Source organism: Ranitomeya variabilis, chromosome 6, assembly GCF_051348905.1.
Source record: "Ranitomeya variabilis isolate aRanVar5 chromosome 6, aRanVar5.hap1, whole genome shotgun sequence".
Classification (NCBI taxonomy): Eukaryota; Metazoa; Chordata; class Amphibia; order Anura; family Dendrobatidae; genus Ranitomeya; species Ranitomeya variabilis.
The window spans coordinates 353,660,744-353,804,922 of record NC_135237.1 but is presented as its reverse complement, the minus strand read 5'-3'; the positions used below and the strand labels follow the sequence as shown (position 1 = coordinate 353,804,922).

Here is a 144,179-nt window from a genome sequence, read left to right as displayed (position 1 = left end):
CTCACAACATAGCCTATGACGCTCTCGGGGTCCAGACGTGTGACTGTGCAAAATTTTGTGGCTGTAGCTGCGACGGTACAGATGCCAATCCCGGACATACACACATACATACATACACACATTCAGCTTTATATATTAGATATACCTGTATGTAATCTCCTGTATATAGTATATACCTGTGTGTCATCTCACCTATATATAGTATATATCTGTGTGTCATCTCCTGTATATAGTATATACCTGTATGTCATCTCCTCCTATACATAGCATATACCTGTGTCATCTCCTCCTGTATATACTATATACCTGTAGGTAATCTGCTCCTGTATATAGTATATACCTGTGTGTCATCTCCTCCTGTATATAGTATATACCTGTATGTCATCTCCTCCTGTATGTAGTATGTACCTGTATGTCATCTCCTCCTCTATATAGTATATACCTGTGTGTCATCTCTCCTGTATATAGTATATATCTGTGTGTCATCTCCTCCTGTATATAGTATATACCTGTGTGTCATCTCCCCTGTAAATAGTATATACCTGTGTGTCATCTCCTGTATATAGTATATAGCTGTATGCCATCTCCTCCTGTATTAGCCCTCGTTCACACGTTATTTGGTCAGTATTTTTACCTCAGTATTTGTAAGCTAAAATGGCAGCCTGATAAATCCCCAGCCAACAGTAAGCCCACCCCCTGGCAGTATATATTAGCTCACACATACACATAATAGACTGGTCATGTGACTGACAGCTGCCGGATTCCTATATGGTACATTTGTTGCTCTTGTAGTTTGTCTGCTTATTAATCAGATTTTTATTTTTGAAGGATACCAGACTTGTGTGTGTTTTAGGGCGAGTTTCGTGTGTCAAGTTGTGTGTGTTGAGTTGCGTGTGGCGACATGCATGTAGGGACTTTTGTGAGATGAGTTTTGTGTGGCGACATGCGTGTAGCAACTTTTTGTGTGTCGAGTTGCATGTGACAGGTTAGTGTAGCAAGTTGTGTGCAGCAAGTTTTGCGCATGGCGAGTTTTGCGCGTGGCGAGTTTTATGTGTGGTGCCTTTTGAGTATGTGCAAGTTTTGTGTGAGGCAACTTTTGCATGTGTTGCAACTTTTGTGCATGTGGCAATTTTTCTGCGTGTGGCAATTTTTTTGCGTGTGCAAGTTTTGCGTGTGGCGAGTTTTGCACGTGTGGCGAGTTTTGCATGTGGAGAGTTTTGCGCGTGGCGAGTTTTGAGCGGCGACTTTTGTGTTTCTACTTTTATGTGGCGAGGTTGGTGTATGTGTGGTGAAATGTGCACTGAGGGTGGTATATGTGTTCGAGCACGTGGTAGTGTGTGGCGCATTTTGTGTGTGTGTTCATATCCCCGTGGTGGTGTGATTATCCCATGTTGGGGTCCCACCTTAGCAACTGTACAGTATATACTCTTTGGTGCCATCGCTGTCATTCTTTAAGTCCCCCTTGTTCACATCTGGCAGCTGTTAATTTGCCTCCAACACTTTTCCTTTCATTTTTTCCCCATTATGTAGATAGGGGCAAAATTGTTTGGTGACTTGGAAAGCGCGGGGTTAAAATTTCACCTCACAATATAGCTTTGACGCTCTCAGGGTCCAGACGTGTGACTGTGCAAAATTTTGTGCCTGTAGCTGCGACGCCTCCAACACTTTTCCTTTCACTTTTTCCCCATTATGTAGATAGGGGCAAAATTGTTTGGTGAATTGGAAAGCGCGGGGTTAAAATTTCACCTCACAACATAGCCTATGACGCTCTCGGGGTCCAGACGTGTGACTGTGCAAAATTTTGTGGCTGTAGCTGCTACGGTTCAGATGCCAATCCCGGACATACATACATACATACATACATACACACACACACACATTCAGCTTTATATATTAGATATAAGGGGAAAAACTGTTTTCTAACATCTCAAATTCAGAAATACAGCAACAGGATCGATGAGAACATATATATTTGTGTGTGGGTTCTGCAATGATTCAGCACAAACATGCTCCCTCCCTCTTCATAGACTGTGAAGAAATATGATGTGAAGCATTTAGTGAGCTGTACCCTGAGACAAGCCTGACATTGAAAGTTCAGCCTAAAGCTATCTAACATATTATAAAAAACTTTATACTTATCATCTGTCCTATTGATTTATGCAAAGATGTTTTATTTATATCCTAAATTATACAGTGCATGATTCCCTATTCTTGCAAGAATTACAATATACTTTATTTTTTTACAGGACAAAAATATTTTGAAAGCGAATTTACATAATTACAAAATGTCTAAGAAGCATCTAATGAAGTCAGCTGTATTTGAGCATTTTACAGTGATTCAAGATAAAAAAAAAACATTTTGTGTGTCAGTGTATAAGTGACCCAGATGAAAACAAATGCCAAAATCAATGTGATGCCAAAATCAAAAGTGATGCCAAAATCAGTGTATACTCAGGCAGTGATAAAAAAGCTCCTTCAAGAGCTTCCAATCTAAGAAGACATTTACAACACTGCCACCCATAAATTTACAAAGCTGTGATTGAAAAAGATCACAGCAACACCAAGAAACCAGAGACCAACACTTCCTGCCAGGCAAAGGAGGAGGAAAGAGCGTCTCAAACATCAGTTACAAGATATTTTGTAAGTGACAAAGTTACTGTAACAATGACAGAAGATGTGTTTGAAAGACAGCTCATCGAGCTTGTTGTGAAGGACTGTGTACCATTATCATTATTTGCATGACAAGCTTTTACAGCTCTTAATGGAGAAATGGCCCACAAACTTGGTGTTTCTCTTGAAAGAGAAAGTATTAGAAAATTAGTGATTGAAGAAGCTCTTAACCACAAGGAAGATCTTAAAAACTCTCAAGAGACGCTTTGTATTTCTTAAAATGGATACCTGCACACGTCACAGTGAACTATTTTGATATAAATGTTTGATATGTTTGTGAAAACAAAAAAATTGTTACTAAGACGCTGGCAGTAAAAGATTATAAAGCTCTTCACAGCAGCCAGTTTCTCCACACCTTAGTGGAAAAAGTTCTGCAAGATTATGAACTAAAAAAAACAGGTTCTTGGTAGTGTAACTGATAATGCTGCAAACATGATAAGTACAATTAAACTGATGAATGAGAATAATGAAGGTGAACAGCAGCTAGAAGAACATTTCACATTCAGTATGTTGGAGATGGAAGGCCACAGTCCTGTTCCCATAACGGAGTAACAAACAGATATTACTACAGAAGAAGAGCAAAATGATTCTTTACAATTAGATGATCTTGTTGAAGCTTCACACCTTTCCTATTCATCATATGCGCTGTGTTGTGCACACGCTACAGCTGGCAATAAGAGATAGTCTGCAAGAGGGACATGCTGGAACTCTGATTAGCAAAGTGAGGAAACTGGCTATTGCTGCCAGAACCCCTAAAATTGATTCCATCTTGAAGAGACGTGCTGGAAAAGGAGCAATTGTGGATCAAGCCACTCGATGGGGCAGCACCTATTTAATGATTGAGTGATTGCTTGAGCTGAAACCCTTCCTTGTAGATATGGCCAACCCTCAGGTAACACTAGATGAAGGTCAATGGACACAGGTGGCTGAATTGAAGGAATGTCTTCATCACCCATTTACAGTGACTAAAAAGTTACAAGATGAGGATTTAACTCCTGGCATTTTTATAAAGGAGTGGAAGAACTTGTTGTTTTGCCTGTCCCAAAGAGGAGGTTTACTTGCCTTGCATTGCTGCTTCAATAAAACAGAGAGAGACACTGCTATTAGAAAATAAAACTCTTCTAGCAGCTGTTTATGTGGACCCGAGTCATCGTATATTGCTGGATGATCAACAGCTTACTAAAGGAAAAGAAGCTTTGATTCAGGTAGCAGTTAGGATGAGCTACAGGACTGCCAAGAGCAAGAGGACTCGGGCCCTGCCAGTGCAGCTGCTGCCGTTCCTTCATCCTCATCAGATGAGGAGTTTGATTTCGACAAGTATTTGGACGACATGGAGCAGGCAAAGCGTTGCTGCAGGGAAAAAGATTCCACTCCCATAGAAAACACATTGACCATATTTAGCAATGTTTTTCACTTGATCTCAAAGAAGTAGAAGAGTTCAATCGTTCATCAAAACTGACTGTGCACGAGGCAATTCATTTATACCCTGAAATTGTTAAAGATGTTGCCCATCTGGTTACTGCTTTGCCACCAACCCAAGTTAGTGTAGAGAGGTTGTTCACTAGCCTTAAAATAATTAGGTCAGATGTGAGGCCATCTATGAAGGAGGATCTGATGGAGGCGATACTATTTCTCAGAACAAATTCATAGACTGCACAAATGTTATTCAGTAAGTTTTTGTTGAAAACTTTTTTTTTACACTTACTGCAGAGTGTATTATAAATTGTAAATATGAAATAGTTTTTTGTTCTAAAGTTGTGTTACAATAAGTATATTTTGGGTTCTATCTAAATGGCTTGATTATTGTATCATAATAATGATTAAAAGCCTGATGTTACCATTTTACCACAGTAAATTTGTCACTTAAACTTAAATATGAGCCATGTATGAGGAAGTCGGAGTCAGTGTCTTGGAAACTGAGGAGACGGAGTTTTAGTCTACCGACTCCACAGCCCTGCTCGTGTCAAGGAAATTCTCCTGGAAAAGCATTGTCCTATCGAACGCATGCACATAAATAATGCAAACGCATGCCAAAACACATTCAAATGCAGCATTTATTTGGCGTCAAGCATAAGGTTATGTGGATAAAAAATGCTGCGTTAGCATGCTTTTGCATGCGTTTTGACATGCATTTGCGCATGCGGATGATACGCTGCGGACTCAAACGCTAATGTGAACCTAGCCTTATGTAATTTTTTTATGTTTTTGTGCTTTACACAATAAAAACTTTTATAGAAAAAATAATTATTTTTGCATCGCTGTATTCTGAGAGCCATACATTTATTTTTCTGCAGTTGGAGCTATATGGCGGCTTATTTTTTGTAGGACGTTTTCAGTGATGTGATGATGTTTTCAGTTATATCATTTTTATGTACATTCATCTTTTTTATCGCATTTTATTCCACTTTTTAAGTAGTATGATGAAAAAGGAGAGTTTGCCACATTTTTTTTTTTACTGAGTTCACTGGAGGAGTGAACTAGGATGACACTTACATAGATCAGGTTCTTCAGGACATGACCATACCAAATAAGTGTACTTTTTTTGTTTATTTTTTAACATAGAAATGTGTATTTATTACTGTAATTTTTTATATTTTTAAAATTTCTTTTAACTTTTTTGCATAGTCCGTCTACGGAACTTTTATTTTTTTACTTTGATTGCAGATATAATGCATTGCGCAATGCACCTGGATTGAAATGCATTATACCTAGTACAGAAGCTTCTTAGACCATGCTTTGTGCATGTCTAAGAAACTTTGTCGCTTGTTGATCCGTGTTTACACGCAGTGACAGTTCAAAGTCATAATGAACATAGCACATCATGGTGGCGGGAACTGATACCCGCTCATGAAGTGCTATGCCCGTCATTGGTTAAAGAGTTAACGGGTTAAAGAGCCTTAACTGATACAGCTCTTGCTGTTTTGGCTTGTATCTTATCGTAGCATATCCTTCCTCAATACTGTGATTGCACACAATATAGCTCTGCATTAATTTGGAGTATTCACACAAGGGAGTTTTCTTATCATTGCTTACCTACCTTTAGTAGTCTACCTGTATATCTTTGTGCTTTTAATTGTGTTACCCAATAATAAATGTATTTTTTAATGACTTTGAGCCTTGCACATTTTTACATAGGTGCTCTTGAATTTATTGGCGCTTTTTGTCCCGTTATATTTAGCTCATTATACTCATGTAGGTTTTCTTTATAAAAAACTAAATTGTTAAGGTACCTTCACACTAAACGACTTTGCAGCGATATCGCTAGCGATCCGTGACGTTGCAGCGTCCTGGATAGCGATATTGTTGTGTTTGACACGCAGCAGCGATCTGGATCCTGCTGTGATATCGCTGGTCGTTGCTGAAAGTTCAGAACTTTATTTGGTCGTCAGATCGGCGTGTATCGTCGTGTTTGACAGCCAAAGCAACGATGCCAGCGATGTTTTACAGTGGTAACCAGGGTAAATATCGGGTTACTAAGCGCAGGGCCGCACTTAGTAACCCGATGTTTACCCTGGTTACCATTGTAAATGTAAAAGAAACAAACAGTACATACTCACCTTCTGCTGTCTGTCACACGTCCCCCGGCGTCTGCTTCCCGCACTGAATGTGAGTGCCAGCCGTAAAGTGAAAGCAGAGCACAGCAGTGACGTCACCGCTGTGCCTTACGGCTGGCACTCACAGTCAGTGCGGGAAGCAGACGGCGAGGGACGTGTGACAGACAGCAGAAGGTGAGTATGTACTGTTTGTTTTTTTTACATTTACAATGGTAACCAGGGTAAACATCAGGTTACTAAGCGCGGCCCTGCGCTTAGTAACCCGATGTTTACCCTGGTTACCCGGGGACCTCGGCATCGTTGGTCGCTGGAGAGCTGTGTGACAGCTCTACAGCGACCAAACAGCGACGCTGCAGCGATCGGCATCGTTGTCGATATCGCTGCAGCGTCGTTTAGTGTGAAGGTACTTTTAGTCTTGCAATTTTAACAATGGCAATTGGAGCTATTTTACACTCATACTTTCTGTCCTTTCATGAGGTTTTTTCAGAAGGCTTATTATCATCAGAGGGAGGATTACAGGATAAATAACAACTCCATGCACAGCTGATAGCACATGGTCCACCAATCCCATATGTAACTTTCCCCGACAACGTCAACTGGCATACTGAATCAAAACAATTCTGTGAACATTCACCTAGCGGCGGAAGCCCATACTACCAGTGGCCGCGCTACAAAGGATGGTTTCTTTTAAGTACCCCTGAGACAACTGAAAACAAGAGACTGAAAAAGCTTAATAAAGATTGAGATAAAGAAAATATAAATATTTCCAAAATAAAAAAATACATTTAATACAAAAACTTCATTTAAACATTCCCTCTAAGCAGATATGGAAGAACTAAGAATTTAAAGCTACCTAGTATTCATTAAGCAATAGGTAGACTTTTGGATGAAAGGATGAGAAATATCTGTTACCAAAGGACCTTGCTTTTTGCACAATTAAAGTTGGCATGAATTGTTGACACAAGGCAGGAATGATCAATGGATCTGAAAGGTTTATGACAAAAACTGACCCTATATGTCGCTTGTGAGGAGCTGGCCACGGGCTAAAGATTTTTGGACCAATGGACTTAGAGTGGAGTCCATGACTCTAAATGATGCAGACTTATTCCAGCACAGGTTACGTCAATCTTGTTCTTTTTTATTACAGATTTATGTGCTCATCAGTTTCAGGTGCACAAATCTCTCCCTGGAAAGTGTTCAGCCTCAGGAATCAATGTTTCCATGCAGTGACCGTAAGCAGAGGAAGATGTGCGGGCTGCAACTTATCTAATATATAAAGCTGAATGTGTGTGTGTGTGTATGTATGTATGTATGTATGTATGTCCGGGATTGGCATCTGAACCGTAGCAGCTACAGCCACAAAATTTTGCACAGTCACACGTCTGGACCCCGAGAGCGTCATAGGCTATGTTGTGAGGTGAAATTTTAACCCCGCGCTTTCCAATTCACCAAACAATTTTGCCCCTATCTACATAATGGGGAAAAAGTGAAAGGAAAAGTGTTGGAGGCGTCGCAGCTACAGGCACAAAATTTTGCACAGTCACACGTCTGGACCCTGAGAGCGTCAAAGCTATATTGTGAGGTGAAATTTTAACCCCGCGCTTTCCAAGTCACCAAACAATTTTGCCCCTATCTACATAATGGGGAAAAAATGAAAGGAAAAGTGTTGGAGGCAAATTAACAGCTGCCAGATGTGAACAAGGGGGACTTAAAGAATGACAGCGATGGCACCAAAGAGTATATACTGTACAGTTGCTAAGGTGGGGCCCCAACATGGGATAATCACACCACCACGGGGATATGAACACACACACAAAATGCGCCACACACTACCACGTGCTCGAACACATATACCACCCTCAGTGCACATTTCACCACACATACACCAACCTCGCCACATAAAAGTAGAAACACAAAAGTCGCCGCTCAAAACTCGCCACGCGCAAAACTCTCCACATGCAAAACTCGCCACACGTGCAAAACTCGCCACACGCAAAACTTGCACACGCAGAAAAATTGCCACACGCAGAAAAATTGCCACATGCACAAAAGTTGCAACACATGCAAAAGTTGCCTCACACAAAACTTGCACATACTCAAAAGGCACCACACATAAAACTCGCCACGCGCAAAACTCGCCATGCGCAAAACTTGCTGCACACAACTTGCTACACTAACCTGTCACATGCAACTCGACACACAAAAAGTTGCTACACGCATGTCGCCACACAAAACTCATCTCACAAAAGTCCCTACATGCATGTCGCCACACGCAACTCAACACACACAACTTGACACACGAAACTCGCCCTAAAACACACACAAGTCTGGTATCCTTCAAAAATAAAAATCTGATTAATAAGCAGACAAACTACAAGAGCAACAAATGTACCATATAGGAATCCGGCAGCTGTCAGTCACATGACCAGTCTATTATGTGTATGTGTGAGCTAATATATACTGCCAGGGGGTGGGCTTACTGTTGGCTGGGGATTTATCAGGCTGCCATTTTAGCTTACAAATACTGAGGTAAAAATACTGACCAAATAACGTGTGAACGAGGGCTAATACAGGAGGAGATGGCATACAGCTATATACTATATACAGGAGATGACACACAGGTATATACTATTTACAGGGGAGATGACACACAGGTATATACTATATACAGGAGGAGATGACACACAGATATATACTATATACAGGAGAGATGACACACAGGTATATACTATATAGAGGAGGAGATGACATACAGGTACATACTACATACAGGAGGAGATGACATACAGGTATATACTATATACAGGAGGAGATGACACACAGGTATATACTATATACAGGAGCAGATTACCTACAGGTATATAGTATATACAGGAGGAGATGACACAGGTATATGCTATGTATAGGAGGAGATGACATACAGGTATATACTATATACAGGAGATGACACACAGATATATACTATATATAGGTGAGATGACACACAGGTATATACTATATACAGGAGATTACATACAGGTATATCTAATATATAAAGCTGAATGTGTGTATGTATGTATGTGTGTATGTCCGGGATTGGCATCTGTACCGTCGCAGCTACAGCCACAAAATTTTGCACAGTCACACGTCTGGACCCCGAGAGCGTCATAGGCTATGTTGTGAGGTGAAATTTTAACCCCGCGCGTTCCAATTCACCAAACAATTTTGCTCCTATCTACATAATGGGGAAAAAGTGAAGGGAAAAGTGTTGGAGGAAAATTGACAGCTGCCAGATGTGAACAATGAGGACTTAAAGAATGAGAGCGATGGCGACAAAGAGTATATACCGTACAGTTGCTAAGGTGGGGCCCCGACATGGGATACTCACCACACACGGGGATATGAACACAAACACAAAATGCGCCACACACTACCACGTGCTTGAACACATATACCACCCTCAGCACACATTTCACCACACACACACACCAACCTCGCCACATAAAAGTCGAAACACAAAAGTCACCACTCAAAACTCGCTACATGCAAAACTCGCCATATGCAAAACTAGGCTCACGCAAAACTCGCCACACGTGCAAAACTCACCTCATGGAAAACTCACCTCATGCAAAACTTGCACACACAGAAAAATTGCCACATGTACAAAAGTTGCACCACATGCAAAAGTTGCCTCACACAAAACTTGCACATACTCAAAATGCACCACACATAAAACTCGCCACGCGCAAAACTCGCCATGCACAAATCTTGCTGCACACAACTTGCTACACTAACCTGTCACATGCAACTCAACACACAAAATGTTGCTACACGCATGTCGCCACACAAAACTCATCTCACAAAAGTCGCTACATGCATGTCGCCACACGCAACTCAACACACACAACTTGACACATAAAACTCGCCCTAAAACACACACAAGTCTGGTATTGTCCTTCAAAAATAAAAATCTGATTAATAAGCAAACTACAAGAGCAACAAATGTACCATATAGGAAATACGGCAGCTGTCAGTCACATGACCTGTCTATTATGTGTATGTGTGAGCTAATATATACTGCCAGGGGGGAGGGCTTCCTGTTGGCTGGGGATTTATCAGGCTGCCAATAGCAACCAATCACAGCTCAGCTTCTATTTTGCTACAGTTAATTAACCTGAGCTCTGATTGGTTAATATAGGCAACAAAGACATTCTCAGTATAACAAAGCTAATATATGTTGTGAAATGCTTCTATTTGCTTAGTTTTTGCCTTTTAATAATTACATTTCTATCTATTTGTTTTGTGGTTTTTGTGTGCAGAATAAATTTTTGTTAACACATTCTATTTTGCTAACAGCAGTCATTAACCCGGGCGAAGCCGGGTAGTACAGCTAGTGTATAAATAAGTACCGATTGGTAATCAGGTAAAGCAATCATTCCATTACTCTTGTCAGTGTATCAGAGGCCTCAATTGAGCCATTGTTTCATAGAAGCCTGTAAGTAGACTCTTGTATGTTAATTTGTGAAAGCATGCTGATTGCATATTGAATCAGTCCACTGTAGTTTACTAACCTACACAACTTAGGACAAATATACAGGTTCATTTAACAATCGAACAACGAATGATCACCTCCCCACTATCCAGTGGAAGAATGTCCCGAATGAGAGCAGTGGGTATGAAGTCTCTGGCTCCCTCTGCAGAGAGACTCTTCAGGAACACCCCCTGGAACCATGGCTCTATCTGGTGGCATATAGATCTTCTCCAATGCCCATAATTGAATCCAGGTTGGGACAAGCAAATCACCTGGCGATACACCTGACTGTGTCCAGTCAGCCTAAGCTTGCCGCTACCTCCTCTCTGTGGGTGCCTCCCAAAGTGCATTGCTACTGTTCAAGTCTCTGGCTCCATCTGCTGAGAGTCTCTTCAGGAACAGCCCAAAGGAATCATGGCTCCATCTGGTGGCATACAGATATGCTCCAATGCCCATAATTGAATCCAGATTGGGAGAATCAGGTCACCTGGCGATATACCTGACTGTGCCCGGTCAGCCTTCTAAGCTAGCTACTATCTCCTCTCTAAGGGAGCCTGCCAAAGTGCGGTGCAACTGGTTGGGGTAGTGGGCCCTGGATTCCCCAAAGTCGCAGAGGTTCTAATACTATGCGAGCCAGAGAAAGCATGAGACTGACATTTGCACCATTTTGTGTAGTTGCTGGAACTGCACTATATGTTGTCGCCGGCTGGAGCTGGATACACATGCTATAATCGTGGTATCTGTCGTCTGGATTTGAGGACCAACCTAGGTGATTATTACAACCCACAACCTCAGATCTTCACACCACTCTATTCAGCTTCCAGGGAATACTGCACATTTTGCACTTGCAGCTGGGATAATTTTTACATACATCTTCAAACAAGACCTGAATTATAAAATTACACTTATAAAATGACATTACACCCATTTTCTAAGAGAAGACACCAAACATAATCCAATGCTGTCTTCATGAAATATTAGCACAAAATCTAAACTAAAAGTCATGCAGAATTTGCCATATATTTGCAACTTGTACCCGTGTTTAATCCCTTTGCAACATGCACCGTACTAGTACTGCACATGTCGCTTCTCTCCCTTTGATGTAGGCTCCGGCGGTGAGCCCACATCTTTCCCGACAAATGTCAGCTGTTTTGAACTGCTGACATGTGCCCGGAACAGCCGCTTGTAGAGTCGCGATCCACCAGTGGCTATTAACCCATTAAATGCCGCTGACAAACTCTGACAGGCATTTAATGCACAATCCGGCCATTGGGCCAGAAATCCGCCCACCGGTGACCCCATCACGTGATCGCGGGTCACCGGCGGGTTGGCATGATAACCAGAAGTCTCCTGGAGACCTGTATGGTTGTCACTGCTGGATTGCTATGCGCACCGCCTGATGGTTGGCGCTCATAGCAAGTGAGGTATTCTGCAACATACAGGTGATCTGATCATCGCCTGTGCCTGTATGTAGCAGAGCCGATAGGGTTATGGCAGCTTCTAGTCTCCAATGGAGACTATTGAAGCATGCCAAAAGTAAAAAAAAAAATGTTTTTAAAAATATTGCAAAAATAAAAAAATATAACATTTTAAATCACCCCCCCCCCTTTTGCCCCATTCAAAATAAAAAAAATAGAAAAAAATCAAACATACACATATTTGGTATTGCCGCTTTCAAAATCGTCCGATTGATCAATAAAAAAAGGATTATCCTGATCGCTAAATTGCAAAGCGAGGGAAAAAAAAGTAAAAACGCCAGAATTACGATTTTTTGGTTGCCACGACATTGCATTAAAATGCAATAACGGGAGATCAAAAGAACGTATCTGCACCAAAATGGTATAAAAAAAAAAAAATGTCAGCTCGGCACACAAAAAATAAGCCCGAGATCACAAAAAAATGGAGACACTACGGGTCTCGGAAAATGGCGCAATTTTTTTTTAACAAACTTTGGATTTTTTTTACCACTTAAATAAAAAAGAACGTAGACATTTTTGATGTTTATGAACTCGTAATGACCTGGAGAATCATAATAGCAGGTCACTATTAGCATTTGGTGAACATGGTAAAAAAAAAATTAAAAACCTTGTGGAATTGCACTTTTTTTGCAATTTCACCGCACTTGGATTTTTTTCCCCGTTTTTGAGTACACAATATGGCAAAACCAATGGTGTCGTTCAAAAGTACAACTTGTCCCGCAAAAAGCAAGGCCTCACATGGCCAAAATTGATGGAAAAATAAAAAAAGTTATGGCTCTGGGAAGAAGGGCAGCGAAAAACAGAAACGCAAAAATAAAAAAGGGCTCCGTCTCAAAGGGGTTAACTGGTGTAAATTTCTGGCACAAAGATACCCAACTATTCATTATGCATACCGTATTTTCCGGCGTATAGGACGACTGGGCGTATAAGACGACCCCCCAACTTTTCCAGTTAAAATATAAAATCTTAAAAGTCGGGGGTCTTCTTATACGCCGTATGTCGTCTTATAGGGCCGGTGACTAATGTGCCTTTTGGGTGGGAGTGGTCCCGATGACGACGAGGGGGCGTCTCACAGGAAAGTGTGAGTGGACTATCCCCCATTACCTCATCATAGCGCTGAAGCGTGGGGTCTCTGCTGGGAGCGGCGGCTCCTCTTTGTGCCGCGTGGGTGCTGTGGGGCGGCGGCGGCGTATTTTCATGCGGTCAGTCGGGGCTCCTCCGGCATCTTCTTAAAGCCCGGAGTCCCCGCCGGCAGCTCCATTGCTACGATGCGGTGGCCTCCGGGAAAATGGCCGCTAGGGGCGGCGCATGCTCAGATTCAGATCTTGTCCCGAGATCTCGGGAGACGAGATCTGAATCTGAGCAGCGGCCATTTTCCCGGAGGCAGCTCCATTGCTGCGATGCGGTGGCCTCCGGGAAAATGGCCGCTGGGGGTGGCGCATGCTCAGATTCAGATCTTGTCCCGAGATCTCGGGAGACGAGATCTGAATCTGAGCAGCGGCCATTTTCCCGGAGGCCACCGCATCATAGCAATGGAGCTGCCAGCGGGGCCTCCGGGCTTTAAGGAGATGCCGGAGGAGCCCCGACTGACTGCATGAAAATACGCCGCCACCGCCCCACAGCAGAGGCCCTACACTGCAGAAGAGGAGCCGCCGCCCCACAGCACAGCACCCACGTGGCACAAAGAGGAGCAGCCGCCGCCGCTCCCAGCACAGAGACCCCACGCTGCAGCGCTACGATGAGGTAATGGGGGATACTCCACGCACTTTCCTGTGAGACGCCCCCTCGTCGTCATCAGGACCACTCCCCCCCACCCACCATATACACCCGGCGTACAAGACGATACCCGGCGTATAAGATGACCCCTGACTTTTAAGTAGATTTTCAGGGGTTAAAAAGTCGTCTTATACGCCGGAAAATACGGTACTTATATAGCGCCATCATATTCCACAGAGCTTTACAGATATTATGTCTGTCCCCATTGGGGCTCAGAATTTACATTCCCTATCAGTATGTCTTTGGAGTGTGGGAGGAACATACAAACTCCTTTCAGAGATGAACAAACCTACAAAAAACTGGACCCCTAAAAAACAACTTTTAATTGTTCAAACTCTCAAGACAACCTAAAACTTATATAAGGTGTGTACCTAAATATATTAAAAATCTGTGAGGGTCACAAAAAGATTGACAAAATATGGCATAAGTGGGCTATCACATTAAGGTGTCCCTACCTGTCAGTGGAGGTTGATAACTAATATATACGATATGGCGCCCAGCTTCACGTCAAACATCCCTCAAGACCCTATTATACACCTAATACTGAAGTGCAACACAGGCAATAAAAAATACAAATCATGGATATATATCAATGTCAAACGGATATAATTAGGCGATAACTGCCCATATTTAAACAACAAAAATGAAATAAATATATACACATCAAAAGGAAAACTCAATCCCTGACACCATTATTACATTTGCAAATGATCAAAGATGATCAGTGAATATATACAACAGGGCACTATTAGATGTTAAATCCACAATATATTATTCATACTTCTCTTACACAGATAAAATCAGCCTTGTAGCCAAGGAATCCATCTCATAGTCCATATTCCCTTTTACCATATCCAGTCAATCATTTTGTGACCCTCACAGATTTTGAGTATATTTGGGTACACACCTAATGTAAGCTTTAGGTTGTCTTGAGAATTTTAAGTTAACAATTTAAAAGTTACATTTTAGGGGTCCAGTTTTTTGTGTTTTTTTATTGATTGGGACCCTACCTATATCTTTTTTTTTTCCCCTGGTTGTCTTCTTAGATATGAACCGAGGACTCCAGCACTTCAAAGCAACAGTGCTAAGTATTGAGACACCGTGATGCCCTATGGTGATACAGTTGGAACACTTTGACTCTCTAGTCTGACGTTTACACTTTACTCTTTAAATCTACCCCATAATGTAATGTATACCAGTCTGTGAACAAAGTTCCAAAAAATTAAGGCTTAGTCTTTCAAAATAACAATAAATAACAATATACCCCTTAACGAGGACCTTTAATCAATATTTTCAGGTTGAACTGGTCACTGGATGTATTGTTTCTATTGTGGAGTTAATCTTTCCTTTCAGTGTTACTCCCTGCTTATGATTGGTCAACATCATAGAGGGAGAACAAGTACACACCGCCTCTGAAAACTTTGATAACACCCACTTGGACTTAACTTTTTCTTTATATTATTATGTGCCAAAAACTTAAAATGATAATATTTCCACAATAGAGAGGTGAAATAAAAAAAACTGTTTTATTCTGCTCTGCGGCCACTGTACATTGTTTTTGTGTCTCCACATTTCAGCAGCCAAAACTTTACTCACTGCACTGTCTTTTTGAGGCAAATTTTTTGCAACATAAATATTGAAAAATAGAATTACAGTTACTGGTAATTTGGTTTCTAGGAACCCTCCACCGCAGAAGATTGTCCTAATTAAGGACAAAATACATTCTCAGGTGGTAGATGCCACAGAGAAAAATGAAGTGAAGGAGAAAATACTAATAAAAGCAAAATGTTTATTGTGAAACTTGTTCTAAAAACGTGTAATACATGAGACAATTATAAAAATAGACAAAAGGGGGAACGGAAACCTCCAAATACCAGGGGAGGCTAATACAGCACTATGCCAGAAAAACAGAGAGCTAAGTGGTACAAATATCATAGAGCTCATAGAGTTATGCACAATAGTGTTCAGCGCACAGACCTAGTTTAGGTATATTTTTATAAAGGCAGTATTCACTAAATGTGACAACATAAAATCAGATGTACCCAGAATAGTAGCGTGCCGAGGTCAAGGACACAGATCCGGAACATTTAACATCCGTATTTGCAGGTAAATCACTGTCCTTGGCTACTTTGTCCGGTTTTACTGCACATAAATCAGGTTACATAGTGGTTTCATCACTCCCCAGGGATTTACAGCAGATCCACGCTACTACTCTGGGTACATCTGATTTTATGTTGTCACATTTAGTGAATACTGCCTTTATAAAAATATGCCTAAAGCTCTGTTTTTCTGGAAGTAATAAATCCTGGATCCCATATGGTTCACAAAACGCTTTTTTAATCTAGTTTGTACTCTTTGAGGTGTTTCTCCCTTTTCGGTTCTCTGTTCTGTTGTGATAAACAAAGACATTTTGATCTCTTTTCAATGAATCTGATTGTTGAAAATAGTGAATAATAGTTTTCCACACAGTGAAATTCTTTTTCTCTGTCATTCGCTGGATTTTGACAAAAGGAAGGGAGAATAAAGATCTTTTGAAACCTGTGTAATTTTAATGCCACTTTTCATCAGAAATGATGAAACAAGGGGAACACAATCCTGTCTTCTAGTATTTTTAGATAAGGTCCTGTGATAGAGAGCGCTTGTAGTTCACTGACTCTAGCAGTTGTGATGGCTACTAGAAAGACTGCTTTCCAAGATAGTCTGTTCAAGTCCACTGAGGCTATAGGCTCGAATGGAGGGTAGAATTAGTCCTGTGAGGACAATATTCAGATCCCAAGATTGGATTAAATTAACCCCTCTTGGGTACAACTGAAAAGGCCTTCTCCTCAAGATCTTTGGTTCAGGTAATTAGTTTTTTTTGTGTCGAATGCCTTTTCAAGTAATTTGTCCAGGCCTGGACCGAATACACATTCTCCTCCGAACAGACAAGAACAAAGAGTGGACTTACATATTATATTTCTATTACACATCTTCAACCAAAGTGCGGGTTTTGTTGAATTTAACAATACTGATGACCTGCTCGCTGGATGCACTGGCCCTTTCAGCCCAATAGACCACTACAGCTTTTGTGAAGTGAGCTCTGTTTTTCTGGAAGCTAAAAATCCTGGATCCCATATGCTTCACAAAGCGCTTTTTTAATCCAGTTTGAGATAGTATTCTATGAAGCCTTTCTCCCTCTCTTCTGTCCACTGTCCCGTTGTGCTGAATAGAAGAGATTTCTTATCTCTTCTCCAGGATTTAAATTGTTAAAGATAGTGAATAATAGTTATCCGCGCATCTAGGGAGTGGAATTCTTTTTCTCAGTCATTTGCTAGATTTTGATTTCAGCGTCCTTTTGTTTACATTTTCACATCTGTGTCTATTTGTATATCAGTAGAAAGCAGACCATACTACAGGGTGGGCCATTTATATGGATACACCTAAATAAAATGGGAATGGTTGGTGATATAAACTTCCTGTTTGTGGTACATTAGTATATGGGAGTGGGAAAACTTTTCAAGATGGGTGGTGACCATGGCAGCCATTTTGGATCCAACTTTATTTTTTCCAATGGGAAGAGGGTCATGTGACACATCAAAATTATTGAGAATTTCACAAGAAAAACAATGGTGTGCTTGGTTTTAACGTATATTTATTCTTTCATGAGTTATTTACAAGTTTATTACCACTTATAAAATGTGTTCGAAGTGCTGCCCATTGTGTTGGATTGTCAATGCAACCCTCTTCTCTCACTCTTGAAACACTGACAGCAACACCTCAGAAGAAATGCTAGCACAGGCTTCCAGTATCCGTTGTTTCAGATGCTGGGGTCATCTGAAGGCAATTGTCTATGCTGTGAAGATACGAGATGTGCAGTCGTCCAGAGATCATAGTCATCCTAGTAGTTAGGATCCAATAAGTACGGAAGAACCTTAATGGGAACATTGTCTAAAAAGTAGCAGTTGGGGGGCAATTTGGTATAAGAGACTGTCTAACTTGTAAAGTAGTTGCTATGATCTCATCTATTTTGTCAGCTCTTGGGATGGTGGGGGTCCAAAGTAATTTAGGGGCTTCGTTTCCCAGCAGGGTCAGTTCTAAGTTTGTGATGAGGTTCTTTGTGGCCCCTTTGGTCAGCTTTAACCATCTAGCTAAATGAATGGCTTGATAGTATGTAAATAGGGCAGGTAGGCCGAGACCACCTGCACCCTTTGGGAGGGTGAGAGTTTTGTAAGGTAATCTGGGCTTCTTGTATTTCCAGACAAATCTAGAGATGAGTCTTTTTACAGAGAGAAAGAAGGAGCTAGGAAGTCGCATGGGCACCATTGTTTTTTCTTTAAGTCATCTTTGCTATTGGGTTTTGTTAAATCACAACCGCCGCTTTACACAGCTCTTGCTCCCGGACTCCACACCACGGAGGTACACATCGGTAACCCCTTCTCTTATGAGGCTTCTGCAGTGCTAACTATTCTCTTATGAAGAATTACTACAACTACAGACGTTTCTTGATAAAGGCTGGTTAGCCGAAACGTTGAATCTCATCTCTATAAGGAGAATTTCATATGTGTGAAAAATTTTGTTTGGAAAACATTACTTTGGACAATTGGAGACCTATTATTGGAAATTTCTTGTTGAAGAATAATAAATATTACCTGCATCATTTTAGTGTGCCGGAGTTTTTTCTATTATCTTGGACTATTTTTTTCTCCTGAGCACCTTCATTAAAGCAGTGAGCACCCCTTAATCTATAGTAAAAGAACCTGTAATACCTATATACACTGTGTTCCAAATTATTATGCAAATGACATTTTTATCAGATTTTCCTAAATGGTTGGTGCAAATGACAGTCAGTCTAATAAGAGTAATCACCCGTTAGAGTATACATCGAATTTTATTGAATAAACCTCCCAAAGATAACAGTATAATCTCCAAAATGAATAAAAACTTAAAATGCACTGTTCCAAATTATTAGGCACAGCAGAATTTCTAAACATTTTATATGTTTTAAAGAACTGAAAATGCTCATTTGTTGAATTTGCAGGAGGTCACACTCACTGAACAAAAAAGCTATTTAACTCCAAAACATCCTAACAGGCCAAGTTACATGTTAACATAGGAACCCTTCTTTGATATCACCTTCACAATTCTTGCATCCATTGAACTTGTGAGTTTTTGGAGAGTTTCTGCTTGTATTTATTTGCATGAAGTCAGAATAGCCTCCCAGAGCTGCTGTTTTGATGTGAACTGCCTCCCACCCTCATAGATCTTTTGCTTGATGGTACTCCAAAGGTTCTCTATAGGGTTGAGGTCAGGGAAAGATGGTGGCCACACCATAAGTTTATCTCCTTTTATGCCCATAGCAGCCAATGACTCAGAGGTTTTCTTTGCAGCATGAGATGGTGCACTGTCATGCATAAAGATGATTTTGCTCCTGAAGGCACGTTTCTGCTTTTTATACCATGGAAGAAAGTTGTCAGTCAGAAACTCTATATACTTTGCAGAGGTCATTTTCACACCTTCAGGAACCTTAAAGGGCCCTACCAGCTGTTTCTCCATGATTCCGGCCGAAAATATGACTCCTCCACCTCCTTGCTGATGTTGCAGCCTTGTTGGGACATGGTGGCCATCCACCAACCATCCACTACTCCATCCATTTGGACCATTCAGGGTTGCTCGACATTCATCAGTAAACAAGACTGTTTGAAAATTAGTCCTCATGTATGTCTGGGTCCACTGCAACCGTTTCTGCTTGTGAACACTGTTTAGGGGTGGCCGAATAGTAGGTTTATGAACCAAAGCAAGCCTTTGAAGGAGCCTACACCTTGAGGTTCGAGGGACTCCAGCGGCACCAGCAGCTTCAAATATCTGTTTGCTGGTTTGTAATGGCTTTTTAGCAGCTGCTGTCTAAATCCGATGAACTTGCCTGGCAGAAACCTTCCTCATTATGTCTTTATCAGCACAAACACATCTGTGCTCAGATACAGCCACAAATCTCTTAACAGTACGATGATCACGCTTAAGTTTTCGGGAAATTTCTTATGTTTTCATCCCTTCTCCAAGGCATTGCACTAATTGATGCTTTTCGGCAGCAGAGAGATCCTTTTTGTTTCCCATGTTACTTGAAAACTGTGGCCTGCTTAATAATTTGGAACATCATTTTTAAGTAGTTTACCTTTAATTAGAATCACCTGGAAAATTAATTATCATGTGTTTAAAATTGATTTCAGTGATCCATTGAGCCCTGAGACACAATACCATCCACGAGTTTACTTGAAAAACAAAACAATTAAATCAATTTGCATAATAATTTGGAACATAGTGTAATAGGAAGTGCCACAAAATCATGTCCATGTCGGTTAAAGATGTGACTAATTTAAATATGTCTGTAGCAATTGTTTCACGCACACAAAAAAAGAAAAAAAGTTGCTTTTTTAACTTCTTCACAACATACATGTGTAATATGGCATGTCTCTGCCTTTCAAGCATCTTTTCTGGCACATAACAGCTCATTTAATCAGCCATTATGTGCCTTTAAATCCCGCTGCAATCTTTGACATCAAGATTTAACACACGCAAGCAGCGAAAACGTCATTCCACGCTCCTATCAGCGCACCTGTGAAGAAAATTTACTTCAGCTCCAATTTGTTTTATTTTACCAAGGGTAACAGGAGAAATTGGACCCCAAAAGTTGTTGTACAATGTGTCCTGAGTACGCTGATACCCCATATGTGGGGTATACCATTGTTTGGGCGCATGGCAGAGCTCGGAAAGGAAGGAGCGCCATTTGACTTTTCAATGAAAAATTGACTGGAATTGAGAGAACGCCATGTCGTGTTTGGAGAGCCCCTGATGTGCCTAAATAGTGGAAACCCCCCACAAGTGACACCATTTTGGAAAGTAGACCCCCTAAGGAACTTATCTAGATGTGTGGTGAGCACTTTGACCCACCAAGTGCTTCACAGACGTTTATAATGTAGAGCCGTAAAAATAAAAAATCATATTTTTTCACAAAAACGATCTTTTCGCCCCCAATTTTTTTTTCCCAAGGGTAACAGAAGAAATTGGACCCCAAAAGTTGTGCAATTTGTCCTGAGTACGCCGATACCCCATATGTGGGGGTAAACCACTGTTTGGGTGCATGGCAGAGCTCGGAAGGGAAGGAGCGCCATTTGAGTTTTCAATGCAAAATTGACTGGAATTGAGATGGGACGCCATGTCGCGTTTGGAGAGCCCCTGATGTGCCTAAACAGTGGAAACCCCCACAAGTGACACCATTTTGGAAAGTAGACCCCCTAAGGAACTTATCTAGATGTGTTGTGAGAACTGTGAACCCCCAAGTGTTTCACTACAGTTTATAACGCAGAGCTGTGAAAATAAAAAATCTTTTTTTTCCCACAAAAAATATTTTTTAGCTCCCAGTTTTGTATTTTCCCAAGGGTAACAGGAGAAATTGGACCCCAAATGTTGGTATCCAATTTGTCCTGAGTACGCTGATACCCCATATGTTGGGGTAAACCCGTTTGGGCACACGGGAGAGCTCGGAAGGGAAGAACTGTTTTTCATCGCAGAATTGGCTGGAATTGAGATCGGACGCCATGTCGCGTTAGGAGAGCCCTTGATGTGCCTAAACAGAGGAAACCCCCCAATTCTAACTGAAACCCAAACCCAAGCACACCCCTAACCCGAACATGCCCCTAGCCCTAATCCTAACCACACCACTAACTCCAACACACCCCTAACCCTAATCCCAACCATAACGCTAACCACACCCCTAACCCTAATCCCAACCGTAAATGTAATCCAAGCCCTAACTGTAGACCCGAGGGTCTCAGGGAAGCACGCAGGGAGCCCCCTCCCTGCGCGATGCTTCCCTATGCCACCGGAACGTGATCGCAGTGTTCCGGGGGTTAATGTGCCGGGAGCGGTCCATGACAGCTCCTGGCACATAGTGCCAGATGTCAGCTGTAATAATCAGCTGACACCCAGCGGCGATCGGCCACGCTTCCCCCGTGAGCGCGGCCGATCGCCTATGATGTACTATCCCGTCACTGGGAATTAAGTACCAAGTCACCTCGACGGGATAGTACGTCATATGGGATAAAGGGGTTAAAATGAAATAATGGGCGATCAAAAGAAAGTATCTGCACCAAAATGGTATCATTAAAAACGTCAGCTCGGCACACAAAAAATAATCCCTCACCCAACCCGAGATCACGAAAAATGGAGACGCCGCGGGTATCGGAAAATGGCGCAATGTTTTGAAATTTTTTTTTCCACCACTTAGGCCAGTCTCACACGTCCAGATAATTCCGGTACCGGAAAAATCGGTACCGGAGTTATCCGTGTTCTCACGTGGCACATCAGTGTGGCACATGTGCAGCACCCGTGTGCCGACTGGGTACCACACGGACCCCTATGGGAGGTGGAGCCGCATATTCATCACTGTAATGAGCAGTACCACGTGACCGCTCATACAGGACAAGCTGCGACGCTGAGAGGAAGCATTGAGGGAGCTGGGTGAGTTTATTTCCAGCGGGCGGGCACACAGGGGGTGGGAGGGGGTTGGTTACCGGGAACTTTATTTCAACCGCAAAAAAAATAAAAAAACAATGATTTTTCATTCCTTCTCTCCAGCGAACGCTGCTGGAGAGAAGAAATGAATGGCGGCTTCAGCACAAGCTGGGGGGACAGCGCTTACTGTAGCGCTGTCTCCTGCACGGCACACTGACAGCATCTGTGTGCAGTTCGTGTTTTACACTGACCCATTGACTTTAATGGGTCCGTGTGATCCGTGCGCTCCCACGAACACTGACATGTCTCCGTGTTTTTCAAACGGACACACGGTCCATGAAAACACGCTGACATGTGCAGAGACACATTGATTTTAATGTGTCTACGTGAGTCAGTGTCTCCGGTACGTGAGAAAACTGTCACCACACGTACCGGAGCCACTGACGTGTGAAACAGGCCTTAGGCTGCTTTTACACTAGCGTCAGTACGGGGCCGTCATGCTGCGTCGGCCCGACGCATACTGTGACAAAAATGCCCTACGTGGGCAGCGGAAGCAGTCTTAAGACGCTTCCGCTGCCCCATTGCAAGGTCCGGGGAGGAGGGGGCGGACTGTCGGCCGGGCATGCGCGGTCAAAAACGGTGGACACGACGTGCAAAAAATGTTACATGTAACTTTTTTTGTGCCGGCGGTGCGCCAAAACACGGCGCAACCGTCGCACGACGCTGGCGACGTGTCGCAATGCGTCACTAATGAAAGTCTATGGAGAAAAAACGCATCCTGCGGGCAACTTTGCAGGATGCGTTTTTTCTCCACGACGCATTGCGACGTGCAGTGCATGACGCTAGTGTGAAAGTAGCCTAAGATAAAAAAATAACCTAGTCATGTTTGGTGTCTATGAACTCGTAATGACCTGGAGAAATCAAAACAGCAGGTCAGTTTTAGCATTTAGCGAACCTTGCAAAAAAAGCCAAACAAAAATCAAGTGTGGGATTGTACTTTTTTTTTTTTTGCAATTTCACCGCACTTGGAATTTTTTTTCCGTTTTCTAGTACATGACATGCTAAAACCTATGATGTCGTTCAAAAGTGCAACTTGTCCCACAAAAAATAAGCCCTCACATGGCCATATTGACGGAAAAAATAAAAAAGTGTTATGGCTCTGGAAAGGAGGGGAGCAAAAAACAAAAACACCCCTGGTCATGAAGGGGTTAAAACATCAAATGTCAGATCAAATCTAAAATAAATTAATGCACTCTGTAAATGGAATAATGAAAAAGATTCAAAAACACAAAATAGTTTTTTACCCGCCGCAACCATTGCAATAAGAGGCGCTCAAAACATTTTATCTACCCCAAAAATGGTATAAATAAAAACATCATATGGGGGTGCAAAACATAAGCCATCACCAGATCCCAAAAAATGAAAATGCTGCGGGTCTAGAGGGTGACAACCTAAATTATCCGGAGAACGGCTGACAGCACTAGATACAGCAGTTTACACAATTTGGAACGATGCTGAAGTTGGTTTCTTATTCGTTCAGTTTCTTATTCGGGCTGAAGTTGGTTTCTTATTCAGCAGTTTCTTATTCGGCTATTTTTTATTTTCTGTTTTTTTCAGGTTTTTGTATAAAAATAAACCATTCTGAGTATATAATAATATGCGGTCATATGTCCTTTTGCGAATACACTTAAAAACAGATACAAAATTTAGAAGGCTGGCACAAAAATGGGCATCAAAGTGGGCACTGAGGTATGGTATTAAAGGTGTTAAATGGCTTTGTGCCACTGATCTGACACCTGACTTGCATACCTTGTGATGCCACACATCAAGTTCCTGTCAATCCAGCCTGGCACAAATGGGTTCTGGGCATCAGAACTGGCATCAAAGTGGGCAGAGAACCAATTTTCACACATGCGAATAAGTAACAGCTATTTTTAAGGGGTTAAATGCCTTTGTGCCACTTATTAAACACCTGATTTACATATTTACTGATGCCCCACATGAAATCCATGTCACTCCAGCCTGGCACAAATGGGTTCTGGGCATCAAAACTGGCATCAAAGTGGGCAAATCGCCCATTTTCACAGATTTGAATAAGTAACTGATGTTTTTAAGGGGTTAAATGCCTTTGTGCCACTAATCTAACACCTGATTTACATACCTACTGATGCCCCACATGAAATCCATGTCACTCCAGCCTGGCACAAATGGGTTCTGGGCATCAAAACTGGCATCAAAGTGGGCAAATCGCCCATTTTCACAGATTTGAATAAGTAACTGATGTTTTTAAGGGGTTAAATGCCTTTGTGCCACTAATCTAACACCTGATTTACATACCTACTGATGCCCCACATGAAATCCATGTCACTCCAGCCTGGCACAAATGGGTTCTGGGCATCAAAACTGGCATCAAATGGGGCAAATCGCCCATTTTCACAGATTTGAATAAGTAACAGCTATTTTTAAGGGGTTAAATGCCTTTGTGCCACTGATCTAACACCTGATTTACATACCTAGTGATGCCCCACATGAAATCCATGTCACTTCAGCCTGGCACAAATGGGTTCTGGGCATCAGAACTGGCATCATAGGGGGCAAATTGCCCATTTTCACAGATTTGAATAAGTAACAGCTATTTTTAAGGGGTTAAATGCCTTTGTGCCACTGATTTAACACCTGATTTACATATTTACTGATGCCCCACATGAAATCCATGTCACTCCAGCCTGGCACAAATGGGTTCTGGGCATCAAAACTGGCATCAAAGTGGGCAAATCGCCCATTTTCTCAGATTTGAATAAGTAACAGCTATTTTTAAGGGGTTAAATGCCTTTGTGCCACTAATCTAACACCTGATTTACATACCTAGTAATGCCCCACATGAAATCCATGTCACTCCAGCCTGGCACAAATGGGTTCTGGGCATCAGAACTGGCATCAAAGTGGGCAAATTGCACATTTTCACAGATTTGAATAAGTAACAGCTATTTTTAAGGGGTTAAATGCCTTTGTGCCACTAATCTAACACCTGATTTACATACCTACTGGTACCCCACATGAAATCCATGTCACTCCAGCCTGGAACAAATGGGTTCTGGGCATCAAAACTGGCATCAAAGTGGACAAATCACCCATTTTCACAGATTTGAATAAGTAACAGCTATTTTTAAGAGGTTAAATGCCTTTGTGCCACTGATTTAACACCAGATTTACATATTTACTGATGCCCCACATGAAATGCATGTCAATACAGCCTGGCACAAATGGGTTCTGGGCATCAGAACTGGCATCAAAGTGGGCAAATAGCACATTTTCACAGATTTGAATAAGTAACAGCTATTTTTAAGGGGTTAAATAGCTTTGTGCCACTGATCTAACACCTGATTTACATACCTACTGATGCCCCACATGAAATCCATGTCACACCAGCCTGGCACAAATGGGTTCTGGGCATCAGAACTGGCATCAAAGGGGGCAAATTGCACATTTTCACAGATTTGAATAAGTAACAGCTATTTTTAAGAGGTTAAATGCCTTTGTGCCACTAATCTAACACCTGATTTACATACCTACTGATGCCCCACATGAAATGCATGTCAATACAGCCTGGCACAAATGGGTTCTGGGCATCAGAACTGGCATCAAAGTGGGCAAATAGCACATTTTCACAGATTTGAATAAGTAACAGCTATTTTTAAGGGGTTAAATGCCTTTGTGCCACTAATCTAACACCTGATTTACATACCTACTGATGCCCCACATGAAATCCATGTCACACCAGCCTGGCACAAATGGGTTCTGGGCATCAGAACTGGCATCAAAGGGGGCAAATTGCACATTTTCACAGATTTGAATAAGTAACAGCTATTTTTAAGAGGTTAAATGCCTTTGTGCCACTGATTTAACACCTGATTAACATACCTAATGATGCCCCACATGAAATTCATGTCAATACAGCCTGGCACAAATGGGTTCTGGGCATCAAAACTGGCATCAAAGTACTCAAATCACCAATTTTCATAGATTTGAAGAAGTAACAGCTATTTTTGAGGGGTTAAATGCCTTTGTGCCACTGATATAACACCTTATTTACATACCTAGTGATGCCCCACATGAAATCCATGTCACTTCAGCCTGGCACAAATGGGTTCTGGGCATCAGAACTGGCATCAAAGTGGGCAAATCGCACATTTTCACAGATTTGAATAAGTAACAGCAATTTTTAAGGGGTTAAATGCCTTTGTGCCACTAATCTAACACCTGATTAACATACCTAATGATGCCCTACATGAAATGCATGTCACTCCAGCCTGGCACAAATGGATTCTGGGCATCAGAACTGGCATCAAAGTGGGCAAATTGCACATTTTCACAGATTTGAATAAGTAACAGCTATTTTTAAGGGGTTAAATGCCTTTGTGCCACTAATCTAACACCTGATTTACATACCTACTGATGCCCCACATGAAATCCATGTCACTCAAGCCTGGCACAAATGGGTTCTGGGCATCAAAACTGGCATCAAAGTGGGCAAATCACCCATTTTCACAGATTTGAATAAGTAACAGCTATTTTTAAGAGGTTAAATGCCTTTGTGCCACTGATTTAACACCTGATTTACATACCTAATGATGCCCCACATGAAATGCATGTCAATACAGCCTGGCACAAATGGGTTCTGGGCATCAAAACTGGCATCAAAGTGGGCAAATCACCCATTTTCACAGATTTGAATAAGTAACAGCTATTTTTAAGAGGTTAAATGCCTTTGTGCCACTGATTTAACACCTGATTTACATACCTAATGATGCCCCACATGAAATGCATGTCAATACAGCCTGGCACAAATGGGTTCTGGGCATCAAAACTGGCATCAAAGTGGGCAAATTGCACATTTTCACAGATTTGAATAAGTAACAGCTATTTTTGAGGGGTTAAATGCCTTTGTGCCACTAATCTAACACCTGATTTACATATTTACTGATGCCCCACATGAAATCCATGTCACTGCAGCCTGGCACAAAGGGGTTCTGGGCATCAGAACTGGCATCAAAGTGGGCAAATTGCACATTTTCACAGATTTGAATAAGTAATAGCTGTTACTTATTCAAATCTGTGAAAATGGGTGATTTGCCCCCTTTGATGCCAGTTTTGATGCCCAGAACCCATTTGTGCCAGGCTGGAGCGACATGGATTTCATGTGGGGCATCAGTAGGTATGTAAATCAGGTGTTAGATCAGTGGCACAAAGGCATTTAACCTCTTAAAAATAGCTGTTACTTATTCAAATCTGAGAAAATGGGCGATTTGCCCACTTTGATGCCAGTTTTGATGCCCAGAACCCATTTGTGCCAGGCTGGAGTGACATGGATTTCATGTGGGGCATCAGTAAATATGTAAATCAGGTGTTAAATCAGTGGCACAAAGGCATTTAACCCCTTAAAAATAGCTGTTACTTATTCAAATCTGTGAAAATGGGCAATTTGCCCCCTATGATGCCAGTTCTGATGCCCAGAACCCATTTGTGCCAGGCTGAAGTGACATGGATTTCATGTGGGGCATCAGTAGGTATGTAAATCAGGTGTTAGATCAGTGGCACAAAGGCATTTAACCCCTTAAAAATAGCTGTTACTTATTCAAATCTGTGAAAATGGGCGATTTGCCCACTTTGATGCCAGTTTTCATGCCCAGAACCCATTTGTGCCAGGCTGGAGTGACATGGATTTCATGTGGAGCATCAGTAAATATGTAAATCAGGTGTTAAATCAGTGGCACAAAGGCATTTAACCCCTTAAAAATAGCTGTTACTTATTCAAATCTGTGAAAATGTGCAATTTGCCCCCTTTGATGCCAGTTCTGATGCCCAGAACCCATTTGTGCCAGGCTGGAGTGACATGTATTTCATGTGGGGCATCAGTAGGTATGTTAATCAGGTGTTAGATTAGTGGCACAAAGGCATTTAACCCCTCAAAAATAGCTGTTACTTATTCAAATCAGTGAAAATGGGCGATTTGCCCCATTTGATGCCAGTTTTGATGCCCAGAACCCCTTTGTGCCAGGCTGGAGTGACATGGATTTCATGTGGGGCATCAGTAGGTATGTAAATCAGGTGTTAGATCAGTGGCACAAAGGCATTTAACCCTTTAAAAATAGCTGTTACTTATTCAAATATGTGAAAATTGGTGATTTGCCCCCTTTGATGCCAGTTCTGTTGCCCAGAACCCATTTGTGCCAGGCTGTATTGACATGCATTTCATGTAGGGCATCATTAGGTATGTAAATCAGGTGTTAGATCAGTGGCACAAAGGCATTTAACCCCTTAAAAATAGCTGTTACTTATTCAAATCTGTGAAAATGGGTGATTTGCCCCCTTTGATGCCAGTTTTGATGCCCAGAACCCATTTGTGCCAGGCTGGAGTGACATGGATTTCATGTGGGGCATCACTAGGTATGTAAATCAGGTGTTAGATCAGTGGCACAAAGGCATTTAACCCCTTAAAAATAGCTGTTACTTATTCAAATCTGTGAAAATGGGCGATTTGCCCACTTTGATGCCAGTTTTGATGCCCAGAACCCATTTGTGCCAGGCTGGAGTGACATGGATTTCATGTGGGGCATCAGTAAATATGTAAATCAGGTGTTAAATCAGTGGCACAAAGGCATTTAACCCCTTAAAAATAGCTGTTACTTATTCAAATCTGTGAAAATGTGCAATTTGCCCCCTTTGATGCCAGTTCTGATGCCCAGAACCCCTTTGTGCCAGGCTGGAGTGACATGGATTTCATGTGGGGCATCAGTAAATATGTAAATCAGGTGTTAAATCAGTGGCACAAAGGCATTTAACCCCTTAAAAATAGCTGTTACTTATTCGCATGTGTGAAAATTGGTTCTCTGCCCACTTTGATGCCAGTTCTGATGCCCAGAACCCATTTGTGCCAGGCTGGATTGACAGGAACTTGATGTGTGGCATCACAAGGTATGCAAGTCAGGTGTCAGATCAGTGGCACAAAGCCATTTAACACCTTTAATACCATACCTCAGTGCCTACTTTGATGCCCATTTTTGTGCCAGCCTTCTAAATTTTGTATCTGTTTTTAAGTGTATTCACAAAAGGACACATGACCGCATATTATTATATACTCAGAATGGTTTATTTTTATACAAAAACCTGAAAAAAACAGAAAATAAAAAATAGCCGAATAAGAAACTGCTGAATAAGAAACCAACTTCAGCCCGAATAAGAAACTGAACGAATAAGAAACCAACTTCAGCATCGTCAATTTGGAGAAGAAAAAAAAAACGCATTTGAAAAGTCTGACATAAAAATAAAAAAACCTCCCTAAATCCTCAAAAAGGCACTACCACCAATTCCCAATAAGCTATAGCTCAAAAAAGGCTCAGTTTGTGGGGCAGCCATGAGGTAACGTCACGCGTGGTACTCGGAGCCGCCGCACAGCCCCACAGACACCACAGTAGTGTGAAGAGTTGCGCAACACAAACACTCTGTCGCCACATCCGTTCCCGCCTCTAATATCAACCAATTAGAAAGCACGACGGAATTGACGTTGCTTCTTCCTTTACGTCATTACGTCGCCCTCTTTCCTGCGTCCACTATTCGCCTCTTCTCACAATCCAGGACTACATTTCCCGACAGCCCCTCGCGTTCTCATTCTATGTCGTCATTACGTCTTCGAATCGTGGAATACGCGGGCAAGCGCAGTGAGACACAGGCGGGCAGTGTGAGGAGCGGAGGCCTGGAGACTCGGCGCACACCTACCGGGAACGCAGCTAAGTGTTCTCTTGACGAGTCCAGTTATTTCCGGCCCGTTCAACCGGGCCTAGACTGACGACGTTAGTCAGAGCTTCCACCACTGTTCGTCACACAAGAGTAGTAACCGCGCAGGGTCCTCGGGCCGGAGTGACCCGAGGAGGAGTCAGCCGGATGGCGGCAGCGGGAGGAGGTGGAGGGGGAACGGGCCGTGGAGGAAAGATCCGAACCCGGAGATACCACCTGAGTTCCGGGAGGACCCCGTACAGCAAGAGCCGGACAGCAGGCCAGCAGGTGAGTGTGGTCGGGACGGCGTGCATGTGTGGTGGCTGCTGCCCTGCCTGGTGCCCCCTCACTGCTGTGTAACCCTCCGCTGGATAGTCCGCCATGTGTTAGTGCTGCAGTAACCATGGCACCCGGCAGACACCGGTGATCCTGGGGTCAGGGCTGCTGCCTTGTGTCTGACACTGAGGCTTCTTCCCACTACACGTGTGAAACGATCAAATACCTTCTGCTGAAGGCTTAAAGGGATTATAAGGTTTCATACCCTCCCAACCCCTGGCTGCAGGTTGTTTTAAAATCAAACTCTCCTTACTCATCCTCCCCAGGTCCAGCGCTAGATTTCCACTGCTGCCCACCTTGTCTGTTACTGTCACTGCAGACATTAGCAGGGCTGTCCAAGACTTTAATATTGATGGTCTGTCCTAAGGGTAGGTCATCAGAGTCTTATCTGTGGGGGGGTGACAACTGGTACCCGCCGATCTGCTATTCCCAGTATCGGCGGCAGTTGTGAAGTGGAAAAGCACAGCTCTTTAAACTGCATAGTGGCCAAGGTTGGGTACTGCACATCCGCCTCTGTTTAAATAAGCAGTTCCCAGCGGCGGTCACTATGTGGTTCACGGAGCTATTCTGTGCAGATCCACAATTGATTACATCCTGCATCAGGGGTGGTGCACCATCACTCATCTGCTACTCCATCAGTATTAAAGTATGTGATAAACCCTTTAAGAGGGTCAATTGGTTGCTGCAGTGGTAATGTCAAAATTGCCAGGGGAGTGAGGAGACTGGTGAGTATGTGCTAGCTATTATTTTCGTACCACACTCAGCTGATAAGTTATGGAAGAGAAAGGGGCATGTTGAGGTTATAGGGAACCTATCAGCTGGTTTTGCTGCTATAAGATGCGGCCACCGCCTTTCAGGGCTTATCTACAGCATTCTATAAATATTTAGATTAGCCCCCCGATGTAACCTGAAAGATAAGAGAAACAAGTTATATTATACTCAGCCAGGGGTGGTCCGGTCCAATGGTAGTGCGGGTCCAGCGCCTCCCATCTTCTTGCGACGTTGCCCTCCTTCATCGCTCCCCATTATCAATTTCCTGCACAGGCGTACTCTGCCCTGTTGAGGACAGAGTAAAGTACTGCAGTGCGCAGGCATCGGGCCTCTGACTTTCCCTGCACACTGCAGTACTTTATACTGCCCTCAACAGGGCAGAGTACGCCTGTGCAGGAGCGTGATGCTGGGGAGCGATGGAGCAGGAGGGCGGCGTGGCAAGAAGTGGGAGGCACCGGACCTGCGACGCCCACCGGACCGCACAGGATCGCCCACCCGGGTGGGTATCAAATAACTTATTTTTCTTCGCTTGCAGGGCGGACCGGGGGCTTATCTACATCATTATAGAATGCTGTATATAAGCCCTGAAAGACGGTGGCTGCATCTTATAGCAGCCAAAACAGGTGAGAGGTTCCCTTTAACTAAAAAAAAATTACATAAATGTGCATAAAAAAGTGTTCTATAACTTAACTATCTGGCACCATTAAAGATATTGGTGTTTCCAGGTTCAGCGGCACCACTGTCAGAGAGGCTCTCCTGTGTCTGCAGGAATCTGACTGCTCATTTCAATGGCTAAGCCAGCCCCTTCTCTATTATGGTTGGAGGGGAATGACATTAGCTGCTTTAAGTGAACCTGTCACCAGGTTTGGCTGATAAGGGATATGGCCACCACCTTTCAGGGCTGATATACATTCTATAATGCTGTATATAAGCCCCCGGTCCGACCTGTAGGAGAAGAAAGATAACTTTTATTATACTCACCTGTGGGGTGGTCTGGTCCGAGGGGTGTCGCTCTTCTTGGTCCAGCGCCTTTTATCTTCTTATGATCCCCGTCCTCCTGCTTGCTTCGTGTGGATGATGCGTCCCTTCGTCATCCATACAATCTCCTCGGCACAGCGCTCCGGTGCAGGCGTACTTCTCTACACTGTTGAGGGTAGAGCAAAGTACTACAGTACGCATGCGCCCGGGCTCTATTGACCTTTCCTGGCCCCTGCGCACTGCAGTACTTTGCTCTGCCCTCAACAGTGTAGAGAAGTACGCCTGAATCGGAGCGCTGTGCCGAGGAGATTGTATGGATGAAGAAGGGACGCGTCATCCAGGCAAAGCAAGCAGTAGGATGGCATCGCAACAAGGGAGGCCCATCAGACCGCCCCGCAGGTGAGTATAATAAATTATTTTTCTTCTCTTAGGCTACTTTCACACATCAGTTTTTTGTTTCAGGCAGAATCCGGCTTGTGTTCGAAAAAATGGATCCGTTGCAAATAGTGAAAATAACGGATTCGTTTTTCTATTTTTAATATGGAGTTACAGTGACTTCCTGGAGGAGAGAGAGAGAGAAAGAGGAGATCCGGCGCTAATACAACTCTGAGAAAAAAAAACGGATCCGGCGTAAAAAAAAACGGATTCGTTTTTTTCAAAACTTGCCGGATTGTGCCTGAAACAAAAAACCTCATGTGTGAAAGTAGCCTTACAGGTCGGGTTGGGGGCAGATATGCAGCATTATAGAATGCTGTATATCAGCCCTGAAAGGTGATGGCCGTATCTCTTATCGGTCAAACCCAGTGACAGGTTCCCTTTAACTGACCAGACGGCCTCAATGGTGCTTCCACATATTTTTTATTTTTTGTCTACGTTATTCTGAGATTTACCAAAATCACAACTTATAAAAGAAAATAAAACAAAAAAAGGTCCTGTACTCTAAAACTATACGCCTACACCGTGAGCGCTAAGCGAAAAAAATGTTAGGGCTCTTACAATATCACATCAATGTTTTTTTCAGTGCTTTCCTTGTACAATAGTAGTAAAACCTAAAAGTGTTACTATTGTAATCGTATGGACCCACAGAGTAAGGTTAACATGTCAATTATAAATCAGTGCACTCCATTAAAAAATAAAATGGAAAAACAATTCTGTATTTTTTTAATTTTCATGCCTCTTATTTAAAACAAGAATTAAAGTGATCAAAATATTGTAGGTACCCCAAGACTCTGCAAGTAAAAACTGAATATTGTGCCGCCAAAACCAAGCCCTTGTGTAGCTCTATCTACAGAGAAATAAATACGTTTTGTGCACAAGTAGCAAAACACAAAAAGAACTACTGGTATATAAATTTAGTGTTTTGATTGTATCAACCCACAAAATAAAATTAACATATCAATTAATTTACCCAAAACAGAATTGAGTTTTTTTTTGTCACCAACTCTTTTAAAAAGGTGTATAAATAGCTATCAAAGCATAGTATGTACCCCAAATTGGTATCAAGAAAACTGTCAGCTTGCCACGCTAACAAAATAGAAATCTACATTCCGCATCTTAGGGTACTGTCACACAGTGGCACTTTGGTCGCTACGACGGTACGATCCGTGACGTTCCAGCGATATCCATACGATATCGCTGTGTCTGACACTCAGCAGCGATCAGGGACCCTGCTGAGAATCGTACGTCGTAGCAGATCGTTTGAAACTTTATTTCGTCGCTGGAACTCCCGCTGTCATCGCTGGATCGTTGTGTGTGACAGCGATCCAGCGATGCGTTCGCTTGTAACCAGGGTAAACATCGGGTTACTAAGCGCAGGGCCGCGCTTAGTAACCCGATGTTTCCCTGGTTACCAGCGTAAAAGTAAAAAAAAAAAAAAAAACCGTACATACTCACATTCCGGTGTCCTTCAGGTCCCTTGCCGTCTGCTTCCCGCTCTGACTGAGTGCCGCCGTAAAGTAAGAGCAGATCACAGCGGTGACGTCACCGCTGTGATCTGCTTTCACTTTACGGCGGCACTCAGTCAGAGCAGGAAGCAGACGGCAAGGGACCTGAAGGACACCGGAATGTGAGTATGTACGTTTTTTTTTTTTTACTTTTACGCTGGTAACCACGGTAAACATCGGGTTACTAAGCGCGGCCCTGCGCTTAGTAACCCGATGTTTACCCTGGTTACCCGGGACCTCGGCATCGTTGGTCGCTGGAGAGCGGTCTGTGTGACAGCTCTCCAGCGACCACACAACAACTTTCCAACGATCACGGCCAGGTCGTATCGCTGGTCGTGATAGTTGGAAAGTTGCAGAGTGTAACAGTACCCTTAGAAAATGGCAAAAGACATTTTTTGTTATACAACCTTCTGAATGTCCAACACCATGTATTTTTACCACAGAATGTACACATTAAAAATAAAAAAAAAATATTGCAGAGTGGCAATTTTTTTTTCTTGTTTTCCAATTCGTTGAATGTTAAAATGAATGGTATCATTCAAACCTACAACTCTTCCTGTAAAAAAGCGAAGCCACCATACAACTACATCGATATGGGAAAAAAAAGTAATGGCTCTTGGAAGAAGAGGAAAAAAAAAAATGAAACAACTGTTGAATGTATTAAATATCTTGTGGATGTGACTAATTTATGTAATTTAGTCGAATTAAATGTTAGTAGGTATAGTAACCCATCAATGCCCCATGTATGATAAAAGCAGGTGCATGCGTGAGTGCACAGACTACCACTGCAGAGAGTGACAGCAGCATCTAAATGGCTGACAGCAGCAATTAGAACTCTGCTTTGACTGCTGCTGCTAGAGGCAGATGCCAGTAATGTAATGCCGTCATTTACAGCTTGTGGGACAGGATCACCTCCTGAAACTACTGCACCCGCCCCGACCCACTCCGTCATCGATTATCCGTCATGGGGCGTTAGGAAATTTAAGGTTTTATTAAGAGAAAAGAAACCATAAGGCTATTTTCACACATCAGGTTTTTGCTGTCAGGCTAAATTGAAAAAAAATGGATCTGGCGAATGTTGCCGCAGCATCCGTTTTTTTTCCCCATAGACTTGTATTAGTGCCGTATGATAATGCGTTTCGTCTGGTTTTCGTTGGATCCGGCAAATCTGCCATTTCCGGTTTCTCGAAAAAAACAAAAAAAAACGTCTATAGCAACGTTTTTTGTCTCCGGCTGTTTGCTAAAATGGGAGCCGGAAGGTGCCAGATCTGGAAAATGACGGATTCCAGTGCCGGATTCCGGTTTTTTAAACTGAGCATGCTCCAAATTTTTTTGTATCCAATAATCTAGATATGCTAGCCGGATCCGTCTCATCAGTTTTTCACAATCTGCGCCGGATCCGGTTTTCCAACTTTCGCCAGATTGTGCCTGTTGCAAAAAACCTGATGTGTGAAAGTAGCCTAAATGTCATAGTCTGCAGAAAGAGTTCTCTCCCACAGACTGACAGCGGGGAAGCGTAGAGCTGTGTGTGTAGTGTTTTCTACACTGCTATAACTGGTATTAAATGGTCCTCCTGTTAGGCCATGTTCACACTTTGCGGTTTTTACCGCGGATCCGCGGCGATTTTGATGCTGCGGGTCCGCAGCAGTTTCCATAGCGTTTACATTAACATGTAAACCCTATGGAAACCGCAAACCGCTGTGCACATGCTGCGGGAAAAAACGCGCAGAAATGCAGCGGTTTAAAACCCGCAGCATGTCACTTTTTTGTGCAGAATCGCAGTGATTCTGCAACCATAGGAATGCATTGAACCGCTTACTTCCCGCATGGGGCTGTGCCCACGTTGCGGGAAGTAAGCGGATAATGTGCGGGTGGTACCCGGGGTGGAGGAGAGGAGACTCTCCTCCAGGCCCTGGGAAGCATAAATAGTGTAAAAAAAAAAAAAGAATAAAAATAAAAAATGTTATACTCACCTCTCAGCGCTGCCCGCGGCCGTCCGGTCTTCTGTTTGCTGTGCGAGCAGGACCTGTGGTGACGTCGCGGTCACATGACCGTGATGACGCCTCGGTCACATGACCGTGATGTCACGAAGGTCCTTCTCGGCACAGCATCTTTGGAACCGGACCGCCGGGTGCAGCGCCCAGGAGATCCGGACATCGGAGGGTGAGTATATAACCAATTTTTATTATTTTTATCATTACTATTGATGCTGCATATTGCTGCATATGCAGCATCAATAGCACAGGAGTAATCCCGCAGCGGAAACCGCGGAACAAACTGCGATAAATCTGCAGGGATAACCACAGCGGTTTTGCCCTGCAGACTTATCAATTCCGCTGCGGGATAAACCTGCAGAGCACACCGCAAAGTGTGAACATGGCCTTAGTGTTAATCGAGTGACGCTTATAATTACGGTATGTCTGTGATTAAATGTTCATCCTCACGTTATGGAACAGGTTTTCGAAATGCTCTACAATTGATCACATTCTCCTCTTATGTGAAGCTGGGCTTACACGGCGTCTGATGCGTTCATTCATTCTTCTGAAATGCCACAAATTTCAGACAAAAATAATAGAGAATAATGTGTTCAGTGTGCATTGGTATAATGGTGTTTCTCCAGGCTAAACTCAAGTGCCTAATTAAAGTGCTGTAAATGAAAAATTGCCTTTTCTCCCATAGCAACCAGGCAGAGCTAAGCTTTTATTTGTTTGAATGGCTATTTCTGAACCACGGCTAATTATCAGCAGGCACTATATAATGGCAAATCTTAGCCGTGTAATGTATACACTGTTAGGATTGCGCTCATCACATGACCACTCTTAAGGCGATTTGAATACTTTTGATTACGTGCTGGCTCGCTGAGACAAGCCGCTTGAGCGGCCACATGACAACCACTTGAAGTGGAGAGTAGAGCAGAATCCTAAGGCCTCTTTCACACTTCTGTCAGCAGTGTCCCGTCGAGATACGTCGTCTTGTGAGAAAACAGGATCCTGCAAAAAAATTTGCCATCCGTTTAATCCGTCGTGCACTGGATCCATCGCAAAATAGCGGTCCGTCGGGAGCAAAAAACGTTTCAGAGGAACGTTTTTTCTCCACGTCGGAAAATCGTTCCCTCTCCCTCCCTCTCTCTGATGCGGTGGTAACTTTTGCTGGATCCTCTTTTTTTTAAAATTCGCCGGATTTTACCTGATGGCAAAAACCTGATGTATGAAAGGGGCCTTAAGGAGTCAACAGCATCCACAAAGTATGTGCAAGGTTTCAACAGCAGGAGCAGGGAGGACGGCAGTGAGAGGAGCTTGATAATTAAGGCTACGTTCACATTAGCGTTGTGCGCCGCAGCGTCGGGCGCTGCAGCGTCGCCGCATGCATCATGCGCCCCTATATTTAACATGGGGACGCATGGACATGCGTTGTGTTGCGTTTTGTGACACATGCGTCTTTTTGGGCGTACGCGTCAGGGCGCAGAGGACGCAGCAAGTTGCATTTTTTTTGCGTCCAAAATCATGCAAAAAAAGGACGCATGCGTCACAAAACAATGTGTTTTGCATGCGTTGTGCGTTGCGTCGCCGACGCAACACACAACAACGCAAATGTGAACGTAGCCTTAGCTAGGTGGCTGAGATAGTTTCCAGTCTGAATACACTTGGGGTATATTGTTGGACTCCTGAATTGCTGAGCTTTCAGGAAACTTTAGTCATTCTGGAATGGATCATCAAGAATAGGCGATCTATTTCATGATCTATACAGATTACTTAGTTCTGGTGACAGATCTATTAAGATGTTCTCTTTTCCATCACCCACAGGGTATCATCAGTCGTGTCACAGATACTGTAAAGAGCATTGTTCCAGCTTGGCTGCAGAAATATTTTAACAAAGACGACGAGGTACCTGGCAGATCCTCAAACTTGATTCGAGCTGAAGACCATACTGATACACAAAACGAAGAACAAAGTCACACCTATGTTCAGGAAGACCTGCCGGCAACTGCAGATGACAGAATCACTCTGGAGCATGTTAGAACCCAGGAAGGTAGGCAATCTCCATTTAAAGAGGACTTGTCACCTCTTCTGACATGTTTTTTAGTAAATGCTTTATTTCCCGTGAAATAATTATCCAGTGTGTTTTCTTGTAGAGCTGTGTAGTGCTCTTTTCGTCAGTCACTCCTCCTAGAGATGGGAGTAAATTAACAACTGGCCGTAACCATTCCTGATTCAAAGTAGTAGTGTGTCCCTGTGGGCTGCCACCAATTACACTGTGTGTAGATACACCCCCTCAAATGGTAATGCCCATTGGAGGCATTACAGGAAGGTGCAAGTTATGCAACAGTTATAAGAAAAGATGCTCCAAAATTATTTAGAAAGAGGTCCACTTTAAAGAGGACCTTTCGTCAAATTTTTCATGTGGAACTGCCCACATGATGTAAGGGCAGAGCAGAGTTACACATGGGTGTTATTTTTTTAATTCTTTTGTTTTCCCTCTGTTACAGAGAGATAATTGATCAAAGTATATGGCACTTCATGAATTAACACTTTCAATCCAAGTGGGTATAACCAGACAGTTTTCATGGGCATGTGTACTCCTCCACCCCGAATGAAATTGACCAATCATAAGCAGGCAGCAACATTCAACCCCATAACATAGCTTAGTGCAGGTTTCTCAGCCTGTATAATGTCACAGCTAGAGATGAGTGAATTTGATTGAGTCCCTGCTTATTCGGCAAGTTATAGCACTTACCGAATGCGGCTGCGTAGGAAACCCGGATACATGGAGCGCGCCGGCCGATCAGCACCGCAGCTGCATGTGTCACGGCTGTGTGACTGTCATAACATATGCACGGCGAGCTTTCCCTGCATGAGTTGTGACTGTCACACAGCCGCGACGCATGCAGCTCCGGAGCCGAACAGCTGATCAGCAGGAGTGCTCCAGATATCCGTGTCCCCTCTGCAGCTTATTCGGTAAGCGCTATAGCTTGCCGAATAAGCAGGGACCCGAGCAAAATTGCTCATCTCTAGTCACAGCCTGTGCGTCTCTTATATCAATTTACATTTTGTGCATTTATTTTGAATTGATTAAATTAAAATTTCTTCTTGCTTCTATAAGTAACTTAATGTTTCCAGTAACAATTTTTTTTATTTTTTGAATGTCCCTTATTGATTTTGATGCCATAAATCTAACATTACAGATCACTCAACAAGTCGATTGGCATTAAGTCTGCCTGAAGTGTTAACCCGGCCATCTCTACACAGAGCTAACCTAAACTTCAACATATTGGATTCTCCTGCACTTAATTGCCAACCCTCTACATCTTCTGCCTATCCTATTGGCACTTCTAATTTTTCACTGGTGAAGGAAATTAAGGACTCTACCTCTCAGCACGATGATGATAACATTTCTACAACTAGTGGTTTTTCTTCAAGGGCATCTGATAAAGGTAAATGTGTCTAAATGTTGTGTTTAGCTGGGTTATGAAATTTTATGTATTTTAAGACCTTTTTATTTCTTTTGTCAGACATTGCTGTCACAAAAAATCTGAATGCACCCCCTCTATGGTCTCCTGAAGCAGATCGTTCCCATTTTTCACATAACTCGTCTATGACCTCTAGGAAACCAACGTTTAATCTGTCCACGTTTGGCTCTCTGTCACCGGTATGTGCTGATGTCCTCCATTTATTCCCCTGATATCCTTCTGTATATAATGTTATAGCATGAGTGTTTTGCCTGGATTTCTGAGGGACTCAGTTGTACTCTGCAAAGCTTTGAGTAACACATTTGGGAAGTAATTATAATTATAACCTCTACTGAAATGTTAGAATACAGCCATATCCACTGCTGCTGTTTTTCAGCAGTCAGCATAATTTATAGACTTAAATCTTTTGCACTTTGTAAAATGTTACTCATGTGTACCTCGAGTTTTAGACACTTTAGATCGTTTGTGTGGTCTTTTAACGGGCACTTGACTCTATCTTTAGTGCGAAGTGACTATCTTTGTCCTTTTTGAGCACCTTGTCTGTTTGCCTTCTAGTCAGCATAACAGAAATCACTGATGGCACTGACGTGGTCATTACATCCCTATAGGAGCAAATCGGGTACTTGCGGAACACCACCATATCCTACAAAAAGTAACTGTTTATGAAGTAGTCCAGCTTGAAGATGAACAGAAAGCAGAACTCGCCAGATAAAATCCCTTTTTTTTTAAATTATCCTGCAAGCTTAAAACCGCAGTACTATGCCGAAACATTTAGGAAAATGGTTTTCAATTGTGGCTGTGTTTCTTCTGGTCTTTGACATGTCATTTTATGGCTGTTACGAACATCAGCGCTATGATCCCACAAAAAGGACAGAAATACAGATTGAGAAATTGTCTTGTTAATTTTTATGATCTGGACTACCGCAGTGGGGAACGCTGGGTCGTGAGGCCAGAGGAAGCCTTTGACTCGTGATCCTTTCTGCAAAGTACTGCTGTTTAAGTCAAAGAATTTTTGTTGCGAGTGCCACTTTCTACTTTTCTTCACGCTGGATCCCCTTCTCTTCTATCTAACAGATGTCCCAACTTAGTTAATTTTGACTGACTGGTAATTGATCTCTTAATGAAGGTACACTTTAAAGGGGGCATGAAAGCCACTTTACTCAGGAAATTGCTGGTAGTGTGAGGCACCACTAGTGGGATTTTCTGACACTTGCCATGTACTATATTAGTCCATTAGATGAGCATGTTGATGTATGTTCCAATGATGGCCAGTTATTGACCTTTCACGTTACCTGTAGCCTTAATTACCATATATACGCTGAGATTTTTAGGCTGAAAGTACCCCTCTCTGCTTATACTCAAGTCATTGTCCCAGGGGGTCGGCGGGGGATGGGGATCGGCGGCTGTCACATCATACTCACCTGCTCCCGGCACAGTCTCTGCCCTTCCCTGCTTCTCCGATGGCTCTGTCTTCCACGTCCTCTGGCTGTGATGTTTAGGTCAGAGGGCGTGATGAAGCGGTTAGTGCGCGCCCTCTGCTTGAACAGTCACTGCTAAGAGCCGGAAGACACAGCGGCGTGTGGCGGTGGAACGGGGACAGGTGAATATCGCAAGTGCCAATGGCCTAAGCCAGCGGTGACTCCGGCACCTTGCCCCCAGCGACGAGAGGTATGTAAATTTTTTTTTTTTTTTTTTAATCGCTGCAGCAGCATACATATAATATTCTATGGAGCATCTTATGGAGCCATCAACCTTTGTGCAGCATTATATGAGGAATAATATTCTATTGAGCATCTTATGGAGCCATCAACCTTTTGTGCGGCATTATATGGGGCATAGTATTCTATGGAGCATCTTATGGGGCCATCAACCTTTGTGCAGCATTATATGGGGCATAGTATTCTATGGAGCATCTTATGGGGCCATCAACCATTGTGCAGCATTATATGGGCATAATATTCTATTGAGCATCTTATGGGGCCATCATTAACCTTTTATGCAGCATTATATGGGGTATATTTTAATATGGAGCATCTTATGGGGCCCATCATGAACTTTGTGGAGCATTATATGGGGCTCCTGATTAAATATGGATATTCAAAAACACTTGACCTAAGGATGTCTCAGTTAATTTTACTTTTATTAGTATCTATTTTTATTTTTTTAAATTTACCAGTTTTTCTCCCTAGGCTTATTCTCGAGTCAATAAGTTTTCCCATTTTTTTGTGGCATAATTGGGGGGGCTTATACTCGGGTCGGCTTATACTAGAGTATATACAGTACCTATTAGTCATGTGTACTAAAAATTATTAAAATTATTAAGTAACTTTGTAACTTTTTTTAATGCAGTCTCTCGGAAACTCATCAGTCTTAAAATCCAGTCAACTTGGGGACTCTCCTTTTTATCCAGGAAAGACTACTTATGGCGGTGCGGCATCTATACGGACATCAAGGGTCCGCAGCACTCCATATCAGGTAAATGAATGGCTGTAATTGTGCAGTAGTGATGAACTAGAAAAAAAATTCATAGAATTACAGCAGTACCAACGTTAGTGTTCTTGTTTTTTGCGAAGTGCTGAAAATCCGTTTTGAAAACAAACCAAAAAATAAGTTGTCGACCTTTTCTGACACTCATAACATTTTCATATTTCTGTCAATGGAGCTTTGTTGTGGCTTGTTTTTTTTTTTTTTGTTTTTTTTTGTTTTTTTAAGTGACTAGTTGCTGTTTTGATCGGTAACATTTTTATTGCTTTCTACTGCATTTTTTTTTGTGACATTGCAGTAACTGAGGGGAAAAAGCAATTCTGGTGTTTTTGATTACTTTCCTTTTTTACAGCTTTTACTGTACAGGTAATTGTGCATTTTTACACATGAGACTGTATGTCTGTTGCTATCACAAATGTGTTTATTTTTCTTCATTTTTTAAGGGGCAATATATAGGTGGTTCAAATTTATTTTCTTTAATTATATTAATTTTCATTCATAGAATACTTGTAAGGACTTTTTTTTTTTTATATAGAATGTCTCTTGTTCTATACAGTGCTGTGCCACAGTACTGTAATATATGAGGAAAGTCTCCTATAATGCTCAGCCTGTACCTGGGTTTCAAGAGAGTACTTGATGCGGCACGCTCAGGGGCCTTCTGCAGGTATCTGACTGCCATTTGAATCTATCAACTCCTCTTGGTTGGAGAGGAATTGCATGGATCAGCACTTATCAAAACCAAGCTTCCTAAATGCCACTGTCAAGGGATTAGGAAAATAACTAGGGAACAAGAAAAGCGCAATAGCGCGTTTATCCACTATAATATGATGATCATGTGGTGGTCCCGCTCACCTGATAATGTTGTGTGAGACACAACTTTAATAATTTTTTTTTTTTGTTTAAATCATGTTTATTGAAGCAAATAAACAATACAGAAATTAAATAAAGTAGGAACATAATCAAACTCATTATGCCAGAAATGTAGACTGTATTCTATTAAAGTTAATGTCCCAACTATTTCAAGGTTTTATTGGCCAATGCCAATATTATCTCTTTTCCAGTTTAATAATGTTAATTGTTATTATTATATTCAGCAATTATCAGGAAAACTATTCGTAACTCCAAAAACTAAATTACATGTATTGATAGTACATATCACATGTAAGATAAGGAGATTTTGAGAGAAGGAAAGATAATAAAAAGAGGAAAGAAGAGAAGGATAGAGATAAGGACAAGAAGGTATATTATATGAAATTGGGTACGGGGGAGCTGGATTCCCTCGGGCGGACCCCCACCTCCGTCCAACGACGGAGAAGATGATAAATTGTTAAAATTGGTTTCAGATCATGGAAGCCGGTTAAATTAGATAAACAGTGTTCAGAATGTGAAAACTTCTGGAGCTATTTCAAATATAGGTCAGGGTCTAGATAGCCATAGGTCTAATTCTGGAGTTTCTCTGAATGCAATCCATGGAGCCCAGGTATTGTAGAATTTTATAGGATTCCCGGTAGTCTGATTTATCAATTGCTCCATTCTATAAATATCGTTGAGTTCCGCAACAAATTCAGAACATGAGGGGAATTTTTCTTGTTTCCAATACCGGGGAATCGAGTTCCTAGTGGCCGTGAGGAAATGTCTGAGAAGATTATTTTTAAACCCAGATATCGACAAGTCACATAAGGACAAGTGTGCTAATTCTGCTGTGGGCCGGACCTTACGAATAGATAGTTTATTATAGAGATCAAAGATTGACATCCACAATTTCTTCAGATTCAGATCTCTTCAGATATGGACATATGTTCCCTTTTCCTCTGCGCATCTCCAGCATGTATCTGGAATCACCGGGAATATAGTATGTACCAAGGAAGGTCATCTATACCACCTCAACAAGATCTTATAGCTCTTCTCCTGCGACACAGAGGACAGCGAGGTCCTAAAAGTAAATAGGATCTTGTCTCTCTCCTCTTGAGATAAAGATATCTCCAAGTCATTCTCCCATTTTGAGAAAAATATTGGGAAATTGTGCGTTGGGGTTTTATTATTAATAATAATAATAATAATAATAATAATATTGTTATAGCTCCATTTATTCCATGGCGCTTTACATGTGAGGAGGGGTATCCATAATAAAAACAAGTACAATAATCTTAACCAATACAAGTCATAACTGGTACAGGAGGAGAGAGGACCCTGCCCACGAAGGGTCACTATCTACAAGGGATGGGTGAGAATAAAGTAGGCGAGGGTAGAGCTGGTCATGCAGCGGTTGGGTCGATCGGTGGTTACTGCAGGTTGTAGGCTTGTCGGAAGAGGTGGGTCTTCAGGCTCTTTTTGAAGGTTTTGATAGTAGGCGAGATTCTGGTGTGTTGTGGTAGAGAGTTCCAGAGTAGGGGTGATACGTGAGAGAAATCTTGTATACGATTGTGGGAAGAGGAGAGAAGAGGGGAGTAGAGAAGGAGATCTTGTGAGGATTGGAGGTTGCGTGTAGGTAAGTACCGGGAGACGAGGTCCCAGATGTATGGAGGAGACAGGTTGTGGATGGCTCTGTACGTCATGGTTAGGGTTTTACCAGAGGAGCCCTCACTGCCAGACCTGATGCATTGGGACATTTGGGAGCTCCGCCCTCAAGCCTGGTTCTGCCTGAAAATGATCTGAACACATGTAAGTGTTAATTTCTCATTTAACCCCTGTTATTTTATAATTACCGTTGTACATATTTCCAATTGTCTCTTATTGTAACATCCCTGTAATATTTTATAAACACTGCCTTGTCTTTCGGAGTAAAATATTTAAAGTACTAGTTCGTTCTTCCTGCTCTAAAACGTACCCTAAGTCTTCTGAAGGGAATTACGCTACTGTTTTGGGTTAGCTTCGGACCCGTTTAATCGAAGCTGGTGGCAGCATACCTTGTTCTGTGTATTTGGGAGTCGTAGCGACGGCGGCGTTGATAATTATTGTTCCTGCCTGTGTGGGAGTAGTTATATCACCCTCGCCGCAGCGTGCCCAATAGCCAGTACAAAACGGGCAGCCTTTCTGGCGGCTAATTACCCTGGGTGCAGTACCTAGTCTGACCTGAGGGTAAGGGGGGCGCCAGAGAGCTGCAAGTTCTCAAGTGGAACTTTAAAGCGGGATATACATAAATCCCTGCAGTTCGTGTTATATTGTAGGAGCAGTGGGATAACTAAAATAAGCCCTTGCGGTGAGCTAAGAGGTCAATAACCTTGTGTGTGTTTTCATCACAGTGTTAGCAGTGGAGGGATACCCAAGATAAGCCCCCCCTGCACATGTGATAGCCGTCTGTTGGCCTAAGGTCACCCCGATCCGTGACGTAGGGGTGACGTTCACGGTGTGAAACGTGACAAATTGGTGGCAGCGGTGTGGATTCATGACAAATTGGGGCTTTGACCCCTTTGGAAAAGATTATATAGTAGAGAGACCGTGTGGACCGGAGGTTCCCCAGCAATACAAAGTTTCTCAAAATGAGTCAATACTCTTACACTTTAATATAGTTTTATTTAAGGTACCTGCTGCTCTTGCACACCAGCAGCACAGAAAACCCGCTATCTTCTTTCTTGCTGTCAGAGATTGACAGCGCCATTTAAAGGGATGAAAGGTGCAAATGTAGCTCAACTCCCGACTGTTGATATTGCTGGAAGATGCTAAGTGTTTAACACGGCTCTTGAGTCTTGCCATACACAGGCAGCCAACATTGGACGTCCAATGTTGGTAAGGTGTTAGAGGTTTTTCCTACTTTAAGAATATGTCCTCACTTGGCCCAGTGTGGGCTTTATGAAATAAAAAAATCCTCTACTCTTTTACTTCACCAGTGCTGATTTTGTGAAGTCCTTATTCTGTCCCCTACCAGTCTCTGGGCAACGCGTGGTTTCTGCGGCCAGTCTGTGGCTGCTGATCAGATGCAGCTTTCACACTTAAGCCAAACAAGAAGCCAGTACTTGTTCGTTGTTCTGACGAAATGTGAAAGCTGCCCCCTTTTGTGAATGTTATGTTGGTTTTTTTCTCATTTTACCCCACTCTTGGGCTTATTCAGAATGCCTAACTTTTTAAAAAGGAAAGATATATATCTTTGTACCGTGTTAGCCAGTAGATAAAAAAATATTTAGAATTGAGAGTCCACTGAGGACTCTCAGTTCTAAATATCTTTCTATTTTTTTAAATGAAGGTATCCCCTTGAATTTTTATGATCTGAATTTTGGAGAAACTGTCGTTTGGATACACCTTCCTTTTTGAAGAGGAAGACTAGCACATTGAGGTGTATTTTACAGGCACAAGTTGTTTTTGATAGTCATCGGTGTGACATGTAGTACTAAATCTTTTCCCTAGCTGCTGCGCTCTGACATGTGTTTACAGCTTGTTTTCCCTTTCCCTTGGTTTGGCGCGCTGTACATGTTCAGCTGAGCACCTGTCGTCTGCTTGTTAACTTCTGATACAGGCCTAAGCTGTAATTTTGCTGTTGCGGCAAGTGAGTAGCTAGTTTGATGAATACTTATAGACTGTAAATTTCCACGTTCATTGGCTACCTTATATCTAGAATTTTTACTGCCTGAATATTGATTCATTGTTACTAATCCCCCTTTTTTGCTTGTTACTTAGGCCCCAATAAGAAGGCAAGTTAAACCTAAACCAGCAAATAATCAGTCTTATGGTGTTACAAGCTCCACTGCACGGAGAATTCTGCAATCTCTGGAGAAGATGTCAAGTCCTTTGGCGGTAAATAGCAGACTATTTATGAATTAAGTAGTAGTTCACTATAACTTTGGCACTGACACGAAAAAATCTGTTCTGAAAAGTGATTCCTAAACGTAAGACATGTGTTCAAGGTTTCTGCTATAACAAATATTGGTCTGATTTGCTGCTTAGGCTATAAAATAACCTAAAAACTGCAACTTAAGGTCTATGCTCTATCCTATCGCAAATATGCCCTAATGCTGTTCAGAAACAACTGCAGAAAGTTTTCACAAATTGTGTATCGGTTTGCAACTTTTTCTTTTTTGTAACTCTCTAGTTTTTGTTAAAGTTTAAAAAAAACTTAAAAAACACAGTGAAATTACACAGAGAATGATTATGCTTGTAAGGAACAGTGTTAATAGACCTACTTGGTCTTTATGCAATCTTGAAGTCTATACAGTGAAAGTGCTCCTGTAGTTCCAGGTGACTCTCAAATGAAAGTCATCCTCACATCTAAATCTGGATAGATCCATGCCCTTAAACCTATATATATTTATCATTATTACCAAAGACCAACAAAAGCCACAAGACAATCGCACAACAAAGGGAAGGACAAGAAACAGAAGGAGGACAAATAAAATAATGGGATGCATTAAAAGAGGCATAGATGCTCATGAGGAGAACATGATTTTACCGCTATACAAATCACTAGTTTGACCACACTTAGAATACTGTGCACAGTTCTGGTCTCCGGTGTATAAGAAAGACATGGATGAACTAGAGCGGGTGCAGAGAAGAGCGACCAAGGTTATTAGAGGACTGGGGGGGTCTGCAATACCAAGATAGGTTATTACACTTGGGGCTATTTAGTTTGGAAAAACGAAGGCTTAAGGGGTGATCTTATTTTAATGTATAAATACATAAGGGGACAGTACAAAGACCTTTCTGATGATCTTTTTAATCATAGACCTGAGACAGGGACAAGGGGGCATCCTCTACGTCTGGAGGAAAAAAGGTTTAAGCATAATAACAGACGCGGATTCTTTACTGTAAGAGCAGTGAGACTATGGAACTCTCTGCCGTATGATGTTGTAATGAGTGATTCCTTACTGAAATTTAAGAGGGGACTGGATGCCTTTCTTGAAAAGTATAATGTTACAGGTTATACACACTAGATTCCTTGTTAGCGTGTTGATCCAGGGAACTATTCTGATTGCCGTATGTGGATTCGGGAAGGAATTTTTTTCCCCAGTGTGGAGCTTACTCTTTGCCACATGGTTTTTTTTTACCTTCCTCTGGATCAACATGTTAGGGCATGTTAGGTTAGGCTATGGGTTGAACTAGATGGACTTAAAGTCTTCCTTCAACCTTAATAATAATAACTATAACTATGTTACTAACAAGTCCTGATAGGAGGGGGGATTGATCTGTTTCCAGTGGTGTGCTATCAACCACCTAGCTGCTGTTTGCATATGAAGTAGTTACTTAGATGAATCTTTCCCATCCCAGGGGTGATACTAAATAAATAGACTGCAGGATCGATGGCACTTCTGCAAATAGAATCCTTTGTATGAGGGATTTGACTGACTCCCAGTAACTGGCCAGTCTAGGACATGCCCAAAAGATGTGAGTCTGAGATCCAATCAAAGTACCGCAGCGCCAGCAGTCATCTAGGACCAGGGGGTTAAAATTATGGAGACTTTCTGGAGTATGAAACCAAAACATCAAAATCTTGTATTGATTTACCTTGTACAATAAGTATTTTTAAAATATATTCAAAGCTTTACTTTATAAAATTAAATGTTTTTTAAAAGGTGGTGTCTGATACTTAGCTTTATTAACACATTATCTAGCACTTGCTGAAAATGCTGCATGGTGTTTGTGTTACATCTGGTTTAATAAGCCCAAAAAGCCTTAAGTGATTGTTGATGAGACTGTGTGGCCAAATCTCAATACCTGTACCTTTTAAAAAAAATACTTGGTAGATTGTGAAGGAATCTCTGTTTAAAGGGAAGGTGCCATCAAAAATTTTTTTTTTCCAGCAATTGAAAAATTGTAAAGAATTAATGTTTACATTTTCTTAAAAAATATTTTCATTTGTTTATAATTTAGTAAAATATGAAAAATAATTTTAAAAGGTTTGGCATTTCCACTTTTAAACACTAGGGGGAGCAGCTACTGAAATTTGACAAAAACCTAGTGTACAACTAGCTCACATTACTGCACTGCAGTAATTATCGGCGGAGTCTGCTGACCTGTGTGATGTCTCCTCTCCTCCCCTTCTGGGTGTTTGCTAAGGGATAAGAGGATGATATTCAGGAACCCAGTGAGCAGCCATTTTGTTGGTGACTGCAGAGTAAGGCTGCCGTCACACTATCAGTATTTGGTCAGTATTTTACCTCAGTATTTGTAAGCCAAAACCAGGAGAGGAAAAATAAGAGGAAAAGTATAACAGAAACATATGCACCACTTCTGCATTTATCACCCACTCCTGGTTTTGGCTGAGAAATACTGATGTAAAATACTGACCAAATACTGAACGTGTGATGGCAGCCTTCTACTGACAAGTAGACAGTCACCGAGGATGGCAGGCAGCAAGGATTCTGGGAGATATATGGTGGAGGGAGCAGGGTGACAGCAGCACAGAGTATTTCAGGAGAGCAGTGTGCTGGTCTATGGAGGGGGCACCCTGTTCAGTGCGCGGAGCAGCCAGGGATTTACATAGAACGCTGTCTTTTATACACATGGATGGGCCGTCTGCTCCACAGAAATCCAGGAAACATTTCTGCGGATTGATGGCCTGTTCTGATCCAGACATTGCATGCAGACCCCATTCCCCTCCTCAGATCCTGTCTTCTCCATCCTGTCCTGGCGATGTGTGAAAGCGAGACGACAGGCGCAGTCTGGGGTGACGCTGGGAAGGAAATGTAGCCATATAGTAACGATAAAAATGAGACCCCTCTCTTCAGCTGCCTCACTAGCCCTGACTGCACCTAACTGGAGGTCATGCTGCCCCCTCAATTACCCCAGACCCGCGTGCAGGTGCTCAACCAGAACCACCATAGAATGGGTCCCCTTTCTGAATAGAATACTGCCATACAGATAATACATAATACCGCCATATAGCTCACACATAAAACCACCATATAATTCTCACATAATACTGCCACATAGATAGATCACACATAATCCCACAATATAGTTCTCATATAATCCCGTCATATAGTTCTTATATTATTGCACCATACTGATCAAACATAATACAACCATACATATCACATATAATACTGTCATATAGATCACACATAATAATTAGCGGCATCAAGTGTGGTCTATATGGCAGTGCTATGTTAAAAATATACATTATATGGTGGCATCATGTGTGATCTATATGGCAGTTTTATGTAATAAATATATCCAGCAATATTATGTTTGATCTATATGGCAGCATTATGTAAAAAATATATATGGCAACATTATGTACGGTCCATATTACAGTATTATGTAATAGATATATCTGGCGGCACTATGTATGACCTATATGGCAGTACTATGTAATAAATATATGTGGAGGTATAATGTGTGGTCTTTATGAGTATTATGTTATAAAATATATATGGCGGCATTATGTATGACCTATATGGCAGTATTATGTAATAAATATATATGGTGGTATATTTATTATGCAAAGGCAGGAAAGTTGTGAGCTATGCCCTTCTGTGACCCCCACAATTATTATATTTATTTTATTTTTAATTTTTTTTTTTGGGGGGGGGCAACTAGACCATATGCTTTGTCGCCCTATGATTTGTATGTACGCCCTTGGTGACGATCCTCACAGCTTGTCCTGAAAGACACGAGGCTTGCGGTGTCAGTGAGATTGAGGTGGGTTTCAGGGAGCACGAGATGGGTGTCGGGGAGTATGGGGTGGGTATCAGGGGGCATGGGGTGGGGGGCATGGGGTGTCAGGGAGTATGGGGTGGGTGTCAGGGGGCATGGGGTGAATGTCAGGGAGTATGGGGTGGGTGTCAGGGAGTATGGGGTGAGTGTCAGGGAGTATGGGGTGGGTGTCAGGGGGCATGGGGTGAGTGTCAGGGAGTATGGGGTGGGTGTCAGGGAGTATGGGGTGGGTGTCAGGGAGTATGGGGTGAGTGTCAGGGAGTATGGGGTGAGTGTCAGGGAGTATGGGGTGGGTGTCAGGGAGTATGGGGTGGGTGTCAGGGAGTATGGGGTGAGTGTCAGGGAGTATGGGGTGGGTGTCAGGGAGCATGGGGTGGGTGTCAGGGAGTATGGGGTGAGTGTCAGGGAGTATGGGGTGAGTGTCAGGGAGTATGGGGTGGGTGTCAGGGGGCATGGGGTGAGTGTCAGGGAGTATGGGGTGGGTGTCAGGGGGCATGGGGTGAGTGTCAGTGAGCTTAGTGTGGGTGTCAGGGCCCAGCCACAGTCTTTCCTCTTCTGCTCCCTGGATCACTAGTCTCAGACTGCTGCCACCTGCCCTCTGCTCTGGAATGTATAGTAGGAAGATCAGGCAGGAGACCTGAGGAGCTGCAGGACTACGACACTTAGGAGCTCAGTCCTGGCATACTGGGACTTGTAGTGACACAGCAGCTAGAGCTGGCTGAGTGTCATCACCCCCTGGGGTCTGCTTCCTTGTGCCAACCATAGCCCAAGTGTTAGAACAATATTATTGTGCCAACCATAGCCCACCTCTTTACACTGTGCAGACCTTTCACCTGATCCATAGGTGAAGCCCCCAGACTGCTGCCTGCCTGCACACTGATCTTCCTGCACCATGCACAGCAGGCAGCGAAGGGTTAACCATTACTGGCCAGCCTGGGTGCCGCCCCTTGTAACCACCCAGGGATCCCCGGCTGCAGAGAGTTGCTCTATTTTTAGAAACACGGACTCCAGGCTGCACCTACAGTCACTGTGTGAGTGTGATGAGGTGCAGCACATCCAGGCTCCAGCCGCAAATCAGTGCTGCACAGAGAAGCAGCAGCCATAACGCTCCATGTACAGGGAGACACGCTGCTGCTGGGGGATTTCTGGCCCCTGGACTGAGGGAGGAAGCTTTCAGCAAGACAGTGCAGGTCGGCAGTGATGGCAGCCTGTACTGTAATACTAATTACAGGCTGCGATCACTGCTATCACTGCAGATACTTACCCTGGACCCTCGCTCCCAGCAGCTTCTCCCCAACATCTTCGGTCATCGCAGCCCACAGCAAACAAAATGGCCGCGATCTCCTCTCACAGCTGTGACGTAGAAGCTCAGTGGGCGTGGCCAAGTCACAGCTGTGAGGCAGGAGATGGGGTCGGAGTCCGACTGCAGGCTCCTATGTACATGGCTGCCGTAAGTGAGGTGTGCAAGTGTCGTGCCCAGACACTTACACCCACACTAATGAAAATGGCGGCCTCCAGTGATGAATGTAAAAGGGAATAAATAAAAAAGTATGAAAGTAGTACATTTAGTTTTGTATTGAAAATAATTGATTATATAATCAATAATTATTAATACAAAAATTAAAATCACGGCACCCTCCCTTTAAGGCCCGTTTCACACACCCGCAAAGCACAAATTGCGCTTGGATCACAAAAATTTGCCATATCAGTGAGTCTCCTGGCTCTAGCTAACTGCCTCGTGTGCCTGTGACGCACTTGGCATAGGTCAGGAGACTCAGCGGTAGGACTGGTAGGATTACAATCTGAGAATGATCCATGCTTCATGGATGTGTGAAACTAGCTTAATGCTTTTATTTTGTATGCTCAATTAGTTATTTTTTTATTTCAGGATGCTAGGAGAATACCTTCAATCTCCTCTCCTTCAGCAATGGTGAGTGGATTATTGTGGAAATGGACAGTTATGATTCCAATTCAAAATGCTTAGTTATAGGGTTTGTCCACAAAAAATATTGCCTTTCTGCTAAAGTTCCTAAGCCCCTGTTTCAAGGAGTTTGTCTGAATAACACATGCATATAGCTGCTTCAGAGATAGACGACTTGAACTCTAGCTCCACCTATTTCCAGAGGTGCAATTCATTGCATATGTGTCCTTACGCCGGCTTGGCACGCTCCACAAAGAGAAACATTCCCACTTAGATGCCCAGTCAATGGCTTTTACCTAGCCAAATCAGATGTCTTGCCTTGCACTGAGGAGGGGTAAACGCCCTGAAACAGATGTCTGCAAATAGTTTCTGGTTTGGCCTCTTATCCTAAGTGAAGCGGCAAGGCTTGTGAAATATCAATATTGACTTTTTAGCATTGCTGCATCCAATAGGTGGTACTGTAGTTAAAGTCCTCTTCTTCTTTGAAGAGGCTATTTGCATACATAAATTCATAGAGGAGCAGTGCATGGCCTATAAGTCTCTACACGTCGTCTTGGCAATTTCCACAAGGAGAAACATTCCCCTTTAGACACAGAATAAGGCAGTCACAGATGCGTTCTAGCACTCTATATAATATCTATGGGACTGATAGAGATGGCTTACTAGTGCACATGCATCACCACCTCTTTGTTGAAACTAGCCTGATTCTGTGCCTTGGAAACCACTTTCTCTTGAAAAGTGTTTTTGTTTTTGTTTTTTTTAATATAACTGCTGCATTGATTCTCTAACAAAATGTCTGAAACCTATGTTTTTATTTGCTTTTTTTTCTGAACTGAATATCCTAACAAAAATGGGACATTTCCGGTGATTTATTTATTTCTTTTTTTTAGTAAACCCGCCTCTATTGAACAATAAAGAAAGGGTACATAGATTATTCTGCAACATTAGAAAAGATTTGACAAAAAGTTTTACAGTACTTTGAACATCAGACAGTGTATAACTATAACCAACTCCCCTCATAGCACAATATTATCAATCACATGATGTCTTCATTCTCGCGCCTGGCAAGATTCCCAGCCCCGCAGTGTGAATAAATCAGAAGAGACTACGGGGCGGGATCTCGGGCCGAGCGTACACGCATGCGCGAGAATGAAGACATCATGTGATGTCAGTGGAAGGGCAGCACTAACTGCACATGCCCGAGAAAAAAAAATTACAGTGCAGGCCCTGGGGACATAACTGAATGCTGAGGAGGCAGTGCCAAGGGGAAAGGAGGAAATGACTGACGGCTGGGAGGCGTTTGTGTCCTGGGAGGAAAGACATGCCCCGCTGACAAACTACAGGTATGGAGGGCAAATTATAAAAATGATTCTTTCAGCGGTGGAAGGGACCCCAAATAAAAGAGCCACCTTGACAGAATGCAGCATTAGGGCTGCACAAGATGGCTCTTTTAGTTACGAACACCTGGGGGGGGGGGCTGACAGGTTCCCTTTAATCAGATGGGCCTTGCCCACAAAGGACAGTTTTAAGGAATTTCCAGGATTGTATATCTGCAGAAATGAGGGGTCGAACATTGTTTATAAATATCATGGGGGTTTGAGGGTAGTAGACCCCAAGATAACGCAGGGAGTTCCTCCTCCACTGAAAGGGAAAGGCCACCGTTTCTGAGCAGTTTTGAAGATAACCAAAGCATGAGATTTGTCGTAATTTGGCGAAATCCCGAAATGGCTCCAAACTCGTTAAAGGCATCAATTATAGATGGAATGAATTCCTTAGGCTGTGTGCACACGTTCCGGATTTTTCGCTTTTTTTCCGCTATAAAACCACAAAAAAAAACGCATCCTATTAATAGAATGCAATCCGCAATTTTTGTGCACATGTTGCGTTTTTTCCGCTAAAAAAGTGCATTGTGGTAAAAATACGCAGCATGTTATTAATTTTGCGGATTTCCCACTATTTAATGCATTGGGAAGCTCCGGGAAAAAAAACGCGAAAAATCTGCACAAAAAACGCATGTGGATTTCCTGCAGAAAAAGTCTGGTTTTGTTCAGGAAATATCTGCAAATAATTCTGACGTGCACATAGCCTTAGGGTTGGCTATCATGAGTAAAATATCATCAGCAAATTTCAATGTTTTAAGTGTTTGTTGACCGATCCTAATGCCCCCAAAGGAAGGGATCATCTCCAGGTATCTCACCAAAAGGTCCAGGGAAATATTAAATAACAGAGGAGACAGGGGACATCCCTGCCTCGTACCCCTGAAAAAAAAAAAAAGGTTGATTGAATACCATTAAGCCAAATCGAAGACTGGGGGTTTGTATAAATTGTCCTTACAAAGCTGAAAAAGGTAAAGCCAAACAATCTACACTTAAGGGTTCGAATGAGGTGAGACCAAGACATTCGATCAAAGGCTTTATCAGCATGAAGGCTGACCAGTATATGCTGCTTGGCTTTAGCCTGGTAACTATGTATAATGGCAGCCAATGCCATCCTAATATTATAAGTGATAGACCGACCATGGAAAAAACCCGTTTGAGATGAGGTGAGAATATCAGGAAGTATAGACTGAAAGTCTGTTAGCCATGATCTTGGTAAGAAATTTAAAATCAACGTTTTTAAAAGGGAAATCGGACTGTACGAGGCAGGGAGAAGCGGGTCCTTGCCTAGCTTTAGCAACAAAGATATACACACTTCGTTGAATCGGTCAGGCATAGAACCCGAGTCAATAATATGATCAAAAAATTAAGGTGTAGAGTGAGTAAAGTTTGTAATATTTTATAGAATTCAGCCGATAACCCATCCGGGCTAGGTGCTTTAACCCCTTTCTGCCAGCTGACGGAATAGTACGTCAGCTGGCAGGACCTCCGCTTTGAGATGGGCTCCGGCGGTGAGCCCACCTCAAAGCAGCGACATGTCAGCTGTTTTGTACAGCTGACATGTGTGCGCAATGAGCGCGAGCGGAATCGCAATCCGCCCGCGCCCATTAACTAGTTAAATGCTGCTGTCAAGCGCTGACAGCGGCATTTAACTACCGCTCCCGGTCGCGTGGCCGGAAGTACTCGCACCGCTGACCCCCGTCACATGATCGGGGGTCATCGGTGCATTGCCATAACAACCAGAGGTCTCCTTGATGGCCGATTTCTTTGAGCGCCACCCTGTGGTCAGCGTTCAAATCAACCCTGCATTTCTGCTACATAGAGGTGATCTGTGCTTCACCTCTATGTAGCAGAGGTGATTGTGTAGTGCATGCTTCTCGCCTCCTATGGAGGCTATTGAAGCATGCCAAAATTTAAAAAAGAAAAAAAAAAGGGTTTAAAAATATAAAAAAAATATATAAAAGTTCAAATCACCCCCCTTTCGCCCCAATCAAAATAAAACAATAAAAAAAATCAAACCTACACATATTTGGTATCGCCGCGTTCAGAATCGCCCGATCTATCAATAAAAAGAAAGGATTAACCTGATCGCTAAATGGCGTAGCGAGAAAAAAATAACGCCAAAATTACATTTTTTTGGTAACCGCAACATTGCATTAAAATGCAATAACGGGCGATCAAAAGAATGTGTCTGCACCAAAATGGTATAATTAAAAACGCCATGTCGGCACGCAATAAACAAGCCCTCACCCGACCCCAGATCACGAAAAATAGATTTTTTTGCAAACTTTGGGTTTTTTTTACCACTTAGATAAGAGAACCTAGACATGTTTGGTGTCTATGAACTCGTAATGACCTGGAGAATCATAATGGCAGGTCAGTTTTAGCATTTGGTGAACATGGTAAAAAAGCCAAACAAAAAAACAAGTGTGAGATTGCACTTTTTTTGCAATTTCATCGCACTTGGAATTTTTTTCCAGTTTTCTGTTACATGGGATGGTAAAACCAATGGTATCATTCAAAAGTACATCTCGTCCCGCAAAAAATAAGCCCTCACATGGCTATATTGATGGAAAAATAAAGTTATGGCTCTGGGAAGGAGGGGAGCGAAAAACAAAAAAACGGAAAAAGCTCCAGGGGTGAAGGGGTTAAGCAACTTTGAATACTTGATGACTGATCCCACCTCCCCAGGAGAGATCGGCTGATTTTAATATTTCCCTTTGGGAAGCGGAAAGTTTTGGCGGAACAACCTTATGTAAAAATTTGTATCCATCCTCCCGGAAGTCTAGAGATGGGTCATAAAGGTCTGCGTAAAAATCTCTAAAAACCACACAGATTTGAGTCAGGTCATGGGTGATAGAGCCATCGGGTAATGCAATATTAGAGACTCTAGTAGCCGCTTTGAATGGCTTTGTTATGGATGCCAAAAGACGGACTGGTTTATTACCCCACTGAAAATATCGATTGCGTTGATGAGCTAACTGATTGTGTGCCTGTTCATGCAATAGGGTGTTTAAGTTTTGTTTAGCCGTAAGGTAAGCCTCTCTGAAGGAGGGAGTATTATGTAATTTAAAATATCTATATGATTGAGTAAGCCGGTCTAAGAGAGGACAACTTTTTCTTTTTTTCTGAGACACAGAGATATGTCCTCCTAGCACGGTCTTAGCAGTGGCCCAGAATAGATTGATATCGTCTAGGTGTTCCAGGTTATCCTCCATGAAAGTCTCCCACCAACCAGGCACTGGGTGACCTCTGTAAAGCCAGTGAGTTTCTTGAAAAAGAGGATATGTGGGCGTAAGCGGGTAATATGGGCTAATACCTTTCTGCGCTTTACTGGCGAATTAAGACCAGCCACATTCTAGGATAAAAGTTTGAGAGTCTATATTAATATGAGAAGCTAGATCATCGAAGATAGCCATGTTAGCCTATCCCACATGGAGGCCAAAAAGTAGAATTGGTAAAAAAAGGACAATTGAGCTAAGGTCTGTTCCAGCGAGCAAACCTTAATACCCAAATTAACCAAAAAGACTGTGCCAAAGGAAGGTAAACCCACAGAGAAGTCCTGAAACATGAGAAGGGAGTGACCATCATACTTCAACGGGGAGGCAGCTCGAAACGCCCGGACCTGTTGCATTTTGTCCTGGCAGTTGAGCAACGTAAAAATAACCGGTTCTGGGCGAGTTTTTGGATCAGAACGTTCAGGTCCAGTCCTGTGGGCTCGTTGGGCAAATTGAGTGCCCGCGAGAGCCAGGAGGAAGTAAAGTGATGAAGTTCTTTCACTGACTCAGGGATGCCAATGATCCGGAGATTGTTTCTACGACTCCGATTCTCCAAGTCATCGAATTTTTCCTGGAGCTGCTCTATTGCATGGTCTCTGTCCTTTACTTGAGCAGCGTAGGATTGTATGGTATCCTCCAAATCGGAAATCCACTGCTCTGCCACTGAGATTTTACTGGTGTGTTCAGTCAACTGGGATGTGGTTGTTTCCAGCGAGGATTGGAAAGACTGAAGTCTGGCGTCAATCACCGGCATAAGTTTCATTGTAATAGAAGTGGCAATGGCTTGCAGAGATTCCTCAGACATGGCGGTATTAGTGTGTTTTTTTAGGAGGAGATTTGGTAACCTGAACTCTGATTTTAACAGGTTTAGAGCTACTAGGGTTCACAAATTTATCCATGGGAGATGGAGAGAAGTATGTAGTCACAAGGTATGCATGTAAAAAGAGAGGGGGATACTACAGCAGAGATTTAGCTGAAGCAGCTTACATAGTCTATATAATAGGTTTAGACATCAGAGAAAGCCAAGTAGGATTAGATCCAAATTGTTTAGTAAATATGAACAATAGATTGGGGCCCAGCAACAAACAGGCACAAATACATCCCAGGTAGGGCCAGGGTCAACCGCAATACAGAGGGCGAGCCCCAATGGAGGGGGGCTTTATCCGTTATATATCCAAGTACGTGTAGGTAGGCAGTGTTGTAAAAAAAGCAGTAATCACTGAGTAGTTTTGACCTCTGGAAATAGCAGATACAAAGTTCACATCAGTAGCAGGCTCAGAAGCAGTGTTTGAGGCTCCATAACACCTTAAACCAACATCAGAGAGGTGAAGAAAACTTCAAATGGCAGCAGGGGCAGTAATGAGGTAGGAGAAATGCTAGCCCAGTGGACCTTGTATGAATCTCTGGTACAAACTAGACCTTCTGTTAAGATCGTAGGAACAGATGCTGCTCTGGTGTGCTACCTTCAGGAAAGGTGAGAGTGAGCTGGTTACAGTCCCACTAGTGATCAGAAGTGAGTGGGGTATATTTTCGTCACCACCATCGCCTGATGGCTGTGCTAGGAGCTGGGGATAGGGAACTATTTTAATGAGATGCAGGGATCTGTGGTGTGGTTGCAGTGTCCGGTCCTGCTGGGTTTCAAAGCCAATATCTCAGCTGTGCCAGCACGTAGAGGGTCACAGGTGGTTTTGGATTGCTCCACAGGCAGTTCTGAATGCACCCAAACAGGGTCCAAATGAGACCAGCTTCTTTTTGTTGAGTTATAGGTCACTTTCTCTGGTGTCCCCATGGAGCTCAGGAATCCTGCTTCCTACATGCCAGGACTGCTGGCCACACCCTGACATTTCCGATTTTGAGCCGAATCACAGATCAATGTCTACAATACAGATCTGTAAGTCAGTAAAATAAAATCGGACAGAACGCTGATGTTATCCGAACTGCATCCTAGTGCAGTCTGTTTTCACGATTGATGATAAAAGCTTGACTAAATGTTTCTTGCGCAAAATAAAAAAAAATAATGAAACTAATGGTTAAAACTTAATAACTGAGAAAAAATGCTGATGAAAATCCGTCTGTTCTGAGTTTGATGCAAATCACTGACATAAGAAACCCTAACTGGGTAAAAGGGAAGCATGTAAATCCGTTCTCCTTGGTTTAGAAAAAATACTAAAAGTAATTATGGTCTTTCTATAATGAGGTGTTCTGAAAGTGCTATTTTGACTGCAGTCCTGGAAAATTAACTTGAAATATTTGTTTTCTGTGCAGACCCCAGAAAATAGTGTTACTGATACTGCAGACAATTCATCCAAAAGGAAAAAGGTAAGACTTTAGGATATCATTTAATTATGAATACGTGGTAAAAATTGAATTGTTTTGTTTTTTTCCCTTTTCTTTTTAAGAAGGTTAGATTCCAACAAAAACTTACTTATCTGCGACACTGGTACTGAAGTCTTGCTTGGCTGGTTGCTTATTCCACAGTGGTGGGCATACTATAATTCTAGGGATTGGTGTGGTCTTAACGGCCACATCCCAATTTTATTGGGTATTTTTTTTTTTTTTTTTATTATTATTTTATATTAGTGATGTCAATGCATAAGAGTAATGAGGCTACAGGAGAAGAAACTTCACTTGCACACTAGAAGCCAGGGTATCAAACAAGGTGCCCACATTCATGATGGGCCCTAACCTTTCTTATTCAGTATATAATGTTTTTTACAAGAAACATTTGTTGATACATTCACACTTTGTAGGAGCAAGTCAGCTGGATCTATCTGAATGCTTTTAGTTAACATCCAAGAAATAATCCATGTCTTGCTGGACAACCACAGAAATATTGCAGTATCAGGTTTTTCAACGTAAGGCTACTTTCACACTAGCGTCGTGCACTGCACGTCGCTATGCGTCGTTTTATAGAAAAAACGCATCCTGCAAAAGTGCTTGCAGGATGCGTTTTTTCTCCATTGACTTGCATTAGCGATGCATTGCCACACGTCGCAACCGTCGTGCGACGGATGCGTCGGACCGTCGCCACCAAAAAACGTTGCTTGTAACGTTTTTTGGTGCGTCGTTCCCGTCTTTTCCGACCGCGCATGTGTGGCCGGAACTCCGCCCCCGCCTCCCCGCACCTCACAATGGGGCAGCGGATGCGTTGAAAAACAGCATCCGCTGCCCCCGTTGTGCGGCGCAGTCACTGCTAGCGTCGGTACGTCGCAACGACGCAATTCGTCGTGCGTCGTCCGACGCTAGTGTGAAAGTAGCTTTAACTAGTAAACAAACGTTGGGGTCTTTAGCTTTACCAGCTGGGTTTTCACTGTCCATGCAAATAACACTGCACTCTGACTAATGTTATTCACTGGGACTGTGCAGATGAGCGATTAAATTTTTTTTTTTTTTTTTTTTTTTTACTCTGACCGAATTTGCATGTAGAAAAAACACACTTGTTTCTTCCATAAATTGGATGATACTCAGCCATTCTAGTGTACGAGTGCGTAAAAGAAAATCTTATGCCATACAGTACAGAGCCAGATTAGAGCATCTGATTTTTTTACTGCTACATTGCAAACTGTAAATGGTCTTGTAAATGATTTATAGCTGCTACTGTAAAAAACAGATTTCATGAAGTTTTTACCTGAGTTTGTATGCAATTAGAAGTAAAGTTGTAGAGGGACTGAAGTGCACCTTTACTTCTACAGTTATTGCATATAAACTCAGGTAAAAACTTCAGTCTCCACACAGTCTTCTCTTCCTTTGCATTCTAAAACTGGGTTTTACCTTACTGCCCTTATGGATGCTTATTTACATCTGTAATACACCTGTATTGTGGTGCCAGTTGTGTCTTGGTTTGCTTTTCAGCTACTTTCAGATGCAATCTACTTGGCACCCTCCATCTGATACATATTGTGAATTGATTAGTTTTCTTTTGTGCAAAGCAAGATTACAAACAGCACAAATACTACTATCTATAAAAGTCACATACCCGCCTTATTTACGTATTTTTTTCTATGGTTCTGTTTAATATATATGTGATTATAATTTAAATTTGTTTCAATCTGTATATTATATTCATTCATCTTTCATTTATTAACCCCTTTCTGTCATCAGACGTACTATTCCGTCCATGTGGGGTGGGCCCTACTTCCCAAGTATGGAATAGTACGTCCAGCGCGATCGGCCGCGCTCACGGGGGGAGCGCGGCCGGCTGTCAGCTGACTATCGCAGCTGACATCCGGCACTATGTGCCAGGAGCGGTCACATACCGCCCCCGACACATTAACCCCTGGCACACTGCGATCAAACATGATCACAGTGTGCCGGCGGTATAGGGAAGCATTGCGCAGGGAGGGGGCTCCCTGCGGGCTTCCCTGAGACGATAGGTACAAGGCGATATGCTCACCTTGTACCGAGCGTCTCTTCCTTGCAGTCCCCGGATCCAAAATGGCTGCGGGGCTGCATCCGGGTCCTGCAGGGAGGTGGCTTCACAGCGCCTGCTCAGAGCAGGCGCCAGGAAGCCTCCCTGCTGTGCTGTGTGATCGCGATCTGTCACTTTACTGTGATTTCCCCCCCTGGGGCAAAGTAAAAATGTAAAAAAAAAAATAAAATAAAAATTCCTAAATAATAATAATAAAAAAATATTGTTCCAATAAATACATTCCTTTAGCTAAATAAAAATAAAAAAACAATAAAAATACACATATTTAGTATCGCCGCGTCCGTAACGACCCGACCTATAAAACTGTCCCACTAGTTAACCCCTTCAGTGAACACCGTAAAAAAAGGCAAAAAACAACGCTTTATTATCATACAAAAAGTGGAATAACATGCTATCAAAAAGACGGAAATAAATAACCATGGTACCGCTGAAAACGTCATCTTGTCCCGCAAAAAACGAGCCGCCATACAGCATCATCAGCGAAAAAATAAAAAAGTTAGTCCTCAAAATAAAGCGATGCAATAATAATTTTTTCTATAAAATAGTTTTTATCGGATAAAAGCGCCAAAACATAAAAAAATGATATAAATGAGGTATCACTGTAATCGTACTGACCTGAAGAATAAAACTGCTTTATCAATTTTACAAAACGTGGAACGGTATAAACGCCTCCCCCAAAAGAAATTCATGAATAGCTGTTTTTTTGTCATTCTGCCTCACAAAAATCGGAATAAAAAGCGATCAAAAAATGTCACGTGCTCGAAAATGTTACCAATAAAAACGTCAACTCGTCCCGCAAAAAACGAGACCTCACATGACTCTGTGGACCAAAATATTGAAAAATTATAGCACTCAAAATGTGGAAATGCAAAAAAACATTTTTTTGCAATAAAAAGCGTCTTTTAGTGCCAATCATAAAAATCCGCTAGAAAACCCGCTATAAATAGTAAATCAAACCCCCCCCCCCCTTCATCACCCCCTTAGTTACGAAAAATTAAAAAAATGTATTTTTACATTTTCCCATTAGGGTTGGAGCTAGGGTTGGAGCTAGTGTTAGGGTTAGGGCTAGTGTTAGGGTTAGGGCTAGTGTTAGGGTTAGGGCTAGTGTTAGGGTTAGGGCTAGTGTTAGGGTTAGGGCTAGTGTTAGGGTTAGGGCTAGTGTTAGGGTTAGGGCTAGTGTTAGGGTTAGGGCTAGTGTTAGGGTTAGGGCTAGTGTTAGGGTTAGGGCTAGTGTTAGGGTTAGGGCTAGTGTTAGGGTTAGGGCTAGTGTTAGGGTTAGGGCTAGTGTTAGGGTTAGGGCTAGTGTTAGGGTTAGGGCTAGTGTTAGGGTTAGGGCTAGTGTTAGGGTTAGGGCTAGTGTTAGGGTTAGGGCTAGTGTTAGGGTTAGGGCTAGGGTTGGGGCTAGGATTAGGGTTGGGGCTAAAGTTAGGGTTGGGGCTAAAGTTAGGGTTAGGGTTTGGATTACATTTACGGTTGGGATTAGGGTTAGGGGTGTGTCAGGGTTAGGGGTGTGGTTAGGGTTACAGTTGAGGTTAGGGGTGTGTTTGATTAGGGTTTCAGTTATAATTGGGGAGTTTCCACTGTTTAGGCACACCAGGGGGTCTCCAAATGCGACATTGCGTCCGATCTCAATTCCAGCCAATTCTGCGTTGAAAAAGTAAAACAGTGCTCCTTCCCTTCCGAGCTCTCCCGTGCTCACAAACGGGTGTACCCCAACATATGGGGTATCAGCGTACTCAGGACACATTGGACAACAACTTTTGGGGTTCAATTTACACTGTTTCCCTTGGAAAAATACATAACTGGGGGCTAAAAAATATTTTTTGTGGAAAAAAAAGAATTTTTATTTTCACGGCTCTGCGTTATAAACTAGTGAAACACTTGGGGGTTCAAAGCTCTCACAACACATCTAGATGAGTTCCTTAGGGGGTCTACTTTCCAAAATGGTGTCACTTGTGGGGGGTTTCAATGTTTAGGCACATCAGTGGCTCTCCAAACGCAACATGGCGTCCCATCTCAATTCCAGTCAATTTTGCATTGAAAAGTCAAATGGCGCTCCTTCCCTTCCGAACTCTGCCATGCGCCCAAACAGTGGTTTACCCCCACATATGAGGTATCAGCGTACTCAGGACAAATTGTACAACAACTTTTGGAGTGCAATTTCTTCTCTTACCCTTGGGAAAATAAAAAATTGGGGGCGAAAAGATCATTTTTGTGAAAAAATATGATTTTTTATTTTCACGGCTCTGCATTATAAACTTCTGTGAATCACTTAGTGGGTCAAAGTGCTCACCACACATCTAGATAAGTTCCTTAGGGGGTCTACTTTCCAAAATGGTGTCACTTGTGGGGGGTTTCAATGTTTAGTCACATCAGGGGCTCTCCAAACGCAACATGGCATCCCATCTGAATTCCAGTCAATTTTGCATTGAAAAGTCAAATGGCGCTCCTTCGATTCCGAGCTCTGCCATGCGCCCAAACAGTGGTTTACCCCCACATATGGGGTATCGGCGTACTCAGGACAAATTGTACAACAACTTTTGGAGTGCAATTTCTTCTCTTACCCTTGGGAAAATAAAAAATTGGGGGCGAAAAGATCATTTTTGTGAAAAAATATGATTTTTTATTTTCACGGCTCTGCATTATAAACTTCTGTGAATCACTTAGTGGGTCAAAGTGCTCACCACACATCTAGATAAGTTCCTTAGGGGGTCTACTTTCCAAAATGGTGTCACTTGTGGGGGGTTTCAATGTTTAGTCACATCAGGGGCTCTCCAAACGCAACATGGCATCCCATCTGAATTCCAGTCAATTTTGCATTGAAAAGTCAAATGGCGCTCCTTCGATTCCGAGCTCTGCCATGCGCCCAAACAGTGGTTTACCCCCACATATGGGGTATCGGCGTACTCAGGACAAATTGTACAACAACTTTTGGGGTCCATTTTCTCCTGTTATCCTTTTTAAAATAGAACAAATTTGAGCTGAAGTAAATTTTTTATGTTTAATCTGGTTTTTATTGAAAAGAACTTCAAAACAAACAAGGAACAAAGGATTCAACAACATAAAAAGTATTGAGTACAAAAAGAAATCTCATATACAACTGTATATCAAGACCTGTAACCAGCAAGTCCCGAAATAGTATAACTTTCAGGTCAAAATCATTTTCAATCAAGTCCAACAAGATCTGAAAAGAAAAAAAAAATCCATGGCGGATGTAGGTATCCCTTATCCAGGGAGACTGTAGGACCTTTGGTGATAGATATGAGGTATCCTCTGAAAGAGAGCGACCCAAACAAGAGGAGCCAGGTCACTCCAAGTAATAATGGTATAAACACGAACGGAAAGAATGAGACTAAGAAGAGGAATATGGGGGAGGAGAGAGGATGAAAATAAAAGGGGGGAGGGGGAGGAACCATGGAGTCTGATATAGAAGGGGGCAAGTTGCACCCCTATAATGACGTCCATCTAACCCGTTTTGTTCAATCTATCTTCCTTATGGCTTAGAAAAGAGGGATTGAAAGTCCTGAGAGTCCATAAACAAAATCCAAGGACTCCAGACCTGCAGATATTTCTCCATTGAACCGTTAACCTCAGCGGACAATTCCTCCATACTTTGAAGGCTGGTCATCTCCTTGACCCATTCAGACACACTAGGAGATTGGGAGGATTTCCAATGTCTCGGGATCACAGTGCGCGCCGCAGTTAAGCAGAATCTTAGGAGCCCCTTTTTCTCGAACCGAAACGAGCCCGGGAGGATAGATAATAAAGCCACCGGGGGGGGTGGGGGGGGGGGGGAGTTGGTCACCAAATGACCACCACTAATGGCTTGATAAGCGGAAAAGACAGAATCCCAAAATGGCTTAATAAGCTTACATCCCCACCAAATGTGTAGCATGGTACCTCTCTCTACTCCACAACGCCAGCACCTATTGGAGACGGAGGGAAAAGCGGCGTGTAAGACATCAGGACAGCGATACCACCTGGTGAGAATTTTGTAATTCTTTTCCTGTGTGGCACAGGCAATAGAGAATTTGTGACTATACGAACGCCTTCCTCCACTCCGCCTCCGATATGGCAACTCCCAACTCACCCTGCCACCTCTCCACATACTTGGGGAACTTGTCTTTGGTATTTTGGTTCAAAAGAGCATATATTAAGGAGACAGCATGTGCAGGCGGCGACCCGAACAGGAAAAGCTTTTCAAACGGCGTAGGAAGGGCGGAGTATGAGCCTGCGCCCTCTGGAGACGAGAGGAAGGATTTTAGTTAGAGGGAGGGGGCCCTTCTGATTGGTTGGAATACCTCCCAACGGCTGCACTGATTCGAAAGCGGGCATGGCCGAACCCTTGAGGACATGAAAGCATCTGGTATTGTCCCCTCTCTCCCACCCAAGAAAACGATCCCTCTCCACCCCCGGGGGAAACACCGGATTAGAGAAGAGAGGCGTAAGCGGTCCACTGCCTAAGGACAGAGAGCCTCTGCGGGTCTCCAGATCCCATCCTCTAAGTGTATCTTTAAGGAGGTCAGCTTCAGAACTGAATTGACCTCTACTTTTAGGGCTGATCCAGGGAAGGTTATGGAGTGGAATTGTAGAGCTAATTTGTTCTATTCCCACCCATTGTTTGTCTGAACTGTGGAACTGCCAGTCTAGCATGTGTGTCAATAGCGCTGCTCTGTGATACAATTTGAAATTCGGAAGACCCGCGCCCCCTGAGCCTTTGTGCCTATATAAAGTACCCATGCCGATCTGGGGACTACCACCCCCCCCACACAAATCTCGAGATGGCTGATTGGATTCTGGAAAAGAAAGAAGGAGGAGGAATTAGAGGAACTGTCTGGAAAATATACAGGAAACGAGGAAGTACATCCATTTTTATCGCATTTATACGGCCGAACCATGAGAGCTTCCGCTTATAGCTACCTAAGTCTTTCAAAGTCTTATCCAAAAGGGGTTGGAAGTTTAAAGAATATAGTTTAGTATGATCTGTCGGGATGGTTACTCCCAAGTATCTTAATGCTGTTTCCTGCCATTTAAAGGGAAAATTATCTAAGATGTTGAACTTCATCTCTAGATAAAGTTATATTAAGGGCCTCTGATTTAGAATAATTCACTTTAAAGTTACTAAGATGGTCCTGTGAGGGATCCTGATGACGCTGGGGTTGAGCCGGAGTGGGGTAGGGCGCGGGGAGATGGGAGGCAGAACTCATAAAACGGAACATAATACAACCTTGTCTGGTAAATATACTATAACTTACCACGAATTAAAGTGCAGTATCTCATTTCCCTTCCCACTTTCCCTCTTTTATGTCTCCCTATGTTCTTGTCTTGTCATATTTGTATTTTTGATTTTGAGTTAATATATGTATGGTTTTGCCACATTGTTCAGATTTAAGCTTATTGAACTCCCTTGCAAGGGAAACTGTTGTTCAATTGCTATGTTATTGAAAATAAAAATTATTGAAACTAAAGTTACTAAGATGGCCAAATGTCTCAAATTCTTTGACTATGGAGGGGAAGGAAATGCGAGGCTGTGATATAAACATGAGAAGGTCATCTGCATATAAGGCCGATTTACATTGACCTACCCCAACTGGAATACCGTGAATGCTGGGGTTCTTTCTAATGGCTATTGCCAGATGTTCCATTATCAATACATACAAGAGAGGGGACAGAGGACACCCCTGCCGTGTACCGTTGTTGATGTGGATAGGGGAGGACAGGAACCCATTAACCCTAACCCTAGCTGTAGGGCCTCTATATAGAGAGATAATCTTCTCAATAAATTTGGTGCCCAGGCCCAATTGATGCAAGGAAGCCGACATGAAGCTCCAACTGACCCGGTCGAAGGCCTTCTCTGCGTCAACCGAAAGCAAACACAATGGGAGTGATCTGTACCTCGCCCGAGCCATCAGGAGAAGAGTTTTATACGTATTATTTCTGGCCTCTCGGCCCTTGACAAACCCTACTTGATCTGTATGAATAACCCCGGGTAACAAAGGTGCCAACCTATTAGCCAGGGCCTTCGAAAATATTTTGATGTCCACATTAATCAGAGATGGGCCTATAATTGGAAATTAACAATGGATCTTTCCCTGGTTTTGGTAAAACGCTGATGTGGGCCTCCAGGGACTGGGGCACGAATGGGGATCCCTCTGACACAGAACTAAAGACTTTTGTTAGGAAAGGGACAAGCTGTTCGCTAAATACCTTATAAAATTTTGGTGTGAACCCATCAGGCCCTGGGCTCTTTCCCACAGGATTTGATTTAATAATGGCAGAAATCTCTTCCTCTGAAAAGTCCTCCTCCAGAGAGTCTGCGAGTTCAGGATGGACAGCTGGAAGGGCGTTTTGTCTGATATAGTCGTTTATTTTAAGTTGAAGAGATGAAGCTGACATGTCCCTGAATTGTCCCTTAATATTATAAAGGTCACTATAATAAGCTCAAAAGGATTCGGTAATTTGGGTTGGATCCTGTGTGCGCCCCCCCCCCCCCCCCCGATCTGCATGATTTGTGGGATAGAACTAGTGTCCTTTCTGGGATATAGCACCCTAGCCACTGCCCTGCCACATTTATCTGCATGTTCATACATAAATCGATAGAATCTGATTTTTTTACGGGAATATTTTTGATCCAGTAGGACCCTAAGCTCCTCCCTTGCTTTTAACAGGTCCGCGTACACAGAAGAGGATAAAGATTGTTTATGTGAGGATTCCAATGTATTAATCTGCTGGAGCAGACTGGAAATTAGAGAGGCCCTTTCTTTTTTTCAATCTAGAGCCATGCTTAATCAAAAGACTCCTTATAACACACTTAAGTGTTTCCCACTGGTTAGGAAGGGACGTCTGGTCACGTTCATGGATTCTAGAAATTCTGAGATAGACTTCCTAATCTCCAAAGTGCATAGAGGGTCTTTAAGTTATCGTTGAGACGCCATGTCCATGGTCAATGAAGGCCATTTGGTGGGATAAGATGGAGAAACACCGGAGCATGGTCCGACAAGGCAATGTGACAAATAGAAGCCTTGGCTTGCCAGGTCAGGGCATGCTGGCTAATTAACAGCATATCTATGCGGCTGTTTGAAGAGTGAGTCGGGGAGTAATACGTATAGTCCCTATCCGTAGGATGCAGGACTCTCCAGGCGTAGGTTCTGAATCCTACGTTTAAAAGCATTGATACGTCTACGGGGCAGGAAATGACGCTGAGATGAAGTATCCACCTCTGGATCAAGGGTAAAATTGAAGTCACCGCCTGCAATCACAGTCCCCTCCCTGAAATCCGACAGGAGCGACAGAATAGCGGAACAAGCTAAAGTCGGATCTTTATTGGGTAGGTACCAATTAGCTATTGTGAATACCATTGAGTTAATGCGAAGTTTTAGGAGAATGTACCTGCCTTCTGGGTCAATCCTAGAATCCAGGACTGAATGGACCAATGACTTATGTAGGGCTATTGAGACCCCTTTTGACTTTGAGTCGGGGTTAGGGCTGTGAAGCCAAGAGCAATAATATCGATCCTTCAGGGTGGGGAGACAGCCAGCCTTGAAATGAGTCTCTTGGAGCAGGAGGATGTGAGTCCGCTTTTTATGCATATCATACAAGATCTGGGACCTTTTCTGAGGGACATTCATCCCTCGGGCGTTGATGGATCCTATGTTAATCCGTTCCATGGTAATGGTAATGTACTTTATAAACAGAGGAGGAAAAGGGAGAGAAAGAAGAAAAAGAGAAGCAAGAAGAAAAAGGGGAAAAAAAGGAAAATAAACAAATTAAAAAAATAATAATTTATGGGAGGGGGAGGAACGAAGAAGGGACAGAAGCAGACACAGGAGTGAGTAGAGGGAAGAGAAAGGAAAATATCTGAAGTAAATTTTTTGTGTAAAAAAGTTAAATGTTCATTTTTATTTAAACATTCCAAAAATTCCTGTGAAACACCTGAAGGGTTAATAAACTTCTTGAATGTGGTTTTGAGCACCTTGAGGGGTGCAGTTTTTAGAATGGTGTCACACTTGGTTATTTTCTATCATATAGACCCCTCAAAATGACTTAAAATGCGATGTGGTCCCTAAAAAAAAAAAATGGTGTTGTAAAAATGAGAAATTGCTGGTCAACTTTTAACCCTTATAACTCCCTAACACAAAAAAATTTGGTTCCAAAATTCTGCTGATGTAAAGTAAGATATGTGGGAAATGTTACTTATTAAGTATTTTGTGTGACATATCTCTGTGATTTAATTGTATAAAAATTCAAATTTGGAAAATTGCTAAATTTTCAAAATTTTCGCCAAATTTCCGTTTTTTTCACAAATAAACGCAGGTAATATCAAAGAAATGTTACCACTATCATGAAGTACAATATGTCACGAGAAAACAATGTCAGAATCACCGGGATCCGTTGAAGGGTTCCAGAGTTCTAACCTCATAAAGGGACAGTGGTCAGAATTGTAAAAATTGGCCCGGTCATTAACGTGCAAACAACTCTTGGGGGTAAAGGGGTTAAGCACTTCTAACCCAAAGGAGTAAAAAAAAAATTAATTATAGAAATAGTATGTAATTACGTCCATATTTTATACCCATGTGTGAACACTGAATACTATAGTATTTACCTCGTAGCAAAATTTCACTTGAAAAGAACCTTTTCGGTCCCTCAATCTTTTTCTGCATCTTTCTTATTTTAACAGTTTTTAATTATATTTCAATAGATATTTATATTTTGAGACTTTTTGTGCAATACTCTTCCTTACCTATGGTCTATACATACCTGGGTTGAAGGTTGAAATTATAAGTAAAAGCAGTAGTGCATGTAAATAACATTAGGTACGTAGTAAGCATCGGTTTTTATTTATTTATTTTTTAAAGTGAAAGCCATCTCGCCAGCATCAAGATGTACCCAATTTCGGGATGGTCCTTACGTATCATATTAAAACCTTACCATGTGTCATGGTGACGTCTGTGTATCGGTTAATATTTTGTGTATTAGAAATATTCTGTATCTTAAAGTATTGGTAATACACTCATGTGAGAGGTTAATTTACTCCTCTAATTGTGTAAGTGAAGAAATTATTAGGCAATAAATAACTAAGCCTTGAAATATCTAGTGCTGTCCATAAAACCAATTGATTTAGAATTGCCATTCTTCCTCTGAGCTGTATATAACATGAGACCCTGAACACCTCACTTTTATAATTTATGGATTGTTATCAAAGGAACTAATAAATCGGTGTATTTTTATTGCAAACCTGTCCTCGGGATTGTGCACAGTAACCTACAGTGTCAGGTCAGCGCCGTTATACTGATTAAAATGATACCTTTGTTGATGAAATCCGTCTTGTGGTTAAATCTTTTTTTTTCAGTTTTGAGTTACTGATATGCTCGTGCTCTGGGGCGGCCTGTAGGGGGTCTTCATGTGGTGCTCGGATTACATATTCATCTGTATGACTTCTGACAGGTCACTGACCTGCCCCCTATTTTATATACTGCGCTTTTGCAGCTCAGATTGTGGTCTTTAACCCCTTCCCAACATGCGCCGTACTAGTACTGCTCTGCACGAACTGCTTTCCCGCAAACAGCAGCACCAGTACGGTGCACCAATCGCGCTGCCTCACGATGAACGCTGGGGCAATTGGGTGCGAGTGACAGTTGACACCCCGCAGCAACACCCACAATCGGTGCTAGTACCAATTAAAACTTCAGCTCTTCCCACAAAAAACAAGCCATAACATGACTGTCAGCTGAAATATGGAAAAATTATAACTCTCCGAATATGGTGCTGCAAAAACTAGTTTTCACAATAAAAAGCGTCTTTTAGTGTGTGTCAGCTTCCAAACATAGAAACCCAATATAGGTCTGGTATTGCTGTAATCGCAGCGCCCACAGAATAAAGTCGCCTAATCACTTTTGCTGCTCTTTGTGCCAATTCTTCACCTTTTCATTCTGACTCCCAAAGATCAAAGTAAGGGTCAATGCACATTTATCCTGCGCTGAGCACTTACACCAGGGTTTCCATGTAAATCTCTGAAATACGTGATTCAGACAGAACCACCAGCGGAAGATTCCCTATGAGGCAAATAGAGGCACTGTGGGCGCCATAGGACCTATGATAAAGTGGTGCCGTTTTTTTTTGTAGGATTGCATAAAAGTGTCATCGGCCTCAGTTTTGTGCACTTCTGAAAAGGACACCGCTGAACAGAGGCCAGATGGAGCCTCGAGTAACTCTGCTGCTTCATTATAGTGAATGGATCCATCGGGGGTTTCATCTGTCACGTCACTAAGATCTTTGGATAGAAACCCCAAAGTAAGTGGTCAGTGTAGAGCGCCGGATAAATGTGATCCCAAATGTTATGTAAAATGTTCCCAATAAAAGGTTCAACTCAATCCACAAAAAAAGCAAGTCCCCACTCAGATCCGCTATCTGTTAACGGAAATTTAGGGGGCTTCCATGTTACTGGTAGCTCAGTGTCTCTGGAAAAGCAAAATGGCTCATCGTCCCCCAAAAGAAATTCAGCAAATTCTCCATTCCCAAATCAAAATAGTCCATATACAGGTCCTTCTCAAAAAATTAGCATATAGTGTTAAATTTCATTATTTACCATAATGTAATGATTACAATTAAACTTTCATATATTATAGATTCATTATCCACCAACTGAAATTTGTCAGGTCTTTTATTGTTTTAATACTGATGATTTTGGCATACAACTCCTGATAACCCAAAAAACCTGTCTCAATAAATTAGCATATTTCACCCGACCAATCAAATAAAAGTGTTTTTTAATACCAAACAAAAAAACCATCAAATAATAATGTTCAGTTATGCACTCAATACTTGGTCAGGAATTCTTTGGCAGAAATGACTGCTTCAATGCGGCGTGGCATGGAGGCAATCAGCCTGTGACACTGCTGAGATGTTATGGAGGCCCAGGATGCTTCAATAGCGGCCTTAAGCTCATCCAGAGTGTTGGGTCTTGCGTCTCTCAACTTTCTCTTCACAATATCCCACAGATTCTCTATGGGGTTCAGGTCAGGAGAGTTGGCTGGCCAATTGAGCACAGTAATACCATGGTCAGTAAACCATTTACCAGTGGTTTTGGCACTGTGAGCAGGTGCCAGGTCGTGCTGAAAAATGAAATCTTCATCTCCATAAAGCATTTCAGCCGATGGAAGCATGAAGTGCTCCAAAATCTCCTGATAGCTAGCTGCATTGACCCTGCCCTTGATGAAACACAGTGGACCAACACCAGCAGCTGACATGGCACCCCACACCATCACGGACTGTGGGTACTTGACACTGGACTTCAGGCATTTTGGCATTTCCTTCTCCCCAGTCTTCCTCCAGACTCTGGCACCTTGATTTCCGAATGACATGCAAAATTTGCTTTCATCAGAAAAAAGTACTTGGGACCACTTAGCAACAGTCCAGTGCTGCTTCTCTGTAGCCCAGGTCAGGCGCTTCTGCCGCTGTTTATGGTTCAAAAGTGGCTTTACCTGGGGAATGCGGCACCTGTAGCCCATTTCCTGCACACGCCTGTGCACGGTGGCTCTGGATGTTTCCACACCAGACTCAGTCCACTGCTTCCTCAGGTTCCCCAAGGTCTGGAATCGGTCCTTCTCCACAATCTTCCTCAGGGTCCGGTCACCTCTTCTCGTTGTACAGCGTTTTCTGCCACATTGTTTCCTTCCAACAGACTTACCATTGAGGTGCCTTGATACAGCACTCTGGGAACAGCCTATTTGTTGAGAAATTTCTTTCTGGGTCTTACCCTCTTGCTTGAGGGTGTCAATGATGGCCTTCTTGACATCTGTCAGGTCGCTAGTCTTACCCATGATGGGGGTTTTGAGTAATGAACCAGGCAGGGAGTTTTTAAAAGCCTCAGGTATCTTTTGCATGTGTTTAGAGTTAATTAGTTGATTCAGAAGATTAGGGTAATAGGTCGTTTAGAGAACCTTTTCTTGATATGCTAATTTATTGAGACAGGTTTTTTGGGTTATCAGGAGTTGTAGGCCAAAATCATCAGTATTAAAACAATAAAAGACCTGACAAATTTCAGTTGGTGGATAATGAATCTATAATATATGAAAGTTTAATTGTAATCATTACATTATGGTAAATAATGAAATTTAACACTATATGCTAATTTTTTGAGAAGGACCTGTATGCTACTTAACCCTTTCACGACATGCGCCGTACTATTACTGCGCATGTCGTGTCTCCCCTTTTGATGTGGGCTCCAGCGCTGAGCCCACATCAAAGTCGCGACATGTCAGCTGTTTTGTACAGCTGACATGTGCGCGCAATAGCGGCGGGTGAAATCGCTATTTGCCCGCCGCTATTAACCTGTTAAATGCCGCTGTCAAACGCTGACAGCGGCATTTAACTACCGCTTCCGGCCGTGCGGCTGGAAATGAGCGCATCGCCGACCCCTGTCACATAATTGGGGGTCGGCGATTTGTCAGGACAGTAACCATAGAGGTCCTTGAGACCTCTATGGTTACTGATGCCGGCCTGCTATGAGCGCCCCCTGTGGTCGGCGCTCACAGCACACCTGCAATTCAGCTACATAGCAGCGATCTGATGATCGCTGCTATGTAGCTGAGCCAATCGAGTTGTGCCAGCTTCTAGCCTCCCATGGAGGCTATTGAAGCATGGCACAAGTAAAAAAAAAAAAAAAAAAAAATGTTTTTAAAAATATGAAAAAAATATAAAAGTTTAAAACACCCCCCTTTCGCCCCATCCTAAATAAAACAAAAAAAATCAAACCTACACGTATTTGGTATCACCGCGTTCAGAATCGCCCGATCTATCAATAAAAAAAAAAAACAGCTAAACAGCGTAGCGAAAAAAAATTGAAATGCCAGAATTACTTTTTTTTTTGGTCGCCGCGACATTGCATTAAAATGCAATAACGGGCGATCAAAAGAACGTATCTGCACAAAAGTGATATTATTAAAAACGTCAGCTCTGCACGCAAAAAATAAGCCCTCACCCGACCCCAGATCACGAAAAATGCAATGTACTTGTATTTGCAAATAAGACTTTGGCGCTATTAAAAGGTCTGAATCCTCTGTCATTCCACCTCTACTTAACTCCCAGCACCTTCTCTTCTGCTTTACTGCTTTCAATATGTTCTGCAGGGTTGGCACATGCGGCTTTCCTAGGCATTCCCTTGCTGCAAAATATTGCTTTCACAAGCAATTTCCCCGATTGTCCTTTTGGAACATGAAGGAGCCATCCTCCTGCTTGGATTCTTTACCCTGACATATCCTATACTGTGCCCTCCTGTAACCTGTTGCAGGTCATGTCTGTTAATAGAGAAGTACTCCCTCGTCCTACCAACTTGCACAGCTGGAATGCTAAGAGCAGAGTTGGACTTTGCCATATCTACCATTTCTTCTATACGTGTAAGCTTCATGCCTGCAGTTTTGAAAGGGTTAAAAGGTAGACTGTGCTTTCTTGTGGACTAGGAGTGTCTAGAGCAAGTAAACATTCCTGCTATTCAGGAATGAAGATCGGCTGTCCTGGGGCCTAGCTGAGGTAACCTGCTTTGCTGGAGCCTCTTCGCCCTTTTTTTTTCCTTAAAGTGCTTGAGCTACAGGGCTACATCTGGTTGCCGGTAGCTGCAGTTTCTTCAACAGCGCCATCTTGGGTGGGGTGGGGGGACGATACTCTGCTGCTATCTCTCGGTTTCACTTTCCTTTAAGCACAATAAACGGGAGTCTGACACTGCGAGATGGCACGGGAGCAGTTAAGATATCTGAGGTAGGTTAGAGCTGTTCTTCCCTATCAGCAGAGCTGGGACACGTGCTCCATGCAGCCAGGCCATGCCTCCTATTGATGGGTTTTTATCGACGCGACTTTACACGATTTACATCCCTCATTTTAAAATGTACTTTTAGGTATATATTTCTCTCTGAAAACCTTCTGAGTCTTAAATAGATGGCACAAGTTCTAAAAGTGGCTATACGAATAGTAATAGTGTAACATGACAAGCTCTAATAGCATGAAGAATTGCTATGCTGAATGAGCACTAGAATTGTAGCTTTGAGCCACGTTCAGTATTGGGTCAATATTTGACATCCATATCTGTGAGCCAAAACCAGGAGTGGGTGAAAAATGCATACGGTAACTTGTATATGTGTTTTTATTATACTTTTTCCTCAGATTTGACACACTCCTGGTTTTGGTTTACAAATATTGAGGTGGAATACTGAACGTGACCTAATCCATACTCCTCTGTTGCAATCCTTTTGAAAAGAGCAAATGACTATTGTGTCATGTAAAAATGTATGACCAGATAACTCCAAATCCTACTAGAATATTACATTTTTCAGAGTTAAAATAGCCCCAAATGTATAAAATAAAATGCAGACAGGGTAACATACGATGGGTATGCCTCAATTTATAGCATGCACAGGGGCCAGCACATAAAAAAACTGATACAATAAAGACAAGGACAGTAATATTTAAGTCCTAGTCAACCCCTGCAGTGATCTTCAACCTACTGAACCGCCGCACAACCAGCTCTACCCTCTCCTAGTGTATCCTCACCCATCCCCTGCAGACTGTGAGCCCTCACGAGCAGGGTCCTCCCTTATGTACCGGTTAGTGCCTTGTTTTTTGCATATATATATATATATATATATATATCTAGACTGTGGCCCGATTCTAACGCATCGGGTATTCTAGAATATGCATGTCCCCGTAGTATATGGACAATGATGATTCAAGAATTCGCGGCAGACTGTGCCCGTCGCTGATTGGTCGAGGCAACCTTTATGACATCATCGTCGCCATGGCAACCATTATGACTTCTACGTCGATACTGTGCCCGTCGCTGATTGGTTGAGGCCTGGCGGCCTCGACCAATCAGAGACGCGGGATTTCCATTATGATGACATCGTCGCCATGCTGTGCCCGTTGCTGATTGGTCGAGGCCGCCAGGCCTCGACCAATCAGAGATGCGGGATTTCCAGGACAGACAGAAAAACCCTTAGACAATTATATAGATAGATATATATATATAGATATAGATATAGATATAGATATATAGAGATATATAGATATAGATATATATATAGATAGATAGATAGATAGATATATAGATATAGATATATATAGATATATATATATATATAGATATATATATATATATATATATATATATATATATATATATATATATATATATATATATATATATATATATATATATATATATATATATATATATATATATATATATATACACTAGCTGTACTACCCGGCTTCGCCCGGGTTAATGACTGCTGTTAGCAAAATAGAATGTGTTAACAAAAATGTATTCTGCACACAAAAACCACAAAACAAATAGATAGAAATGTAATTATTAAAAGGCAAAAACTAAGCTAATAGAAGCATTTCACAACATATATTAGCTTTGTTATACTGAGAATGTCTTTGTTGCCTATATTAACCAATCAGAGCTCAGGTTAATTAACTGTAGCAAAATAGAAGCTGAGCTGTGATTGGTTGCTATTGGCAGCCTGATAAATCCCCAGCCAACAGGAAGCCCACCCCCTGGCAGTATATATTAGCTTACACATACACATAATAGACAGGTCATGTGACTGACAGCTGCCGTATTTCCTATATGGTACATTTGTTGCTCTTGTAGTTTGTCTGCTTATTAATCAGATTTTTATTTTTGAAGGATAATACCAGACTTGTGTGTGTTTTAGGGCGAGTTTCATGTGTCAAGTTGTGTGTGTTGAGTTGCGTGTGGCGACATGCATGTAGCGACTTTTGTGAGATGAGTTTTGTGTGGCGACATGCGTGTAGCAACATTTTGTGTGTCGAGTTGCATGTGACAGGTTAGTGTAGCAAGTTGTGTGCAGCAAGATTTGTGCATGGCGAGTTTTGCGCGTGGCGAGTTTTATGTGTGGTGCGTTTTGAGTATGTGCAAGTTTTGTGTGAGGCAACTTTTGCATGTGGTGCAACTTTTGTACATGTGGCAATTTTTCTGTGTGTGCAAGTTTTGCATGAGGTGAGTTTTCCATGAGGTGAGTTTTGCACGTGTGGCGAGTTTTGCGTGAGCCTAGTTTTGCATATGGCGAGTTTTGCATGTAGCGAGTTTTGCGCGTTGCGAGTTTTGAGTGGTGACTTTTGTGTTTCGACTTTTATGTGGCGAGGTTGGTGTGTGTGTGGTGAAATGTGTGCTGAGGGTCGTATATGTGTTCAAGCACGTGGTAGTGTGTGGCGCATTTTGTGTTTGTGTTCATATCCCCGTGTGTGGTGAGTATCCCATGTCGGGGCCCCACCTTAGCAACTGTACGGTATATACCCTTTGGCGCCATCGCTCTCATTCTTTAAGTCCTCATTGTTCACATCTGGCAGCTGTCAATTTTCCTCCAACACTTTTCCCTTCACTTTTTCCCCATTATGTAGATAGGGGCAAAATTGTTTGGTGAATTGGAACGCGCGGGGTTAAAATTTCACCTCACAACATAGCCTATGACGCTCTCGGGGTCCAGACGTGTGACTGTGCAAAATTTTGTGGCTGTAGCTGCGACGGTGCAGATGCCAATCCCGGACATACACACATACATACATACACACATTCAGCTTTATATATTAGATATACCTGTATGTAATCTCCTGTATATAGTATATACCTGTGTGTCATCTCCTCCTGTATATAGTATATACCTGTATGTCATCTCCTCCTATACATAGCATATACCTGTATGTCATCTCCTCCTGTATATACTATATACCTGTAGGTAATCTGCTCCTGTATATAGTATATACCTGTGTGTCATCTCCTCCTGTATATAGTATATACCTGTATGTCATCTCGTCCTGTATGTAGTATGTACCTGTATGTCATCTCCTCCTCTATATAGTATATACCTGTGTGTCATCTCTCCTGTATATAGTATATATCTGTGTGTCATCTCCTCCTGTATATAGTATATACCTGTGTGTCATCTCCCCTGTAAATAGTATATACCTGTGTGTCATCTCCTCCTGTATATAGTATATATCTGTATGTCATCTCCTCCTGTATTAGACCTCGTTCACACGTTATTTGGTCAGTATTTTTACCTCAGTATTTGTAAGCTAAAATGGCAGCCTGATAAATCCCCAGCCAACAGTAAGCCCACCCCCTGGCAGTATATATTAGCTCACACATACACATAATAGACTGGTCATGTGACTGACAGCTGCCGGATTCCTATATGGTACATTTGTTGCTCTTGTAGTTTGTCTGCTTATTAATCAGATTTTTATTTTTGAAGGATAATACCAGACTTGTGTGTGTTTTAGGGCGAGTTTCGTGTGTCAAGTTGTGTGTGTTGAGTTGCGTGTGGCGACATGCATGTAGGGACTTTTGTGAGATGAGTTTTGTGTGGCGACATGCGTGTAGCAACTTTTTGTGTGTCGAGTTGCATGTGACAGGTTAGCGTTGTGTGCAGCAAGTTTTGCGCATGGCGAGTTTTGCGCGTGGCGAGTTTTATGTGTGGTGCCTTTTGAGTATGTGCAAGTTTTGTGTGAGGCAACTTTTGCATGTGTTGCAACTTTTGTGCATGTGGCAATTTTTCTGCGTGTGGCAATTTTTCTGCGTGTGCAAGTTTTGCGTGTGGCGAGTTTTCCATGAGGTGAGTTTTGCACGTGTGGCGAGTTTTGCATGTAGAGAGTTTTGCGCGTGGCGAGTTTTGAGCGGCGACTTTTGTGTTTCTACTTTTATGTGGCGAGGTTGGTGTATGTGTGGTGAAATGTGCGCTGAGGGTGGTATATGTGTTCGAGCACGTGGTAGTATGTGGCGCATTTTGTGTGTGTGTTCATATCCCCGTGGTGGTGTGGTGATTATCCCATGTTGGGGCCCCACCTTAGCAACTGTACAGTATATACTCTTTGGCGCCATCGCTGTCATTCTTTAAGTCCCCCTTGTTCACATCTGGCAGCTGTTAATTTGCCTCCAACACTTTTCCTTTCATTTTTTCCCCATTATGTAGATAGGGGCAAAATTGTTTGGTGAATTGGAAAGCGCGGGGTTAAAATTTCACCTCACAACATAGCTTTGATGCTCTCAGGGTCCAGACGTGTGACTGTGCAAAATTTTGTGCCTGTAGCTGCGACGCCTCCAACACTTTTCCTTTCACTTTTTCCCCATTATGTCGATAGGGGCAAAATTGTTTGGTGAATTGGAAAGCGCGGGGTTAAAATTTCACCTCACAACATAGCCTATGACGCTCTCGGGGTCCAGACGTGTGACTGTGCAAAATTTTGTGGCTGTAGCTGCGACGGTTCAGATGCCAATCCCGGACATACATACATACATACATACATACATACACACACACACACACACACACACACACACATTCAGCTTTATATATTAGATATATATATAGATATAGATATATATATATAGATATAGATATATATATATATATATATAGATATATATATATATATATGTGTCTAAGGGTTTTTCTGTCTGTCTGTCTGTCCTGGAAATCCCGCGTCTCTGGTCGAGGCCGCCAGGCCTCGACCAATCAGCGACCGGCACAGCATGGCGACGATGATGTCATAAAGGTTGCCTCGACCAATCAGCGACGGGCACAGTCTGCCGCGAATTCTGGAATCATCATTGTCCATATACTACGGGGACATGCATATTCTAGAATACCCGATGCGTTAGAATCGGGCCACAATCTAGTGTTTAATATATTTGTCTATACTTGTCCCTTTTTCACATGTAAAGCGCCTTGGAATAAATGGCGCTATAAAAATGTATATTAAAAATAATAACCCTTCCTAGTCAGTTTGGCACGTTAATAGCAGCAATATGGTGTCCCCCGCTCAACATGGACTGATTCCTAAAATGCCCAGTTTCTTGAATTAACTATGTTTATTCACACATGGGGGCAAACTAATGGGCCACCAATAAGTTACTAGTGGATCTAAAAGAGGAGAATGTATTGGTTGTCCACAGTCTCTCACTTAGAGATTGTCCACTACTTTTTCGTTGATGTTTCCTTAGGATTTGTCCTCATTAGCAAATAGATGAACAGATCGGCCATAACTGCTCTATTGTGCAACTACTCCGTCTGTTGCTAGTGGCGGCAGCAGGATACTACACGTCCGCTTCCTATTCAAATCAGTAGGAGGAGGATGTGTAGTAACCGGCTGCTGCCACTCTCAGAAGACTGAGCAGTTCCGGTCCCAGACGGAGAACAGCTGATCGGCCTGGTGTCGGGCTCTGATCAGACATTGATGACCTATCCTAAGGACAGGTCATCAATAATAAAGTGGTTGACAACCTCTTTAAAAGACGTTGTCCAGGTTTAGCACAAAAGTCTTGTAAATCTTCACAGTGCATTTACTGAACATACATTTCAGTAGGCCAACATTTCAGATTTTAAAATAATTTTTCAAGCTGGTTTTATACAGTATTCTAATACACTGAGATAATGACTTTTCATTGGCTGTAAGCCATAATCAACATTAACAGAAATAAACATTTCAAATAGTTCACTCTGTTTGTAATGACTCTATATAACATACAAGTTTCACTTTTTGTATTGAAGAACTGAAATAAATTAACATTTTGATGATATTCTAACTTTGTGAGATTCACCTGTACTTCCCACCACATTCTGCCTAGACGTGCATGGCGTTACTCAATTGACTTGTATTGAACGAGGCCATGCACGTCTAGTTGGCTAGTGGCCGGGAGTATGCATATCGCATACTTGTTGTCAATCACCGCCCACTCCTGACACGTTTCCCTTCAAGGATTTCAGGTAGTTGATTTGTTGAATATATATAATGCAGCGTGATCAGTTGACCTTCAGAGTGCAACAAGCGTCTGATTCAGACCTAGACAAACCATGGGCCACATCCTGCCTTTTGGTTATTTCCCTCAGCATACAAGGACAGGCAGAGGGCTGGAAATGGTAGGTTCTGCCCGGAGTTGGGGGAGCTTGGTGCTGAAAGGTACTGCAGTCCCCCTCAGCCAGCATTTCAATTTCAAAACAATGTTGGAATAAGGATCCATCAGTCCCTGTGAGTCGGAGTCTCGGCGTGATGAGGTCACTAGATCACGCCTGTTGCACGTAGCCTCGGTCCACACTCCTACACAAGTCAGTGCATCGGTGGAGCAACCACTGTTGGTCACTACTTGTGAGGGGAAGCCATGGGAGCATCATTGTTTATCTGGCTATGGGGGATCTTATTGTATGGGGTCCTGTGGAGACGTTGTACTGTGTGACTGGGGTGGAACTGTGCTGTGGGGTCATCTTATTTGTGTGTGTGTGTGTGTGTGTGTGTGTGTGTGTGGTGCGGTGCTGTTGAGCGTACATACTTTGTGGGGGAGTCAGTACTTGGATCTATGAGTCAATGGGAGATTGTACTGTGGGGCAGCATGCTGTGTGTGGAGTGAGAGGGAGATTGTACTGTGGGGCGGTGTGTGGAGTGAGCGGGAGACTGAACTGTGCGGCAGCATCCTGTGTGTGGAGTGAGGGTGATTATACTGCGGGGCAGCCTGCTGTGTGGGGAGCGAGAGGGAGACAGTACTGTGAGGCGGCATGCTGTTTGGGGAGTGAGAGGGAGACTACTGTGGGGTGGCATGTTGTGTGGGGAGTGAGAGGGAGACAGTACTGTGAGGCGACATGCTGTGTGGGGAGTGAGAGGGAGACTACTGTGAGGCGACATGCTGTGTGGGGAGTGAGAGGGAGACTACTGTGAGGTGGCATGTTGTGTGGGGAATGAGAGGGAGACAGTACTGTGGGGCGACCTGCTGTGTGGGGAGTGAGAGGGAGACTACTGTCGGGCGGCATGCTGTGTGAGGAGTGAGAGGGAGACTACTGTGGGGCGGCATGCTGTGTGGGGAGTGAGAGGGAGACTACTGTGGGGCGGCCTGCTGTGTGGGGGGTGAGAAGGAGACGGCTGTGGGGCGGCATGCTGTGTGGGGAGTGAGAGGGAGACTGCTGTGGGGCGGCCTGCTGTGGGGAGTGAGAGGGAGACAGTACTGTGAGGCGACATGCTGTGTGGGGAGTGAGAGGGAGACTACTGTGGGGCGGCCTGCTCTGTGGGGAATGAGAGGGAGACAGTACTGTGGGGCGACCTGCTGTGTGGGGAGTGAGAGGGAGACTACTGTGGGGCGGCATGCTGTGTGGGGAGGGAGACTACTGTGGGGCGGCATGCTGTGTGGGGAGTGAGAGGGAGACTTGTGGGGCAGCATGCTGTGTGGGGGTGAGAGGGAGACTACTGTGGGGCGGCATGCTGTGTGGGGAGTGAGAGGGAGACTGCTGTGGGGCGGCATGCTGTGTGGGGGTGAGAGGGAGACTGCTGTGGGGCGGCATGCTGTGTGGGGAGTGAGAGGGAGACTGCTGTGGGGCGGCATGCTGTGTGGGAGTGAGAGGGAGACTACTGTGGGGCAGCCTGCTGTGTGGGGAGTGGGAGGGAGACTACTGTGAGGTGGCATGCTGTGTGGGGAGTGAGAGGGAGACAGTACTGTGGGGCGGCATGCTGTGTGGGGGGTGAGAGGGAGACTACTGTGGTGCGGCCTGCTGTGTGGGAAGTGAGAGGGAGACGGTACTGTGAGGTGGCATGCTGTGTTGGGAGTGAGAATGAGATTACTGTGGGGCAGCCTGCTGTGTGGGGAGTGAGAGGGAGACAGTACTGTGAGGCCGCATGCTGTTTGGGGAGTGAGAGGGAGACTACTGTGGGGTGGCATGTTGTGTGGGGAGTGAGAGGGAGACAGTACTGTGAGGCGACATGCTGTGTGGGAAGTGAGAGGGAGACGGTACTGTGAGGCGGCATGCTGTGTGGGGAGTGAGAACGAGATTACTGTGGGGCAGCCTGCTGTGTGGGGAGTGAGAGGGAGACTACTGTGGGGCGGCCTGCTGTGTGGGGAGTGAGAGGGAGACTACTGTGAGGTGGCATGCTGTGTGGGGACTGAGGGAGACTGCTGTGGGGCGGCATGCTGTGTGGGGAGTGAGAGGGAGACTACTGTGGGGTGGCATGCTGTGTGGGGAGTGAGAGGGAGACTACTGTGGGGCGGCCTGCTGTGTGGGGGGTGAGAAGGAGACAACTGTGGGGTGGCCTGCTGTGTGGGGAGTGAGAGGGAGACTACTGTGGTGCTGCCTGCTGTGTGGGGAGTGAGAGCGAGACTACTGTGAGGTGGCATGTTGTGTGGGGAGTGAGAGGGAGACTGCTGTGGGGCGGCCTGCTGTGGGGAGTGAGAGGGAGACTGCTGTGGGGCGGCATGCTGTGTGGGGAGTGAGGGAGACTGCTGTGGGGCGGCATGCTGTGTGGGGAGTGAGGAGGAGATTGCTGTGGGGCGGCATGCTGTGTGGGGAGTGAGGGAGACTGCTGTGGGGCGGCATGCTGTGTGGGGAGTGAGGGAGACTGCTGTGGGGCGGCATGCTGTGTGGGGGGTGAGAGGGAGACTGCTGTGGGGCGGCATGCTGTGTGGGGGGTGAGAGGGAGACTGCTGTGGGGCGGCATGCTGTGTGGGGAGTGAGGGAGACTGCTGTGGGGCGGCATGCTGTGTGGGGGGTGAGAGGGAGACTGCTGTGGGGCGGCATGCTGTGTGGGGAGTGAGAGGGAGACTGCTGTGGGGCGGCATGCTGTGTGGGGAGTGAGAGGGAGACTGCTGTGGGGTGGCATGCTGTGTGGGGAGTGAGGGAGACTGCTGTGGGGCGGCATGCTGTGTGGAGGGTGAGAGGGAGACTGCTGTGTGGGGAGTGAGGGAGACTGCTGTGGGGCGGCATGCTGTGTGGAGGGTGAGAGGGAGACTGCTGTGGGGCGGCCTGCTGTGTGGGGAGTGAGGGAGACTGCTGTGGGGCGGCCTGCTGTGTGGGGAGTGAGGGAGACTGCTGTGGGGCGGCCTGCTGTGTGGGGAGTGAGGGAGACTGCTGTGGGGCGGCCTGCTGTGTGGGGAGTGAGGGAGACTGCTGTGGGGCGGCCTGCTGTGTGGGGAGTGAGGGAGACTGCTGTGGGGCGGCATGCTGTGTGGGGAGTGAGGAGGAGATTGCTGTGGGGAGGCATGCTGTGTGTGGCGCACACTTCATGAATTTTGTGCGAAGTCAAATATATATTTGTTTTTTTTGCCTTTTTTAAAGGATTATCCAAAACTGAATCAATTTTATATTATATGTCAAACTATTTAGTTGAGTAATTTTCTAATATATACAATTAAAATTTCTTACAGTTCCCTCCAACTTCCTATCATTTTTTTTTCTTCCTATGACTATTTGTTCTTTCTTCCTATGACTATTTGTTCTTCTCCCAGAATTCACCTGTGATGCTCAAATTAATGGTCATGGAGTGCTGGGGCTTGTTACTCCCAATAATTCCTTTTCTGCCCTGAAACAAATAGTCATCAGGAGGTGACGCTGTGGTCACTCACACTGCTTCTATCATCTTCTCCTCCCACCTTGGTGAATAAGGCAGCTGGGACCGTAGAGGTGTGGGCTGAAGACGTGGGCAGTATGGCGGAAGCTGAGTTTTACTTCTGCATCACCATTTATCAAAAAGGATGCCATCAGGGGATGGCTGTGACACAAGCTGTGTTTTGTGACTGAGGTGCCTCCCCTTATGATGATCCGTTTCGGAAAAGCGTGCAATGGGAGTGATGGCAGCCCTCTGATGATGATCCATTAGAGCATACCCAGTGGATGCAAGTAAAGAGTAGAGCAGGAATGGCAGGGACTTTAAGGTAACCTCTTTAACCATTTTTGTGACTTTTTAGATTAAAAGGTTGCATGGCTTTTAAAATTGCTTAAAGGGTCTGTCACCTGAATTTGGAGGGAAAAATCTTCAGCCATAGAGGCGGGGTTTTCGGGTGTTTGATTCACCCTTTCCTTACCCGCTGGCTGCATGCTGGCTGCAATATTGGATTGAAGTTCATTCTCTGTCCTCCGTAGTACACGCCTACACAAGGCAATCTTACGCAGGCGTGTACTATGGAGGACAGAGAATGAACTTCAATCCAATATTGCAGCCAGCGGGTAAGGAAAGGGTGAATCAAACACCCGAAAACCTAGCCCCTATGGCTGAAAATTGTTCCCTCCAAATTCAGGTGACAGAGTCCCTTTAAATTCTAATATTCATAAAAACGCCCCTTTGGGTTTTTTGGGGGGTTTGGAGGCTGGAATACATTTGTGCCAAATTTTAACAACTTTTGGATAGTCACAAATGATGAATCTGGAAAAAACCTCTTGAAACCCCTAAACCATGCCCACAGTAGTGAACTGAAGTTAAAACAAGGCAAACACACATAAAATAAGCTTTGGAAAAAGAGTAAATGGAAACATTTAATTTGACAAAGACAAAAAAACACAAATCCAAAATGTAACTAAAAACAGGCTCTAGTATAATGCATATTCAAAGTTAAAGAAAAATAAACAATATCATTGCAGCAAATCTGCTCTCTGGTCGTGTCTTTGCATCATTTGGGGGATATAATGACCTTCTGATAAATGTGTACCCTACAGTAAGTAAATATAGTACATGTAAATAACATAGGGTACTTAGTTGACTTTTTTTTTTAATTTTTATTTTTATCAAGAGTGTAAAAGCCATACCACCGCGACAGTGTACCCAGTCAGGATGACCCAAACTCTCTAAAATAGACAGGGTCACAGCAAAACTCAAACCCTCCTGTGTAAAGCTGTATAGACAAAATGACAAGCCTAAATGGGGGTAGCCATGCCCCTGTATGTACAATAACCTAAAACAAACCAAAGAAATGAGCCTGAATGCATGTTGGTCTAAGTGCAGTGTGTAGGTGCACATTCACATTGTGACTTTTAACGGCAGAATTTAGAATAAAAACAAAATGAAGAAATACTCTGCAATACGTAAATTAATAGTACATGTTAATAACATGGGCTACTCTGTTGACCCATGCATTGATGTCTGAAAGGTTTGATTGAATGCATTGGTGTGGTGGCAGGGTGTGTAAGAGCACATTGTAGTACATTGTGGAGCACCTGTGGATGTTACAGCAGATGTTCTTGGGCTGTGTCTTGTGTTCGCAGCTGTTAGAGAAAAATTGCCCATTCATGAGTGTTTGGGTTTGTACGTGAGCACACTGTACATGCTTGAATGATGACTAGTGAGTGTCAAAAATATATCATATGTCCATCTGAGGATTTAAGTGGAATTTCACGTTAGTACACTAATGATTCTCTACTCTTTAGTTAATATGCACTGAATTCTTGCGGAAACCTCTCACTAATGGTTTTCACACATCCTAGGTCGAAGCCTCCTACCCTCCAGTGAAGAAGCTTGTGACCCCAAAGTCTATTTCGGTCTCTACCAATGCATCTTTATACATCAAACCTTCACTAACGTCATCCTCTATAGCAAATGCGAGCAGTCGCCGAACTCAAGGAAGCGACAAGCACAAAGTAAGTGTTTCCTAGATGATGATTGAGGTCTGCCTGTCTTACCAAATCTCTTACTTGCTAATATAATTCTTCAGAGGAGAAAAAAATTCTTATGACAACAAGAAACAAGTATCCTATTTCACTCATCTTTTATCGATAAAGCACCAAGTTGTTTTTTTTTTTTTTTTTTATAAAGCTTTTACTAGTGTACAATGCGGTTACACAAGATTTTTCTGCTTTTGCATTTCAGGTTCTCATTTTTCTGTTTGCTGTCATTGAATGCTAGCGTACTTGTGTTTATGCAAAAGTCAGAACATGGAAACATAATGCTTCTCACAGCTGAAATACAATTGAAACCGTCTCTCAGCTGTGTTTTTCAATGGTTTTTCAACCTCTAGATTTAAATGGGTCGTTCCCTTTCATCAATTTCCTGTGAGCTCTTTTAACCCCTTCCCGACCTTTGACGCCACGTAGGCGTCATGAAAGTCGGTGCCAATCCGACCTGTGACGCCTATGTGGCGTCATGGAAAGATCGCGTCCCTGCAGATCGGGTGAAAGGGTTAACTCCATTTTCACCCGATCTGCAGAGACAGGGGGAGTGGTACTTCAGCCCAGGGGGGGTGGCTTCACCCCCCCATGGCTACGATCGCTCTGATTGGCTGTTGAAAGTGAAACAGCCAATCAGAGCGATTTGTAATATTTCACCTATGAAAATGGTGAAATATTACAATCCAGCCATGGCCGATGCTGCAATAGCATCTGCCATGGCTGGAGACCCCGATCTGCCGCCCCCCCCCCCCACCACCACCGCCACCGATCGCCCCCCCAGTCGTCCTTTCTGCCCCGATCTCCTGTCCGCTCCCCTCCTCCCTCCTGTCCGCTCCCCCGGTCCTCTTGTCCGCTCCCCCGGTCCTCTTGTCCGCTCCCCCGGTCCTCCGATGCCCCCCCGTGTTCCGATCCCACCCCCCCATACTTACCTAGCTTCGATGTCCCTCCCGGTGTCCGGCTGTCTTCTCCATGGGCGCCGCCATCTTGGAAAATGGCGGGCGCATGCGCAGTGCGCCCGCCGAATCTGCCGGCTGGCAGATTCATTACAAGTACATTTTGATCGCTGTGGTAGGTTCTATCGCAGCGATCAAAATAAAAAAATAATAAATAAACCCCCCCCCCCCTTTATCACCCCCATAGGTAGGGACAATAATAAAATAAAGAAAATATTTTTTTTTTCTTTTTCCACTAGGGTTAGGGTTAGAACTAGGGTTAGAACTTGGGTTAGGGGTAGGGTTATGGCATGTGCTGATCCGCAGCGGATTGGCCGCGGATCCGCAGCGGATTGGCCGCGGATCCGCAGCGGATTGGCCGCGGATCCGCAGCGGATTGGCCGCGGATCCGCAGCGGATTGGCCGCGGATCCGCAGCGGATTGGCCGCGGATCCGCAGCGGATTGGCCGCGGATCCGCAGCGGATTGGCCGCGGATCCGCAGCGGATTGGCCGCGGATCCGCAGCGGATTGGCCGCGGATCCGCAGCGGATTGGCCGCGGATCCGCAGCGGATTGGCCGCGGATCCGCAGCGGATTGGCCGCGGATCCGCAGCGGATTGGCCGCGGATCCGCCGCGGATCGGCCGCGGATCCGCAGCGGATCGGCCGCGGATCGGCAGCGGATCGGCCGCGGATCGGCCGCGGATCCGTAGCGGATCCGCAGCGGATCGGCCGCTGCGAATTCGAAGCAGTTTTCCATCAGGTTTACAGTACCATGTACACCTATGGAAATCCAAATCCGCTGTGCCCATGGTGCGGAAAATTCCGTGCAGAAACGCTGCGTTGTATTTTCCGCAGCATGTCAATTCTTTGTGCGGATTCCGCAGCGTTTTACACCTGTTCCTCAATAGGAATCCGCAGGTGAAATCCGCACAAAAAAACACTGGAAATCTGCTGTAAATCCGCAGGTAAAACGCAGTGCCTTTTACCTGCAGATTTTTCAAAAATCGTGCGGAAAAATCTCACACGAATCCGCAACGTGGGCACATAGCCTTAGGGTTGTAATTAGAGTTAGGGTTGGAATTAGGGCTAGGGTTTGAAATAGGGTTAAGATTAGGCTTGTGGTTAGGGTTACGGATAGGGTTAGGGGTGTGTTGGGGTTACAGTTGTGGTTAGGGTTGGGATTAGGGTTAAGGTTGGGATTAGGGTTAGGATTAGGGTTGGAATTAGGGTTACGGGTGTGTTAGGGTTGTGGTTAGGGGTGTGTTGGGGTTAGGGTTGTGATTAGGGTTATGGCTACAGTTGGGATTAGGATTAGGGGTGTGTTGGGGTTAGTGTTGAAGTTAGAATTGAGGGGTTTCCACTGTTTAGGCACATCAGGGGTCTCCAAACGCAACATGGCGCCACCATTGATTCCAGCCAATCTTGCGTTCAAAAAGTCAAATGGTGCTCCCTCCCTTCCAAGCCCCGACGGGCGCCCAAACAGTGGTTTACCCCCACATTTGGGGTATCGGCGTACTCAGGAGAAACTGGACAACAACTTTTGGGGTCCAATTTCTCCTGTTACCCTTGGGAAAATAAAAAATTGTGGGCTAAAAAATCATTTTTGAGAAAAGAAAAATTATTTTTTATTTTCATGGCTCTGCGTTATAAACTTCTGTGAAGCACTTGGGGGTTCAAAGTGCTCACCACACATCTAGATTAGTTCCTTGGGAGGTCTAGTTTCCAAAATGGGGTCACTTGTGCGGGAGCTCCAATGTTTAGGCACACAGGGGCTCTCCAAACGCGACATGGTGTCCGCTAATGATTGGAGCTAATTTTCCATTCAAAAAGCCAAATGGCGTGCCTTCCCTTCCGAGCCCTGCCGTGCACCCAAACAGTGGTTTACCCCCACATATGGGGTATCATCGTACTCAGGACAAACTGGACAACAACATTTGGGGTCCAATTTCTCCTATTACCCTTGGGAAAATAAAAAATTCTGGGCTAAAAAACATTTTTGAGGAAAGAAAAATTATTTTTTTATTTTCACGGCTCTGCGTTATAAACTTCTGTGAAGCACCTGGGGGTTATAAGTGCTCACTATGCATCTAGATAAGTTCCTTGGGGGGTCTAGTTTCCAAAATGGGGTCACTTGTAGGGGAGCTCCAATGTTTAGGCACACAGGGGCTCTCCAAACGCGACATGGTGTCCGCTAACGATTGGAGCTAATTTTCCATTCAAAAAGTCAAATGGCACGCCTCCCCTTCCGTGCCTTGCCGTGCACCCAAACGGTGGTTTACCCCCACATATGAGGTATCGGCGTACTCAGGAGAAATTGCCCAACAAATTTTAGGATCCATTTTATCCTGTCGCCCATGTGAAAATGAAAGAATTAAGGCTAAAAGAAATTTTGTGTGAAAAAAAAGTACTTTTTCATTTTTGCGGATCAATTTGTGAAGCACCTGGGGGTTTAAAGTGCTCACTATGCCTCTAGATGAGTTCCTTGGGGGGTCTAGTTTCCAAAATGGGATCACTTGTGGAGGAGCTCCAATGTTTAGGCACACAGGGGCTTTCCAAACGCGACATGGTGTCCGCTAACGATGGAGATAATTTTTCATTCAAAAAGTCAAATGGCGCTCCTTCCCTTCCGAGCCTTACCATGTGCCCAAACAGTGGTTTACCCCCACATGTGAGGTATTGGTGTACTCAGGAGAAATTGCCCAACAAAATTTAGGATCCATTTTATCCTGTTGCCCATGTGAAAATGAAAAAATTGAGGCTAAAATAATTTTTTTGTGAAAAAAAAGTACTTTTTCATTTTTACGGAGCAATTTGTGAAGCACCTGGGGGTTTAAAGTGCTCACTATGCTTCTAGATAAGTTCATTGGGGGTCTAGTTTCCAAGATGGGGTCACTTGTGGGGGAGCTCCAATGTTTAGGCACACGGGGGCTCTCCAAACGTGACATGGTGTCCGCTAAAGATTGGAGCCAATTTTTCATTCAAAAAGTCAAATGGCGCTCCTTCCCTTCCGAGCCCTGCCGTGCGCCCAAACAGTGGTTTACCCCCACATATGAGGTATCAGCGTACTCAGGACAAATTGGACAACAACGTCCGTGGTCCAGTTTCTCCTTTTACCCTTGGGAAAATAAAAAAAATTGTTGCTAAAAGATCATTTTTGTGACTAAAAAGTTAAATGTTCATTTTTTACTTCCATGTTGCTTCTGCTGCTGTGAAACACCTGAAGGGTTAATAAACTTCTTGAATGTGGTTTTGAGCACCTTGAGGGGTGCAGTTTTTAGAATGGTGTCACTTTTGGGTATTTTCAGCCATATAGAACCCTCAAAATGACTTAAAATGTGAGGTGGTCCCTAAAAAAAATGGTTTTGTAAATTTTGTTGTAAAAATGAGAAATCACTGGTCAAATTTTAACCCTTATAACTTCCTAGCAAGAAAAAAAATTTGTTTCCAAAATTGTGCTGATGTAAAGTAGACATGTGGGAAACGTTATTTATTAACTATTTTGTGTCACATAACTCTCTGGTTTAACAGAATAAAAATTCAAAATGTGAAAATTGCGAAATTTTCAAAATTTTCGCCAAATTTCCGTTTTTTTCACAAATAAACTCAGAAATTATCGACCTAAATTTACCACTAACATGAAGCCCAATATGTCACGAAAAAACAATCTCAGAATCGCTAAGATCCGTTGAAGCGTTCCTGAGTTATTACCTCATAAAGGGACACTGGTCAGAATTGCAAAAAATGGCAAGGTCATTAAGGCCAAAATAGGCTGGGTCATGAAGGGGTTAATAGTTAAAAAAAAAATAATAATCTGCGCCTAACTTACCTTTCCCAGGTCCAGAGCTTAGTCTCCGCCGCTGCTCCCAGTGTCTTATTGTCTGCTGCGCTGACGTCATGTCGACAACCCTCCAGACAACTAAGCTCAGCAGCACTGATAATGTATACTGAACGAGCCGCCAAGGTCATTGGTTGTCAATGTGACATCCGTGCTGCAGACAACAGTGGATTCTCTGCGTTCAGCCTTTAAGAGGGTTTTTTTTTTTTTTTTAAAGGATCTATATTTATAGGAAAACTATAAATGGGACAATCCCTATAACTGGAATGTTATATGCAGCAAACTGGAGATCTTGCATGGCGTCACTCCATTTCAGAGACATTCACATTTGCTTCTTATGGAGAGCAATGTGTGAAATCTCTGCTTGCAGTTCAACTGGGCATTTCTTTAGAGTCTTTTCTGGGGGTGTGCACTTTCACCTCTCCTTGACCCTGGCAATCACATCTTGACAGCTTCTTTGTTTCAGATACTGCCGAGCTATGATTGGCAGTGTCTGATAGGAGGAGGAGGGGGAAATCTAGAGAAGACTCTGAATAAACAAACACCCAGTTGGGCTAAAAGCAGAGATTTCATATATTGTGCTACGTACAGCGAGAAACAGAAAAGAGCGGCAGATTCATAGAAGTGCGGGGATTTTTACAACACATTGGGCTCAAATTTTTGATCAAGTGCCAGGTCTACCTTAAAGTGACCTATATTTGACAGCTTTCTTGTGACTTTTCTTGTCATTCAGCCAAGTTATAACAGCTGTCTATAGACATCAGTAATAGGCTTAAATGAATTAATTTAACTCTATTGGGGGGGGGGGGGAGCTGCAGCTGTTGTCAGCTATATATTATCAGTGTGTAGAAATTGACTAAATATTGAAAGGATGTATCGTTGCTCTACCTGCTGAAGGATTTCATTATTATTTAAGCCAAATTATATTGGGGCACAAAGGAAGCAACTGATCTAAACTTTTTATTTTTAAATTATACTTGCCTTCCCTTATGTAAAAGTTAGAAATGTAAAATATATTCATCTTTTACATGAATACCCAATCTCTCCAACAAAAGCCCCAAAAACATTGTACGGAGTAAGAACCAAAATAAAAATTTCCTGTATGTGTCCCAGAAATGGCCCCCTTCTGCTACTGCTAGTATGATGCTTTTTTATGCAGCAGGCTGAGTAAAGCCATTTTGATGGCAAGAAATATATAAACTGAGGCACTATTGCTGCGCAGAGATGATGGTGAAAAAAAATTGTGACAATATAAGCATGCCTTACCTTTACAGCTGGGCCAGACTACTTTAACCCCTTCACCCCCGGAGCTGTTTTCGTTTTTCGCTCCCCTTCTTCCCAGAGCACTAACTTTTTTTATTTTTCTGTCAATATGGCCATGTGAGGGCTTATTTTTTGTGGGACGAGATGTACTTTTGAACGATACCATTGGTTTTACCATGTCGTGTAACAGAAAACGGAAAAAAAATTCCAAGTGCGATGAAATTGCAAAAAAAGTGCAATCTCACACTTGTTTTTTGTTTGGCTTTTTTGCTAGGTTCACCAAATGCTAAAACTAACCTGCCATTATGATTCTCCAGGTCCGTACGAGTTCATAGACACCAAACATGTCTAGGTTCTCATTTATCTAAGTGGTAAAAAAAATTCCAAAGTTTGCTAAAAAAAAAAAAAAATTGCGCTATTATCCGATAACTGTAGCGTCTACAGTTTTTGGGGTCGGGTGAGGACTTATTTTTTGCGTGCCAGGCTGGCGTTTTTAATGATACCATTTTGGTGCAGATACGTTCTTTTGATCGCCCGTTATTGCGTTTTAATGCAACGTTGCTGCGACCAAAAAAAAGTAATGTTGGCTTTTTGTTTTTTTTTATCTCGCTAAGCCATTTAGCGATCAGGTTAATCCTTTGTTCTTATGGATAGATCGGGCGATTCTGAATGCGGCGATACCAAATATGTGTAGGTTTGTTTTTCTTTTTTGTTTTATTTTGATTGGGGTGAAAGGGGGGTGATTCGAACTTTTATATATTTTTTTTTTTTTGTTTTTAAACATTTTTTTTTTTTACATTTTGGCATGCTTCAATAGCCTCCATAGGAGGCGAGAAGCATGCACTACACGATCGCCTCTGTTACATAGAGGTGAAGCACAGATCACCTCTGTAGCAGAAACACAGGGTTGCTTTGAACGCCGACCACAGGGTGGCGCTCAAATCAATCGGCCATCAACAACCATAGAAGTCTCAAGGAGACCTCTGGTTGTTATGGCAATGCACCGATGACCCCCGATCATGTGACGGGGGTCAGCGGTGCGAGCACTTCCAGCCACGTGGCCGGGAGCGCTAGTTAAATGCCGCTGTTAGCGTTTGACAGCGGCATTTAACTAGTTAATGGGCGCGGGCGGATCGCGATTCCGCTCGTGCTCATTGCGTGCACATGTCAGCTGTACAAAACAGCTGACATGTCATGGCTTTGAGGTAGGCTCACCGCCGGAGCCCACCTCAAAGCGGGGGTTCTGCCAGCAGACGTACTATTCCGTCAGCTGGCAGGGGTTAATTTGATGCAGTTTGAGAGCAGGTATTGCGTATTAGTTGCATTGTGCAGGTGACTAGTCTCTTGCTCAATTCCTGGTCTATCCCTGGTTTTGCACGATACCACCTTTCTAATGACTTTTTTTTTGTTAAAAGGAATCGGTCATTAGGTTCAACTCTCCTAAGCCATTTATATGAGCATGCAGTTATAGAAAGTTGAGTAAATTTATACTTTGATATCAGTGATCAAATGTCTTATTCCCTTAGGGTATGTGTCCACGATCAGGATGGCCGGCCGTATCGTCGGAGTGGCAAACCCGCTTGACGCTAAGCCCCGCCCCCTTCTGGGACGCGATGATGCCGGATGTGTTCATTGCACACATCTGGCATCATCGCACCCCTCGCATAGGGCCCTGTGTTATTCCTTGCGGCAGGGCAGCGTCGCTGCAAGGAACACGGACATGCTGCGATCTTAAAAGACGCGCAGCATGTCCGGAGTCGCAGGGCCGACGGATGCGTGTTTCCACGCATAGTGGACACGGGATTTCATAAAATCCCCTCCACTATGCTGGAACATCTGGACGCTGCGTGTTTGACGCTGTGGCCCCACGCAGCGTCAAACACGCAGCGTTTCCTGAATGTGGACACGTACCCTTAAAATCCACATTTTTCTAAATATGTAAATCTGGCTCCATAGCTTATTTTAAATGAAAGGGGGTGTTACCAGTGTGAGACTTGTAATGACGGACAGTCTGCTCTCCAGATCTACATGTCTCACACTGGTAACTCCCCCTGTCATTTATAATATGCCCTGCAGTCAGATTCTCATGTAGAGCCGTGTCCGGCCCATAGATCTTAACAGCTCAATTACATAGAAGAAAAATGTGGATTTCTCTGAAATAAAATTTCTGATGTTGGATATCAATGTATCATTTTATTCAGCTTCCTATGACCTACATGACCATATAGACGGTATAGAGGAGATGATCCTACTGACAGATTCCCTCAACTCATGTGATCAATTTCTAGTTATTAAAGATTTTTTTTTTATTTGCAGGGACCACCCAAAAATCTTACGCTTGATACACCAGCCCCACAACACACGGAGAGGTTAGTATGTCAATTACACTTTATAATTTTAATCTATATGTTTAATTCAACATGCATTAATGTCTGTATTGCATATTTGTTCTAAAGCTTTGTAATTGGATATTTGTTGTTGTAGGCAGTGGGGAGTTCACTACATTGTCAAATATAGCGGTTTGTGATGAACCTTAAAGGGGTTTACCACTTTTCATTTAGAAAGTGATATAAAATAAAGCCATATAGTACTCACCCTGCCGCTTCTCTGGTCTCTTGTGTTTTGTCTGCAACAGTAATGTCACAAGTACAGCATGCATCAACATTGAAGCCAATCATAGAGCTTGGCGGGTTATGCTGTTTAGATCTGCTTAGCTCGGTGATTGGCTGCAGCGGTGATGTCTTCAGCAGAGACCTCACTACTATAGCACACAACACTGAGACAGGAGAAGACAGAGTGACTGCTATGTAGCTCTATTTCACATCACAGGAAACCTTTTGTGGCCCACTTTTTATTTTTTAAATTGGAAAACCAATAATTATACCGTAATTGCATGCAATATCCCCTAAGAAAAAAAAAAAAGTAACACGATCAGGTTTACAATTTTCCTTTGTTGTTACTTTGTAGGTAGAGCTAAACTTTTGTCTTTCTGTTCTGCAGCGTCTCATACCCCAGGTTCAGTACTCCGGCTTCTAATGGCTTTCCGTCAGGAAGAGGTGGAGGCAAAATGATGAGGGAGAAAGGCTCTCACTATACCAGCAAGTCACCAGATGAGGTGTGCATTTGTGGATGATCTTATTTTTCTTTACATAAGTCTGAGATTGCTTGCATGTGTATTATTTTGTGTTCATGGGCTTCACTGGTACATTAGTGATCACTGTCTGTCTTCCCTTTAGGAGGTGGTGGCTCCCGATTTGCCACCGATATCTTTACCAATAAGCACGACGGCACTTCCAAAGATTTCCTTTGGTCTCCAGGTGAAAACTACACCCCCTCCTGCTGCTGTTAGTAAATCTGTTTTTAGCACAGTAAGTTTATTTTATTTTCCCTTTTCTCCATTGAAAAAGTGAAAATAGTTGATGTATTGTTCCTTTTCTCCTCATAGGCACAGGCTACCAACTCCACAAGTAATCCCTCGTTCACATTTTCATCTCCCATTGTAAAATCAACTGAATCCAATGCACAATCCCCTGGGTCATCTGTAAGTAGTAAGAACCGATATCGTGCCTTGCAGAATCCCTGCATCTGTGTTTATATTCACAGTGCTCCAGATGTAAACCTGGAGTATCAAATTGATCAGATTCTATTACTGTTATGTCTGCTGCTAAAATGTTATTGTAACTATCTGGGATGATTTTTAATTTTTCAGATCTGCTACACACACACAAGTCTCCTATATATAACTAAAAAACAGTAATAATGTATACTATAGTTAGCAGCTAAGTAGTTCGCTCTTGAAGCAATGTTGTATCATTTTTCTAAGTGCCGCAGAGGTTTGGATAATTTGAAGCGTCCAAATGCATTCATTGACTCAGCACGTGAGCACCACTGAAAGTGTCACCACTTTTGATCCCATACTGTGATTAGTGAGCTATGTTTTACAAATCTATGCTGATGTGTCACACTTGCAGAGCGGCAATGTATTACAATTCCATACTGTTAGCCTCCCCACTGATTGTCGGCTGGGGGACCTGACATACATACACTTTGCTCCTTGAACATGGCTTCTGAGCCTAGCGGTCACCACCTCCTCTCTCCATCAAGCCCTCTGATTAGACTACCAATGTTTTGCTTTCTGTAAAATGAAAAGTAACTGGAACTTTACCATGCTACGTTGTCAAATTAATCGATTATAGACTTATCTCTATTTTTATGCAGCCTGTTTTGTCATCTATCTCGCAGCTTCTCTTCCTTTTTAATCTTGACATTTAGGTGCATTTCTGTTAACAGGTTGGCTTTACATTTAGTGTGCCGGCTACAAAAGTGTCATCATTCTCTTCCCAGACGAATAAGAACTCTGCTACGAGCAGTCCTGGTAAGTAATTTGAGTAGCTGGATGAGGTTTAATTTCCTACTCCTACTCTGCCTTGGAGTTCCATAATATCACGGCATAGTAGTGCAGCTATTCGTCATTGTGTGGGTTCAGAAGCGGGGATCTGCCCTAAGCGCTGCGTATGCCTTGACAGTGTTGACTTCACTGCCTCCTCCATACACAGCGCTCATGTGATTGCTGTGTATAGAGCAGGAGTTGATAGCTCATAAGAGACCCACATAGCTGCTATGTAGCCAGGAGGCTGCATTTCCCCTGTAACTGGGGTTAATATACCAGATCCACATACAACAGAAATATTTAAATATTGAAATGTCACCCGAAAAGACTTTTATGACCATATGGGAACACAATGTGTAAAATATGTGAGGAATGTAAATAAAAATATTGGGGGGAAAAAAGTAACAAAATAACGGTTTCACTGTCTGTCTAAATTACTGTCACCAGCCCTGCCCCTATAAATTGTCCGATAAATAAATGTTACAGAATGGTGAAAACATTTTTAAATGTGTTTGTGCTCATAAAAATTTGGAAAGCAGATTCTTATTTTCCCACCGATGGCCAAAAAAAAAATAGTGCCAGTATAAAAATAAAGCCCCATCACCAAAAATTATTTGACTATCCAAACAAGGAGAAAAAAAAAGGTACAGCTTTTTAAACTGCATGTTCAAAAGAAACTCCCGTCCCCCCGAAGATGTGCTTATCATGAACTCTGGCCTAGTCGTGACCAGTAAATGGCCTGCTCATGAACCGGTTAAAATGGACTTATCACTTGCTCAAAGAAAATTACCTTTTTTTTGGATGAGAAGACCTTCATTATTATTATTTATTTATATAGCGCCGTTGATTCCATGGTGCTGTACATGAGAAAAGGGGTTACGTTCAGGGTTATAGATGAAGTTTACAGTAAACAAATTTACACTGACAGACTGGTGCAGAGGAGAGAGGACCCTGTCCTTACGGACTTACATTCTACTGGATAATGGGGGAGGAGACAGAAGGTCGGGGGAGCGGCAGCTCTGGCGGTGGTGAGGTGGCAGCTCCGGCAGTTGGTGAGGCAGCAGCTCCGGCGGTTGGTGAGGCGGCAGCTCCAGCGGTTGGTGACGCAGCAACTTCGGCGGTTGGTTACGCGGCAGCTCGGGTGGTGGTGAGGTGGCAGAATGGTTATTGCAGGCTGTAGGCTTTCCTGAAGAGATGGGTTTTCAGGTTCCGTCTGAAGGATCCGAGGGTGGTGGATAATCGGACATGTTGAGGCCTGGAGTTCCAGAGGATGTGGAATATTCGGGAGAAATCTTGGAGGCGGGTGTGTGAGGAGCGAATAAGTGTGGAGGAGAGTAGGAGGTCTTGGGAGGATCGAAGATTACATGAGGGAAGATATTGGGAAATTAATTCAGAGATATAGGGAGTGGACAGGTTATGGATGGCTTTGTAGATCAGTGTTAGTAGTTTGAACTGGATTTGTTGGAGAATTGGGAGCCACTGGAGGGATTTGCAGAGGGGAGAAGCAGGGGAGTAGCGAGGAGAGAGGTGGATTAGCCGGGCAGCACAGTTGAGGACAGACTGGAGCTGTGCAAGAGAGTTAGCGGGGAGGCCACAGAGGAGGCCGTTGCACTAATCGAGGCGGGAGATGATGAGGGCATGCACAAGAGTTTTAGTAGATTGTGGGCTGAGGAAGGGACGGATTCTGGCAATATTTGAGTTTGAGGTGACAGGAGGTGGCAAGAGTTTGGACGTGCGGCTTGAAGGACAGGGCAGAGTCGAGAGTTACCCTGAGGCAGTGGATTACAGGTGCATGAGAGAGCGTGATGCCGTTTACCATAATAGATAGATCAGGTAGGGGGGATGCACGAGATGGGGGAAAGACGATGAGTTCGGTTTTGTCTACATTGAGTTTTAGGAAGCGAGAGTTGAAGAAGGAGGATATGGCTGAGACACTCCGGGATTCTGGACAGCAGAGAGGTGACATCTGGGCCCGAGAGGAAGATCTGAGTGTCTTCCGCATACAGGTGGTACTGGAAGCCATGGGACTTTGAGTTGTCCTAGGCCAAGGGTATAGATGAAAAAAATGGGGGCCCTAGGACAGATCCTTGAGGGACTCCAACAGAGAGAGGGCAGGATGAGGAGGTAGTGTGGGAGTAGGAAACGCTAAATGTGCGGTTGGAAAGGTATGAAGCAATCCAGGACAGGGCAAGACCGTTGATGCCAAGGGAAGAAAGAATCTGTAGCAGTAGGCAGTGGTCGACTGTGTCGAAAGCAAGAGGACAGGTCGAGAAGGAGGATGGAGAACTGTCTGTTAGCTTTGGCTGTGAGTAAGTCATTAGTAATTTTGGTCAGAGCAGTTTTGGTGGAGTGGGGTGGGGGGGGGGGGCGGAAGCCAGTTTGGAGTTTGTCAAGAAGATAGATAGATGAGAGGTGGGAGGAAAGTTGAGCATGGACATGCTGCTCAAGGAGTTTGGCAGCAAACGGGGGCAGTGATATGGGGCGATAGCTGGGTATAGCAGTTGGGTCAAGGTTAGCTTTTTTGAGGATGGGTGTGATGGTGGCATGTTTGAAGGCAGTGGGGAAGGTACCAGAATATAGCGATATGTTGAAGACATGGGATAGGGCTGAAATGAGCATGTTAGTGAGGTTGGGGAGCAGGTGGGAAGGGATGGCGTCAAGTGCACAGGTGGTGAGGTGTGATTTGGAAAGGAGGTGAGTAAGCTCTCCTTCAGTGATGTTGGAGAGGGAAGTTATTACAGACGGGCAGAGGTCTGGTATATGGAGTGGTTGGGGTGGTGGAACAGTAAAGGTTTTTGAACTAGGTGGCAATCTCCTCAGAAGAGATAGACGTACCACAGGTTTAGACAGCAGAAAATAGGAAAAACATTTTTCCTATTAATTGAAACTTCCTTGGTGGTGTAAAGTGGAGGGGTCATTATCAGTAAGTGTATTGTCCTAGGGTAGAATAGCTAGGCAATAAATCTATTGGGCAGAATCAAGGGAGCTTGAGTTTTACTAAGTATTTAACTTCCATTTATTTGAGCAAGAGGCAAGTTCTCTTTAATGTAGTATTGTATTTTTTTTTATATACGGGAATCTGCGTCTTAATTAGGCACAGTATTGCACAGTGGTCATTACAAGTTTTGATTAATTTTTTTCTTTGTTTTTGGAGGCCTCGGAGCTAAACAAAGCTGCAGCATTGAAAACCTCCTCCCAAGCAACTAAGGGATGCCCCATAATTTGAGTGTATTGGCCGAGCATCTATGGTTTTGTAATCTTCTCATCTATGGTCATGAGAGGATTTACTCATGTGCATTTTCTTAAAGGGCTGTTCTCAAGTCAGTTATCCTGTATCCAAAGGATAGGAGATAACTTTAAAATAGCTGGGGGTCCAACCCCTGTGGCCCCACTAATCCTGAGAATCATGTTTTTAAAGAATCAAAGCTGATTATTCACATTACCTCTCCATTCATTATAGTAGGATCGCCGAAGATCAGCCAAGCGCCGCACTCTGCAATCTTTGGCACTACTGTTAAGAATGGAGTTCTAGTATGCCTGGTCTCTTCAGGGGTGTGGGATTGGCTAACCTGCTTTTCAATTCTGCCTAGGAAAAAAACTTCACATTTCGGGACTGAATCAATTAGATTTAGAAAAAGTCTCATGTTTCTGCTGCAGATTTTTCTGCCAAGTAAATCATAGTCTCAAACTCCATGTGAACCTGCCTATGTGTCATCTGTCTACACCCGAGCAAAGACCTAATAACCAACTACATTTTTTTTTCTATAATTAAAAGTTCCTGTTGGCTTGAATAGCAACAATGTAAAGAAGCCTGAAGAAGAATACAGTGGATTCTGTAAACCTGCAAAAACCCTTAAAGAGGGAAGTGTGCTTGATATTCTGAAAAGTCCAGGTAAGAAATGCAAAGATAAACGGTCACGGTAATGCATCTTTGACACAGAACTTAAAATTGTGACACTTGGCATATTAGTTGTGCATATCTGTTCCTCTTATGTAATGTAAGGAGCCTGCTGTTTCTTGCTGAAAAATTATGGATCAGTCTCAATGTATTTCCAGTATTTATAGTACTATTTTACCATTTTTCTTACATTTGTGCCTGCATCTAAAAAAGTAGTGACAGGTGGCAGTCACAATCCTGTGTGTAAAAAAAAATAAATAAATAAATAAAAAATAAAGAAATTAAAAACAAATGTATTAAGTTGTTCTCTAATCAGTAACATGACCCACACTGCCAGGTCTGACCTTAGCTTTTAATGAACTTGCTGAAGGTTTATGAATTGGTTTTGCCCACCCAATAGATGCCAGACTGACGTTCTTTAGCTTCTGTTGGGTGAATGAGGGCATATCTATTTGATTGGCTTTTGCTTTGACAACATTCTTGCTGCAAACATTGTGAATAACAGAGCTTGTTCTGGGTTGCTGCTTTGCGTCACTGTCCTGCTGCAGTTTTTCTGCAGTGTATAGTACTTCTCTTTTGGATTGATTACACGTACATTTGATTTCAGTGTTTGTCATTCACAGTCCATTTTTCTTATTGCATTATAGGCTTTTCTGCTTCAGCAGGTTCCCAACAGACTACAACAACTTTGACTCCTTCTAAAAGCACATCCTCTCCCCTTGGACGGTCCTCTGCGGCCTTCGGCGATAGCCGTAAAAAGGCTTTGGGGATTTGGTATTGCACCATGTGCTCACTTGATAACAGGGCATCGGACAGTAAATGCGCATCTTGCGGCACGCCAAAAGAACTGCCAGCTGGAGACCTGAAAGAGTCAGCTGCTTCAATACCAAGCGCCACTGTTAAAAACACATTAACTTTGACAAGCGTGCAAGGATTTGGAGAGCACCTTAAAAAGGCTCCTGGGACGTGGGATTGTGATACTTGTTTAGTGCAAAACAAACCCGAATCCACAAAATGTATAGCATGTGAAACTCCCAAGCCTGGGACTGAAGCGAAAGCGGCCCTGCTTTTACTCCCCACAGCAAAGTCTGATAAACCCAAAGTTCCCGCTGACAGTGGCTTAACTTCTGCAAGCCTTAAGTTTGAAGAATTGGCTAGGAAACCTATCGGATCTTGGGAGTGTGATGTGTGCCTTGTGCAGAATAAAGCAGAAGATGGCAAATGCATTGCCTGTACCACCCCTAAACCAGGTTCGTAAAAAATCAGTGCGAATGTGTAGTACTCAACATGGCATTGACCCATACTATAGGTAAGCCCTTTTCTGAGTGACTGACCATGGAATAGGAAGCTATAAAGTGTGCTGCTATGGAATTCATTAGCAGTGGCCAGATATGTAAATCCCACTCATAGTGACATTTACCTATGAAATAATATAGCTCACTCACTAGCCAGACTGGCATGACCAAAATGGATACTGTAGTGTGTGTTTTTTTACTCACGTTTGCTATCCTTTTGAGGTTGCACTAGACTGCACCAAAATGAATCCCCACCATACGAAATCTAGATAACATTTGCAGCTTGTCTGCTATATGTGAACTGAAGTTGCATTGTACTGTGCTTTGATTTTGGTGCAAAGTATGCATCATCTTTTCTATGTAAACCTCAACTTAAAGGGCTTGCTTGGTCTCATAGGGGAAGTCTGCAGACTGGCAAATTGTGACCAATGCGGTGCATAACTGCTTGTGTGCGATTGCAGTCTTACAGCCACATGTTGACTAGAGGCAAATGGAGTAGAAGAAAATTTAGAGAAGCGTGGGAGTCTAGCCGTCTCGTTACTGGCCACTCGCTAGGGGAATACCGGGGAAGTGTGACTGCACCGAAGTTACACACTGTTCTTAGGAGACCTGACAAAACTTTTAACACAGTTCACATATAACTGATAGAAACTTTTAAAGTGCCATTGAAAAATTAACTATACACATTAATTTTGATGTTTTTTTATTTTACATTTTTAGGAATGTCAGCTCCTGCTTCTACACTTACAACTTCTGCACCTGCACCTCAGAATGTGCTTGGATTATTGGAGCAGTTCAAGAAACCAGCCGGAGCCTGGGACTGTGATGTATGTTTAGTGAATAACAAAGCAGAAGATGTGAAATGCGTCGCCTGTCAGAATGCCAAACCAGGAAGCAAAACGGAGTTACCAGGTGGGAATTGCCAGATGTATACTTCACTAAAGTTTTTCTTTTATTTTTTTCCCCCCTGATTAAATAGCTTTCTATTTTCTTTACCTGTTCGATATGGGACACAAGTTTCAATGAGTAGTGACTGTAATGTTTTTAATTGTTTTTTTTTTTCCTTAGGTTTTGGTACTTTGTCTGGATCAAGCGAATCCACACTTCCAACTATTAAATTTGGATTACCCTCCTCAGCCAGCTCTGGAGAACCTAAGTCAAATTCCTCCACGGACTCTTTAACATCCAAGTCGGGTGGATTTTCTTTTCCGAAGTTTTCTGGAGAGATTAAATTTGGTCTAAGTTCTTCCCCTTCTAAGTCTGTAGATGAGAAGAAAGATACAGGCTTTACATTTAAGACACCTAGTTCTACCACCAATTCAGGTTCAACCTCGAATTTATTTGCCTTTGGTAAGCCTGCAGAAAAGGACACTACTGCTAAACTGTCGGGTGACAATCCATTTGGATCTGCACCCAGCGCCTCGGCTTCTAACCCTAAACCAGAGACTTCAGAACCTACTAGTTCTACTGATAAATCAAATTTGGCAGTGTCCTTTGGTTTCAAGGAGCCCGAAGCGAAGAACAACGAAACTCCTGTGGCAAGCAGCTTTACATTTGGTAAAACCGAACAAAAAGAAACAACTTCCCCATTTGTTTTTGAAAAAAAAGATGAGAAATCAGAGACTGGCACAACAGCAATATCCGTTTTTGGCACGAAGAACGAAGGAGAACAACCAAAGCAATTTGTGTTTGGTAAGCCGGAAGCGGCCAAAGCTGATGCTCCGGCATCTGTCACTTTTTCTTTTGGCGCGCCTAATGCCACAGAGAAGAAGGATTCAGATCAGACTGCAAAACCAGTCTTTTCTTTTGGCCTTTCTACCCCAGCCACAGGTAAGTTCTGATTTTTTCCACATGACTCGTGTGCACCTTTCAGACTTTGCTGCCTGTGAATGAATACTGTCTGGGGTTTGTTCACATGTTGCATTTATGTTGTGGAAAAATATTGCTACATTTTAAGGAACCTGCAAAGTGAATGAGATTTCTGAAATCTCATGCACACTGTGCTTATTTTTTCTTTGTAGATTTGAAGCGCCAAAGCGTTTCTTTTAGATGTGGAGAATGTGAATTCTTTGTGTTTTTCGCCAACTGATAATTTTATTTTTCTCCTTCGCCTCATTGGGGGACACAGACTGTGGTGCTGTGTCCCCCAATGAATGGCTCGGAGAAAAGGATTTTACTGTGAGTACACAAAAATCCCTATATTCAGCATGAACATATTCCACAACACTTTACCCATTCACATAAATGGAATAAAAAAAAAATGCAAGAAAAAAATGCTTGTGTTTTACACCTCGTTTTCCTGCCAACACTGCAAAAACTTTGCAAGGCACTGTACATTTAGTATTAGGCTCCCTGGAACTTTTCAACCTTTTCCGACATATCATGTTTCAAACATACCAAATGTAAATTTTTGGTGAAGAATCGACAACAAGTGGAACACAATTGTGAAGTTGAAGGAAATTTATGGGTTATTTTAAATTTTTGTGGAAATTCAAAAACTGAACAGTGGGGCGTGCAATATTATTCAGCCCCTTTAACTTAATACTTCGTTGCGCCACCTTTTGCTGTGATTACAGCTGCAAGTTGCTTGGGGTATGTCTCTATAAGTTTTGTACATCGAGAGACTGAAATTCTTGCCCATTCTTCCTTGGCAAACAGCTTGAGCTCAGTGAGGTTTGATGGAGATCGTTTGTGAACAGAAGTTTTCGGCTCTTTCAACAGATTCTCGATTGGACTGAGGTGTGGACTTTGACTTGCCCATTCTAACACCTGGATATGTTTATTTGTGAACCATTTCATTGTAGATTTTGCTTTGTTTGGGATCGTTGTCTTGTTGGAAGACAAATCTCCGTCCCAGTCTCAGGTCTTTTGCAGACTCCAACAGGTTTTCTTCAAGAATGGTCCTGTATTTGGCTCCATCCATCTTCCCATCAATTTTAACCATCTTCCGTGTCCCTGCTGAAGAAAAGCAGGCCCAAACCATGATGCAGCCACCACCATGTTTGACAGTGGGGATGGTGTGTTCAGGGTGATGAGCTGTGTTGCCTTTACGCCAAACATATCGTTTGGCATTATTTCCAAAAAGTTCGATTTTGGTTTCATCTGACCAGAGCACCTTCTTCCACATGTTTGGTGTGTCTCCCAGGTGGCTTGTTGCAGACTTTAAACGACGCTTTTTATGGATATTTTTGAGAAATGGCCTTCTTCTTGCCACTCTTCCATAAAGGCCAGATTTGTGCAGTGTACGACTGATTGTTGTCCTATGGACAGACTGTCCCACCTCAGCTCTTGGCTTCATTTCTGATCAGTCTTCTCCTTGTTTGAGATGAAAGTTTAGAGGGATGGCTGGGTCTTGGTAGATTTGCAGTGGTATGATACTCCTTCCATTTCAATATTATCTCTTGCACACTGCTCCTTGGGATGTTTAAAGTTTTGGAAATCATTTTGTATCCAAATCCGTCTTTAAACTTCTCCACAACAGTATCACGGACCTGCCTGTTGTGTTCCTTGGTCTTCATGATGCTCTCTGTGCTTCAAGATAGAAAAAATTAAATGTCCACCAATCCAAAACAGTATGTCAAAGCAGGGTGTGATTATTACCTAAAAATTAACTTTTAATATATATAATTCTTAAAGTGGTATAAATAACCAACAAAGAAGAAAACACACATAAAGGACTCACAAAAATTCACATTCATGGGAATGTAAAGCCGCAATATCCCAGAGATTTTAAAAGCCACAAGTCAATATACCAATCTCTTCAGGGGAAAAATTCTCATCACATGAGGATCATGAAACAATCACAGACCGTATGTCCCATAGCACAGATATCCTTTTGTGGGTAAATTGCAGTAACAGTGATTAACATATAAACTGGAACTATCTCACCTCTGGACTTCCTTTCTCTGGTATGGATAAGACCGTTCAATATTGGCGCTGCATCCAGGAGGGGAGCATATTCCGGCCACACACAAACCCACGCTGCCAAAAGTTTACTTAACCCCAAAATAAACAATACATTTCCCTACGCGTTTCGTTTCATTTACTCATCAGGGGAAATTTTTATGTCCTGTCCCTCCAGCTCTGTGGGGGACACTAAACGTGGGGGTAAAGAGGCAATCTCTGAAGAGCAGCGCTCTTCCCGAAAATCACCTTTAAAAAAAGTCAAATCTGTTGGGGATAGACTTATACACAGCCACTACTCACCACCGGTGAAGGATACATGGCTCCCAAGTTTACCGAAGGGGTGCCATAAGTGTAGTGGTTGTGTAGCATGCCCTGTGATTGCAGTGGGATCGAAATTTTCTAGTGGAGTGACGGGGAGAGAATACCAAATATACCACTTCATAAACTGCAGATCCAAAGGAGTGATCTATAGAGCAGTATGTCCATGTGGATTGGAATATATAGGTAAAACAATACGCAAATTTAGAAGACGTGTTGGTGAACATTTGAGGTACATTGCTCTAAAAAGAGTTACACCCCTGGCCAGACATATTAACAATGAACACAATGTTGACAGTCGGGAGCTAAAATTTATGGGGATTGACAGGATTGGTGCACCCAAGAGGGGAGGAAATTGGGATCAGATGTTATTACAGTGTGAGACAAAGTGGATCTTCTGCCTCAAAACGCAAACACCAAGAGGCTTGAATGAAATCCTAACATACAGTTGTTTCCTGGAAAGCTAGGTAAAATGATTTGAAGAACACGATATTTATTCTATTTCTTCCTTCTGCCTTTTTTCCTCTCATTAGGGCCTGATAGAGCCATAAATAGGGTCAGCCTTCGTGGAATGGGGGCGCCAATCTTGCATTTTTTCTGTCCTAGGGTGCCAACCTCCATTGTTGGGTAGGTGACAAGTACTAGGAGTTCGTATAGGGAAAGACTGGGGGATCGCACATGATACTATTCCTCTAACTACTTTTCTGTGCACCAATCCTTATATTGGGTCTCAATTCGGTATCCCCTACCCCCTACATCTCTCCGCAATATTCTCCTTCTCAGGTCTTAACATGGACCATTTGGTTTGAGGAGTTCACATTTGTGACTCCTTTATTAATACGCTACGGCCAGATCTTTATGACCATCGGCCCCCTTATTTGTTTTCCCCTTTTTTTTTGGTTTACCTGCATATGCCTGATGTAATGATTCTCCTTCCTATTAGGAGGTTTTGGTAGGATCAGCATTATTTAGCCAAGAAATGGCCCTGTAGAATGAGACAGTGAAATACGCCTAGATCAGCGTTTTTATAACTGTGTAAGGGGTAATATATTTCTTTTATCATAGCGTGGCTTTTGAGACCCCAACCTATTGGTCCAATGCGGCGCTGTACCTGGACTCCAGAAGTCACTTAGCAACGGGGACGCTCTGACCTGAAATGTAAGGTACGGTCTTGTGGCGCGTTGCTATGGAAATAAACTCGCACACGTCACCGGAAGTGACGCGTGCGGTCCAGCGATGCGTTCCACGCTGGGCGCTCAGGATATGATGTCAGCCCGGGAGCCTGGGTAAGAGCTCGGCGGGCTATTTAACAGCAGCGAGCGCTGCTCTTCAGAGATTGCCTCTTTACCCCCGCATTTAGTGTCCCCCACAGAGCTGGAGGGACAGGACATAAAAATTTCCCCTGATGAGTAAATGAAACGAAACGCGTAGGGAAATGTATTGTTTATTTTGGGGTTAAGTAAACTTTTGGCAGCGTGGGTTTGTGTGTGGCCGGAATATGCCCCCCTCCTGGATGCAGCGCCAATATTGAACGGTCTTATCCATACAAGAGAAAGGAAGTCCAGAGGTGAGAGAGTTCCAGTTTATATGTCAATCACTGTTACTGCAATTTACCCACAAAAGGATATCTGTGCTATGGGACATGCGGTCTGTGATTGTTTTATGATACTCATTTGATGAGAATTTTTTCCCCCTAAGAGATTGGCATATTGACTTGTGGCTTTTAAAATCTCTGTGCTTCAAACAGAACCGTAAGGCTATGTGCACACGTCTGGAATTTCCGCTGCAATTCCAGAACTCCCTACCGCGGGTTTAACGCATGCGGAATTGGCATGCGTTTTCCCGCTAAACACTAGCGTTTTGCAAGCGTAATTAGCTTGCAGAATGCTATCGTTTTCCAAGTGATCTGTGGCATTGCTTGGAAAACTGATTGACAGGTTGGTCACATATGTGAAATAGTGTTTGACAAGTGTGACCAACTTTTTACTATTGATGCTGCCTATGCAGCATCAATAGTAAAAAGATCTAATGTTAAAAATGATTAAAAAAAAATGGTTATTCTCACCTTCGACGGCCCCCGATCTCCTCAGCGATGCACACGGCGGCTTCCGTTCCCAGGGATGCTTTGTGTGAAGGACCTGGGATGACATCACGGTGACATGACTGACCGCAACGTCATCCCAGGTCCTTCACACAAAGCATCCCTGGGAAAGGAAGGCGCTGCATGCACCGCTGAGAGGCGGGAGGACTCCGGGGGGCCATCGCAAGGTGAGAATATCACTATTTTTTTATTTATTTTTTTTTTTTTATTTTTTTTTTTTTTTAACAGGGATATGGTGCCCAGTCCGTGGAGGAGAGTCTTCTCTCCTCCACCCTGGGTACCATCCGCACATGATCCGCTTACTTTCCGCATGGTGGGCATAGCCCCATGCGGGAAGTAAGCAGATCAATGCATTCCTATGTGTGCGGAATCCCCGCGATTCCGCAAAATTAATGAACATGCTGCGTTTTTTTCCGAAATGCATTTCCGCTCTGGAAAAAAACACAGCATGTGCATACAAAATGCGGATTGCATTCAATTAATAGGATTCTTAATGTGAGCGTTTTTTTCGTGGTTTTTATAGCGAAAAAACGCAAAAAATGCAGAACGCGTGCACACAGCCTAAGGGTATGTGCACACGTTGCGGATCTGCATCGGTTTTGGCGCTCTGGATTTGCATCTGTTTTCCCTGAGTTTACAGTACCATGTAAGTCTATGGAAAACAAAATCCGCAGTGCACATGCTGCGGAAAAAAACGCTCAAACGCTGCGTTTTTTTCCGCAGCATGTCAATTCTTTGTGCAGATTCTGCAGCGGTTTACACCTGCTCAATTATAGGAATACGCAGGTGTAAAACCACAGGTGGAATCTGCACAAAAACGCATAAAATCCGCGGTAAATCCGCAGGTAAAACGCAGTGCTTTTTACCTGCGGATTTCTCAAAACAGGTGCGGAAAAATCCGCAGGGGTTCCATCTACTTGTGCACATACCCTGAGACTATCACAGAGCAGGTGTATTGAAAGTAAAGGGGCCGAATAATATTGCACGCCCCACGTTCCAGTTTTTGAATTTCCACAAAAATGTAAAATAACCAATAAATTTCGTTCAACTTCACAATTGTGGTCCACTTGTTGATTCTTCACTAAAAATGTACATTTGGTATCTTTGAAGCATGATATGTGGGAAAAGGTTGAAAAGTTCCAGGGGGGCCGAATATTTTCGCAAGGCACTGTACATACCCGTGCACTTCACCCAACCTAAAATTCCAATATTTCTGCCCGGTAGGTTTTGTGCAGTACTACGGCATGAGGATTCACACAGGTGAAACTGCCCTGTCCTTGTTCAGGTCTGCGTATCTTGCCTCCATTTTGCCTTGTCTGAGTATGTTTACTGCAGAAGTGGAGGAGTTTTATAGGGTTGTCAAAGAAATAGAAAGTGTTAATGAAAACAAAATCTAAATTCAGACATTTATGACCCCCTTTTTTCTGTTTGGTCATGGCTTATGATTGTTGCAAGCAGTATTTTCATCTTGGTTTGATGCTGTTATAACTTAAAGGTAAGGTACCGCGTTTGTAGATCATTCATTAATCAATGTAATGTAGCATAACATGCTGTTATAACCAAGATTTGAATGCATGTAAAACAGATTTTGTGTGTTATACCAGTAGAAAGAAGGAACTGGGGGCTGACATCTTGGTTTCACAGCAGTAGCACGACACTAGCAGTGTCATTTTACGGAACCCCATGGACATAGGGTCAGTGCCGGTCTATTATCTCCTATCTCCAACATTGCAGCCACATTAGCAGTGAGCTGGGCACGCCTCTGTGGGCTGCACAATTCACTGCTGTAGGTGTGACTAGCCGCCATTTTACTATAGCCCAGTGCTATCTGCCCAGCTCCACTTGCTCTCTCTCGCTGCAGGACAGAAGCGCTGACTGGAGCCGGAGCGTGGAGAGTGCGGGTGATTTATCTCCCTGCTCCTCTGTATTCCAAGCACTGCACGTTCTGAGCAGACATCCTCTGCTCTCACAGGCTAACCTCCCTGGGTGCTTCTCCTGCTATGTCTCCGCCTCCCCACTTGCACACAGTCCCAGTGATCTCCGGTAAGCTGCACTCTCCCCCTGTGTCGCTCTCCCTCTCTGTGCGGCGTGGGGGGGTCTCTATGCGTGTGTGCAAGCATCGTCCGATGGGACTACAAGTCCCATCAGACGATGCCTGCTACACTGACAGTGATTGACACATTAGCCAATGATGGGACAGTAATAGTCCCATCATCCGGCTAATGTGTTGAATAAAAAAAAAAAAAATGCTACCTGCATACATGCTACCTGCATACATGCTACCTGCATACATTACATTAAACATAGATTACATACTCACCATTACTTGTCATTTTGTTCCCCGAAGCCAGTGTCATCTGTAAAAAATATGAAAAAAACAAACAACCAATATATTCCCTGTCCGCAGAAATCCACGAATGTCCCACGACGATCTCCCATGGAGAGCAGCAGCATCAGATAATGCGACTGCTCTCCAGGGGCTCCAGGAACACAATGACGGCAGGAAGGAAAGATCCATGGCCCCCCTCTAGACTATGAATATCAGCCCGCAGCTGTCTGCGTAGCCTTTCTGACTATAAAATATAGGGGGACCCCACGTCATTTTTTTTTTTTTTGCGGTACCCCTATTTTAATAGCCAGTAAAGGCTACGCAGACAGCTGCGGGCTGATATTCATAGCAGGCTACAAATATTGGCCCCCGGCCTTCGGCTTTCCCCCTCTGGCGCAGAAAATTGCACGGGAGCCCACGCCGTTTTTTTCTCTTCTTTTTTTTTTTTTTTTTTTAATTCAACGCTCATAAAGACCTCTTTCACACTTGCGTCGGTACGGGTCCGTCGCTATGCGGCGGGCCTACGTACCGACGCACGTTGTGAAATTTGTGCCCGACGTGGGCAGCAGATGCAGTTTTTCAACACATCTGCTGCCCATTCTGAAGTCTGGAAGGAGGGGGCGGAGTTTTGGCAGCGCATGCTGGTTTTTTTCCCGCCGGATCCATTTTTTCCCGCCAGATCCATTTTTTCCTGCCGGATCCGTTTTTTCCCCCGCCGGATCCGTTTTTTTCCCGCCGGATCCGGTTTTTCCCGCCGGATCCGTTTTTCCCGCCGGATCCGGTTTTCTCCCGCCGGATCCGTTTTTCTCCCGGATCCGGTTTTTTTTTCATCAGATCCGTTTTTTTTGTCGCCGGATCCGGTTTTTTCGTCGGATCCGTTTTTTCCCGCCGGATGCGGTTTTTTATCTGATGCTGCTGCTCTCCACGGGAGATCGTCGTGGGACACTCGTGGATTTCTGCGGACAGGTAGTATATTGGGTGTTTGTGTTTTTTTCATATTTTTTACAGATGACACTGGCTTCAGGGAACAGTGACAAGTAACGGTGAGTATATACTGTTATATGTACTGTATGTCTATATGTATATCATGTATGTAATGTATGAATGTACTGTATGTATGTAGTATGTATGTATGGAGTATGAATGTAGTATGTATGTATGTATGTATGTAGCATGTATGGAGTATTTTTTTTTTATATATATATTCAACACATAAGCCGGATGATGGGACTACTACTGTCCCATCATTGGCTAATGTGTCAATCACTGTCAGTGTAGCAGGCATCGTCCGATGGGACTTGTAGTCCAATCGGATGATGCCTGCACAGACACAAAGACCCCCGGCAGGCCGTACAGACCACCCACGGTCCCGCACAGACCCCGGAGAGGCCGCACAGACAGCCACGACCAATCAACGACCGACACAGTCCGGCGGAAAAATGGCCGCTCCTTCCTCCCCGCAGTCAGTGCCCGCTTCATACTCCCCTCCAGTCAGCGCTCACATAGGGTAATGCCGGCGGTAACGGACCGCATTATGCCGTGTTTAACGCACTCCGTAACCGCTGCTATTAACCCTGTGTCCCAAACTTTTTACTATTGATGCTGCCTATGCGACATCAATAGTAAAAAAAAAAATGTAATGTTAAAAATAATAAAAAAAGCCTGCTATGCTTACCCTTCCGTTGTCGCGTCCTCTCCTCGGCAGTGCAAGCGGCAGGCTCCAGTGCCAAGGATGGTATGCGAGAAGGACCTTCCATGACGTCACGGTCATGTGACCGCGACGTCATCACAGGTCCTGCGTGCATCCAACCCTGGGACAGGAAGCTGCCGCGTGCACCGCACACAGGCGACAGGACTACAAGGGCTCCCTCGGAAGGTGAGTATATGTTTATTTTTTATTTTAACTCTTTTTTTAACCTCTTACATACGTGTCTGGGCAATATACTATGTGGCTGGGCAATATACTATGTGACTGGGCAATATACTACGTGGCTGGGCAATATACTACGTGACTGGGCAATATACTACGTGACTGGGCAATATACTACGTGACTGGGCAATATACTACGTGGACATGCATATTCTAGAATACCCGATGCGTTAGAATCGGGCCACCATCTAGTACCATATATGTATATATGCCATGGATGAGGCCACAGTAAAGTGTATCTTTATTTGGGACAAAAGGTAACTCACAGGTCATTGCAGATGATGATGATGAACATACAATTTGTCATTCCTCCTACACAGTCACATACCAGGGAGGAAGCCACTCAAGCCAGTGTAATATTGCCCCTTTATTTGGGTCACATGGTAACTCACATGCATTTATTTACAGTCCACAGACTCCACTCTTCCTCTCTGCTGTCTGCTCCTCCCACAGGAGTCACAGTCACACTTCACTGGCTGAATCTGAGAAGCTGCCAGGCCCAGACAAGAAAGAGAAAAAAAAAAAGACTCGGCTCACTCACGCTGCAGAGCAGACTCCTTTCATTCACAGCAGGGAGCCGGCTCTTTGTATTGGCTCGTTCACGAACGACACATCACTAAAGGCCCCGTCACACACAGCGACGCTGCAGCGATACAGACAACGATGCTGATCGCTGCAGCGTCGCTGTTGTGTCGCTGTGTGGTCGCTGGGGAGCTGTCACACAGACAGCTCTCTCCAGCGACCAACGATCAGGGGAACGACTTCGGCATCGTTGAAACTGTCTTCAACGATGCCGAAGTCCCCCTGCAGCACCCGGGTAACCAGGGTAAACATCGGGTTACTAAGCGCAGGGCCGCGCTTAGTAACCCGATGTTTACCCTGGTTACCAAAAAAACCAAACACTACATACTCACCATCTGTTGCCCGTCAGGTCCCTTGCCGTCTGCTTCCTGCTCTGACTGAGCCGCCGTACAGTGAGAGCAGAGCGCAGCGGTGACGTCACTACTGTGCTCTCACTTTACGGCGGCAGTCAGAGCAGGAAGCAGACGGCAAGGGACCTGACGGGCAACAGATGGTGAGTATGTAGTGTTTGGTTTTTTTTACATTTACGCTGGTAACCACGGTAAACATTGGGTTACTAAGCACGGCCCTGCGCTTAGTAACCCGATGTTTACCCTGGTTACCAGTGAAGACATCGCTGGATCGGTGTCACACACACCGATTCAGCGATGTCAGCGGGACCTCAACGACCAAAAAAAGGTCCAGGCCATTCCGACACGACCAGCGATCTCGCAGCAGGGGCCTGATCGCTGGTACGTGTCACACATAGCGAGATCGCTACTGAGGTCGCTGTTGCGTCACAAAACTAGTGACTCAGCAGCGATCTCGCTATGTGAGACGGGGCCTTAACACACACACCACTTCACCCTTCCTCCAGTCCACCATGCTGCTGAGTCCACCATCTTCTGCTCCTCTGTAAACAAGCTGTGTTTCTGATGCAGTAACTGCTGGTGACAGCAGATCACAGGGCAGTCACACACAAAATGGCGCTGCCCTGTGATGCTGCTCTTCATTCTGCCCCAGGGATATTAGACCACCCAAAAGGGGAGGGAAATGGTGATGTCAGCAGTTACTGCCCCAATTTTCCAGCTAACAGTAAAGCTGGTAAGTCTCACTATAGCTGCTTGAGGTCTAAAACGGAAAATGCTCCCCCTAGTGGTAAATATATATATTTGTAAGAAAATATATAATATTTTTCATATAGGAATGTTTGCAAACATTGCATTAATACATTTTATTTACTATTTTAAGCTTAATTTTACAAAAAAAAAAAATACAAGAAAACTGGTGGCACCTTCCCTTTAAGTAATTAGTCTACTTATGCAGTTCCTTGACCCCTTTTCTTTGCAGCCAGTCTTGGCCTTCCTGACCAGGCCCCATTGTTTTTTCAATCTTTGAATGTTTGTTTTATGCCCTGATATAATCCTACTACACAAACAAATGAATGCATAACATTTATCTTCCTGTAACGAGCTGTGGAGGCTGAGCATGGTGATGGTGCCACCTACTGGACTGAAGAAATATTTTATCTGAAAATCAGAAGAGAGCAAAGCCCCTTCCCATGATTCTGCCTCTATTGCAGCCAGTAAAACGTGCTGAACTGCTCATAAGTATCTACAGGGGACTGGCCCAAGGGGCACATACATGTTGCTCCGCTTATCCGTCAGCAATACTAAAGCAAGTATCCAATCCTGCATTTAGGACAGTTAACCTTAATCATCTGTCTCTACATGCAATATTTTGATCGCTTGTTATTCCACGGTGTGTGAGTTGAGGGAGGAAAAAGTAGCATTTTTTTCCCTCTGGTTATATACTGTGATAGTTTTGAGTCGTGCCAGACAAGGCGATGCTAGTTGCGTTATTTATATTTGGTTTTACATAAAGCCCTTTTTAATGGCAAAGCACTGTTCTGTGTTCCCATGTTCTTCTACCATGAGATTTGAACGCTGACTATTGTGATTGCTGATCTAATACACAGCAATACTCATGTGTTGCACGGTATTGCAACTGTTAGGGTGCTTTCACATTGCGCTGATCTTTACGATCGTGGGTCCTGTCGGGGCTTGTGTCTGAACCCCTCTGCAAAACTGGATTCTAACATATGCAGAGCAAATGAGTGCTCCGACGTGCATCATTTTCAGGGTTATCCAGCTGCTGAATGCGGACACCCAGATGTAGTAGACTCTGTCTGAGTGACCGCCTCCAGTAGGTGTATACGCCATAAAATGGTGCACAAGTGCTCTGACCGCACCATTGTAGTCCATGGCCTGGGTCGTATGCCCGAGTCTCATTTTACGTGATGGTTTGCACATATACCCCAATGGGACCCACAAACCTTAAGATAAGCGCATTGTGAAAGCACCCTTAGGGTACCGTCACACAGTGCCATTTTAATCGCTACGACGGCACGATCCGTGACGTCGCAGCGTCGTATGATTATCGCTCCAGCGTCGTAGACTGCGGTCACACTGTGCAATCACGGCGCTGGAGCGATGCCGAAGTCCCCGGGTAACCAGGGTAAACATCGGGTTACTAAGCGCAGGGCCGCGCTTAGTAACCCGATGTTTACCGTGGTTACCAGCGTAAAAGTAAAAAAAAAAAAACCGTACATACTCGCCATCTGATGTCCGTCAGGTCCCTTGCCGTCTGCTTCCCGCTGTGACTGAGTGCCGCCGTAAAGTGAAAGCAGATCACAGCGGCGACGTCACCGCTGTGATCTGCTCTCACTTTCCGGCCGGCAGACAGTCAGAGCGGGAAGCAGACTGCAAGGGACCGGACGGACATCAGATGGTGAGTATGTACGGTTTGTTTTTTTTTACTTTTACGCTGGTAACCACGGTAAACATCGGGTTACTAAGCGCGGCCCTGCGCTTAGTAACCCGATGTTTACCCTGGTTACCAGCGAACGCATCGCTGGATCGCTGTCACACACAACGATCCAGCGATGACAGCGGGAGATCCAGCGACGAAAGAAAGTTTCAAACGATGTGCTACGACGTACGATTCTCAGCTGGGTGCCTGATCGCAGTAGCGTGTCAGACACTGCGAGATCGTAACGATATCGCTAGAACGTCACGAATCGTGCCGTCGTTGCGATAAAAATGCCACTGTGTGACGGTACCCTTAGTTTTACACTGGCAGTAAGTCTTTTAGCCTCTGCTTATGAAAGACCTAATAGGCCACCTTAGCTGGCAGACCTGGAACTCATAGTTTTAATGGCACCCGGAAGTTAAACGATTTGCTGTAATAAGCTTTAGGTACATAGGGTGGGCCTGCGAGAGGGGTCTTTGATGCCTGCCTGCAGTGTCTGTACCTGCCACCTGTTTGAAAGTTGGCACCGGTGCTGTTCTCACCACGGCGGCTCTTGCGCAGATTGATCTCCCTTCGGTTTTCAGTAACATGGCGCTGGTAATGGCACTTGTGCAGTTTGATATCGGCTTAATCCCAAACGTCACATGTGGATTAAGAACAAGCACCATGTAGATTTCTTCACTGAAGGTATCTATTAGGGTTGATCGACTAGCTTCGGATAATTGCTTATCCAAATAGCTATAGCACTTCCCAAATAGCTGCCTTCGGCATCCTGGATACCTGGAGCGCTCCCGATAATCAGCTGCATGTGAGACAGTCACAGCACACAGGCTCTCCATACATGTGTTGGGACTGCACTGAACAGCTGATTATCGGCAGCGCTCCAGGTATCCAGGTTCCCAAGGCAGCTATATTCGGTAAGTGCTATTGCTATTTGGAAAAGGGCTTATCCGAAGCTATTCGCTCATCCCTAGTATCAATATAATCTAACAGAGCCATTATGACCATGTCTTTACTTGCACATGAAAAACCAAGCTGATCCTCTTTAAGGCATTTCTGTCAAATAAAAAGCTCCAGCCTTGTTTATGGAGTGTTTTCTTACACTTAGTAGAATAACAAATGGAGTAAGACATTGTGGGTACTCGGTAAGAAAGAGGTTTCCTGTACGGGGCGCTCCAATCCTGTAACACAGGAGCAATTCAATGCCAAACTTAGTACATAACCACAAGTGATGATATTGCAGTGTGACCGCTCCGTCAGGGAACCTAAACCATTAGAGCCCGATACTGAACCGTGACTGATAATGTCATTAAAGTCAGAATCTTGTCTGTCGTGGTTTTTCATGTGCCAGTAATAAAAGGCTTCCTTATTAATGTACTGAGTTACTGCTGTAAGAAGTGCTCAGGGTAATGCAATGCTGAACCTTAGTTTGATCAGAGTTGCTCTAAGTTTGTCTCGCTTTCTCCGTTTTGCATACACAGGAACCACAAAGCCGTTTGGATTTGGATTTTCCAACAATGGATCCTCTACAGCACCCCCGCCAAGCAGTATTGGAAGTTCTGGCAGTGCATTTGGCAGTGTTCAGCAGCCCAGCAGCACCCAGGCAGGCAGCAGTGGAATATTTGGAAGTGCTGTGCAGTCTGGCAGCACATCTGCTTCCGGTGGCTTTGGCACCACAACTCCGGCTAGTGCTCCCACCAGTACTGGGTTTAGCACCCCTGCTGCATTACCCGCTCCCACTGCTTCCAGCAGTCTGTTGGGTAGTGCAACAGCTTTGAACGCGCCAACAAATTCCAGCACAATATTTGGAAGTGCAGCTCCTTCTGTCGCTGCGTCCAGCTCCAGCAGTGTGTTTGGCAGTGCGGCCCCTGTAAATACGACTAGTGCCAGCAGTGTGTTTGGCAGTGCGGCCCCTGTAAATACGACTAGTGCCAGCAGTGTGTTTGGCAGTGCGGCCCCTGTAAATACGACTAGTGCCAGCAGTGTGTTTGGCAGTGCGGCCCCTTTAAATACAACTAGTGCCAGCAGTGTGTTTGGCGGTGCGGCCCCTGTAAATACAACTATTGCCAGCAGTGTGTTTGGCAGTGCGGCCCCTGTAAATATAACTAGTGCCAGCAGTGTCTTTGGAGCCGCAGCTTCCACCAACACATCGGCAAGTTCCAGCAGTTTGTTTGGTAACTCAAGTCTATCAACCAACTCTTCAAGCTCACCCTTTGTTTTCGGACAGTCTGCCACCACAGCAAGCACTACTTTGTTTGGCAATCCGAATGAATGCAAGTCTAGCTTTGTTTTCTCTGGACAAGAAAGTCAACCGGCAGTGACCTCCACAAGCACAGCCCCAGCTGCTGCAGCACCGTTTGTCTTTGGAGCGGGTGCTCAGAGTACAACACAAGCAGCCCCAAGCTTTAACTTCACAGGAGCAAACACGTCAAGTGTAACAGGTAAACTCCATTCTAGAAGATTTCAGTATAGGGTTATGAAAACAACAAAAAGACTGTGCACATACCCTTAGGTGTCAATGGGAAGTTTGTATATCGGTAAATGAGATTGTACTCTGTGGTTCAATATGTGCTAAACGTGTTTCTGAACATCTGAACCCCAGAGACCACATTGCCTACACAGGAAGCATGCATAGACCCCACCCAGCAACTTCTCCAAGACGAGTAATGGTGAAACATATGTGAATACATCCTATGTATTCAGTCACCCTGTAGGATCTTACATCTGAACCCCCTGCAAAACTGGATTCGTACAAATTCGCTGACTGGGCCATATACTATAATGGTGCCGGCAGAGCAAGCGCACTCCCTGATGTGCATCATTTTAGGCATATATGCCCCCTGGAGGTGGATCCTCGCATGCTGTCTGTCTGCTACAGCTCTTGCATGAAAATTATGCACAGCAGAGCACATGTTCGCGGTGTCGGCACCATTCTAATCTATGGCCCCGTCAGCGCATATATATGAATTCCATTTTGCGGGGGGTTCAGACGTAAGCCTTAACCGGGCCATCGCATGGGTGCTAGACTGCAGTCTGAAAGGACCCTTAGGATAATCTGTGATAGAGATTCCCATATGTTTGTGTAGCAAGTGAACCACGTGGGTCCAGTGTTCCTTAATCTCTGGCCAATCCCTTAGGAGATGAAAGACAAAAAAAAAGTTCTCGGACTCCTTGTGACATTTGCGGCACTCATCTGGGCATTTAGGTTGTACCCTGTGAAGGATATAGAATTGTGTCTATGAAGAGGATTCTCAATACCAAGTGTTTGACAACTAGTAACTTGCAGTTTGACCCATTTCTCATTATGGGGCTTAACCCTTTCATGAGCACAATCAGCCACTAATCTGCTGGTTTTAACCTTATTTTTTTCCTGACATTATGAAAACTTTTATTAGATAAGCTCAGTACCTCGTTATCGTTTTCACTACATATACAATGCTATGATGCTATGAATATGCCATTAGAAATTACAAGGTGACAAATGAGCCTAATGACATTTGTTCCCCCCCCCCACCACCAGGTACCAACTCCACTCCCTTTATCTTCGGTGCAGCTGCTGCTCCTGCTGCCGCTGCCAACCCTGTACCAGCGTTTGGGAAACCTGCCAGCCAGACAAATGCCGCCCCGACCTTTGGCTCATCAACATCCTCTACTTTGTTTCCCAGTACTTCTCAGAACGTCCCTGCTTTTGGATCATTGGCTAGCAATGTCCAGACACCAGTCTTTGGGCAGCAAAACTCTCAACCTGCTTTTGGATCCAGTACAGCTCCCCCTAGTGGTAAGTGACAGGCTGTGAGGGTCAAAGGTATTGGTGAAAGCTGATCTCCATGAAAACAGCACAGTGGTGAAAATGGTGAATGTTTTTCATTTCCAAGGCCTGAACTCATGTGATGCCACTCAGTACAGTTCTATTTCGGGGCTCAGTGAGATCTGCCCTACCATGAACATTTCTCCAAAGGATATCCCATATTTATGTATCTCTTAGAGGGTGCTTGTGACCAGACCTTTCAGTCCAACACATATTCCATCAGTTCACACTATATTTTTATTGTAAAGGATTTTTATTGCAAAGGATTTTTATTGCAGACATTTTTTTCTTCATAGATTGGCAACTGCAGCAATTTGTATGAAGCCTTTTTCTTTTCTTTTTTTCCCTCTTTCCTTGTTAATTGGTAAACTTTAAAGTATTTTTTCCCGCTGACAAGCCTAAAGAATTACCATGTGACTAGCTTTCCTCACCACGCTGTATTTTGGGTTCTAGTAAGGTCAGTTATACCTACCGTGGAAGTTTTTGACTCAGCAGCCCTGGTAGGACTAGTCATAGATCTAAAATGTTGTCAGGCCAGTGTATACACCAGATGTAATTGAAATTGAGGGGCGTAATATAATTTTTCCATGTTGAGAACATGGAAAGCCAAAATAACACAGGATGCCACGCATCTTACAATCTATTTATCTCACGTGGTACTATGTCACAACTTTGGATTGAATGCTGAAAACAAGTGTCTTTGGTCTATATAATAAATTATTCCACAACTGTTGTCTTTCAGGCTCTGGCTTTCAATTTGGAAGCTCAAACTTCAACTTTACGGCGCCTGGAAGTACTCCAGGAGTGTTCCAGTTTGGTGTGAATTCTGCCGCTGCCCCAGCGCAGCCTGCAAACTCTGGATTTGTCTTTAACCAGCCCCCCGCATTTAACATGGGGTAAGTATATGGCGTTGGATAACTGCACAGCAATATGAAGGTAAATGAGCACATCAAGTGAAGGACAGCTAAGTGATGAGAACTTCTTGTTCATGCTACTGTAAAGCAAACCGGTCACTAGGTTTTCTCAATATAAAGCACTGCCACCACATTTACCGCCCATTTTACAGTATTGCTGGAAGATGCTAGGAGTCCCCAACTCCCTCTGCTTAGCCCCTAAAGTGCCTTATACTATGACCTCATATGGTCTGATGGGCGTCACTGGTCGCAAATTCCATCCTCCTCCCCTGCTTCAGGCGTATGATTCGTCTTGCGTCATCCACAGTGTCCCCCAATGGCGCTCCTGCACAACCATACTTCGCTCTGTGCTTAGCGGGGCACAGCCAAATACTGTAATAAATGTTGTGTACTTTTTATGGTTGGATTTCATGGTCACACAGCTGTCCTGTCTTTATATGTCTTCTCATTGTTGTGACAATGTGAAGGGTGATTGGCCAAATCCTGTATGTAATGGTGCTATGGCACTAGTCACAGGATAGCTCAGGTAACCCATGGGATGCCAGGCTTTGCATATAGTATAGACTTGCTGGCACTATTTATCATGTACAGGTGCACTTGTTTTTCTAGATGCATATTTCTGTCATCCTATGATCTGCTTGAAGTTATTTTGGTTGTTTCAGTAATTAGTCCATTGACTAAATGATTTTGTTTTATTTTTTTTCCCCAGGGCAAATGGACGAGCGTCAACCCCTTCTGCAATTTCTAATCGAAAAATGAAGACTGCAAGAAGGCGAAAATAGGATGATATTTTGCCTCCTGCCCATCCTTCGTCCTTTTTTTTTTTTTGGTTAGAGAAATGAATAAAATTTAAAAAATGGTGTCCCGCATTGTACAAATACTGGAGTGTACCTCATGCTGTGTTTTAGTGGAAGTCAGATATGTCCAAGGACTTGCTGGAAGTCCCCAATCCATGCCATCCCTCCTTGTAATTAAAACGCGTGACAATGGGAAGATTTTTGAAAAGAGAAAAAATAAATATCAAAACCTAAGCAACTTTAGTACCAGACTTGGCATGATCTGGCTATACAAGCAAATATAGCCTGCACAGCGAATGGCTTTTTGTATAATACTTTTCATCTGCACCACTATTTTACTGACGCTTTGAAATTGTAATTACAAGTTGAGGGGTTCTGTATAGTGTAGAGGAAGATGAATGATTTCTATGCCTCGTTTGTGCCGGTGTATGTGTGAAGTTGAGTGTATTGTGCACCAAAACTTTTCTGATAGATGAAGACTGATTAATGGATGGTTCTTTGCTCGGGGTTTGTTAGATACGTAGTTCATCATCTGATAAAACGCTTCCCCTATCACTTTTTTTTTTTTCCGATCTTTTTTTCTTTCTGTCTTTTTCCTTATTATATGATATTCATGTAAATATAATTTCTTTTCTGCATAACCTAAAAATCTGTGAACTTGAAATTTTAATTTTTTTTTGTGTTGCAGCACATCTTTGTTTAGACTTTTTTTGTTTCAGATTTTATTATGTAAATCTCATTATTCAAAGTTGCCTAATTCCATACAAATAGCCTTTAAAGAAAATTGGAAATTCTTTAAAGTATTAGGTTATTGGCTTTTCTGATCCATTTTTGTTTGGACCAAAAACCAGTATTGTACAAAGTATTAAGTATATATTTTTATATTTACACAAATGGACTGTGGTGACTTTGGATAATAAGTAATAAGTTTAATATTAAAGCCATGTTTATTACAGTATAATTAACATGTTAAACCATGGGATAAATGCCATCAATAAAATGATAAAATACAAATGGTTTAAATTCTACAAGGTTTATGCTGTGACTCATATGATTTATTGTGCTTTGGAGCTGTCATCTTCCAGTATGTACCACAAGTATGTGTCAGTAGGGCTTATTATTCTTATCCTCACTATTCCTTTGGCAAAAATACATTTAAGTTTAAAAAAGAACCGTTAAACTAAACAATCTTTCCAGAAACTGCAGCAATTGCAAAGGCTGCTCATAGACAAAACTGTGTAACTATTATGAAGTCCTTTTAAAAGTCTTTTGAGACTTTGGCCATCTTCTCAGTCAGTGCCAATGGGTAGGAGAAGAAACACATATATTTATAGTCCCAACTGATTGGAGAATATAACAAACTTGCCTGTACTTGTGTTCCCTGGGTCCACTGTCTCCAGCTATTAAGTCATGAGTACAGCACATCTGATTTCTGTAGACAATCGCTGTGTTCTGCAGCTCTGCCAATGTAATTGATGCGAGGTGCTGAGCCCAGTGATTGGCTGTAGCCGTCCTGTGTGCTGTAGTTGTGACATTATTATTATTATTTATTGTTATAGCGCCATTTATTCCATGGCGCTTTACAAGTGAGGAGGGGTATACATAATAAAAACAAGTACAATAATCTTAAACAATACAAGTCATAACTGGTACAGGAGGAGAGAGGACCCTGCCCGCGAAGGCTCACAATCTACAAGGGATGGGTGAGAATACAGTAGGCGAGGATAGAGCTGGTCATGCAGCGGTTGGTTGATCGGTGGTTACTGCAGGTTGTAGGCTTGTCGGAAGAGGTGGGTCTTCATATTCTTTTTGAAGGTTTCGATGGTGGGCGAGAGTCTGATGTGTTGTGGTAGAGGGTTCCAGAGTAGGGGTGATACGCAAGAGAAATCTTGTATACAATTGTGGGAAGAGGAGATAAGAGGCGAGTAGAGAAGGAGATCTTGTGAGGATCGGAGGTTGCGTGTAGGAAAGTACCGGGAGATGGTGTCACAGATGTAAGGAGGAGACAGGTTGTGGATGGCTTTGTACGTCATGGTTAGGGTTTTGTACTGGAGTCTCTGGGCAATGGGGAGCCAGTGAAGGGATTGACAGAGGGGAGAGGCCGGAGAATAGCGGGGGGACAGGTGGATTAGTCGGGCAGCAGAGTTTAGAATAGATTGGAGGGGTGCGAGAGTGTTCGAGGGGAGGCCACAGAGCAGGAGGTTGCAGTAGTCAAGGCGAGAGATGATGAGGGCATGGACTAGGGTTTTTGCAGATTCTTGGTTGAGGAATGAACGGATTCGTGCAATATTTTTGAGTTGAAGTCGGCAGGAAGTGGAAAGGGCTTGGATATGTGGTTTGAAGGAGAGATCAGCGTCAAGGATAACCCCGAGGCAGCGAGCTTGTGGGACTGGGGAGAGTGGGCAGCTATTTACTGTAATGGATAGGTTCGTTGGGGGGGGTCACGTGAGATGGGGGAAAGATGATGAATTCTGTTTTGTCCATGTTAAGTTTCAGAAATCTAGCAGAGAAGAAGGATGAAATAGTGGACAGACATTGAGGGATTCTGCTTAGTAAGGAGGTGATATCTGGTCCAGAGATGTAGATCTGTGTGTCATCAGCATAGAGGTGATACTGAAAGCCATGAGATTCTATGAGCTGTCCCAGGCCAAAGGTGTAAATGGAGAAGAGCAGGGGCCCAAGGACTGAACCTTGAGGAACTCCGACAGATAGGGGGCGAGGTGAGGAGGTGGTGTGTGAGTGGGAGACGCTGAATGTCCGGTCTGTTAGGTATGATGAGATCCAGGATAGGGCCAAGTCTGTGATGCCAAGCGATGAGAGGGTCTGTAATAATAGGGAATGGTCTACTGTGTCAAAGGCAGCCGACAGGTCGAGGAGGAGTAGAACAGAGTAGTGTCGCTTGCTCTTGGCGGTTAAGAGGTCATTGGTGACCTTAATTAGGGCAGTTTTAGTGGAATGGTGTGACCGGAAGCCAGATTGTAAGCGGTCAAAGAGGGAGCAAGAAGAGAGATGGGAGGACAGTTCAAGGTAGACGTGTTGTTCCAGTAGTTTTGAGGCATAGGGGAGAAGTGATATAGGGCGATAGCTAGATACAGAGGATGGGTCAAGAGAGGGCTTTTTGAGGATAGGTGTGATGGAGGCATGTTTAAAGCTTGAGGGGAAAACACCAGTTGTTAGTGATAGGTTGAAGAGATGGGTTAGGGTTGGGATGAAGATTGTGGTGAGGTTTGGGATGAGGTGGGATGGGAGCGGGTCAAGTGCACAGGTGGTGAGATGTGATTTTGAGAGTAGAGTGGCGAGTTGATCTTCTGTAATGGTGGAGAAGTTGGTTTTGGAGGTGGAGGGTAGGGAAGTTGGGAGGAAGGGCTCTGGGGCTTGTTGACCAAAACTGTCTCTGATGCTATCAATCTTCTGCTTGAAGAATGAGGCAAAGTCTTCAGCGGAGATAAGTGGGGAGGGAGGAGGTGCTGGGGGACGGAGGAGAGAATTGAAGGTGTTGAATAACTGTTTAGGGTTGTTAGACAGGGAGGATATGAGAGATGAGAAGTAGGTTTGTTTAGCTGTGGCGAGTGTGGCCTTGAAAGTAGTGAGGGACTGTTTGAATGCGATTAAGTGGTCGTTGGAGTGGGATCTTTTCCATCTGCGCTCAGCAGCCCTGGAAGCTCGCCTCAGTTCTTTGGTCAGGCTGCTGTGCCAGGGCTGTCTGTTGATTTTGCGAGCTTTGGTATGTGTAAGTGGGGCAGCAGATTCCAAAGCTACAGCTATTGTGGTGTTATATAGAGCGACAGCGTCATCCGCATTGTATATGGAACTTATGTCTGTGAGAGGGAGGAGGGATTCAGAGAATGAATGTAGGTCAAGATGTTTAAGATTTCAGCGAGGGTGTGAAAGTTTGTGGGGTGGGGACTCTAGACATGGAGTGGAGAGAGATGAGAATGTGAGAAGGTTGTGGTCAGAGAGAGGAAGAGGTGAGTTAGAGAGGTTAGATAGGGAGTAGAGGCGGGTGAAGATGAGGTCCAGTGTGTGACCATCTTTGTGAGTGGCTGCAGAAGACCATTGAGTGAGGCCGAAGGAGGAAGAGAGAGATAGAAGTTTAGTGGCAGCTGAGAGGGAAGTGTCAATGGGGATGTTGAAATCGCCCATGATGATAGTGGGGATGTCTGCAGAAAGGAAATGAAGTAGCCAGGTGGTGAAGTGGTCAAAGAAGATGGTGGCTGGCCCTGGGGGGTGGTAAATGACAGCCGGTTGGAGGGGGAATAGATGCGCACAGAGGGCACCTCAAAGGAAGGGAGGGTAACAGAGGGTGGCAGTGGGATTGGGGTGAAGGAGCAGTTATCTGACAGGAGAAAACCAACTCCTCCGCCATTCTTGCTGCTGGGGCGGGGTGTGTGAGAAAGGTGGAAGCCACCGTAAGAGAGTGCAGCAGGAGAGGCTGTGTCAGAAGGGGTGAGCCAGGTTTCGGTGATGGCGAGGAAGGAAAGTTTGGTAGTAACAAAAAGATCATGGATGTAGGAAAGCTTGTTACAGACAGAGCGAGCGAGTGACATCACTGCTACTGTCAAGAATGAACGGGTCGCCAGTAGAGTGGCAGTGCTGGACCTGGGGAACATGAGTGTAGGTGATGTAATTGCCTTTCTATGGGAATTTATTTTTTAATCCTGAGGAACACCTTTTTAAGGCTCCTTTCACATTCCGTTTTTTCCTATGTTCGTTGGTCCCGTCGGGGCTTGTATCTGAAATCTTCGCAAACCTGTACTCTGGTTTAAGCACTGACAGGGCCATTGACTGTAATGATGCTCCAGCAGAGTCAAAGTGTGCTCTGATGTGTGTCATTTTCAGGTATATATGCATACTGGAGGCGAACATTCAGAGGCAGTCTACTACCTATTCAGAGTCCGCCTCCAGTATACGCTTGAAACTGATACATGTGAGAGCATGTGCTAACTCTGTCGGTATTATTATAGTCAATGACCTGTCGGCGCATATGCCTGAATCCCGTTTTGCATGGTGTTTGGATGCAAGCCACAATGGGACCACTGAACGTGGGACAGAATGCATTGTGAAAAGCCCCATCTATATATATAATTGTCTAAGGGTTTTTCCGTCTGTCTGTCCTGGAAATCCCGCGTCTCTGATTGGTCGAGGCCGCCATGGCCTCGACCAATCAGCGACGGGCACAGTATCGACGTAGATGTCATAATGGTTGCCATGGCGACGATGATGTCATAAAGGTTGCCTCGACCAATCAGCGACGGGCACAGTCTGCCGCGAATCACATACTACGGGGACATGCATATTCTAGAATACCCGATGCTTTAGAATCGGGCCACAGTCTAGTAATTCATAATTGTGGGTCCAGCTTCAGTCACTCGTCTGTTAACACTGGGATGCAACTTGTTTGGCCATACACTTGTTGCAGGTTAATATAGTAGCACATGTTGGCCTTACACAGTGACGATGTGATGTATATGATTTTTGGACGAGTAAGAGAGCCACTGCTCAGTGGTTCTGTGCTCCAGCCCACAGGAGGGCGTCACCCTCTAAGATCAATATTACACAGCGACTGTGGTAGTAGAATTACCCACTTCACAGTTGGTACCTAGCAGAGAAGTGGGAGATCCAACAATGCAAGTGAAATCTCATAATTTGGACTTTTTTCTTCTACAATAAAGAATTACGGTATGTCCTTGTAACAAACAAGAATTTCCTTCAGTTATTACATTTTTAAAAGTACAGAAACATTTACTAGATATATATTTCTTTATCGCCTCTCATTGGGGGACACAGGAACCATGGGTGTATGCTGCTGCCACTAGGAGGCTGACACTATGCAAATAAAAAAAAGTTAGCTCCTCCTCTGCAGTGTACACCCCACCGACAGGAAGTAGGATATTCAGTTTAGCTTAGTTGTCAGTAGGAGGTGGACACGGGTCTTTCATTAGACCCTTATCTACCTCATTAGACCCTTATCTACCTCAATGTGCGTTGTTTCTTTTCAGGTTTCCGGAGGGATACAGGGTGAACAGTCACACCTGTAGTCCCACAATACGGACTATGAGTACGGCGTGTACTGCCACCCCGTATCCTCATAGATCCGACAGCAGGACCATGATCCTAGCACACAAGCATGCTTAAGTTCGGTCCCAGCTCCATTCCCCACCCACTCGCCCTCCAGAGCCTGTCGGTTGGACGAGACGAGGACGTCCATCAGCTTGGACGTCTCATTCCTCTTCAGGTTAGTATCGGCATGGGAAGTTGAGGTATTTCCCATCCCAGATCTTTCAAGGGGGGTCTTGCTAGGGGCTCCCAGAATACCTGGTCGTCGCTTGCACCCAGATTGCAGCAGCACGGCCCGGGATCACTTTCCCATGCGGCATCTGCGGCCCTTCTGCCGCACCACTCTCGCCAGTGAGACAACCCTGACAGGCTCTCGTGCCATTTCTCCCTGCGGCGCACTGCTCTGGCGCCGCGGGTTTTCATGGCGGCCGCTCCATCCTCTCCAGCGTGACAGCCTTGGCAGGCTGCCGCGCCGTTTTTCTAACTGCGGTGCACTGCTCCGGCGCCACGGCTCTCTCCTCTGGCGGTCGCTGGCCTGTAATTTAGGCCCCGGCTTCTGCCCGGGCCTACTTCCGGTGCCGCGCTCCGTCCACTTCTGCTTTCATCGGGCAGGTTTTCTCCCGCCCGACAATCTCTTTACTCCCCGCCCACCGGCGCCATCTTGGTGCTCCTGGGCCCATGACTTCTACGCCACTGCTTGGCGCCACATCGCAACAGGGCGCACGTTCCAGCGCCCTTTCAGCAGTCACCATCTACGGTTCATCCAGACTGCAGCCGGGTCCTTTTTTCCCGAAGCACACGCTTTCTCCGGCGGGGTCCCCTGCATCCTCCTTAGGTTGCCGTCTCATCGCTGGTGCCCTGGACCTGTGCCATGATGCCGGTCGCAGCTACAGCCGGGAGCAGTCTACAGGACTCTACTATTACTGTGAGTAGCTCTGCTATGCAGTCTGTTACTCCCCTCTCCTGTTCCCCTAACCTTCGGGCATCATTTAGTGGGCCTGCTCCCAGGCCTAATCCTATAAGGAGAGCGTTCCCGTCCTCCTGCTTCCTCTTGTCAGCTGCAGCAACTCCCTGTCCAGGAGTCCCTACCCCGGGTGAGACAGAGACCCTATCCCTGGGTGGGCTTTCCTTCTTTCTCACTCTGGGGCGGACCTCACCAGGATGTCACGACCTTGGTGTCCATGCCTGACCGCAGTTGCTAGTGGGTAACAGGATTCTCCGTCCAGCCTTGTTCAATTCAGGCCACAAGAGCTACAGAGCAAAATTCTTGGTTCCTTTTTTCAGAGGGATACAGGGTGAAGTCACACCTGTAATCCCACATTATGGACTATGAGTACAGCATGTACTGTCACCCCGTATCCTCATAGATCCGACAGCAGGACCATGAACCTAGCACACAAGCGTGCTTAGAAGTTCGGTCCCAGCTCCATTCCCCACCCACTCGCCCTCCAGAGCCTGTCGGTTGGAGGAGACGAGGACGTCCACCATCAGCTCCATGCACGTCTGACACCTTTCTTTCCCGCTCCATCTTTCCCTCCGGTCTGGACCGTGAGATCCCTCTTCCTGATCCTCCTCTCGAGAGAGAGACGGGCTTCCTCGGTCATGTTTGCAGAGGAAGTTTCAGACTTGGTTTCACTACAGGTACATAACCTTATTGTTGCGATCAACCAGACCCTATGCATCATGGATACCTCTACGGAACCCGCAGAATAGGCGGTTTCGTTTAGACGGTCAAACCACCCTCCAAGGTCTTTGCCCCCACACACTGAATTTGTGGTGGTACTTGCCAGGGGAAATGCGAGCCATACCAGATGCTTTCAGACAGGGAAGCGTCTCTGCATCCTATATTCCTTCTCCCCTGAGATCGCTAACTGGACTGATTCCTCAACAGGAAGCGGGCAATTCTGGACTCGTCAGTTCCCAGACTCTACCAACTTGGCATGGGTTCCAAGGATACAATTATAGAATCGCTGGATAAATCAGCCTTTGAAACGGCTGCTTCTACTTTGTGCCTCGGCCATTGCCTCTACTTGGGTCTCAAGGACCATAGCTAGATGGACCAAACAGCCTTGTAAGAGCACCCCAGCTGGAGCTCCTCCGGGGGAGCTAGCCGACCTGACGGACCAGATTTCCTATGCAGGGAAATATTTGGTATCTGCCTCCCTAGATGCGCGGCTTGTGCAGCTCACGCGTCCAGCAATATGGTGGCCATCCGACGGAATATTCGGCTCTACACACAGCAGGCGGACTTGTCTTCAAGAAGTTCCTTACCGGCCTCCCCTTCCAGGGGGCCCGTCTCTTTGGCTACATGCTGGAACAAATTATTAATGACGCCACGGGAGGCACAGTTCCCTTTGTCCTTTCGCTGTTTTGCGGCGTTGGAAGATTCCTCTAGCTAACACAGACTGCGATCTCGTCTGGCTAGAGAAAATGCTTCCTTTAAGCCTACCCCTTCCCGGTGTTCCCGCAACTCCCATGGTTGGCTTACCAGGCCTAGACCTTGCAGATCTTCCTCGGCATAACTCGTGCTAACGGCCCAGCATTTCTTCCAGTTTGGGCGGGCATCTCCTGCCTTTTTCAGGGATGTTTGGCTGGCTTCGGTGGAGGACGCTTAGATCAGGGAGGTGGTATCCTCTGGATACAAGATAGGGTTCGCTTCGTGGCCCCAGTATCACTTCTTCGAATCCCGCCCTCTAAAAATCCTCCCCTGATCCCAGGTTTCTTTGCGTCCATTACCTTCCTTCTTTGTTCGGAGGTTATTTTTTCCGTCCCACAGCAGGGTACGCTTCACAGGTTTCTATTCAAACCTGCTTGTAGTGCCGAAGAAGAGTGGCGCAGTTCGACCCATTCTGTCTCTGAAGTTAGTGAACAGAAGGTTCCACCTGCGGCATTTCAGGATGAAGTTCCTCTGTTCAGTCCTGGCTTCCATGGATCCACAAGAATTCCTGTGCTCCATGGATATCGAAGATGCCTTGCTCCATGTCCTGATTTTCCTAGTGCTCATTCCATACCTTGAAGTCATCCTCTCGTCATCTTAGGCATGTTGTTCGACCGCCGGGGGGTTTTCTTCTCGAGAAGCGGGCAATTCTCCATACGGAGTTCGCTCTCTGCAGGGCCCTCGGCTGCCTTCCTTCCGTTCATCTATGACTGTCCTGTGATGCATGGTGACAGCTCCGTAAGCGTTCTCTTTTGTGCTGTTCCACTTGAGACCACTTCAGCAGGCCATCCTTCCTCAGTGGGACACGTCTGTGCTGTCTTTGGATCCGACTTTCCGTCCGATTCTAATAGCCTCTCAACTGGTGGCTGTCATCCCCTCTCATTCCCCAGGTCCGGTCCTCCCAAGGCAGGTGGTGATGACGGTCACCAGCCTTCCCGGCTGGGGTGCGGTTTCTCGCCATCCGTCATTGAAGGGGGGCGTTGGTCGGAGCAAGAGTCCTCTCTGCCGATCGACACCCTTGAGATAGGGGCCTTCTATCCCTGAGTCACTGGGAAAGGCTTCTCAGAGGTCTGCCAGTCAGAATCCAGACGTCCAATGCCTCGGCTGTAGCTTATGTCAATTGCCAGGGAGGGAATCAGTCTCTTGGCAATGGAAGAGGTATCCAAGATCCTCCTCTGGGCAGAGGCGACGGTTTCGGCACTATCCGCAGTGCATATCCCTGGCGTGGACAACTAGGCCGCAGTGTTTTCTCTTCCACGAGGGCCTTGCGGCAGGACAAGGGTCCCTGCTTCAGGAGGTCTTCCTTCAAATTTGCCTCTGATGAGGAACTCCGGACACGGATCTCCTGGCGGCCCGTCTGCTTAGGAAGGTTCCACCGTTTGTTTCCAAGTCCGCGATCCTCTTGTTGTGGATACCGATACTTTGACCATTCCTGGGTCGCAATTTGTACTTCCCTTTCTGTTCCTCCCTTCCCTTTCTTCCCAGGCTGTTGAAGATCAATGCGGAGGGGGTGCCGGTCATTCTGACAGCACCAGTTTGGCCCAGAAGGTTCTGGTTCGCTGAGATCGTCCTTCTCCTCGCAGACTCCCACTGGAGGCCCCCAGTCAGGCCAGATCTTCTGTACCAGGGACCCATCTGCTGCAGAGTTCTTGGAGGCTCAAGTTAACAGCTTTTCTGTTGAAACCTTCCATTTTGGCCGTTTTCTCTAGGTGGGACTTGATGCTGGCCTTGCCCTTAGTTCTCTGAAGGGTCAGATAGCGACCTTTTCCATCCTTTTTCTGAAGTCCCTTTCAGAAATCCTTAGCTGCTGGCTATCACGGTACGAAGATTTATATCCGTCCCGTTCTCAGATCAGAACTTTTCTTCAAGTGGCACATGCGGCTCTCCCGTACCACACTCCCGTGGATCCCTGGGACCTCAATCTTGTTCTGGAGGCTCAGTGGAGTTCCCCCCTTGAGCCTCCCCATGAGCCTCACTGTCCTGTCCTGCAAGGTGGTGTTTCTGGTGGCCATCTCCATGTGTCTCGGAGTTGGTGGCTCTCTCCTGTCGCCCCATTTCTTGGTTCTTCACCAGGATAGGGTAGTTTTATGGCCTTCGTCGCCTTTCCTTCCCAGGGTGGTGTCCTCCTTTTCCTTGAATAAGATCGTCCTTTCCACCTTTGTCCTGCTCCGATCGATTCTCTGGGGCGTTCGCTGAAAAGGCTAGACCTGGTCAGGGCGGTGAGGATCTAATTGTCTAGGACCGCCTTTTTTAGGAAGACGGACTGTCTTTTTGTCATTCCAGATGGTACGCCAAGAGGCCTTCCGGCCTCCAAGGTTACGATTCTGGAGGCTCATCGGGTCAAGAACAGAGTGACTCCTCCTGGTATTAAGACTCACTGTGCCGCGGGCAGTGGGCGCCTCCTGGGCGGTACACCATGGGGCATCCGCCCTACAACTTTGCTAGGTGGCAACCTGGTGTTCCGTTCACTCTTGCCAAAGGGTATAAGCTCCATACCTGCGCTTCGGCAGTTGCCAGCCTAGGCGGAAGGATCTTGCAAGCGGCAGTGGTGAGTCCTCCGACCTGAATGGAGTTTTTCTGCTGTTCCCACCCCAGGGACTGCTTTGGGACATCCCATGGTTCTGGTGTCCTCCAATGAGAGGCGATAGAGAAAACAGGATTTTTGGTTGCTTACCGTAAAATCTGTTTCTCAGAGCCTTCATTGGGGGACACAGCACCCTTCCAAGTTGAACAGCTCTGTTTATTGTGTTATACTGTTAACGTTTGTGTTCTTTGAACGCTCTTTGAGTGTTTGAAACTGTTAAACTGTAAAGCGCTGCTTAAATTTGTTGGCGCTAAATAAATAAAGATTATTATATTATTATTCTTTCTCGGTTACACATTGCTTCTCCTACTGCTTTCTCACTAACTGAATATCCTACTTCCTGTCGGTGGGGTGTACACTGCAGAGGAGGAGCTAACTTTTTTATTTGCATAGTGTCAGCCTCCTAGTGGCAGCAGCATACACCCATGGTTCCTGTGTCCCCCAATGAAGGCTCCGAGAAACAGATTTTACGGTAAGCAACCAAAAATCCTGTTTTTCCCTTCCCCCATGACGGCACACCTGAGAGAGGGGATCCGCCCAGTCAGGACAGGAAACCCTACTGAAAATAAAAGGGCGGTACCTCTGTCGCTTCAGTTGGGTTTCCTGTCCTGACAGGGACCCTCGTGCTGAACACGGCAGAGAAGTTTCCACTTACCCATTATCCGTCCCGGCCTGGATGAACAGGCAGCGCCTGTGCGACGGTCTTCGGGTACTGGAAGCGCTGTCCGCGGGTCCTCCGGGGCTTTGCGTCCTAGCGGGCATCTGCAGCATGGTCGGATGGCTGGGCTCCTTCCGTGGCTGCCTCGCCGCCCTCCTCTCTGCCGGCGTCCACGATCGCCCGTCTAACGTTACGCATAACGCTGGGAATGGGCGTTCCCTCGTGGCGTCGGGCGGGCGCCAGATCCAAGATGGCGGCGCCCATGAAGAAAACTCCACCCGGTGGAAAAAGACTCCGGCGGCGCGGCAAAGGAGGGGATGGGCCACCATTGGGCACCGGAGGAGGCGGGGAGTGCAGTGGATCCCCCATAAAAGGGGGGATGACCACATTAGACGCGCTCATGCCCAAAAGCTTCATCATGGAAGTGGGAGCAGCCGCTCAAGTGGTAGGAGCAGCAGTCGTCTTGTTCGGCAAGACTCTTCGGCGTCCAGAAGTGACGCTGCACGTGCATCTGTCCAGCCTCCGAAACCGGTACCCTTGACAGCGGTGGTGAGAGATCTACGTGAGTGTCACCCTTATGGTAACAGGGTCCATTTTTTCTGTTTGATCACTAGGGGTCGAGGAAATCTTGCGGCAAAACAAAGTACCGAGAATGTGTAAATTTCCGCTTACAGTATAGTGGCAGAAGGACCTCTGCGCTGACTGCATTAATAAAACTATACAGGAAGAGACCCCTAATTTCGCCACTAGCCTTAAAGCCATAATACAGGCAGAGATAAAAGACTCCTTAAAATTGGCCCTTAAAAAAACAGGGAGGAAAAGCCGCAAGGTGTCTACGGATTCGGATGCCTCTGAGTCATAAATCATCCAGGTCTCCCTCTACCTCCTCCTTTATCCAGTCCTCAGATTCCTCCTCAGTGATATAGGGGGTCGACCATGTTTTCCACTGAGGATGTAGAAAAACTTTTTAAATCAGTCAGGTCTGCAATGGGTCCTAAAGAGAAGACACCTAGGTTACTTGAGGATGGCATGTTTGGCGGGTTAGAAGAAAAAAGGAAACGTATGTTTCCTGTCAATGCAAATATCAAAGCATTGATCGAAAAAGAATGGAGAAAACCCGAGAAAATGGGTACCTTGCCTTCTTTATCAAAAAGAAGATATCCTTTTGAGGAAAAAGACTCCGAATTCTGGGAAAAAAAACCCTAAAATTGACGGTGCGGTGACCAAATCTTTGAAAAAAATCATCCCTTCCATTAGAAGATTCAGGTGTCCTAGAAGTCCCGCTTGACAAAAAAGCAGATAGCTTACTCTGTTGCCTCATTGGGGGACACAGGACCATGGACGTTATTCTGCTGTCCACTAGGAGGTGACACTGCATAATCTGAAAAAGATTAACCGTGGCTCCTCCTCTGCAGTATACATACCTGGACGGCGTCAGCCTTCTCCAGTTTTTGCTTAGTGTCGCATAGGAGGCACACCTAAAATATTTTTCTTTACTCCGTTTTCTTCCATCCATCGGGTGCTGGACATTTCTGATCCGCCACCAAAGGCCCCAGAACATAAGATTTCCTTTGAAGGACCTCTGAAACCGCCTAAGGTTTTCTCTAACCACCCAGAGTTTAAGGCAATCCTTAAAAAGCAGCTCTCACAGCCTGAGAAAAAATTTGCTAATCGCAAATATCTGGAGGTGAGGTACCCCTTCCCGCAGAAGGACACCAAGGAATGGACAGATCCACCCAAAGTGGACCCCCCAGTCTCTAGGCTAGCAGCACAGACCTTCCTTTCACTGCCAGATAGCTCAACCCTCAGGGACGCAGCAGACCGGCAGGTAGAATGCATGGCTCGTTCAATTTTCGAGGCAGCAGGGGCATCCCTGGCTCCTGCGTTCGCCTCAATTTGGGCTGCCAAGGCCATTCTGGCCTGGGCAAAAAATTTACAAGCTCTCCAAGCATCCGCTCCTGAGCTGTCGGACCAAGCGGTTCAAATAGCAGTTGTAGCAGATTACATGCTTCATGCAGCTCTGGATTCAGCAAGGGGAGTAGCGGGGATAGCATCAAACGCCATCACAATTCGGCGTATCCTCTGGCTGCAGGAATGGAAAGCGGATGCAGCCTCAAAGAAGTCCCTCACGCACCTCCCCTACCTCAGTGGGAGACTTTTCGGTGAACAGTTGGACACTATGATATTTAACGCTACTGGGGGTAAGAGTACTTCTCTTCCCCAACTCAGACCTAAACGCACTTACAAGAAGCGTAACCAAACTCGATTCCGATCCTTTTGGAACTCCTTGGGCTGGTCCGTCTCACGTCCAGCACAAAATCGTAACCGTTCCCCACGCAGGGACAACTCACGATCAACGCAAAGGTCGGACAAGACCTGGCAGTCAAAAGCAGGCCAGGCTAAGCCCAGAGGAGGAAAATCTCAGACTTTCTCCTCATCATGACTCACGGACTCTGGAAGACACCACACCAGTAGGCGGCCGACTTTTGCTCTTTCATCAAGTCTGGCTGCCTATTACAGAAGACAGGTGGGTCAGGGAACTAGTGTCTTCCGGATACAAAATAGACTTCACCTCCAACCCTCCGGACCGATTCTTCCTCTCTGTCCCCCCAAAACCACCAGCCAAGGCTCGTCCCTACCACCAAGCGGTCTCCTCACTTTTTCAAGCTGGAGTCATAGTACCGGTCCCCTCGACCGACCGCTTCCGAGGGTTCTACTCCAATCTGTTCGTAGTTCCCAAAAAAGGAGGAAGCGTACGGCCCATACTAGACCTAAGGCTGCTTTCACACTAGCGTCGGCCCGACGTACCGACGCATACTGTGCAAAAAATGCCCGACGTTGGCAGCGGAAGCAGTCTTAAGAAGCTTCCATTGCTTCATTGTAAGGTCCGGGGAGGAGGGGGCGGAGTTTCGGCCGTGCATGCGCGGTCAAAAATGGTGGTCCCGACGCACAAAAAAACGTTACATGTAACTTTTTTTGTGGCGGCGCTGAGCCAAAACACGACGCAACCGTTGCACGACGGTTGCGAAGTGTGGCAATACGTCGCAATGCGTCGGTGATGTAAGTCTATGGGGAAAAAACCCATCCTGCAGACAACTTTGCAGGATGCATTTTTTTTCCTAAACGACGCATTGCGACGTCCGCCGAAAAAAGCTAGTGTGAAAGTAGCCTAAAACAGCTCAACAAATATGTACGGGTCCGTCCCTTCCGCATGGAGTCCCTTCGGTCCATCATTGCGTCCATGGAGAAGGGAGAATATCTCGCCTCCATAGACATACAAGACGCATACCTACATATACCTATTATTATTATTATTATTTATATAGCACCATTAATTCCATGGTGCTGTACATGAGAAAGGGATTACATACAGGGTTATAAATATCGTTTACACTAAACAAGTTTACAGTGACAGACTGGTACAGAGGGGAGAAGACCCTGTCCTTGCGGACTTACATTCTATGGGATAGTAGGGAAGAGACAGAAGGTCGGAGGTGCAGAAGCTCTGGCGGTGGTGAGGCGGCTACTCTGGCGATGGCGAGGCGGCAGAATGGTTATTGCAGGCTTTCTTGAAGAGGTTTTCAGGTTCCGTCTGAAGGATCCGAGGGTGGTGGATAGTCGGACGTGTTGAGGCATGGAATTCCAGAGGATGGGGGATATTCGGGAGAAATCTTGGAGGCGGTTGTGTGAGGACCGAATAAGTGGTGGAGAGTAGGAGGTCTTGGGAGGATTGGAGATTACGTGAGGGAAGGTATTGGGAGATTAGTTCACAGATATAGGGAGGGGGACAGGTTGTGGATGGCTTTGTAGATCAGTGTTAGTAGTTTGAACTGGATTCGTTGGGGAATTGGGAGCCAGTGAAGGGATTTGCAAAGGGGAGAAGCAGGGGAGTAGCGAGGAGAGAGGTGGATTAGCCGGGCAGCAGAGTTGAGGACAGACTGGAGTGGTGCAAGAGAGTTAGCGGGGAGGCCACAGAGGAGGGTGTTGCAGTAGTCGAGGTGGGAGATAAGGGCATGCACAAGAGTCTTAGTAGATTGTGGGGTGAGGAAGGGACGGATTCTGACAATATTTTTGAGTTGGAGGCGACAGGAGGTGGCAAGAGTTTGAACATGCGGTTTGAAGGACAAGGCAGAGTCGAGAGTTACCCCGAGGCAGCGGATTTCAGGTGCGGGAGAGAACGTGATGCCGTTTACCATAAGAGATAGATCAGGTAGGGGGGATACGTGAGATGGGGGAAAGATGATGAGTTCGGTTTTGTCTACATTGAGTTTTAGGAAGCGAGAGGTGAAGAAGGAGGATATGGCTGACAGAAACTCCGGGATTCTAGACAGAAGAGAGGGGACATCTGAGCCAGAGAGGTAGATCTGAGTGTCATCTGCATACAGGTGGTACTGGAAGCCATGGGACTTTGAGTTGCCCTAGGCCAAGGGTATAGATGGCAAAAAGTAGGGGCCCTAGGACAGAGTCTTGAGGGACTCCAACAGAGAAGGGGCGGGATGAGGAGGTAGTGTGGGAGTGGGAAACGCTAAATGTGCGGTCGGAAAGGTATGAGGCAATCCAGGACTGGGCAAGGTCTTTGATGCCAAGGGAAGAAAGAATCTGTAGCAGTAGGCAGTGATCGACTGTGTCAAAAGCAGAGGACAGGTCAAGAAGGAGGAGGATGGAGAACTGTTAGCTTTGGCTGTGAGTAAGTCATTAGTAATTTTTGTCAGGGCAGTTTCGGTGGAGTGGTTGGGGCGGAAGCCAGATTGGAGGTTGTCAAGGAGAGTTAGATGAGAGGTGGGAGGAAATTTGAGCATGGACATGCTGCTCAAGGAGTTTTGAAGCAAACGGGAGCAATGATATGGGGCGGTAGCTGAGCATAGCAGTTGAGTCAAGGTTAGTTTTTTTGAGGATGGGTGTGATGGTGGCATGTTTGAAGGCAGAGGGGAAGGTGTCAGAAGATAGCGATAGGTTTAAGCGATGGGTTAGAGCTGGAATGAGCATGTTAGTGAGGTTGGGGAGCAAGTGGGAGGGGATGGGGTCAAGTGCACAGGTGGTGAGGTGTGATTTGGAGAAGAGGCGAGTAAGCTCTCTTTCAGTGATGTTGGAGAGGGAGGTTATTAGGGAAGGGCAGAGGTCTGGTATATGGAGTGGTTGGGGACGTGGAACAGTTAGGGTTTGCCTTGTTTGGTCGATCTTGTTTTTGAAGTAGGTGGCAAAGTCCTCGGAGGAGATGAGAGGAGTTGGAGGTGGCAGTGGTGGACGGAGGAGGGAGTTAAATGTGCTGAACAGTTGTTTTGGGTTGTAGGATAGTGAAGATACAAGGTTAGTGAAATAGGTCTGTTTAGCGAAGGTGAGGGCTAATTTGAAGTCAAATGTAGCTTGTTTGAAAGCAGTGAAGTCGTCTGGCAGGCGTGTTTTCTTCCAACGTCGCTCTGCAACCCTGGATGCTTGTCTAAGTTTTTTTGTGAGATTGTCATGCCAAGGTTGCCTATTGGTTCGTCGCACTTTGCCATGCCTGAGAGGGGCGACTGAGTCTATGGCTGATGTGAGAGTGGAGTTATAGAAGGCGGTGGCGCTGTCCGTGTTGTGGAGTGAAGATATGGATGACAGGGGTAGGAGAGAGTCTGAGAGTCTGTGAATGTCTAGATGTGCGAGGTTTCTGCGTGGATGTGGTAATGGCTGGACATGGGGGGGCGGGTGAGGAGGACAAGGATGAGAAGGTGAGTAGATGGTGGTCAGATAGGGGGAAGGGAGAGGTTGCGAGATTAGATAAGGAACAGGCGGGTGAAGATGAGGTCTAGTGTATGTCCGTCTGTGTGGGTGGCTGTGGAGGACCACTGGGTTAGTCCAAAGGATGAAGGGCCAGTAGCTTGGAGGCTGCTGGCTGGCAGGTGTCAGTAGGGATATTAAAGTCGCCCATGATGATGGTGGGGATGTCAGCGGAGAGAAAGTGAAGGAGCCAGGTGGAGAATTGGTCGATGAAGGCAGTGGCTGAGCCCGGTGGTCGGTATATGACAGCTATTTGGAGATTGGAGGGAGCATAGATACAGACAGAGTGAACCTCAAAAGAAGGGAGGATAATTGCACCTGCCCATCAGAGGTTTCTCAGGTTCGCAATAGGCCAGGACCACTACCAATTCGTGGCTCTCCCGTTCGGACTCGCCACGGCTCCCAGAGTGTTCACCAAAGTCATGGCCGCCACCATGGACGTCCTGCACTCCAGAGGCATAGTAGTCATTCCATAAAACCGAAAAGTCTCACTTGAATATGGGCAAAATCGCTATTATATATATACATAAGAGTGAGTAATAGTCAATAATACCAATAACATATGGGTGCCCAAGAAGAAAAGATCAAATGAGAAAAAGAACGGGGTATTAATGCAAATATATGGTTTTATTACACATATAAATATACAGACATAAAGTGCATGATGAAGTAAGACAACCAAAGACTGTCGGCAATACGATGGTAATGTGCCGATTAAAGGGAAAAATGAAAAAAACTGTGTGGTCACCGGCGTGACAGCACTTGGCGCAATGAAATTGTATGCGCCACAATTCCGTATCTATCTGATAGAGGTACAAAGCTATATAGGTAATGGCTGTAATAGCTCACAATGAGATCTTAGGAGCATGCTGGATACAACGCTAACGTAACTAATACCATAAGTGGAAGTAAAGTGTATAGGTTAGTCGTCCACCATGAACAGCCAGAAAAATAGTTAGATCGTATTACCTTCAGACATGGTGCGGATGGTGTGCTAGAACGCCGGTGAACCACACAGAAGCCTCGACGCGCGTTTCACCGTCCTCGGCTTCGTCAGGAGGCCGAGGACGGTGAAACGCGCGTCGAGGCTTCTGTGTGGTTCACCGGCGTTCTAGCACACCATCCGCACCATGTCTGAAGGTAATACGATCTAACTATTTTTCTGGCTGTTCATGGTGGACGACTAACCTATACACTTTACTTCCACTTATGGTATTAGTTACGTTAGCGTTGTATCCAGCATGCTCCTAAGATCTCATTGTGAGTTATTACAGCCATTACCTATATAGCTTTGTACCTCTATCAGATAGATACGGAATTGTGGCGCATACAATTTCATTGCGCCAAGTGCTGTAACGCCGGTGACCACACAGTTTTTTTCATTTTTCCCTTTAATCGGCACATTACCATCGTATTGCCGACAGTCTTTGGTTGTCTTACTTCATCATGCACTTTATGTCTGTATATTTATATGTGTAATAAAACCATATATTTGCATTAATACCCCGTTCTTTTTCTCATTTGATCTTTTCTTCTTGGGCACCCATATGTTATTGGTATTATTGACTATTACTCACTCTTATGTATATATATAATAGCGATTTTGCCCATATTCAAGTGAGACTTTTCGGTTTTATGTATATGGCTTTAGGGGTATGGTCCCAAGTAGCTATGGTGACCATATTGTAGGTTCTTATAGTAGTCATTCCATACCTGGACGATCTACTCATCAAGGCTCCCACCTTCAAGGACTGCGAGCTCAGCGTCTCAATCACAACCGATACTCTGTCGCATGAGCTGGTTAATCAACCTACAAAAGTCATCACCAACCACGAGTCAGTCCCTGACCTTCCTGGGAATGCTATTCAACACCTCCAGGGGGTCTAGTGCTCCTTCCCAAGGACAAAGCACTGGCTCTCCGCCTAGGAGTTTGCACGCTCCTCCGCAAACCCCCTCGATCTCTCCGCTTTGCCATGAGAGTCCTCGGCAAGATGGGGCAGCAATAGAAGTGGTCCCATTTGCCCAGTTTCACATCAGGCCTCTCCAACTAGCCATTCTCAAGTCCTGGGACAGGAATCCCTTTTCTCTTGACAGGGAGTTCCAGCTAACGTCAACCAGGAGGTCCCTGCACTGGTGGCTCAAGCCAACCTCGCTAGCAAAGGGGAAATCTTTCTCACAGGTCAATGGAAGGTTCTGACCACCGACGCGAGCCTGATGGGTTGGGGTGCGGTGCACCTACAGCACAGGGCAAGTGCTCCCCAGTGGAAGCGACCATGCCCATCAACATCCTGGAAATTCGTCCCATCCTCCTGGCATTGAGGGCCTTCCATCACTTACTGGCAGCCTCTCATATCAGAATACAGTCAGACAATGCCACGGCTGTGGCATATGTGAATTGCCAAGGGGGGACCCGCAGTACCCAGGCGATGCGAGAAGTGTCACACATCCTCCACTGGGCGGTGGACACAGGGTCGGTTCTCTCGGCAGTCCACATTCCGGGTGTGGACAACTGGGAAGCAGACTTCCTCAGCCGACAAGGAATAGACTCGGGAGAGTGGTCTCTCCATCCTGAAATTTTTCGCCAGATCTGTCACCACTGGGGGACCCCGGATGTGGACCTAATGGCATCCCACTTCAATGCCAAGGTCTCCAACTTCATGGCCAGAACACACGATCCAAGGTCGCTCGGAGCAGACGCTCTGGTTCAGGACTGGACCCAGTTCCAGCTTCTGTACATTTTTCCACCTCTCCCCCTGATACCCCGGGTGGTGAGGAAGATCAAGCAAGAAGGATTTCCAACCATCCTAATCGCACCGGACTGGCCCAGACGTACATGGTACGCCGACATCGTACAACTTACAGCAAATGCCCCCTGGCGTCTCCCCGACCGCCCCGATCTTCTATCACATGGCCCGTTCTACCACCAGAACTCAGGGGCTCTCAATTTGACGGTGTGGCCCTTGAGACCTGGGTTCTAACCCAGGCAGGGCTCTCGCCGGACGTCATTGGAACCATGATCTGGGCACGGAGGCCAGCCTCTGCTAAGATATATTACCGTACCTGGAAAGCTTTCTTTACTTGGTGCGAAACTCGTGGCCAGACCCCATTCCCTTATTCCCTCCCCAAACTACTTGGTTTTCTTCAATCGGGTCTGGAGGCCAGGCTGTCCCTGGGCTCACTGAAAAGCCAGGTGTCAGCCCTCTCAGTGCTTTTTCAAAGGTGCATTGCTACCAAGCCACAAGTAAGGACAATCCTTCAGGGGGTTTCCCGATTGGTTCCCCCCTACAGACGACCACTAGAAACGTGGGACCTCAACCTGGTCCTGACAGCATTGCAGGGACCACCCTTCGAACCTCTTAAGGAGGTCCCGCTCCGCCTTCTATCCCAGAAGGTGGTTTTCCTGGTGGCAATCACCTCGCTACGCAGGGTGTCTGAACTGACAGCACTCTCCTAAAGACAGCCCTTTCTGGCTTTTCACCAGGACAAGGTAGTCCTCCGTACGGTCCCATCCTTCCTTCCGAAGGTTGTGTCCACCTTCCACCTCAATGAGGAAATTTCTCTGCCTTCCCTTTGTCCGGTCCAGGTTCATAGAGTGGAGAAGGCTCTGCATACGCTTGACTTTGTCAGGTCATTGCGTATATATGTGTCTAGGACTGCGTCCTTCCGGAGGTCTGATTCTCTTTTCCTTCTTCCAGAAGGCGGCCGCGAGGGTCTGCCGGCTTCCAAAGCTACCCTTGCCAGGTGGATCAAATCCACCATACAAGAGGCCTACCGCCTTAAGAATTCTCCTCTTCCAGCCGGTATTACGGCACACTCTACACGGCCGGTGGGGGCCTCCTGGGCCATTCGGCACCAGGCTTCGGCACAACAGGTGTGTAAGGTGGCCACTTGGACTAGCCTACACACGTTTACTAAACACTACAGAATTCATACCCAGTCCTCAGCGGACGCGAGCCTGGGTGGACAGGTTCTGCAGGCGGCGGTGCCCCAAGTTTAGGAGCCTGTCTGCACAATATTCGTCCATTGCTTCCCTCCCAGAGACTGCTTTGGGACGTCCCATGGTCCTGTGTCCCCCAATGAGGCGACAGAATAAAGGAGATTTTTGTGTACTCACCGTAAAATCTCTCTCTTAGCCTCTAATTGGGGGACACAGCTCCCACCCTGTTGCCCTTTACGGGCCGTTGTTACTGTTGAGTTCTCATATTGTTCCTTGAGCTTGTACATAGTGGCCTTCTTATAGGCATATCTATGTTATTCATGTTACGTTCCTCCTAATGCTTTTGAACAAAACTGGAGAAGGCTGACGCCATCCAGGGGTGTATACTGCAGAGGAGGAGCCACGGTTAATCTTTTTCAGA

At 44.5% G+C, this 144,179-nt stretch overlaps 1 protein-coding gene across 1 annotated transcript; it reads left to right on the top strand.

Annotated features, from left to right (window-relative positions):
* The first annotated feature begins 30,123 nt into the window (after positions 1-30,123).
* Positions 30,124-122,396, top strand: NUP153 (nucleoporin 153). Its single transcript, XM_077269942.1, has 22 exons — positions 30,124-30,536; positions 38,080-38,305; positions 39,459-39,707; positions 39,786-39,922; positions 42,093-42,218; positions 46,839-46,955; positions 52,702-52,743; positions 59,654-59,707; positions 87,062-87,214; positions 95,590-95,642; positions 96,274-96,388; positions 96,510-96,641; positions 96,719-96,814; positions 97,564-97,648; positions 101,439-101,555; positions 102,209-102,811; positions 103,577-103,768; positions 103,925-104,686; positions 118,294-119,253; positions 120,333-120,590; positions 121,363-121,516; positions 122,244-122,396. The coding sequence occupies exons 1-22, from the start codon at positions 30,417-30,419 to the stop codon at positions 122,314-122,316; spliced, it is 4,824 nt and encodes a 1,607-aa protein (XP_077126057.1). The 5' UTR covers positions 30,124-30,416; the 3' UTR covers positions 122,317-122,396.
* Positions 122,397-144,179: the final 21,783 nt, after the last annotated feature.

Coding starts and splice junctions, on each gene's coding strand:
- NUP153 (XM_077269942.1), top strand. CDS start 30,417: ATGGCGGCAGCGGGAGGAGGTGGAGGGGGAACGGGCCGTGGAGGAAAG. Junction 87,215..95,589: donor AAGGAAGCGACAAGCACAAA/GTAAGTGTTTCC, acceptor TTTTATTTGCAG/GGACCACCCAAAAATCTTAC. Junction 96,642..96,718: donor GTAAATCTGTTTTTAGCACA/GTAAGTTTATTT, acceptor TTCTCCTCATAG/GCACAGGCTACCAACTCCAC.